This window comes from Antennarius striatus, chromosome 3 (assembly GCF_040054535.1).
Source record: "Antennarius striatus isolate MH-2024 chromosome 3, ASM4005453v1, whole genome shotgun sequence".
Classification (NCBI taxonomy): Eukaryota; Metazoa; Chordata; class Actinopteri; order Lophiiformes; family Antennariidae; genus Antennarius; species Antennarius striatus.
In genome coordinates, this window is record NC_090778.1 from 13,200,457 (window position 1) to 13,322,352 (window position 121,896).

The following is a 121,896-nucleotide window of genomic DNA, read 5'->3' on the forward strand; positions in this document are numbered from 1 at the left end:
GTCCCAACAATCTGATCCCTGGGCACAAAGACTGGCTCTTGGGACAAGGAATGTCACCTTGCTGGCGGAAGGGAGCTTTTTTTTTGTTTTTTTAATTTCTTACTTTCTTTCCTTCAGTAATGCTACACACTGGCCATTCAATCCTCAAACATTGCATAAGCACAACCTACATGATTCTACCCGGTGCTCTATGTCGCATACATGTGTTCCTTAAGGCTGTAGGTTGAACACTGCACCACAGAGAGGCATCTTCCCAAGAGAACATTGTCCATCATCCAATTAGCAGTTTGGGGGCCTTTCTCAATCCTTTTCACTCATTATCACCTCTAACTGTCCAGGAAGTTTATCTTGACATTTACATAATTACATAATTTATCAAGACAGATAGATTCCTAATATTAAGTGTCTCCCTCAAATTAGCAAGTGAACCAGAGTATGCAGTCGTTGCTCTAAATGATAGTGCTTGCATTAATGAAAATGAATAGTAAGAAGAAAAGCACAACTGTATTCACATAATTAATTGCACAGGAAATATCCTTTGATTAATAGATATCTTTTCATATGGTGGTCCTGACTGAAGTGTTTCACAAATAAGAAAACAGACAAAACAGCAAACCAAACACATCTGTGAAGCTAAAGCATAACTGCTTACTTTCTCTCTGTGGTAATTTTAACAAATTCATAACTTCAACACCAACAGAGAACATTCAGAATGAAAACAATCTGTTTGTGTGAGAGTTTATTTCCCCTCTGTACCACAATATGAGAAACAACACAACATTAGTAAGCAACTGTTTTGAGTTGAAATCAAATAGTTGCGGATGTTTGTGCTTGTGTTTCTGTGTATGCATAAAGATCTTAGAATAAAATACTGTATATTTCAACTACAGACTGGTATGTGTGATAAAACCCTCCCTGAATTGGCCACACAGTAGATTGTAATAAGATATCGATTAGCAAAATGATCATCATCACATTTTCTGTTATGTTGCTCTTTGCAATAAACAATCTGTGCAGCACAATATCACCTCTTCTGAGGTCTTTCCCTCCCTGACAGACTCATTAGTGTGTGTGTGTGTGTGTGTGTGTGTGTGTGTGTGTGTGTGTGTGTGTGTGTGTGTGTGTGTGTGTGTGTGTGTGTGTGTGTGTGTGTGTGTGTGTGTGTGTGTGTGTGTGTGTGTGTGTGTGTGTGTGTGTGTGTGTGTCTTTATGTCTGGGGATTTGGATGGAAAATCCCCATATCTGACAGAAGAGTCCATTAAAATTCTGCACAACACTCTGGTTGAGGTTTCACTGAGGGGCGGAGGGGGTTTTCTCTCGCTCTGGCTTAACTCTCTCTCTTTAACAAACACACACACACACACACACACACACACACACACACACACACACACACATACTCACTTATACTACCTTACCGGGTCTCACTCATCTTTGCTACTTTGTGGGGTCCACCCTTTCCACTGGTGCTACAACTTTGTAAAAAATCAGGCAAGCTGGAAAAAAAATCTATTTCACAAATATCACTTGAGTTTAACATATTTCCAAACTTTTGTCTCCAAGTAAGTTTTTTGCTGCATTGTGAGGCCCAATTTCTAGCATTTACTACCTTAGACGTCCTTTTTTACACACCTGCACACACATTTCTAGCTTTTATATCGTAGCGTGGTACAAGACATGTGACAAAGACATGAATGCTTTACATTAACCCAACTTTATCAACAAACAAGAAAAAACTTCAATAAATATGGCCTCATCACAACAAAATGCAAAATAAAAAACAGGCAGTGACAAAAACATACAAAACCTTACTGCCTTGCTCTCCACTGGGTTTTTTTTCCAAAAAGGCCTTCTTTTGAGCTTAGATCACCATAACTTTATAAAAGAAAAAACAAGTGGGCTTCATTTCAAAAATATAAAATCAAAAACAGGCAGTGAAAAACATAAAACAAAAACTTTCTACCCTGAGGCCTTCTTTTAGCCTTAGTTCAATTTAAAAAAAAAAAAAACTTAAAGAAAGATAACTTTATAAAAGAAAAAACTGAAAATAAAGTGGGCCACATCTCCATCCATCCATTTTCTGCCACTGTGTCCACCGTGGCGGGTCACAGGGTGCTGAAGCCTATCCCATGCTGGCGTAGGGCGTGAGGCGGGGGACACTGCGGCTGTTGGAGTGGGAGGCTGCTTGTTTATTCATTCATTCATTCATTTTCCAAATCCGCTGAATCCGCTAACGCAGGTCGCGGGGTAGCCAGTGCCTATCCTGGCAGTCTCAGGGCGTGAGGCGGGGGACACTCCGGCTGTTGGAGTGGGAGGCTGCTTGTTTATCACCTATGAATTCAGATCAAAACAATCATTTGCAAGCTGGTAAAGATAAAATCTGCTATTTTTAGATATTTCTGTCTTAAAAGCACTAGTTCAAGTGAAAGCAGCTTCTGAAATGACATGTGAACTCAAAAATAACAGCATTGTTCAGTCTATACTAGAGGAACAAGGAAATAAAACAACAAATGAAAGAGTAACATGGGTTACATTCAACATAGCCATGTCAAACCTCTAATACTTAATAAAGTGCTATTTTATGACAGTAATGACTTCACTTGGTTGTTGACAGGTGTTGCCAATTGTTTATAAAGTAATATATTATAAGTTACAGACGGAAGGGCCCCACAAGGATAAGACTAGAAACGGAGTGTGTAAAGTTAACTGGCTGCAACAAAAGAGAAAACTGTGTGACCAGGATTTCAAGACCCCACAAGGACAAGACCAGGGACACATGAGTGTGTAAATGCATAGAGGTGAATGTAGACAGAACTAGAAATATGACTAAGGTCAAGTCTGTTACATCAAATAGGACACAAATCCAGACAGTAACCATTAGTGAAACACAAGCAGCACTAGCCCTTCTTATTCTGGTTAATGTACAAGTTAAAATAACTGGGAATGATGGCTTCTGCATTGCTACTTTACCTGTTTGTTGTCACAGGCGCTGATGTAATCAGTCTGAGATTGTAGATCCAAGGGTACCAATTTCAGGTGCGGCTGGTGGAATGGGAGGCTGCTTGTTTATCACCTGTGAATTCAGATCAAAACAATCGTTTGCAAGCTGGTAAAGATAAAACCTGCTATTTGTAGATATTTCTGTGTTAAAAGCACTAGTTCGAGTGAAAGCAGCTTCTGAAATGACATGTGAACTCAAAAATAACAGCATTGTTCAGTCTATGCTAGAGGAACAAGGAAATAAAACAACAAATGAAAGAGTAACATGGGTTACATTCAACATAGCCATGTCAAACCTCTAATACTTAATAAAGTGCTATTTTATGACAGTAATGACTTGACTTGGTTGTTGACAGGTGTTGCCAATTGTTTATAAAGTAATATATTATAAGTTACAGACGGAAGGGCCCCACAAGGATAAGACTAGAAACGGAGTGTGTAAAGTTAACTGGCTGCAACAAAAGAGAAAACTGTGTGTCCAGGATTTCAAGACCCCACAAGGACAAGACCAGGGACACATGAGTGTGTAAATGCATAGAGGTGAATGTAGACAGAACTAGAAATATGACTAAGGTCAAGTCTGTTACTTCAAATAGGACACAAATCCAGGCAGTAACCATTAGTGAAACACAAGCAGCACTAGCCCTTCTTATTCTGGTTAATGTACAACTTAAAATAACTGGGAATGATGGCTTCAGCATTGCTACTTTACCTGTATGCTGTCACAGGCGCTGATGTAATCAGTCTGAGATTGTAGATCCAAGGGTACCATCTCTGGTGCGGATGTTGGAATGGGAGGCTGCTTGTTTATCACCTGTGAATTCAGATCAAAACAATCGTTTGCAAGCTGGTAAACATAAAACCTGCTATTTGTAGATATTTCTGTCTTAAAAGCACTAGTTCAAGTGAAAGCAGCTTCTGAAATGACATGTAAACTCAAAAATAACAGCATTGTTCAGTCTATACTAGTGGAACAAGGAAATAAAACAACAAATGAAGGAGTAACATGGGTTACATTCAACATAGCCATGTCAAATCTCTAATACTTAATAAAGTGCTATTTTATGACAGTAATGACTTGACTTGGTTGTTGACAGGTGTTGCCAATTGTTTATAAAGTAATATATTATAAGTTACAGACGGAAGGGCCCCACAAGGATAAGACTAGAAACGGAGTGTGTAAAGTTAACTGGCTGCAACAAAAGAGAAAACTGTGTGACCAGGATTTCAAGACCCCACAAGGACAAGACCAGGGACACATGAGTGTGTAAATGCATAGAGGTGAATGTAGACAGAACTAGAAATATGACTAAGGTCAAGTCTGTTACATCAAATAGGACACAAATCCAGACAGTAACCATTAGTGAAACACAAGCAGCACTAGCCCTTCTTATTCTGGTTAATGTACAAGTTAAAATAACTGGGAATGATGGCTTCTGCATTGCTACTTTACCTGTTTGTTGTCACAGGCGCTGATGTAATCAGTCTGAGATTGTAGATCCAAGGGTACCAATTTCAGGTGCGGCTGGTGGAATGGGAGGCTGCTTGTTTATCACCTGTGAATTCAGATCAAAACAATCGTTTGCAAGCTGGTAAAGATAAAACCTGCTATTTGTAGATATTTCTGTGTTAAAAGCACTAGTTCGAGTGAAAGCAGCTTCTGAAATGACATGTGAACTCAAAAATAACAGCATTGTTCAGTCTATGCTAGAGGAACAAGGAAATAAAACAACAAATGAAAGAGTAACATGGGTTACATTCAACATAGCCATGTCAAACCTCTAATACTTAATAAAGTGCTATTTTATGACAGTAATGACTTGACTTGGTTGTTGACAGGTGTTGCCAATTGTTTATAAAGTAATATATTATAAGTTACAGACGGAAGGGCCCCACAAGGATAAGACTAGAAACGGAGTGTGTAAAGTTAACTGGCTGCAACAAAAGAGAAAACTGTGTGTCCAGGATTTCAAGACCCCACAAGGACAAGACCAGGGACACATGAGTGTGTAAATGCATAGAGGTGAATGTAGACAGAACTAGAAATATGACTAAGGTCAAGTCTGTTACATCAAATAGGACACAAATCCAGACAGTAACCATTAGTGAAACACAAGCAGCACTAGCCCTTCTTATTCTGGTTAATGTACAAGTTAAAATAACTGGGAATGATGGCTTCTGCATTGCTACTTTACCTGTTTGTTGTCACAGGCGCTGATGTAATCAGTCTGAGATTGTAGATCCAAGGGTACCAATTTCAGGTGCGGCTGGTGGAATGGGAGGCTGCTTGTTTATCACCTGTGAATTCAGATCAAAACAATCGTTTGCAAGCTGGTAAAGATAAAACCTGCTATTTGTAGATATTTCTGTGTTAAAAGCACTAGTTCGAGTGAAAGCAGCTTCTGAAATGACATGTGAACTCAAAAATAACAGCATTGTTCAGTCTATGCTAGAGGAACAAGGAAATAAAACAACAAATGAAAGAGTAACATGGGTTACATTCAACATAGCCATGTCAAACCTCTAATACTTAATAAAGTGCTATTTTATGACAGTAATGACTTGACTTGGTTGTTGACAGGTGTTGCCAATTGTTTATAAAGTAATATATTATAAGTTACAGACGGAAGGGCCCCACAAGGATAAGACTAGAAACGGAGTGTGTAAAGTTAACTGGCTGCAACAAAAGAGAAAACTGTGTGACCAGGATTTCAAGACCCCACAAGGACAAGACCAGGGACACATGAGTGTGTAAATGCATAGAGGTGAATGTAGACAGAACTAGAAATATGACTAAGGTCAAGTCTGTTACATCAAATAGGACACAAATCCAGACAGTAACCATTAGTGAAACACAAGCAGCACTAGCCCTTCTTATTCTGGTTAATGTACAAGTTAAAATAACTGGGAATGATGGCTTCTGCATTGCTACTTTACCTGTTTGTTGTCACAGGCGCTGATGTAATCAGTCTGAGATTGTAGATCCAAGGGTACCAATTTCAGGTGCGGCTGGTGGAATGGGAGGCTGCTTGTTTATCACCTGTGAATTCAGATCAAAACAATCGTTTGCAAGCTGGTAAAGATAAAACCTGCTATTTGTAGATATTTCTGTGTTAAAAGCACTAGTTCGAGTGAAAGCAGCTTCTGAAATGACATGTGAACTCAAAAATAACAGCATTGTTCAGTCTATGCTAGAGGAACAAGGAAATAAAACAACAAATGAAAGAGTAACATGGGTTACATTCAACATAGCCATGTCAAACCTCTAATACTTAATAAAGTGCTATTTTATGACAGTAATGACTTGACTTGGTTGTTGACAGGTGTTGCCAATTGTTTATAAAGTAATATATTATAAGTTACAGACGGAAGGGCCCCACAAGGATAAGACTAGAAACGGAGTGTGTAAAGTTAACTGGCTGCAACAAAAGAGAAAACTGTGTGTCCAGGATTTCAAGACCCCACAAGGACAAGACCAGGGACACATGAGTGTGTAAATGCATAGAGGTGAATGTAGACAGAACTAGAAATATGACTAAGGTCAAGTCTGTTACATCAAATAGGACACAAATCCAGACAGTAACCATTAGTGAAACACAAGCAGCACTAGCCCTTCTTATTCTGGTTAATGTACAAGTTAAAATAACTGGGAATGATGGCTTCTGCATTGCTACTTTACCTGTTTGTTGTCACAGGCGCTGATGTAATCAGTCTGAGATTGTAGATCCAAGGGTACCAATTTCAGGTGCGGCTGGTGGAATGGGAGGCTGCTTGTTTATCACCTGTGAATTCAGATCAAAACAATCGTTTGCAAGCTGGTAAAGATAAAACCTGCTATTTGTAGATATTTCTGTGTTAAAAGCACTAGTTCGAGTGAAAGCAGCTTCTGAAATGACATGTGAACTCAAAAATAACAGCATTGTTCAGTCTATGCTAGAGGAACAAGGAAATAAAACAACAAATGAAAGAGTAACATGGGTTACATTCAACATAGCCATGTCAAACCTCTAATACTTAATAAAGTGCTATTTTATGACAGTAATGACTTGACTTGGTTGTTGACAGGTGTTGCCAATTGTTTATAAAGTAATATATTATAAGTTACAGACGGAAGGGCCCCACAAGGATAAGACTAGAAACGGAGTGTGTAAAGTTAACTGGCTGCAACAAAAGAGAAAACTGTGTGTCCAGGATTTCAAGACCCCACAAGGACAAGACCAGGGACACATGAGTGTGTAAATGCATAGAGGTGAATGTAGACAGAACTAGAAATATGACTAAGGTCAAGTCTGTTACATCAAATAGGACACAAATCCAGACAGTAACCATTAGTGAAACACAAGCAGCACTAGCCCTTCTTATTCTGGTTAATGTACAAGTTAAAATAACTGGGAATGATGGCTTCTGCATTGCTACTTTACCTGTTTGTTGTCACAGGCGCTGATGTAATCAGTCTGAGATTGTAGATCCAAGGGTACCAATTTCAGGTGCGGCTGGTGGAATGGGAGGCTGCTTGTTTATCACCTGTGAATTCAGATCAAAACAATCGTTTGCAAGCTGGTAAAGATAAAACCTGCTATTTGTAGATATTTCTGTGTTAAAAGCACTAGTTCGAGTGAAAGCAGCTTCTGAAATGACATGTGAACTCAAAAATAACAGCATTGTTCAGTCTATGCTAGAGGAACAAGGAAATAAAACAACAAATGAAAGAGTAACATGGGTTACATTCAACATAGCCATGTCAAACCTCTAATACTTAATAAAGTGCTATTTTATGACAGTAATGACTTGACTTGGTTGTTGACAGGTGTTGCCAATTGTTTATAAAGTAATATATTATAAGTTACAGACGGAAGGGCCCCACAAGGATAAGACTAGAAACGGAGTGTGTAAAGTTAACTGGCTGCAACAAAAGAGAAAACTGTGTGTCCAGGATTTCAAGACCCCACAAGGACAAGACCAGGGACACATGAGTGTGTAAATGCATAGAGGTGAATGTAGACAGAACTAGAAATATGACTAAGGTCAAGTCTGTTACTTCAAATAGGACACAAATCCAGGCAGTAACCATTAGTGAAACACAAGCAGCACTAGCCCTTCTTATTCTGGTTAATGTACAACTTAAAATAACTGGGAATGATGGCTTCAGCATTGCTACTTTACCTGTATGCTGTCACAGGCGCTGATGTAATCAGTCTGAGATTGTAGATCCAAGGGTACCATCTCTGGTGCGGATGTTGGAATGGGAGGCTGCTTGTTTATCACCTGTGAATTCAGATCAAAACAATCGTTTGCAAGCTGGTAAAGATAAAACCTGCTATTTGTTGATATTTCTGTCTTAAAAGCACTAGTTCAAGTGAAAGCAGCTTCTGAAATGACATGTAAACTCAAAAATAACAGCATTGTTCAGTCTATACTAGTGGAACAAGGAAATAAAACAACAAATGAAGGAGTAACATGGGTTACATTCAACATAGCCATGTCAAACCTCTAATACTTAATAAAGTGCTATTTTATGACAGTAATGACTTGACTTGGTTGTTGACAGGTGTTGCCAATTGTTTATAAAGTAATATATTATAAGTTACAGACGGAAGGGCCCCACAAGGATAAGACTAGAAACGGAGTGTGTAAAGTTAACTGGCTGCAACAAAAGAGAAAACTGTGTGTCCAGGATTTCAAGACCCCACAAGGACAAGACCAGGGACACATGAGTGTGTAAATGCATAGAGGTGAGTGTAGACAGAACTAGAAATATGACTGTAAGGTAAAGAACTTAATTGTTTTACATTGAATAATTAGCAGTTGAAATGAAGTTTGTTCCCAAAGATATGTTTTTGCTATGCATCCTAAATATCAACTTTATAACAGTGTATTGTGCACCCAAAGAATGCCCTGTACCTTTATTGGCGTCAATATGTCATTCAATAAATGCTGGTTTGTCCCTCGCAGACAGAATGTATGATTTTGCATCATCTGCAGGCCCTAATCCTGGTTCTCCTTGTTGACATTAGGCCTCTGTGAAAATATTGTTAAATTGTTTCAAATGTATCCAACAACACAAACAACATCCTTCCAAACTAATAACTGATTTAAAGACATATTCATAATCATAGTTCATAATCATCTGGAATAGTCATGTTGATGTATACTTGGAAGTTGCACAAATTTTAAGGTACTGTGATAGAGCCAGCCTGTCCTTACCACAATTTTTTCCAATCTCCTACATTCATTACTATTAGTTTAGTGTATTCTAATTCATTTGAACATTTTTTATATCAACATGACCTTGTATTACAACGCGTACACTACAACATCCAATTTAAGTCCTAATTATTTCAGTAGGTTGCTCCACATGGTCAGCACCTCACCAAACATTTGTTTGCTCCACATGGCACACCCTGAACATTTGATGCTGCTAGGCCAGTTATGTATTACATTTTTTTCAGTTTGTCCCAATTTTTATTATGTTACAGGTATACCAAAGTATACCTGGCCCTCATCAAAAGAACTTTACAGGCACTGTCCTTTATAATGGTTAAATATCTGTTTTGTCAAGGTGCACACACAGGGAGACACAAATGTAAACACATTCCAGCTTCAATAGATCAATATTCAGAACTGGATTCACTCAACCCATAACCAGATATAGTACATTCCCTGATAAACATTTCTACTTATCCCCCAAAAGAGAAGGCAATACATGTTCTTGTTGATTGCTCATATCCATTTTGTCAAGCAAAGATCAATATACTTTTATAGGAATTTCCACCTCAATGCTTCTCACAAGCAAAATGCCACATCATCTACAAATTCTATTGTTGTCACCAGAGCATCTGTATTCACCCAAAACCACAATTTAAAGCAAAATGAATATTTTATTTTTTCCCAAAACTGCACTGTAACTCAAAGTACAGTTAGAGAAAAGTCAGCTATATATATAATCAAATGATGTCATTCAAAAAGCATTCGTAAGTTGAGAAGTGCTCCTTTGGGGTAAAAACATGCATGTAGAAGGGTTGCTGAATCAACCATTCTGAAATCACCACAAACTCAAATTTACATTTCTGCAGTTTGTATGATGGGCTGTATCACACACAAATGGACAGTATCCAAACACCCTGAATGCATCACTAACATTGCATACGGCCTCAAGTCAGTAAATTAAATTACTACAATCACTTTCTGCATATCTCCAAGAAACTACAGATGTATCCAGTAGGATCAGTCACCTGAACATCAGCCTCAGACTCTGGATGAGTGTGAACTACGTTGACACGCCTTCCAAAACCAGCGTTACATGCATGCTAGCATATACGTGCACGACACGTGCACGCAGGTTAAATATATAAAAATAGCATTAATATTTGTATTATTCTGGCTATCAGTCAAAAATAATGTGTAATTACACACATATACGACCAAATACCACACACAAAAACTTTTAAAACGTGATTTACGCACACGGGTACATACACTCATCGCGCACAAAAACTAGCATCAGTACTGGTTATTATTCTTGCTGTCAAAAACCGTGCAGTGACGCATCGCCTGTCTGACAACTTTCTGTTAAAGCCATGTTAGATTCGTGACGTATTAACACACTTACCTCGGATTTCACCACAGGAATGTGCTTTCAGCCACAACAGAAACAGAACTTCCGTGTCCGCTGCTCTTCATCCAACTTCTCTCCGTGACTCTAATGAGATGCGGACGTCTGATGAGTCGACTGGCAGCGCCGGCAGTCGCGCGCGTCTGAGCGTCACGTGCCTGTCACGTGTCAGGGGACTGTCTCCCTGCAGCCACACTGATCACGTGACAGCGGATTGGCTCCCTGCAGCCACACTGATCACGTGACAGCGGACCGGCTCCCTGCAGCCACACTGATCACGTGACAGCGGACTGGCTCCCTGCAGCCACACTGACGCCTTGAATACATGAAGGAGTTCAGGAGGGAAACCAGGTCTGGTAGCCCAACAGCTACATGACCTCTGAATGTATGCTCACAAGTTAAACGCGGTCTTGTGGTCTGTGTAATATTGTAAATTCTGTGATTGTATGACAGCAGATAGTAGATAATTTCTGCCCAGGATTAATAAAGTAAATTTATATACTTTATTAATCCCTGTAGGAAAATTATTAGTAGCACAGTATAGACCCCACTATTAGTTCTGGTGTTATGCATACAGGCCCGTAACACTCAGAGACACACAAGGGGCCTTCCTGCATTCAGTGACATCTCCCGCCGTCAGCTCACACTCAGAAGTGACCGCCAGTCTCTCACAGCGGAGGGGGGGAGCGGGGGTGGGGGAGGGGCGGCGGCAGCTCCACACCGCAGGTCAGGACAGCAGAGTCAGGGGAGGCCAGACAGAGGAGCAACAGGGAGGGACAAGGATATTCCTAAACACGGTAAAAAGTAGTGCTGTCAGGCGATTACAAAAATAATCTCATTAATACCAGGATTTGTAATTAATCTAATTAATCACATTTTAATCTCATACCTGCTAAAGGCCCCCAAATAAAGAATTTGAATTCTAGGACATTACAAAATTGTAGCGCATGACTAATCAATAGAATACACCAAGAAGAGATCACGTGTACAACATTCCAAGCATGAAAACCCTCTCTCAAAAAAATCATCCCTGCAAGAGAGGGTTAATAAAGCCCTCTCTAACAACCAACAGCTGGACATCCTGAACCCCCACATCCTTCTCGTCAGTTACCTGTCATTTTATTGAAGACGATAAAATGGTGTCCTGCCTTCTGAATTGTTTTGAGTTCAGTGACAGACACACATCTGAGAACTTAGCAGGGGAACTGCTCAGAGTGGCAAAAGAGTGGAATGTTATAAACAAAGTAGGTGGTTGTGTTATTGACAATGCAGCGAACATAACCATAGCAGTTAAAACCCTGAAATGAACCCAGCACAATTATGAAATGTCTTGCACACACAATTAACCTGATTGTGAGAGATGCTCTGAAGGTGATGAAGCCTGCTGTGGAGAAAGTCAATAGTGGAATATTTCCACAGGAGCACAACAGCCACACACAGGCTCAAAATAACACAACGACAGATGGACATGCCTGAGCTGAAGCTCAGAGAAGATTGTGTGACAAGGTGGAACTCCACCTTTCATATGATAAAACGGATTCTGGAGTCCAAGGATGCAGTCATCTCTAACCTAGCTGTTATCAATGTACCGGTCGATCCTCCGAGCCAAGAGGAATGGGAGGTACTGCAGGAGGCATGCACTGTTCTGGAGCAATTTGAGGAGGTCGCTGTGGAGATCAGTGCAGACAGGTGCAGTATACAAATGTTGTTACATTATTATTAGTATTATTATTATTAGTAGTAGTAATTGTTGTTGCATTACTGGAATAAAAGGCTGAGTATACATGAAATAATTTTAATACACCTGCACATAAAACAAAGCGTAATATTAACACCCATTGTTTATTCTTTTTCAGCTATGTTACAGCCTCCAAAATGTTAATCCTGCGCAGGGTTCTGCAGAGAGTGACAGCTCAGAACCAGACCAGCGTAACCACAGCATGTGAAAGAGCTAGTAGAGGCTCCCTGTGCATCCATGGACAGAAAGTTCCATAGAATGGAATATAACACTGTTCTGTCAGAAACCAACATTCTTTATCCAAGATTCAAGAAACTGACCTTCAATGACACTAAAGCAGTTGATGAAGCTATTCAGAGAATAACTGCAGCAGCAGCAAGGTTCAACCAGCCAACTCCACTTCCAGGGGGCCAAGATGGAGCAGAGGATGAGCAAGAGGGGCCACAAGCATCTGCTGTTTGGAGATTCTTTGAAGAAAGAGCAAGTGAAGACACTACAAGAAGGAAGCCTTCAGCAGATGCAATACTGGAAGTGAGACCCTACCTTGAGGAGCCCCTTTGCCAGTTACGTGCAGATCCACTAAACTGGTGGGAAAACAAGGCTTCACTTTGCCCACACCTCACACACGTGATGACATGGAGACTGTGCATTGGTGCAACGTCATTTCCCTCCCAGAGAATTTTCTCCAAAACCAGGCAGATCATGACTGACAGAAGAAGCCGAATCAGTCCCTCAAAGCGGACACACATGGTGTTTCTGAATGCCAATCTTCACTAAACACATTATTTGGATGCTGATCTTTTTCTTTTGTTTTACATATTTTCATTTATATTTTGTTGTGTTACGAGTTTTTAAGGGATTCTGTGTTGTTTGACTGTCGATTTGTTTTATATAAAATAAATTTTAAGTTTAAATTCATTTAAAGTGCACTGTAGAGTGAAAAAAATAAAGGCATACTTATATAATAAACATATATAAATAAAAAGTATAACGAGATTTTTACATTATTAATTCATTTGTACATAATTTTACATTATAATTTTATATTATTGGTATAATATATTGATGAAAGCAACAAAAAAAGAGCTGGAATTCCCATCACTTAAAGGGACAGTAAAGTTAATTTTAAGTGACATATATGTTATTCATCATTATGAAAAATAGAAGAACATTTTTTATATCTGTATCATCATCCGTTTGGTCAAAAAAAGCTTAAAATCTGCACTGCAGCAGCTTCCGCATTCAGTGGTCACGTGGGCGTCATACGTCACTGGGGCCAAACATAGCTTAGCAGCCATAAGAAACAATGCAATCCACGTCGCGATTAACTCCAAAAATATCATGGTTACCTGCATGGTGAACGGTTGTGTCAACAGACTTGACACAACAGACGCGACTTTCGAATAAATTCACTGTGGAATGAATAACAACTAGAGTTGTTATTCATTCCACACAGTCCAATAGTAATAAATGCAGTTAGCTCAATGCTATCATAATATGTACAATCTCATTGATGGGCTAGCGCATTAGCATTTTTAGCGCGATACCTTCCCAGAAGGTATTCTAAAGAACGACAGGTCCTTGTCTTCGCGTCTTTTTGCTGTTCTGTTGACACAACTGTTCACTGCGCAGGTAATCATGATATTTTTGGAGTTAACCGCGACGTGGATTGTATTGTTTCTTATGGCCGCTAAGCTATGTTCGGCCCCAGTGACGCCCACGTGACCACTGAATGCGGAAGCTGCTGCGGTGCAGATTTTAAGCTTTTTTGACCAAACTGATGATGCTACACATTTAAAATCTATTTTTTCTTCTATTTTTCATTATGATAAATAACATATATGTCATTTAAAATTAACTTTACTGTCCTTTAATAACTTTCATTTTCTGGCGCTGGTTGTGAGCTCTTATAAGTTGACACTAGTTTAACAAGTTAAGAAAGTTTTAAATATTGAAACAGCAAAATTATAACTTCTAACCATTAATGTACCTGCAGCGTTTGTCTTTCTCCCCATGTCCCCTCTCGCGTTGCCCGACTGACTTTCTGTAACACCACTTTAGGGAGACAGATAGGCTGCGCGCGGTTCACAGATAGGCTGTGCGCCTATTTACAATCAGGTCCTTTCGAAACTCCAAAAAAGATTGTCTCAGCAGATTAACCCAGGTGATGTGTCTCATGCTAATGACCCTCAATAGCATACAAAGGCTCGGTGAAACTAGCATTTCAACATTTTTGTTTATTTATCATCTATCTACCCATCTATCCATCCATTGGTCTGTGTCTGTTTCAACAATGTCTGCATTTTATATAAAACCACTGCGGAGGATTTATTATTAGACAACAGTTGTCCTGGCAACATTAACAATTATCGAGCAAATGAAGACCGGTCTGTGAAAATATTGTCTTAGATGAAACCGGTCAGTGGCGCAAAAAAGGTTGGGGACCGCTGCTCTAAAGCATAAGCAAGAGATCCATGTATTGTGGTTTTGGGGCAGCAGTTGCTCAGTGGTAAAGCAAGCGGTAGAGCGGGTCGTCCAATGTTCTGAGATGGGGGTTCAGATTCCCGCTCGTGCCCAAAAACACCCAAAGTGTGAGCTGATGGTGGGAGGTGTTAGCTCACGTCTGGAGCACTGCTGAGGTGCCTTTGAGCAAGGCGCCATCATCTTAGAAGTTGCGCATTGGATGCGCACCACGACGGAGCTGCCCGCCACTCTACCTCCCTCTCACCTGCATGCCCAAAGGCCCCTTGTGTGTGTTACAGGCCTGTACACACTATTTAGATGCATGCAACTACTAACCTGTGTGTAGAGTGGAGTCTTAATTTCCCTTTGGGGATTAATACACTTAATAAAAACTTTTTTTTTTTAATTAAAATGAAAACCTTTTCATGAGAGTTCTAATGAAACATTCAACCAGCTATCCACCCATCTATCTATCATCTGCCCATTTATCTATAATCCATTCATCCATCCATGTATGTGTTTTAAAAATCATGATCATCATGCCCGGCAGTTAACAAAACAAAGCGAGCCAACCTTAGCTTGTAGCTAGCTAAAAAGCTCTGAAGCACAGGCAATAGATCCATTTGAAGTTGTGGTTAAACATGTGCTGCAGAGGTTTATTGAAATATCCATCCATCCATCCATCCATCTGTCTATCATTGTCATTTAACAATCATCATCATGACCAGCAGTTAGCAATACAAGCTAATGCTAACGCTAGCTAACGTTAGTTAACATTAGCTAACATTAACATTTGCTTCAGAGTTGGATTAAACACAATGGCATAGAAAAACTATCAATGTACAAATGTCATCCATCCATTCATCCATCTTCTGTTTATCTATCATCCATCCATCTATCAATCCATCCATCCATTCATCCATCCATCCAATGATCATCAAGACCAGCAGTTAACAATAGAGTGCTAACACTAGCTTGTAGCTAGCTAACATAAAGCACAAACAAGAGATCCATGTATTGTGGTTAAAACATTTGCATGAGAGTTCTATTGAAATGTCCATCCATCTTTCCACCCATCCATCTCTACATTTCTACTGAAATATCCATCCATCTGTTTATTTTTATGTCATTTAACTATCATCATTATGACCAGCAGTTAGCAATAAAAGCTAATACTAATGTTAGCTATTTCTAGCTAACGCTAACGCTAGCTAACGCTAACGCTAGCTAACGTTATTTAACGCTAACGCTAGCGCTAGCTAGCGTTAGCATTAATGTTGGCGTTAGCTACCGTTAGCATTAGCTAACATTATCTAACATTAACATTTGCTGTAGAGTTGGATTAAACACAATGGCATTGAAAAAATATGTCCATATATGCAGCTCAGCAGCACTTCCTGCTTTTCCTGCTCTTGCAGGAAGTTGGGATACACACTTCCTGGAGTGTGTGTGCGATGCAGTACCATTTCCTACCACCAGGGTGAAAATGCACACACACCTGTACCCAACTTTTGCTACCTTATGGGACATGTCAAAAAAAAGGCAGGGGGCATATCAGGAGTGTCCCCTGAGCCTTTTGCAATGAAAAACCTTGTGGGGCCCACCATTTTGGGGTGCCTAAGGTCTTTGGGCCCCACAACGTTGGTCTAATCCAGGTCTGAAATCACCCTAAGGTAATATAAGTTAGTTCACACACACACACACACACACACACACACACACACACACACACACACACACACACACACACACACACACACTCAATTGGCTCTCCCGCTTGCTTCTCTCCCATCTGCAATACACAGTCATTCACATGTGAGCATACACAGACACCAGTCACCTTGCCAGCTTCTTTCTATACCTTTTCACCATCCTGCCTTCTTTCTGCAGACTGTCAGTTGATTTTCAGCAGCACTATGGTACATAGAGATAGTTTTCACCTGAGAAGTACTGACGACAACCCAAATAAATAACCCTTGACAAAACAGCACTGAGGAAACAACACTACAGAGACCAAAATACAAAAAACAAGAATGGTCGTCAGTCTACTTAACAGGAAAAATTAGAAAGATATTCTACTTAGAGCTAAAAATCTTTAAATAACGAAACTTATTGTGTACATTTCTTACGCTTTATTATGTTATCATCGTTATCGTGCTGTTTAAAATTTAGTCAGGCACCTTTTATGACAGCTCAGGACCCCCTAACTGTGGGGTCCTAGGCGATTGTGGTCCTGGCTTTAGAAAGCAGTGGTCATTGGTTGGCAGCACAGTGGGCCGGTGATGAGTGATGTGACATGAGTCCTGATCAATCGGGTGAGACTCCCGGTATCTCTGGCCACCTGAAGGCGGGTCTACTCATCGTCTACTCCTTGCCGTCAGCCGCAGCACTACCACTCTGTCCTGAAGGGCTGCCGGACCATGTCAGGTTGAGAGGGAGTGTTTAAAGAGCTTGTTAAACCAGCTATTTGCCAAATGCTGGCTGACTTCAACATATGGTGAGGAACTTTCAGTGTGTAGCTCTGAGCTAGGACAGTACCGCACAATGCTACCATAGCCTGAATGAACTCCCCCTCGGAGATGGCCACGCCCTTGGGCATGTCAACCAATCAATATCGTCAATCACTCTGTCCAATCACAGAGCGCAATCTGTGACGTCACAAATTGCGCTCCAGCGAAATTCGATTGTTTGATTCGGTTCTGACCATGATTTCCTAAAATTCCAAATATTTATTGATGCAGGAAGTGTTTGTGTACCAAATTCTAGGAGTTGGTCAGGTTAGGGAGGACCACTATGTATATGTAGAGACCACTATGTATATGTGTATGTTTGACACATCGTGTCAATTCATGATGACTCGCCCCCCCTTAGCCATCACTGGCTGCAGGTGATCATGCTACATCGATTAGCCTACCTGTGCTACATGGGATTTTGCACACTCAGTAGTCGACTTATGCCTGTCATGATGGTACATCATCTGATTGCTTTCTTAATATTTTAATTCATAGTAACTATGTTGAGCAAAAAAAAAGTGGTCGGACGAATATGTGCAACGTGAATTTACATGTACTGTATAACGGAACGTGATGGGAGTCAGCGTTCTGCATGATTTGCAATGTCAACTTGAGCAACTCTTGTCTGGCTTTGGCAAAAATAAAAGAACACTTCCTTAAGATGCATGGAAAACAACAGAAACAGACTTTGCTGTGAAAATGACATAAGAGTAGCACTTGCCAAGGTGGAACCACGTATGTCTGAACTGGTCTCTCAATAACAACAGCAGAAGTCAAACTGATTTGCAGGTAGGTTATTTCATGTGAGTTCATGCACTGTCTGGTTTTGTTCTTTGAAAAAGGTGACATTAATGCACAATTCACTAAATACACCAGTAAAACATATACTTATGTCTTAAATTTAAAAAAAAAAGTTTTTACTAAAGTAGGGTTCGGTGAGAGAGCATATGAAACCGGCAAGGTTCAGTACCTCCAACAAGGTTAAGAACCACTGGTCTAGTTAGTCTGTTAGTCACTCACATGCACATACACAGTGTGTACCGTACATTCCCTGTAACACACAAACACAAGGGGTCTGTAAGCATGCAATGGGGGGTAGAGTGGCGAGCAGCTCTGTCTTGGTGCATCCTGATGAGCAACATGTAAAGGGGGATAGTACCTTGATCAAGGGCACCTCGGCAGTTCTCGGGAGGTGAGCTGACACCTCCAACTGTTGGCTCACGCTCACACTCTGAGGCGACTGGAGCGGGAATGGAACCACCAACCTTGTGGTCATTGAACGACCCGTTCTACCACTGAGCTGCCCCAAGCATATGAAAGTCATAATGTTATGCTTTACAACTTTCTTAAGAATATTTATAAGTTTTTTTTTTTTTTTAATTTAATTAATTTTATATACTGGTTTGATCCCCGAAGGGAAATTAAGAAAGCACACTCTAGCTACTGATTACAAACGCATGCATACATATATGTGAGTACAGGCCCCTGTATCACACACACACACAAAGGGGCCTGTAGGCATGCAGGGGAGGTAGAGTGGCAGGCAGCTCCTTCTTGGTGCGCCTCAAATGAGCAATTTGTAAAGGGGACGGCACCTTGCTCAAGGGTGCCTCGGCAGTGCTCCGGAGATGAGCTGACACCTCCCACTGTTAGCTCACCTCCGGGTATTTTTGGGGGGGCGGGAGCGGGAATCGAACCGCCGATCTTAAATCATAGGACGACCCGCTCTACCGCCCGCTTTACCACTGAGCCACTGCCGCCCTATGTAACTAAGAGATAGTGAAAAGAGTCAGTCATAGGTCTGTTTTCTGTGGTTACAGAACAGTTGCCCAGAAAATTGATGTTAAACCCCTATAACATTTAAGTCCTGCAGTTTTGGTGAATCGGTCACACCAAATTGTCTGTAGGTGTGAGTGTGAGAATGACGTTTTGTTTGTCTTTCATGATGCTCCATGAAATTGCATTTATCAAGGATGTAGCCCACAGCCTGGTATCCACCCACAAGGTGGATAAGCAGCTGTAGACAAGATGGTCGCAATTGTCTTGTCTACAAGAAAATGAATGAATGGATTTTAAGATATTATAACTTTTGTCCATGAGCCTTCTTCAGTTCTAACTGAACAGCTGGGAGTACAGGTGTTATCCTCAGATGAGAGGAGACACTTCTTCAAATGGGTCCAGTCCAGATTAACCCTCCAAGGATTACCATGATCTATATGAATTAAAATCTATAGGAATGTAATGCTGGATGCTGATGATTTCTGCTTTGCCTTCTTATCCTTTCATACATAAGTGATGCAAATTCACGATAAGAGGACACATTTCCTCGTCGGGTAATGGCACCTCATCATTCCTCTGATGTGCATTTTTTTATATGAGGCCTATTCCCTGGTTGCATGAAGTTTTATGAAGGGAAACATTACAGCATTACAAAAACTGAGCTCACTAGGGTGCTCCTAATTGGCACTTGTGGGTAATTGTTGAGGATAATTTTGTCACTGAATGCCGAGGTTCTGTTGCTGTTCTTGGAAGCTCAATGTCAGAGGACACTGAACTCTACTATACTTAACTCTCGGAGTTTGTCTGAGTAATCAGGTAGCTGTTAATAAAAAGACTGGAGGTGAATTTTAGAATGCTTGTCTTCTGCGGCTACTATTCATACCTAAAAATCTGCTTTCCAAAATTATATATTTTCATCTCATGAGATCATTTAAGGATGCCTTCTAAAGCAGTTACTGCTTGTATTTATAAGGTTTGGCACTGACTCAAAAATGAACATGAAAGGTTAAGAGTTCATCCATACAACAATGCATCCCAGCTAAAAATTATTTACACCGGTAGGCCATAATGCACAGAAACACATCAGTGTGGTTCATTTGTATTAAATTGACTAAATTAACCAGCAGCTGGAGTGGGAAACAGGAACGTAAACATCTGAATTCCTATTTTCTTTAAATATTTTCCTTTCTTCGTAAGCTCCGCAAACACACATACAGTATCTTCTGTTTTTCAAAATTAGACATGAGGCAATTCACATTCAACTGTGGCTTGTTGAAGGACACACAAGGACAGCTTGGGCCTGGAGTCTTTTCCACAAGAGTCTTTGAAGTGCGGGATCTTCATTAACGAGAGGCTTCGTGTTCAGAGGCTGCAGAAAGAGGCGGGTTTTACAGAACTTATATAAGTCTCCCAGAAGGTATCTCATTTGATCGAAGTCGGAGAGGAAAGATTCTGGAAACAAAGTGGACAGGGAGTCTTAAGAAGGAATATTTTCTTTACTGTCACAGTGAACACAACAAATGAGCATTAATACACAGATGTATTCCTCAATCGCTTCACAAGGTTATCTAAAGGAAATTTTCATAATCATCATATATTTATGCTTACTAATCGAAAAGTGCAAGAAAAGTAATGTATAACATCAACACAGAGGAATATTTCTGACATCAGATTGTTTTAAAATCCCTCTAAAAAAATTATTTCATGCTTTTGGTGTTAACAGGACTGTTCACCCAACCATTAAAGCTGGACGTCAGAAACCCTTCAGTATTTTCTCTGTCACCACACATTCTCATTCATCTCACCTTGTTTATTTTTCCACTAGTTCTGAAGGTAATAGAAACAGGCGGGAAAGGCAATTGTAGATGATCCAAAAAAAATTACCCCAGCTGAAGAAAGTGGCACATCGACTCTCAAGCCGACCAGGATTCTCCATTCATATCCCCAAGATGAAACTCCCAATTAAACTCACTGTTGTTAAAAAAAAAAACAAAAAAAACAATATGTGAGCTAATACCATCCTAGTTGACTGAAGCAAATGAAAAAATTCACCCAGTTCACGGGGGGTTTTTTTTCACTGTTTCTCATCCATTGGTAATGAAACGCCAGAGTCACAGACAGACAGTCAGACAGGATTGCAATAATAACCTTTATTCTTGCATCAGTGGTAAATCACAAGCATAGTGAGGAAAAGCAATTTCCAGAGGGCAGATTAAAAAAATTAATTAAAAAAAATGTAATGTGTATTAATGATGCAATTAAAGTTGGCCTGTAATTTATGTGCTTTGTAATATACTTAATGCTGTCAACCATCTTTCTTATGATTGATGGAAGGAAGGTCTTTTGCTCCAGGAATTGTGCTTGAAAAGATTTTCTGGGTGTCAATATGCTTTGAGAGAATTGTTTATCTTGGATTTTTTTCAGCAATAAAACAAGGTAAATAATGCTGACAAAATAAAAAAAACAACAACTATTTTGCACTGATAATGTTCCGCTGAAACACATTGTGTATTGCTGACTTGTTATTATAAGTTGTGGATTCTTGACAGGCAATAAATTTGCCTAATTATAATATTTAGTTCGAACAGTCACAGATTTTCACAGCCACAGCACAGATTAATGTACATAGCTAAAACAAATACATGGAAACTGTCTCAGCCACAAGTGGAAGGGATAATTAAGTGATTTTCTACAGCCAAAACCTTCATAATTATACAGACAAATATATTGCCACGCTGGCAGAATCTACTGGATCTATCCAAGCAAAGCTTTCTGATTAGATTTTATTGTTTCCAGTCTGTGATCTAGTTTAATGCCATAAAGTTTAGGATGATTTTTTTCTCATCTTTATGCATTTATTAGCCTGTAGCATGTCTGTTGAAGCACACATACATCTCATATCTATCTACACAAAGATAAAAAAAATAAATAACACTTTAAAAAGTGATGGGGTTGACTGTATGTCAGCAAGCAGCTCTGCCCCCCAGGGTGTGTGTTGTCTGGTGGAGGTAACTGAGGTCTCAAACATGGTTGGTAGAATCTCACAGGCAGGTCAAAAGATAAACAGGTGCCCATGGCCTCAAATACAAGTGAACTTTCAAGCACCTGGGCATGAAATTGAATCAAGCAGTGGTGAGCAAGGGTATCATCTTGCATTGTGTGGTATTTTTTATGTGTTTTCTGTAGTATCGTCACAGTCTTGTCAGTCTGAATGAGTTTAGAAAAGCGACAGCTATGAAGGGCATTCTTCTTCAGACTAGTATTCTGCAACAAATTCTTCTGTTTTTGGTTTGAAAGGAAGCCTCATTACTCCCATCAAGATACAAGATCTCTTCATCTAGCGAGTCTTGGTCAAGATGACAGCTTTATAACCACAAATAAAAATAAAATACAATTTATCATTATGAAGAACATATACTGTAAAAATCATTGTACAAAATCTGAACAAAATGGATGTAAAATATGATTAATGATGTTAATGTAGCATTAAACCTAAGCATGCGCTGAGGTGTCTGCCTCTCATGTTCAGAACAAATTTTATCTTTACTTACTGAGGACTTAACCTTTATTTAGTGAGGACCATTCAGCAGGGAAGGACAGCATTTCAAGTGAATAAGTGGTCTTAAGGATGATGCAAACATGCATAATTGTTATGACAGAAACATTTTATTGATAGATTTTGCAGTGTGATAAATTACTTATGTAATAGTGTGTAACAGTGAGTAGGTACTAATATGTAATAGTGTATAATAGATGATAATAGGGTGTAATAGCTTGTAGTTGAATATTGAAATGCTAAAGTAAATATCACAACATGGTCAGGCAAAATGGATTAGATAAAGCAGAATTTAGATAAAGACGAGATAGGATTTGGGTTAAGAAAAAGCAAAACATAATAATAGTCCAAGATTTTAGAAATGCTGTTATGGTACAAATGGTACAAATGCTAAAGCATACATGTGCATATGTGTTGATTGATGTACATTAGGAAGATTGAACTGTTTAATTGATGATATGGTCTTAGTTTGTATAAAGACAACTGACCAAATATGATAGGAATGTTTATTACTTTAACTGATTTTGGATTTATCACAGTGTAAGAACATGGTAATGATGATTGATTTTTATTTCATTGTTCTTATATGTTATTTGAAAACAAAACAATGTTATTTTGATTGTTTATTCATTCCAGGAGTTTGTTTATTGCAATATGACTATGTAGGCAATGATATCTGTTTAGATTGCAAATGTCTAGATCTGTACATGCGAAAATGGATTGGTTTGGTCTGCGACCAGACTAAAGAGTTTCGCAGGGTTTGGTGAAAAGGAAAGGAAGGAGAGCGAGAGAAAGACGAAGAAGTTGGCGAGCGTCAGATGGATGGATGAAAAATTAATAAAACTATACACCTGGATTAAGAAAACGGCATCGCTCGTTGGTGATTTTAATTACCCCCTTCTTCCGGAGTGTAACACTTAGACCTGTAAAAGATGAACAATTGTGTTATTTCACTTACTTTGGAATTACTACTATTCATTTACATAACCTAGCACCTTGCTTTTATTCACACAGGCATGACAAGGCTGAGTTTTAATAACCACAACTTACAAATCGGAAATGTGTTTTTAGATGCTGTGAAGCAGAAAGTATGGCATCAATTCTCCTCCAACTCTTGAGTCACACAAACAAAATGTTGAACACATTGGCAACTATGAGAAATAGATACAAGATATCCCTCTTAAAGCTTGGGCAGTGTAATTTGCGGTACATACGCTGAGAGTTGGAGTTCATTTAAAGGACACAGACTAGAAAAAATTAATGTGTGATGATGTGGGTAGATCATACTCCCTATCATGGGTGAATTTGAGCAAATTTATTAAATGAAAATTAACTAAATTTAAATGCTTAAATGTCCCTTTTGGTAGTGGCAATGAAGGAGATAACAGTCTGGACAAGCAGTTCCAGAATGTGCTTTGGATGCTCCTTATTGTCGTTATTAGGAAAATATGGCTTCCATTTGTCTCTAGCGCAGATGTGTGGGTGGTTTAATCCCCCAACAAATTCTTGCCTCCCTTTAATAGCTTTAAGGTTGTGAAGTTATTACAAGCGATCTGACATATAGGCCCACAGCATACTGTGGATCAGCATGTTCCAGTTCTTTAATGAAGCCATGTAATTACTGTGGGTGAAACCCAAGACTCTTTATACAATAATAATCCTGATGTGCATCAATTTATAAACTTTATATCCAACACATGATCTCTTGTGATGGGTATCCTTAGAATATTTAGAATACAATACAAAAATGTATTCTGGGAGATCAAAAAGTGTTTGGTTGTACAGTGGACTGATGACAAAGCTAGGGATTTAATGAAGGATTTTAAAATAATTATACTTGTAGAAATTTTGGTCAGTTCAGTTTTATTTCTTACACGTTTTGATCCATGCATGATAAAACCTCATCTATCATAAGCATCAGTCAATTGCTGAAAACACATACAGTACATTAGAAAATACATATAGGTCTCATAGAGATATGTGAATTAGTCAATGTTTTAGTTCATGCTCAGTTTTTCTTTCCAGCTATCAGTCTTCTTCTTCTCCATTCAGCTCTCCCTTTCAGGGGTCGCCACAGTGAATCAGTTGTCTCCATCTAACCCTGTCTTCTGCATCCTCTTCTCTCACACCAACTACCTTCATGTCCTCTTTCACTACATCCATAAAACTCCTCTTTGGTCTTCCCCTTTGCCTCCTACCTGGCAGAGTTCAAAACTCAGCATCCTTCTACCAATATATTCACTGTCTCTCCTCTGGACATGTCCAAACCCTCTCAATCTGGCCTCTCTGACTTTATCTCCAAAACCTCTAACATGTGCTGTCCCTCTGATGTACTCATTCCTGATCCTATCCTTCGTGGTCACTCCCAAAGAGAACCTCAGCATCTTCATCTCTGCTACCTCCAGCTTTGTCTCCTGTCTTTTCCTCACTGACACTGTCTAGACCAAACAACATCACTGGTCTCACCACAGTTTTGTACACCTTTCCTTTTAATTTTAGCTGAAACTCTTCTATCACACATCACACCCGACACTTAACTCCACCGATTCCACCCTGCCTGTACACGTTTCTTCATCTCTTTTCCACACTCTGCATTGCTCTGGACTGTTGATCCTAAGTACTTAAAATCCTCCACCTTCTTGATCTCTTCTCCCTGTAACCTCACTCTTCCACTTGGGTCTCTCTCATTCACACACATGTACTCTGTCTTACTGCGGCTAACCTTCATTCCTCTCCTTTCCAGGACAAACCTCCACCTCTCTAGCTTCTCCTCCACCTGTTCCCTGCTCTCACTACAGATCACAATGTCATCTGCAAACATGTCCATGGAGATTCCTGTCTAACCTCGTCTGTCAGCCTGTCCATCACCATAGCGAACAAGAAGGGGCTCGGAGCTGATCCCTGATGCAGTCCCACCTCCACCTTGAACTCCTCTGTCACACCTACAGCACACCTCACCACTGTCTTACAGTCCTCATACATGTCCTGCACCGCTCTAACATACTTCTCTGCCACTCCACAGGTATATCATCAGGACCGAGTGCCTTTCCACGCTTCATCCTCTTCAATGCCCTCCTCATGTCATCCTGACTAGTCTTTGCTACTTGCTACTCCACAACAGCCACCTCTTTTAGTCTTTGTCCTCTCTCATGTTCCTCATCCATCAACTCTTCAAAATACTCTTTCCATCTTCCCATCACACTACTGGTACCTGTCAATAGACTTCCATCCATATCATTAATCACCCTAACCTACTGAATGTCCTTCCCATCTCTGTGTCTCTGTCTTGTCAACCGGTATAGATCAGTCTCTCCCTCCTTAGTGTCCAACCTAGCATAGAAGTCATCATAGGCCCCTTGTTTAGCCTTTGCATCCTCTACCTTCACCTTACGCTGCATCTCCCTGTCTACTCTCCTCAGTCCTGTCAGTGTCCCACTTCTTCTTAGCTAACCTCTTTTTCTGTATACACTCCTGTACCTCCTCATTCCACCACCAAGTCCTTATCTGCTTTCCTTCCAGATGACACACCAAGTACTCTCCTGTCTCCCTGATCACATTAGCTGTAGTTGTCCAGTCATCTTGAAGCACCTCCTGACTACTCCTTCCTAAAAGTCATGCAACACTCTTCCTTTTTCAGCTTCCACCATTTTGTCCTCTGCTCTGCCTTTGCCCTCTTCATCTTCCTCACCACCAGTCATCCTACACACCACCATTCTATGCTGTTTGGCTACACTCTCGCCTACAACTACTTTGCAGTCACTGACCTCCTTCAGATTTACACCATCTACACAAAATATACAGGGTACACAGGGAGAGTCAGGGCAAATACTTAACAACCTGGCAGAGAGCTGAGGACTAAACAGGGTATATGAAGGCTGGAGACAGATTGGGGAGTGGTTGTAGGTGTGTGGGGAGAAGGCAGGTGAAGGGAATGAGCTGATTACTAGTGGACCGTAGTGATGTCTGAAGGGTGCCCCATGGGGCTTCAAACCATTTGCAACAATTGTGCCAAAAACTGTTTCATTACTCGGAGCCCCATTTATTGGGAATGTGTGCGTCCTCTCTGGCAGGTTGTCTGTATTGCAACCACACAACTGTCAATGAGCCCAGAATACAGCGCTTTGACGTTTCCTGTGTTGCATGTATTTTCTGAATAAAACGGAACATAATTTAATGTGTTAATCCTTCGCCTGCTATGTTGTAGCCATATATTATATTATAAGAAATTGTTTTATGATCATTGGTCTTTGCAGGGTTCAATAAAGCAACAAAAGATATAGATTACATGTTAATGCATGTATATTTGATATAAATATATACATATGTGTTCATGTGCATGAGTTACATAGTAGGATTAGTGTAACTGAAAAATAACAAGGTCTTTGTTGTGAGATAAAAGTCTGAATTTCGAGGCATCATCACAGCAGCACCACCGGCTTCTTTCTCACGTCTGGATAGGTAACACCACATCATTGATCACTGTATGTCAGGTGCTAGGAACAAGGTAAACACTTCACCTGAAAATTAAAAATGACATGTGTGTGGTTGATTATTCTCTACTGTGTGAGCAATAGAGCTTGAAAATAAGTTTTTTTAGAATTGGTGGCACCAGTTCTAAATCTTTCCAGACTTGGGATTTCTTTCTGGTTGGATCCATTGTAAGCAATTACGACGCAAAAAGTCTGTCGGCAATCCAAATACTAATCTGATCAATTCAAGGGATATTGTTATGATTGGTAGCGCACTGCGCTTTTTCATCAGTTTTAACATACCCGGGACTCGCCAGTGTTGCAGATCACCCTTTGATTGGAACCCTAAACTGTTTCCACTGGTGAATGGAGTGCCAGTGTGTCACCTGGTGAATAAAGCGGTTAGTATTTCGAAGCAGTAGAGTGTGTCAAACGTCATTAGTCACATGGTTTTTCCATGCTTGAAGCAGGCTTTGAAGCAGTGGTTCACGCAGGAACGCCCACCGAGTATAGGAGTGCCGAAACAAAGGTGACATCACTCGTGGACCTGATAAAGGCAGGATCTGGAAAGACATGATTTATTAAAATAAACAACAAAAACGCAAAATAAAGTGAGATGCTTAATAGTCCCGAGACATGACAATGCATGTGTATTATTTATACTCCTGATCTGTTATGAATTTTGAGGGTTATATAATACACTGTTTCATTGCAGTTTAAGAGCAGCCCATTTGACAGGTGTATAAAAAATCAAATGCTTAAAAATTTAGACACCAAACGTCATCAAATATGTTCTATTGAGACTGCAGGGATTCAAATCGATGACGATGAGAAGCAAAGATGTGACTTGACAGAAAATGTAGCCCTCTTTGAATGTTTACAAATAGGCCACCAAACCACAACCAGGCAAGATGGGAAGGAAGCTGGAAGATGTGAGTCACAGGATGAACAAAGGTAAAAAATAATGTAAAAAGAAATTAGAGACTGTTGAGCTAAGTAATACTGAAAGGAGACTCTGACCATAAAGTTCCAGATAGATTCATGACACCTCAAAATAAGGTGTGTACTTAGTTTTGGGGTGACATGAGTTTACTTCTTTTCCTTTTTAGGTTCTGTTTTGGTGGCAGTTGAGACTGGAGCAGTAAGCAAGAGAAATGAAGCAGAGTTAGAGAAAAATCACAAAGACAGATATGACAAGTTGGGAAGAAGACTCCTTGCATGACTGTAGATTTTAGACAGTGAGAGAAATGCATAAAGAACAGAAACCCAAGGTGCTGGACTAAAAATAGTTTTCTAGGGAGAAGCATTTCCATACCTGACAGTGTTTTGACTTCTGTTTCTTTAGCAGTTAAGAAACAGAGGATAGCAGAACTGTGTAGGAGAGGAAGCCTCTGTTAGATGTAGACGTGAATCCGTTAGACTCAACCAGGGCACTGGGATGTCTGGCACCGGGATACAAGCAGGAGAGCTGCTTGAAGAGGAAGAGAGGCACATGAATGAACAATGCAAGTGACAGCAAGACAGCCTTCTGTGCTGAATGCTGCCCCAGTCTCTCCCTATTACATAACTATATTATATCCACTGTCCTCAGACTACGGATAAATCAAGCTGTGCTATTTCAGTTCAGTGACGGTACCTCACTTTTCCATTTCGATTTTATACAGAAATAGCAGATTGCATTTAAGAGTAACACAGTGTGTTTGAGATTTTGATGTCTACAAATTCTTTCAAAAACACGTTCAATACTCAAGATATGTTTCAGAAAATGTCATGTAATAAAAGCCACTCATCTCCAAATGAAACTGAAACTACTCCAGAAAGAGTCGAGTGGGGATTTGCCAGAGACAATTTTTCGTTGTGTGAAAGTCAAATAGTGTTTGTGTTCATAGCACCAGTTTCGATTTGAATTTGGTCATACAGGAATTAGCCCTAAAAAGCTATGAAAGCAACAGAGAAAAAGTTGCATATTGGACAAGGGCAAACAAATTAAATTCTGGGCATTACTCTCACAGCAACCCTGTCTTTAAGCTTGCTTTCAAAGTGTGCTATATAAGAGTTTCAGTTTTGTCTATAGAGATGTAACACAGAGGTGTTAAATGGAGAAGAGAGGGATGCTGTGATGCGTACCTACAAGTCCAAACTCTTGCTTGTTTCTGCTATACTAGTGTAGAAATCACTAGTGTTGAAACCAATTAAAGAACCACCTCTGGTTTACGGCTTCACTGACTCTTCAGTGTTCTAACCTCCACTGATTTAACCTGGAGTTGTCAGTTCATATCTAGCTTAGTAAATTTTCGGAGGCTAACAGATTATATAGGTGTGTGTGTGTGTGTGTGTGTGTGTGTGTGTGTGTGTACGTGTGTTTGTGTGTGTGTGTGTGTGTGTGCGTGCGTGCGTGCGTGTGTGTCTTTAGATAGACAGACAGATATATATATATATATATATATATATATATATATATATATATATATATATATATATATATATATATATATATATATTTATTTATTTATTTATTTATTTTTATTTTTTATTTTTTTTAAAAAGTCCCTCTCACCCTTGTGGGGTGGTATCTGTGTGTCATCCTCAAGCTCGGGTCCTCTACCAGAAGCCTGGGAGTTTGAGGGTTCTGCGCAGTATCTTAGCCGTTCCTAGGACTGCACTCTTCTGGACTGAGGCTTCAGATGTTGTTCCAGGAATCTGCTGGAGCCACTCTTCCAGTTTGGGGGTCACTGCCCCAAGTGCTCCTACTACCACGGGGACCACATTAACCTTAACCTTCTACATCTGTTCCAGCTGTTCTTTCAACCCTTGATATTTCTCAATCTTTTCGTGTTCCTTCTTCCTGATGTTGGCGTCAGCTGGAATCGCCACATCTATCACCACTGCCCTCTGCTCTTTGTCCATCACCACAATGTCCGGTTTGTTAGCCAGTAGCTGTTTGTCGGTCTGGAAGCTGAAGTCCCACAGGATCTTAGCCTTGTCGTTCTCAACCACCTTCGGTGGTATGTCCCATTGGGACTTGGGTACTTCTAGTCCATACCGGGTACAGATGTTCCTGTACACTATCACAGCTACTTGGTTGTGCCTTTCCATGTATGCTGAGCTGGCGAGCATCTTACACCCTGCTACCACATGCTGGACTGACTCTGGGGCTTCTTTACATGACATATATATATATATATATATATATATATATATATATATATATATATATATATATATATATATATATATATATATATATATATATATATATAGCGAGAGAGAGCAAGGTTTGTTAAACATACGAGTACATTACTTAATGCCACCAAGACTTCACCAGGGGTATCTCACCTCTTTCCGCTTGCGGTTGGATTTAAAATAACTTCAACACCGCAAACAAGCCACAAGTGGCCAAACCATTAGTCTGTTTAATACAGAAAGGCTTTGACCGTCTGTCACACCACCAGGTAAGGGAGATTAAAATGGTAGGCATGTAAAGAGGAACACATTTGGAAATAACTAGAGAGAAATTGGAAGGTAAAGGTGTAGAGAACGACCCCTCATGGTATTAATGCATAATGATTTTTCATGAAAAAACCAGGAAAAATAACATTCATTCATGATCTCATCGACCTAAAATATCCACCAATAGCTTGGTTGATTATTAATACTGTACAGCTGCCTTCTCTTCATGTACCACAATGCCAGTGTCTCATTTATAGTCATCCCATATTTAGGATCCATGTAACCCTTTTCGACACACACAATGGGATTATCAGTATGACCAGTGGCTGCCACAGCAGAGAGACGGAGGAAACAGGAGTAAACACAGAAAAAGAAATGTGTGATGCTGAAGAGAAGAGAAAAGCAGCATATTAATGAAGATTGATCCAGTGCGGAGATTTTCCAAAACAGGCAGGCAGCAGCTCTTATACCAGCCTAACAAGCTGATAATTTTAAAACGCAAAATGTCTTTTCAGCCTAAAATGCCAAAGTCATCTCCATCTTGCTAACTCCAGGCAACATAATGAACTCAATCATGGTGATTTTCCTCAGGTATTCCATTCAGAGAAATCTGGAATGAAAGGAGGTGCTAATTTGGCTGGAAGGACCGAGACAGATTGTGCAATTCTGTCTGCCTGCATGTGTTTGTGAGTGTGTGTGTGTGTGTGTGGGGGGGGGGTACATGCCTGTGTGGGTGCATGGATTTGAGCAAAATATACACAAGCTGGTAACCTGATGCAGCACAGTTCCAAGTCTTCTATCCTAAATCCTCATCGAGGCCCCGGATGATCGGAAAGCTGTAATCACACTAAACGTATGTGTGAGGTGACACACAATCAAACGGCAGCATGAAGTCACATCATGAGGACTTTTCCTGAATATCTAGTGGAATAAACAAAATCATACAACAGCAAACAAGCTGCCGCATCTCACCCACATGGATTGAGGAGAGTCTCCCCTCTATGAGGAAGCATTTTAAAATGAAAAGTCAATGGATCTTCCTGACAAAACACTCCTGTAGAACATGCTGATGAATGTGTCTATAATTAGCACATAGCACACACCTACAGAGTACATGTGCACATTTAGATCAGGTTACAAGCTAAAACTTTGATGAACTTCATGACTCCTCTAATAGTTTCTCGTCAGCATCATCCTATAATATTTCTTGCACAAGTGAAAGACGCGGTGCAAGTTACTTTATGGATGAAAGCAATTTCACCACTTAGATTATTAATCTGTGCATTTGTACATTTTTCGTACAACGACTACAGCACTGCTGTAGTCATTTGGCATGACAGATTAAAAAAATAGATATCAGGTACGGGCAGCACGGTGGCGCAGCGGGTAGCACTGTCGCCGCACAGCAAGGTGATTCCGGATTTGAGTCTTGCTCTGTGCAGAGTTTGCATGTTCTCCCCGTGCCTGCGTGGGTTCTCTCTGGGTTCTCCGGCTTCCTCCCACCTCCAAAAACATGCGCTTCAGGTTAATTTACCATTCCAAATTGCCTGCAATGTGTGTGTGAACGTGCATGGTTTTCTGTCTCTGTGTGGCTCCGCAGTGCGCTGGCGTCGTGCCCGGAGTTTGACCCACCTCACGCCCTATGCCAGCTGGAATAGGCTACGGCTCACCATGACCCAAAACAAAGGATAAAGCAGTGATTTGAAGATAGATGCATGGATGGAGATATCAGGTACTTTCAGATGCTTAAAGTTTAATATCACAAGATTATATTGAGCTGATAACCTAAAGAGCTGAGATTTCCAGATGATACAACTATTTTCATGCAAGATCTGGGCAATCATATCTTCTCTGGTTTGCTATATCATGTTACAACAACTGTATTGATACCTCCTATTAGAACAGGTGATAATGTAAACCTACATGTATGTAGGTGGAGAACAACTCAAGTGAGGGCTGTATGTCTTCATCAGGTTACATATAAAAAAGTTTTTCCAGAGAAAAAATATTGTGATTTGCAGGTTAAAAAACAAAAAGTCCAATGAAATATGGTGAAATACACTTTCACAATTTATTAATTCCAGTTACAAAGAACTTTAGAACAGCTTTTTGTATTTTAATGAGTTATCCACACACACCAACATGTCATCTTCCAAACAATGAGACACTTGTTAAGAATAACCTAGAACATTGTGTTTCTGCACATTTAGTGTCTGGATTAGAAAGACAGACCAGTGCCGTTTTGCCAGATCATCCAGCATTGGCAGCTTTGCCACGGCAGTGGACTGACTGAAGTAGGTCTAAACACAGCCTCGGATAAGCCAGTGCTTTTCGGGAGTAGTTTCAGACAGACTGAGGAGGTGAGGAAGGGACAAGATATCTTCACAGTAAAATAGATTTTCCGTCAATGCCTCTCTGAAAGATTAATGTGAGATACTCATCAAAGATAAAGTTCTGGGATATGGATTTTAAAGTAAACCAATTCTGGTTGCCTGTGGATAATAGAATACTCAGTGACAAATGACCAATGACATTTTTCATCTGTTTAGGTCACATTCAGTACAACTTATTTCGAAGCACTGGGGATGAAACAACGCACCTGATTAAGTACCAACATTTATATCTGCAGATGTGTATCATTCCATTTAGAAGCCATTTAAAATATAAGATTGAATATTTAGGGGAAGCTGAGAATTAAACACACTATTCTATAGTACATGTTTCCCAGGAGAAGCACTCAAATCTATCTGTCCATTAACAGGTTAAGAAAACTGAGATATAGGCATACTGTACTGTAGGTACAGGGAAAAAATAAATAAATACAGGGTCACAGAAAGAACAGCATTCAAGGAGCAAAGCCCTCAGGGATGAGTCATGGACAAAATATATCATCGTCAGCAGCATGGTGGTTAAAGACAGTTCGTCAGGGAAAACGGTGTTAGGGTTTTGCTCTGCACAAGTTGATGAGAAGCCCCAAATGTTCACTTGGTGTGATCTTTTTAATGTTTTGGTTAGACTCTTCTTGAAGGATGAGGTCACCATCAGAATGTTCATTGACCATGATCTTGATGGTGTCTGCCATAAATTATCCTTGAGAACCTATGAGTTAACCAGCCGCCTGACTCAACTTTTTGTGTATCAGTTATCTATGTGTTGTGTGTCCTCTGTACTTCTATGTTTAGAAAATTACATGGTAGACTAGGACTAAGTGTTGTGCTATCTATGTTTGTGTAAGCAGATGCGTTTTGTGGTTATTTCCGTAGTTAAATGGAAATTTCCAACAATGGTTTTGGGTGAATTTTGAATGTAAAGCAAGCTCACCCTGCTGTCTCCATAGACATATATACTGTATATTCTCATATATGCATATACATATTCTGGAACATCAAGGCTAACATGGTCCCCGTGGTAGTAGGAGCACTTGGGGCAGTGACCCCCAAACTGGAAGAGTGGCTCCAACAGATTCCTGGAACAACATCTGAAGTCTCACTCCTAGGAATAGCTAAGATACTGCGCAGAGCCCTCAGACTCCCAGGCCTCTGGTAGAGGACCCCAGCCTGAGGACGACACACAGATACCACCCTACAAGGGTATATATTTAATAAATATCAAGAGGGGGGGGGGGTCTGCAATAGACTGAAAGATTATAGTGAATTTTAAACATCATGTTTGACTTCATTAACAATGCGATGGTCATAATTATTTTCAAGTGTGAGGAATCAGCCAAGATTTGACATTTGGACACACTATCAATTGGCAGGACAACTGGTATTTTTTTTTATTATCATGCACGGTTCAGTCTTTTCTGCCACACCTCCTTCACTGCAGTGGACTCCTACAGGCTGCAGTCTTCACTATGTTTAGTCCATTAGTTAATTTACATGTCATCTGACTTTAGTCTCTCTGGGATGTTACCTACCAAACATTTGATTTTGTCATACAGCCCCTGCCACTTCTAAATGAAACATTAGTGCTGGACTTAAACAATGTAAATTATTTTGGGATTTATAGATCCCAGGTGCCTGAAACACAGCTTCTTTTGTTTCTTTTACTCAGAATCTTTTAGATATCAAGCACACCACCAAATATTTTTCAAAATGAGTATATACAGCAGTTTTAAATTGTGATATGTTGTGATAAGAACACCAGCAAAAATAATTATGCAAACACTTGACGCCTTGATTCTGTTGGCTCTGCCGTGGTCTCTTTGTAGGTGACATACTGTACATTATTATACATTACATTACTTATCTAAATTACCCTGCAGAACGCTTCTTCCAAGTACAGATTACAACTAATCCAAGCATGGTTAAACTAGCTAATGTAAATTATCAAATAGATAAAACTGCTGTTTTACAAATAGTTGACAAAATGTATATCTAGTAAAATAGATACAATAACTTCACACAGTTTCCTTAAGGACTAGCAAGCATGGGGAAAACCTTGAGATTAATTTTCACATCAAAACTCATCTCATCTTCTTCCCAATTATCTGGAGTTGGGTCGCGAAGGCAGCAGCTTCCACATCCACCAGCTCTGACTGGGGAGTCCCAAGGTGTTCCCAGGCCAGTGTCAAGATGTAATCCTTCCACATGGTCCTGGGTTGGCCCCAAGGTCTCCTCCCCGCTGGACGTACCAGCAGCATTCCCCTTGGGAGGCACCCTGGTGGCATCCACACCAGATGCCCAAAACTACCTCAACTGAGCACCCTAACCATGTGTCCGGTTCTTGAGGCAGCCAGAGGTACAGCATGTAACATAACATCTGTGTGAATATGAGCCGTAATCACAGATCATGTTTCATGTACAACACTTTGTCATTACTGTATTCACTATGTTGGATAAAGGCACAAATGTCTCACAGATTAAGACACAAACAGCAACCATAACAAATTTTTGACTAGGAATCAAATTTAAATATTTTTGTGTTGTTTAACATAATATCTACCACAGCCAACTATAACTGCTGAAAATATTTTTAAAAAACCGCCCCATTTATGCTGCTTGAACATTTGTCATTTAACCATTGAAACAAAACAAAGGAAGCATAAAGATATTTGATATTAAGATGGAATTTGTATTATAAATCAAACGGTCAAAGTTGAACCAGAGTCCATTAAAGTATGTTAATAAAAATATATTTTACTGCTTTTAATTACTAGATATCAGACTGGTGGATCAGGACAAGGACACATCACGCATACAATGCAGAAAAATATGATAAATTCATTTTCTGGTCCAGCTTAGTCACTTAGTGGTTTATTTCTATTGTGTAGCTGTCAAAACAGGCTAATTAAAGACTGCAGCTCACCCCGATTGAGACATGATATTAAACCACTGCCAACATAGATTTAAAAAAATATTTTCTACATTTGATCTTTGACTCAAATACAAGACAAACCAAAGTTCACTTCAAAATATCCAAAGACAAGGTGCAGTGTTCCACTCACTCTTAATATAAACATGTTTTATAAGCCCCAGATTTGGTCCAGGAACATTATACTGCACATACATCCTTTTTTACAGATAAACTTATGGCTCCATGAGGTGGAGCAGTTCGAGGTAGTGGTCATTATTCTGTCGGTCATGTTCCATGGTGGTTCCCCAGGAAGTGTGACTTAAGGCTTTGTAGTGTTCTCAGGAATGTAGGATTGTGAGATTTGTGGCAGTTGTGCCTCTCCAGTTTAGAGTTCCTCAAAAACAGCCACCCTGGACTTGGTGCTCTGTAGTGTTAGCTGTGGAGAAGATAGAGAGGGACCAGAAAATGTCATCATCAGTGATACAAGTAAGCAAGAACAGAGTATAGTGCAGCAACCAAAAATGTGACCAAAGAAGAATCCTCAGTGGAAACAAATTCCAGTGAAATTATCCAATAACCTCATCTTTCTCAATAGATCAAATCAATCAGTGTATTTCCGATGCAACTTCCATAATCACCAAGTCTGTTTAAGACCTTTACCAACATCAATGAGTAGAGGGCCAACAAAGCAGACTCCCTGAGCCTAACTGTTACAACCTTGCATGTGTGGGTGAGCGTCTGTGTTTCCCTATAGTTGGGTTCCACTGAGTATTCTCCTCTCTCCTGCCTAACCACCCTAAAGTTCTGGCTCCGCCCACTTCTTCGGTTCCACCTCTGGCCCCTGATTGGTGCAGTGTGCTTCACTCAGTGCACTCCTGTCCCTGCTCATCAATCAGAGTGCGAGCTATCAAATACTCGGCAGCTGTTCGGATGTGGCAGCTGGTTCGTTGTGGGCAGTCCACCTTGGTCGCTACTGTGACATTCTGTGCTTTCTGCCACCACTTTGCGAAGAATGGGTCCAGTTAGTCACAAGTGCAGCACAAGCAGGTATGTATTTGTATTAGTCTCACTAGGAATAGCTGTGCTGCTCACTGTTTTGTACAATCGTAACAATTGTTGTTTGAGGTTTTGTTTTCATGTTTCTTTAAACACCTTAGACAGATTTGCTAGCCCTGTTTCAGAAGTCTTCTCTTGGTGATATTCCTGTTTGTTTGAGCAGCATCAATCAATCTCTTATCCCTTTGGCTTGTGTTTTTTTAAGTGAAAAACAATGTGTTTAGCAAACTATGGGAAGCAGTTTAGCATGCTTTTTTTTTTTTTATGGCCAGGACAATCTCCATAATGTATTTTCAGTCTTGACCCACTGACCTGACTTTGATTTAATCACATTTAAGTTCTGATTTAATCACATTTAAGTTCAGTTTTGACCAAGATATGTGTAGTTTCTTTATATTCTACCCACTCTTATTTTGAAATAGTGTGTCAACGTCAGGCAGTGAATACAGGTTTATCCCCCACTGATGGGTCAGTTAACACTTATCTCAAATAAGGTGTCCAGAGATAATAAACTATTTGTGGAATTATCTTCTCCCCCTGCTCTAAGTCAAATTTCTTAAAGCTAGCATGGAATTTTTCAACATTTTGTCTACTTTACAGTGTAGCCTGCTGCTCTTTTGCATTTTCTTTTATTTGTGGGTGGAGACATAAGGGGTGGGACTGTGCAGCGCAACTCTATAGATAGATGGATTGACAGATACATAGCTTTTCCTCCACCAAAAGGCAAACTCCAGACCACGACAGCCCTAGCTATAGGATTTACAAATTCACTGCTATTGCAGAGACATTCAAAGAGACAGAATGAGCAGGATGAGTACAAGATCAATGCCAGAGAAAGGTCTGATAATTGTTTTTCTCCTCAGCTTTAAATGAGCTAGTGATGGATTAATTCAGGCCACTGGCTGTGCCGTGATTCCTTCAGCACAGCTAACCATTTGCACATCTAATACAGCATATAAGCAGGCACTATTTTAAATTGGTTCTCCAACATCTGTAAAGTAGAGGGAATTAAAGCAACTGCTAAAGCAAATATTAGACAGAGGATGAAGGAGGACAGTTTTGGAAATCCAGGCTATTTCTGGGGAATGTGTAGCTGGAGAGACCAAATCCAAACAATTCTTCCAAGTGTGTAGGAGAGGGATGGATTTGCAGCATGGTGTTTACTGATTACCTTTGATTGTTCCTGACAGGCAGCCTGAACTACAGTATACTTGAGAGTAAAGGACTGAGGATCTGTTTATCGATGTCTTATTCTGTGGCATTGTCCTCCACGCTGCCCACAATCTCCATTACGAAAATAATCTAGGTAAAGCACTGTATTAATGTTTTGAATAATATGGCAAGCAGGGCTTTTTCTGACATTAAACCTTACTGTCGTTTCAGTATGCAGAACAGTGCAATGAGTCATCGAAATGTTCGACCTCCTCAGTGTGCAGCTTAACCAAGTCAGGATGGACTTCTTTATACACAATAAGGCTTTTCCTCTTCGGGGAACATTGTACAGAATCACTGCAGCTCCTGTTTTGTGATTCTGCCGTAGAGAAGCAGCCCTCCTGGCAGGCACGCCACTAACAGAGCAGAACATGTGGCCTGGCAGAAGCGAAAAGGTGCTCGGCCGTGTTAAGCAGGCATTCATTAATCATCCAGAGGGGAAAGGAAAACTGAATGGAGGAACCTTTGCCCTGAGGTGCAATCATTCCTGATGTGTCTGTCTCTGAGATCTATGCTTTGTTCCACGTTCTCTGTGCTCCTCTTTCTTATGGCCTCACCCTCACCCTGTTTCCTCTCTTTGCCAACTTCATTTAACATTCTAGGCATTTCTTTGTGGCTCAGCCTCCATCAAACCCCTACCCTTTGAACTTTTTTTGGTCAACCTCAGCTTCCCTTAAAGTTCTCACCACCTGAGCAAAGCTTATTTAGTTTTTTCACTCCTGACGCTTTTTTCCTTCTCTCTGCAACAGTGCAAGCACCCACCCTTTCTCTCACTAACAAGACAAATGCCAACTGCCTCTGGTTTTAATTAAACCAACACTTTTAACTTAGGTCTTTCTCCCCCTACATGACAGAGGTGCCCCCATCCATCCAGATGAGTAATCACCAAGCAAAATCAATTCCAGTTCCCTTAACACTGTATTTTACACTGGCAGGCGAGAGGAGAGGGAGGGTGGACTATTTTTATTGCACAATGTGCTGACAGTTTGGTACTTTTATCAAAATTTTAGGGTTACTGGAGTGGGAGGGTATAGCAGAACGTCTAATCTACTTGTTCATCATAGGGAACTGGAAACAGAATCTATTGCCTCTGACCAATCCATTTAGGAGTTCCCCTTAGGTTGAAAGAGTCTTTTTGTATCAAAGTACATTATCACCAAGTCAGGCACATGGAGGAGATAAAAAAAGCTATTCTTACTGATTAAGTCGACACCGATTTTTATTATAGCCTTAACAGTAATTTCTGAGCAGTTATTGAGGTCATAGCAGAAATGAATGACTGCTCCACGTGTCTCCATCAAAAAAGAAATTAATCTGAGGTCAAGCAGAGGGCTCGTGTCATTAAATGTTATTCCTTGAACCAATGCATCAAAACAGTAAGGCATGGATGCCAGAAGAGCGAGAACTATAAATATTCTGGTAGATGGTAATCATTGGAATATCTAAGATCATTATAAAGACCACATTTACATATCCACACTTCATGTTCCTCCAGCTGGTTGGACAGCTGTTAACCAGGAAAGAGCAAGTCATAAATGCTGCCAAGAAGCATGAGCAATGGAAAGCGATGTGCATTTCTCCCCCTGTACAAACAGACTGCATTCTCATTTCTGATTTTGCAATGGAGCCCTACAGTTGGACCGAAGGCGGATTTAATGAAAATGTGACAAATAAATACATTTTATCATTAGGATTACGTTCAGTTACAATATATATCTCTAGCTGGTAATACAATGAAGAGAGAAGCTCCAACATGAAGAGATAACTTGAAAAACATGTTGCTCCGACATGTAAACAAGTGCTGGGAAGAGAAGATGAAACAAGGAAGAGAAGATGAAGACTGCAAGCAAATAATGGATGTAAAAAAAAATACTGGACTCCAGATTCTTCAAGTCTTGTTTTTTGAGGCAAGAAGCATTCAGTATATTTTCTACATGTCACATGGTCTATGTTTGTCTATAACTCAACTTTATTTTCTATATTTGTTTGTTGATTGGTACTCTTTGGGGCCTGAGACTTATTTGACCAATAATAGAGACATACTGTACAAGAAAAACCTTCTTTAACAGAGAGACGTTGAAAGTATCTTTTCGTAACTGTAAACACAAGTAATACTTGCCCTGTGTTGACCTCTCCTCTTGTTAACAAACTGGTGCAATACCACCGTTATTTACGGGCAGCTTGAGTTTTAAGTAGACAGCTTGATTTACAATACCTCTGCAGATACCGAGACTGCAATGGAGCTGTAAATATTCTAGGTAGCGGTGTGCACTATGGTCATGACATTTCTCTTTGTTGGGAAAGGCTTTAAGTTAATTTCTGAAGAAAACTAATAGGATAAATGTTAATAGTGTTTTCTCATCAGAACTACAATGTATTCATATCTGTGATTGTGTATTTGTGAAACTGAATCTCGTGCAATGTTATAGTATAAACAGTGTGATAACCTTTTTAAAGTTGCTCTGCTTGCTCGTGCCTTGTTCGACGTTCTGGTTGTGGATGATGTCCAAAGGAGTCTCCTTCTCTTTTAGCTTCAGACTTTCAATCTCTGTCTTTAGTTCATTTAGTTGTTGTTGCAGATGTTTGCTCTTCTCCAAGTACTCAACCCTAAAAATAATAAAATATCAAGTTGAGAGACAGTTTAGTACATTCCTCTTTTAGCATTTTGAAGATGTGGTAGACCAAAAAGATTCTGATTGTATTTAAATTTTCATGAGTCATGTAGAATTTTTTGTCTGTTTTCCTAACAAATCCCTTGAACATTGGCAGTGACATCAGTGACCCTAATAAAGAGGGCCAATTGCTTCGCTGAACATAAGGCCCAAGCTGTTTTTTTACATACATTTTTTGTTTCTTTTTGCTGTTTGGGCTTAGGGTTAGACTCGGGTTTAGGGTTAGGGTTGGGGTTAGGAATTTCACTTTCAAGCAATTCGTCCTTAACTAAACCTTAACCTAACCCCTAACCCTTAATCCTAACCTTAACCCTAACCTTAACCCTAACCCTGTCCACATATGTGGCCACTAAGCCTTAGGAGGTAGGAGGTTAGGGTCAAGTCATCCTCATTGAGGATGAAAATCAAAATGTGTGTATTAAATAGTAATGGTGTAGTACAATCCTGTATTAACTTAGAGGTTCACATTTTGGATTCATGTAAAAGTGCAATCACACAGATATTCATCAGTTCATGAATTCTCTCAGCTGAATCACAATTAAATCACCAAAACCACCGCAATCAGTTTAAACCGCAGAACCAGTAAGTATCAAAGGCAAACTTATTGAAGCCCAAAATATTTGACAGCTACTTACTTCTCCTTCTCAATCTCCATGGAGAGTCGTTTCATGTCGGTATCTTTAAAGTCAAAGCTGAGGTTTTCCCTGCTGAAGCTCAGGTCAGGAGGAAAGCTGTCAGGCTGAAAACCAGGGGAACAAGCAGAGATGGAAGAAGAGATTACAGGAAACGATTAAGATGAAGTGAGAGGGAAAAAAAGGGCAGAATGAAGTGTAGCTGACAGAATGAATAGACTTGTGTAGTAAACAATATAGAACATTTAAAATGAAAAAGCAAAAAATGCTGGGAGCATTTTGATGGTCACAGACCATGAATACACAAAAATGTCATTTTATATTTACACCAAGTATCTGAAATGCAATGCGGTGGTCGTCTGGAAATGAAGGACACCAAAGAACATAATATAAATGTAAATCCATTGGTTAGCATGAGAATCCAAATGACACGGTGAATACAATCGAAATAAATACCACCTGGACAAGAGAGGATGAGCTGCTCAAGGATGACAGAATATGGTAAACTATTTTATTCTTGTGCAACAGTCTGTATGTGATGATGTATACTGAATTTATAGTGTGTGTGTGTGTGTGTGTGTGTGTGTGTGTGTGTGTGTGTGTGTGTGTGTGTGTGTGTGTGTGTTTGTGTTTTCCAGGCCCAATACCATATAGACAGGCCTGCTGGTAATCTCAACAAGTTTGTGCTTTGCCCGACGCTCCGACTCTTTGGCTTCCTGTAGGTCCTGTTTCAGCTGCTCTGCCTCCTTCATCCTAAGAAATAAACAGATACAGTTAAAACTTTGATTTATTTTGAAGTCTTTTAAAATAAAAAAATTATTTCAGTTGAATCTGAAATCATCTTAGATAATCAGTAGGATGATGGCTAGTGAACCCGGATAGTAATTTTTCTATTACAGGGGTGATCAATGTTTCACCCCAGCAGACAATCATTACCAACTCTACTATTCCATCAACATGTTTGCACACAGAGATGGAAGGACTTTGCATACAGGTGATTACATTTCTTTGGATTGTGTTTCTGAACAGCTTCTCATTGATGTGGGGGAGTTACATGCCTCAAGGGTTTGAGTGGACAGATTCATTTACATGTTGAGTACGGTGGCACTGATAGCGTTCATCTAGAAATTGCAGTTGCTGATAAGTGGTTAATGGTATCCATAGGAAATGATTGCTCAATAAACTGAAGTAGACGCTGTGAAGTGATATCCTTTGTATCTATGTATTAAATGATTCAAATGCTGTTGATACATCAATTGGAATGTATCAAGAGTGCTGATCATCAGTCACTCAGGTTTCTGTCTCCTTAGGCATGAGGTCTACCGAAATTTAAAAGAAAAAGCTTGTAAGCACTTGTCAGAACTTAAAATAATAATGTACAAAAATGAAAACAAAATGTTTAAAGCACTAAATACAAAACATCTCAAAGAATCAATTTCAGCATTGTGAAGCTCCGATGTTTACTAAAGGAGTTGATGGGGTCTACCACTACAAATCGATAGTTATTTGTAATGAACTGCTGCATCTCAGGCTTAGATGACTGTAAAGCAAACACTTTCTCCATTTTTCGTCATTGTGCAGCTCTGCAGATGTAGCTTCATGATTACCTGCATCTCAGCAGCTATACAAAGCCTTTAAAATGGGATGATTTTTAAAAAGTGAGAAGTTCTTATTCTTTGATCAATCACTTTCAATGAAACTGCATTATTCTGTTCTGTGCTCAGAGAAACATGAAATGACATCTCTTATTCTGAGCAAACTGAAGTGTTTACGCACCTAAACATTAAACAGTATAGCAACTGAAAACATTTTGTGAGGCTTACTTGTTGAACAGTTTATTCAGGAATAATTGGATAATAATAATCCTGTAAGGAAGCATCCTTTATCTGAGATATTCTCGTGACAAAGAAAATAATTATTGGAAAGTAAATAAGTTGAGGGTAGGAGTTATTTGAGGGTGTAAAATCAGTGTGTTTGTACAAGACAAATTTGAAAAAAAGGTATTTGGATTTGGGTAACAAAAAGCTGCCACAAGAAAACCCATATAGTGGCAAACACTTGATAACCATATTCATCCATTGCATGGATGGCAAACACTCTATTTTCATCCATGCGGGCATCTTTCCTACTCTCCCCACCTCCTTTCCGATTCCTCTGCCATCTTGAGGGCCAGCATCTCTGTCTCCAGCATCTTCTGCTCCATGAGCCGCTGCTCCTCCCGCCCAAGCATGGCAGTCACTTTGATGCGCTGCATCTCTGTCTCAGTCTCAGCAGCTTTCTGGGCCAGTAGTTTGGCCTCTTCCTCTGCGACCTGGGCCTTTTCAGCCAACAGGTCTGCCATCTGCTCCGAAAGCAGCTGGATGACAATGACCAGAGGGATGACCATGAACGGAAATATGGAGATTGATGGAGGGGAAAGAGGCAACAAAAAGAGACAGTGAAGGGTAAGAATTAATTTGATGTGTAAGAATATTTTCTTTTAAACTGGAAGCAAAGACGCTGTAAAACTTTTAAAAATTTGGATTTTAGAAATCGTCTGTGTCATATCACCAATTAAAAGGATGATTTTGGGTTTAAGTAAACCAAGTGCACGTTACCAAAGCCTCGTTGGCCATGTGAGCCTCATCCTCCAGAAGTATCAGCCTCCTTTCCAGCTGGTCCCTGGCTCTCTCTGCCTCCTCCCGCAGCTGCTTCTCCCTTTGCAGATGCTGTCTCTCCGCCTGAATGACAAGAACAGGTGAGTGTGCTTGAAGTTAAGAAGATACATTGAGAAATACGGATGAATATAGAAAACAAAAACAGAAAAAAAGACAATACAAGGAGGATATATTTGATGTTTTGTTCTACATAAAAGAGTAAAAAAACACCCACCCAACACCAATCACCCAAAAAACACCCGGAGTGTGATCTGATAGTGGGAGGTGTCAGCTCACCTCCAGAACACTGCCAAGGCACCCTTGAGCAAGGCACCGTCCCCCTCACAAGCTGCTCATTTGGTTGCTCCACAGAGGGGCTGCCCGCCACTCTACCTCCCATTGCATGCTTACAGGCCCCCTTGTGTGTGGTTGTGTGTATCACAGGGGCCTGTACACACTAACATGCATGAGTGTACATCCTTAATTTCCCTACGGGGATTATAACACTATATAAAATTAAAAAAAATTTTTTTTTTAAATGACTTTATGAAACAAAAATGTGTCCTTGAATTGTGCCAGTTCACGTCCTGAGCAGTGCTGAGGTGCCCTTGAGCAAGGCACCGTCCCTTAAGTTGCCCAGTGGGGATGCACCATGAAGGAGCTGCCAGCCACTCTACCTCTCATCTGCATACTTACAGGCCCCCTGGTGTGTGTGTGTGTGCGTGTGTGTGTGTGTGTGTGTGTGTGTGTGAGTGTGATTTAATCTTTAAATATGCGGTACATTTGGACTGCCAGCTATTAAGTTAAACCCCTGTCCTTTGTACCTCTATTATATTACCTGTTTTCTGGCCCTCTCCTCTCTGGCCTGAGCCTTCATCTGCTGTACTTCCAGTGAATCAATACGCCGCCGGCGTATAAACAGGTCATGGTTCCCTATGCACAGCTGGAGGATCTGAGTAAGAAACAAAACCAACACGGGGTTCTATTTTCCATGATATGATAATCAAAGTGGCTCATCCCGAAACTCTGGCTTTACAACCAGATGTAATATGTTCCCTCATCTTTACCATAAGAATCAAAAGTATGGTTTTCAGACTCCTTTCAGATGTTGGTGGAAAAAGAATACTTTCTGATCACTGACAAAACAATCTTAGAAAACATTTCAGTGGAACTCACCAGCTTGTTAACACAAAGACGTGAAGAGTTGAACTTGAACACATTTGCTTTCTTGTCCAGAGGTGTGATGGCAAACTAAAAATGTTGAGATGAGAGCAAGATTTTTGATTAAACTGCAAAAAATAAAATTATTTCTTTTAGGTGAGATGAAGATATGTTTTACAGATACAAATATTTGTTTGGAGCTCTCTGTTATTTTTAAATTCTTATTTTCTCTAAATGGTTAACTTGGATAATAAACTTGTATGACAATTGTACACAAAACGCCAAATTACAAAATGATTTGCTATAAAATGAAACTATGAAATTAAATTTTTATATAGTCAAAGGATTTTAAACTAATCTTTAATAATCAATGAAGCAGATTCTCCAACCTTCTTGTCACTGTAGGAGATGTTGCGGATCTCATTCCATGGGAAGGAACACTTGGGCGTCAGCCTGTTGTCGGGTCCAAATATATGCAGACCCAGGGCATCCACTCCCAGAAGAAGATCTGTTCCTTTTTTATTCTAAACAACATCAGTAGATTGAGCAATGACCATCTTCCACACGTCTGTAAAGGGGTTCTGGTAATCAGCTGTGAGAACTACCCTTGCAGCCAACGTTAATTTGTAATTTGACAGATGTGACATTCTGGTGGCTCCACTTGCCAAACCTATTTGTTAGAGTTGAAAAATGCCAGGTGTGGGACGTTATTTGGGCGTGTTTACTTGAAAGGTAAGGCTACAATGAATTATTTAAGCTGACATTGACTTGTTGATGGCATTTTAAAATGTCTCTGGCTTTTATAGAATGCAAGGATCAGGGCCAAAGTTGCCTGAAATGAATGTTTGTTAAGAGGATTTTGTTGTGATTGTGATACAACCTAGGTCCTGTTCCTGAAAGCACTGAGGAAGAAATTAGGAATACAGTGCAACACTTGATTAAATAAATTCAAGTTCATGTATTCAGACTAATCTGAAAGGTTCATGTAAGTAGATATTCATCTACCCATCCAAATAACTTCAACCGCTGATGCAGAGCCGGGTCGCAGAGGCAACAATCTAAGCAGGAATGCCCATACTTCCCTTACCCCGACATCTCTTCTGGGGGGATCCCGAGGCGTTCCCAGGCCAGCCGAAAGACAAATGTCCTAGGTCTTCCCCGAGGCTGCCTTCTGGTAGGACACGCCCGGAACACCTCCCCAGGGAAATGTCCAGAAGGCATCCAAAACAGATGCCCGAACCGCATTAGCTGGCTCCACTCGATATGGAGGAGCAGCGGCTCTACCCTGAGTTCCTCCCTGGTGACTGAGCTCCTCACCCTATCTCTAAGGGTGTGCCCAGCCACCCTACAGAAGAAACTCGTTTCAACTGTTTGTATCCGGGATCTTGTTCTTTCAGTCATGACCCAAAGCTCATGACCATACTGTAGGTGAGAGTAGGAACATAGATTGACCGGTAAATCGAGGGCTTCGATTCAGCTCCTTCTTCACCTCAACACTGCAGCCGCTGCACTGATCCCTTGAACTCCCCCCTACACTGCCACCTTATCATGGTGGGGGAGTTTGAGTCCCTGAACAATCCTAGGAGCTATGTTGTTGAGGGCTTTACGTTCCTGGTAGGGTCACCCATGGTAAACAGGTCCTAGGTGACGGGACAGACTAAGAGCAGCTCAAAAAAAAACCATGAGGAGAAATAAATCAAGGACCATGTTGTCGCCCAGTACAGCGCGACCGGGGCCCCTCCCTGGAGCCAGGCCTGGGGTTGGGCTCGTCCGAGAGCGGCTGGTGGCTGGGTCTCTGCCCACGGTGCCTGGCGAGGCTCAGCTCGAAAGGACGACTTGGGGCCAACCTCCAGTGGACTCACCACCTGCTGTGGGAACCGTAGTGGACGGGTGCAATGTGGATCGGGTGCCAGTCGACAGTTTTGGGCTCAACAACCAATCTGCAGACAGTGTGTGTATGTGTGTGTGTGTGGGGGGGGGTGGGTGGGGGTCTCAACTTGTACAACATTTGCCCCCATCTACTGAGACTAACTTCCTCAACAATGGAGTGGGTTTGAAACCAAACCTTGGTATTTTCCTACAAATCTTGCTTTTCACCATATCTTCCTCGGCTTATCTGGAGTCTGGTCACAGTTACAGCCAGCCAAACAGGGAATCCCTCAGAGATCCCTCTGCCTGGCAGCATGTCTGTGTTTTAAACTGTTTATCTATGGAGGATATTCAAAAGTGAATATTAAGATTTAGCTATAAAAATATTAAAAATGGAAAGTATGTCTATGGTTTTTTTCATGAGTAATAAAGGGTGGTGCCCCATGAACTGAGATACATTTGTAGTCTATAATTTCATCTACATAGTAACTGTAAAGGTATAATCATTTAATAAAAAAATTTTTTTGGTCAGACTTACTTCATGTCATCATCCAAAACTTTTACCACATACAATAAAATTGAAAAACATGCTGTAGATCTACAGTATATCTTATCCCTATGATTGTAAAGTTTATTTTCATTTCTCAACATACACTTTCAACTACATTCATTTTTTTACTGATAGTTTGACTAGATTATTTGTAAACATGTGTAATGGATAAGGCTGATCAAAATGCTTCATGTCAAAACTAGAGAAGATAATAAACCTCAAAACCTATAGAGTACATCTAAAATTGCTAAGGGACAAGATGGAACAGGAGAGTTAGAATACTATTCCCAAGCTTCATTTCATAACACTGCAGTAAAATTGACTTGACTCCTAATCTGTCATACTGGTTTACATTATAAAGATAATAGTAAAGCAGCATTGTCTCACCCTGATGGAAAAGTAATTGACGCCATACATGTCCAGGTCCTGAGCTATTTTTAAATACTCCATCTCAGCTTCTTCCCTGGTTCAAAGACAGATCAAGAGAAAGTGAGAGTTTGAGAGGGATCCATGGGATTGGAGATGAGAAGTAGAGAACAGTGAAAGGAGAGGTACAAAAATGGAGAAGAAAAAGGGAGATCAGGCCTTGTTTCCTCTGCTTTTGTGAGTAGCATCTGTCATGTAGTGTGATCCATAAAAACTGCCACAGAGCTCATGTAAGAGAGAAAACATAGGCACAGAGCTGACACAAACCACAACTATAATTCGCTAACAGGCTTTCGACGTCATGCATGATGGAAGGCTTATTCTGATGCCTTCAAGTGTCTAAATACTCTGAGAGAAAACAAACACTTCAAACTCTCTTCTTCCTTTCTGCAGCCTTCTTGGCAGATCAGTTGTGATTTCAGGGTCAGCCCTGCAAAAAATATCATTAGCATACTTTGATGGCTGAGAAAAATCAGGGCATGCTTCTGTCTAAACGTCTATTAACTCGCTGTTTGTATGGGTGGCTGGGAAATTGATGATTTAAGCCACATCAAAGTTTTAAAAGGTTTTAAAAGAGATCATCGTGCCAAATAAACAAAACCGTAACTGGAATGGATGCTGGCTACATTCTGAATTCAGTTCGGGTCAAATTTGTATGATAAAGCTTGACTAATTTTATGAAAGTGTAAAAGAATAGAATTTTGCAGTTAAAGGAAAACACAGATCCACATGGTAAGTCAGCAACAGTATTTCCTCTTTTTAAGGTTGATAGGGATGCGAGTCAAAATGAAGATGAAACTACAACCAAGGCAGTCAGAGACTGCAACATCCCACGACACCCCTGAATTCGGAATGTCACCCTGACCTACTTTCATAGATAAAAACTTTGATCTTCGGTCTTACACTGACCTTCTCCCTCGTCTTTCTATCTTATCGGGTTCGTGAGTGTACAAAAGATTAAATTTGACCTTGACCTAATTTGCTCAACGTCATCATCTCATTTTCATCCCCCTTTCCGCACAAGTAACTTGTTTTTTGTTTCATCTTTCTATCTGCAACGGTTGCAAAAGATATTTGGTGGACTAACGAAAGGACGGATGAACGGACAGACGAACACGAACACTGACAATTATAATACATCACTGCTTTGAAGCAGGCTGTAATGATCTTGAGGAGGCCATGAACGCACGGTCTCTACTCAGGTAGCTGCAAATATGACAATACTCCAGGGAATATTTCACCATCAATCAATGATAATTTAAGACGATCTCAGTGAATCTGTGTGTAATGGTATTGTGGCTTTCCTATAAAAACTCACACACAATTGTATAAAGACATTAATTGTGAGGTGAAAGTCTTGATGGTTCAAACCTGAGATGGATCAATGTCAATCAATAGTTGTTAAAACGTTTTAAACTTACATACAAATGTGAATCTTTTGAGGTTCTAAAAGGAAAGTCTCTGGTAAGTCCTTCAGACTCCATTGAAGTATGTACCAAAAGTCACAACAAACTAAATGTTGAGATATTTCAACATGGTTTTGCCAATCAAACTGGCAAAAACATGGTAACTGCAAACTGAAAAGATCTTCTGATGTCTCACAAAAAATAAAGCAATCAATACTCTTTTGGAATCAATGTTCGGTTGACATTAAAGTAATTATCAAAATGTCAGCAGAAGACTAGGGACCTCCCTGCTGTACCTCTACAATAGTGCATCACTAAACAAATAACACTAAAGAAATACTAAAGTTGTGAATAAACCTAAAGTCGTCCTACTTACTGGTGAAATTGATATGGATCAGGACCAGCGACTCAATTACTGCTTCCACTAATGCAAAGACTTGCTGACTTTCAGATTTCGCTCTCCAGTCCAGAACTCTCTACCACTGACACTTTAAGTACACTCGAAATCTATCAAAGTTAAACTACATCCATTTTCACCTCAGTCAGCTTAGTGGTGGAGGGAAGTACAAAACTATTCCTCTATCAGATTGGTCCAAGTAGTAGTGACTATATTTTCCATCATATTTTTCACTACTTGCTTCCCAATACTTTATTCTCTTTTGACAAATAGCACTATGGATTAGGTTTTCTATCCTGAATGTACATGTAATTAAACTGAATTGATAACTTGCTGGCCGTGGTAAGCTGTGACATTTAGTTTGTGGTGTTTGTTCTGGTTAACAAGAAAAGAAAAAAATGCTAATAAAGCTCATGCTGTGACTTCATTCATGTTTCCCAACAAACTTCCCCACACAAGCTTTTTTACATGACTCTCTTTGCCAACATACTACAGTTTACAGAAAACTGAGAACATTCAGCATGATCTTGAAAGTGAAATATTCTGATGACTGTGTAACCTCACAGTAGTACATTTCATAGCAGTAGTTTTTACCTCGTTCTACCCCTGTGCTCTGCATAACATGCTGTGATTCTCTCCTCCCACATTTCTGCAGTCATCTGGTACAAGTTAATCACCTGAATTGAACACAAGATAAAAATATCCATGAAAACACAGAATCCAGTACATGTTGGAATGTCACTTTCCTAATGCAGAGATAGGTCTAGATAAAAAGACAAATATCTTCATTAATCTATAACATTACGTAAACCTGGCCATCACTCACTCTTTTCGGCAGCAGTTCTTCCTGAGAAAGGAATCCAGGTGTGTGAATACTGGGGTCGTAGTCCCCATACTGTAAAATAGAGCAGAAATGCGAAGATTAAAAGCACTCAAAAATAATGGCTTCTAACCACCTTCCCTCCAGTAACAGGCCAGACTATCCCTCTCCAGGGAGCTGTTTCCAAGATGAAACTGCTGCACATGTGAGAAAGGGGTGTGTTGGAGAGTGAATGAGGGCTGGGCTGCCATCGAGTCATTGATGTGCAACGTGCATCCAATGGATCAGTTGTTGGTGGACAGGGAAAATAATGCTATTAGTGATATCTCTGAGAACTGAACAGATTACTAATCACAACAGAGCTGTGGCACACACTATACCATGCAAATTTTAAAGGAGATATGAATGAATTAGGCTTGACACAGGCTGTGGGGAATTTTTTGTGGGGGTAAATTCCATATGTAGATACCCATTAAAAACGGGCTGCAACTGTAGATGTATTCAAGTAAGCAAAGTTGAAATTTTCCTTACAGCTGTGCCTCGCTTTCAGTTTTGCTTTTTTTTGTTTAGGTTTCCACATGCCTTCCAGTATCATGTCTTAAAAAATCAGATATGAAAATGGCCAAAAATATAATAATTTGAGCAATTTCACTTTGCCAGCAGCATGAGATTCACAACCAAGCTTTACGCAAAACAAATGTATTTAATTTATTAGTAGAAACTAGGGTTATAACTGACTAAACCTCATCAAATTTATGGTTGTGTGTTTACATTCAAGTATTTTTTGTCTTTGACAAAAAAGTGGTATTTTTTCTCTGCAAATAAATTTCTCCTTCCATCGCCACTGTACATTTTTTCGTGGAAAATAGGTAGTCTGGTAAGCCTTATTCCCTGCAATATTAGCAATGAGGTTTCACATAACTGAAAGAGCCGCAGCTGCTGCTATCATAATTGCACTGCACCTCTTTCTGTTGGCCAGTTTGGAATGAGGGGGAGTGAGAGAGAATAAGGAGAAGGGAAGAAAGAGAAAACAAAACACAAGACAGACAGAAATGCAAGAGAAAGGACTGAAAAACATTTGATGTGAAATGAGATTTGTGGGCTAAAAAAATGAAGTTATTAAAGACTGCATTTTTAAGAGACAGATAATGCTGTTTGGAGCACATCACTTCATTTGTAATGGGGGACTTTAAGTAGCAATAAATTGAAAGCATTTGACCACCTGTGTGTCTCTAATCAACGACATTTCTAAAGGCTATATAATGTTTCTTCTAGTGGTGCTTTTATTGGGGTTTAATTTGATTTTTCTTTTCTTTGACATACCGGTCGAGAAAAAAAGTATTCAACCCACCCAAATTTAATAAGCTCTCCTGGAGAAAAAAAGTATTCAGCACACCCACATTTAATAAGCTCTCCTAGAGACTGGAAGCAGGTGGAGTGTAGAAGCTGAGAGCGTTTAATTAGATCCTGTTTTCAGTTTTGCAGCTAGTACTGCCCCAGATCCTGACCCCTTTGTTTTTAACTATTAAATAATTGATAATGTACATAATATATAAATGAAGGTATCAAGGCATCAGGTACGACTTAGCTAAGGGTGGTATTCCACTAGTGGCAGGGTTTGGAGAAGATTTTTAAGTACAAAGCATCTTCCAATTATTTGTACAACCCCAAACTAAAAACACTCTGAGGAAAATGCCTAACAACTCAAGTGCATCTACAGGTTCATGAACATCACCAATAAATGCATTATAACCATAGAAATTGATGCTTGTTTTACAGCCATAACATGCAAAACAACAGGTTCTAGCAATGGGCAGGCTGCTTTAATAGTTCATTCATTCATCGTCAATGCATGCTTTGTTCGCTGTTCGAGGGGTGCTGGAGCCTATCCAAGCTGAGGCAGGGAACACTCCAGGTACAACTGCAGTGCACCGCAGAGCCACATGTAAAAGACACACACACACACACACACACACACACACACACACACACACACACACACACACACACACACACAGACACACACACACACACACACACACACACACACACACACACACACACACACACACATACCTACAGGCAATTTGGTATCATCAGTTCACCTAAGCTGCATGTTTATGGGGGTGGGAGAAAGCCAGAGAACCTGAAGAGAACGGAAATTCCCATAAGTGTCATTCGGCCTATTAGCTGGTCATTGGTTAAAGAAGCATCTCCTCACTCTGGCTGTGTTGTGAATGAATGAGGATCCGTCTCACTTTCCACTCGAACACTCCTCCAGAGACACCCTTTTTTTCTGCTTTTTTTCTTGGCATTCCCAGATGACAGCTCCTTGTAACACCTCCCAGTGACAAAACGGAGCAAGAGGTGCCAAACTTCTACTAGCTCAGGCTGACTGCACATGTACAAATACCATAAAATGAAAGAACAAATTCACGAGGAGTTTTCTTTATTTTCTGATTTACAAATGTTGATTTTGATAGATATATTAACATCAAGGGCGGCACGGTGGCACAGTGGTTAGCGCTGCCGCCTCACAACACGGCGGACCCGGGTTCGAGTCCCGCTCTGTGCGGAGTTCGCATGCTCTCCCCGTATCTGCATGGGTTCTCTCTGGGTTCTCTGGCTTCCTCCCACCTCCAAACGCATGCGCTTCAGGTTGATTGGCCGTTCCAAATTGACCGTAGGAGTGAGTGTGTGTGTGAATGGTTGTTTGTTTCTATGTGGCTCCGCGGTACACTGGCGTCGTGCCCGGTGTGTCCCCCGCCTCACGCCCTGAGACTGCCGGGATAGGCACCGGCCCGGCACCGGCTCCCCCCCGACCTGCGTTAGCGGATTAAGCGGGTTGGAAGATGAATGAATGAATGAATATTAACATCATTATGTCTTTTCTAGCAGGACAGTGACTTTGAAACACTTCAGAACACTGCAATGCAGTGCAATGATGAAGTTAGTGATAAATTAAAACCTCTCTGAATCTACGGTCACAGAAATAATCGCAAAGACTTTCAAATTCCCCCACCACCACTGTTGCCAACTTTTATTGCTTCCCTTCCATTCATTCACACTCTGCAATTTAGAAAAGGCGCTGGAAGTTTTTATGACTTCCAACCGTGTGAATTCATGAATAAGTTGATATTATTTTCCTTTTCCGGTTGCAGATTACTCAAACACCTTTTGTGTGACAGTCCATAACTGAACAGAGCCGTGGTTCACATTATTAATATCTTTTTAACAAGAGTAATAGCATCTGGGAGTATGCCTTTATATTCCCATTACTTCTGTCTTCAGACTGGTATAATCATGATTTAAAGACGAGTTAAAGTAGGTCCTACTGTGGGATGTATTTAACGTCACAGGCTGCACTGTGGTTCTGCATAAAAACAACTCGAAGACAAGGCAAAATCTGCCAAAAACCTGCAAACAGCTGCACTACTAAACAAGTACCTGTCTCCTTTTTAAAGCACCCCTTTATTCGCTCTGGCCCTAATCAAAGTGGACTCCTGCTTAAATGAAAACAGATTGTGGCCCTATATAGTTTTTTTTCCTCTCTCCACATCAAGGGTACTGACAGCAGAGTGCAAGTTTCAACCTCACCCTCACAGTCTTTTTAACCTAGGCTTGTTAAATTGGCATGGGAAAGGCGAGTCTCAGAGGGCTCCTGGTCAAATCTTTGACTCCCAGCTCATGTCTCGCTATATACACCCATTCTACCTGTCAAAAACTGCACTTCGTTCTCCCTTTTCTTTCACAGGGGAATTTTAAGAGACGTGATCCTTCAACCAAAACAATTCAAATTGCTCAAGGTTTATGAAAAGAGCTTGTTGGTGTGGAGTGATTACCATGGATTTCATTAAACTTGTTTGAACCAATAAATCAATTAAGGATTTTTCTCAAGATCAAGGTCATCATCTCATAATCATCTTCTTTGCCACCCGAGTAATGTGCTTTTTGTTTCATCTGTCTATCTGCAGCGGTTGCAAAGATATTTGGTGGACTAACGGACGGACGGACAGACAGATGGACAGACGAACACACAAATACTGACAATTACAATACATCCCCTTCGTAGGATGTAACAAACAATGAATAAAAATAGAGACATAAGTAACAAAACTACAATTACTGATCATATGTTTCTGCTTACACCAACCAGCCAATGCCGTTTGATCTCTTCTGATTTATACACACACAACTTACAAAGAGTTTAATGAAAGATACAAATATAAGTTATTACATGGACTAAAATGATTCCAGTTAATAATTTCCAGTGAGACACTTTCACTCAGAGATTATTTCGCAGAGTGAAAGTGGGTGACTGATCGGGAGCTTAATCACATGGTGCAAAGGCAACCACCTATCGCTCATTATCTTCACAACCGCTGACCTTGAGGAGGAGTACCAGAGGAACCCTGTCATAGTTATCAGCCAAGGAGACGAAGCAAAGAGGATGGACTCAGATACAAATCAGTAAAATAATGGTCTGAGCTCACTATGCTGTGGTCTTCTTCAGGATTGGACAGTGCAGACAGTTCTCCCTAAGGAGACTGTCATCGTCAGGCTCATACAGATCTCCAATGAATCTTTAGCACGTAGCATCGAGTGCCATGTTCCTGGAAGTATTAAGAATTTGAAGCAGTGTCACTTTCAAACAGCTAGTAATGATGCACAGCTAGGTTTGAAGTAGACAGTGTGGAGGAAGTGGTGGCCAGCAGAAGGAGCCTATACAAACAATCAGTGTGTTTCAGGCACACTGATTGTTTGAAATAATTACATACTGCTTCAAATCGGTGATGTATTGTAATTGTCAATGTTCGTGTGTTCGCACGTTCGTTAGTCCACCAAATATCTTTGCAACCGTTGCAGATAGAAAGATTAAACAAAAAGCACATTACTTGGACAGCAAAGGGGATGAAAATAAGATGATGACCGTGAGAGAACTAGGGCAAGGTCAAATTTCAACTTTTGTACACTCAGGAACTGATCTATACTGGTTGGCAAGACAGAGAGACAGAGATGGGAAGGACGTGCAGCAGGTTAGGGTGATTAAAGATAAGGACGGAAGTCTATTGACAGGTGCCAGTAGTGTGATGGGAAGATGGAAAGAGTACTTTGAAGAGTTGATGACGTAGAAAACGAGAGAGAACAAAGTCTAGAAGAAGCGACTGTTCCAAGAAGTAGAAGTAGCAAAGATTAGTCAGAATGGAGTGAGGACGACATTGAAGAGGATGAAGAGTGGAAAGGCAGTCGGTCCTGATGATATACCTGTAGAGGTTTGGGAGTGTCTAGGAGAGGTGGCAGTAGTGTTTCTGACTGGGTTGTTCAACAGGATCTTAGATAGTGAGAAGATGCCTGAGGAATGTAGGAGAAGTGTGCTGGTGCCCATTTTTAAGAACAAGGGAGATGTGCAGAGTTGTGGCAACTACAGAGGAATAAAGCTGATGAGCCATACAATGAAGTTTGGGAAAGAGTAGTGGAAGCTAGACTAAGGGCAGAAGTGAAGATTTGTGAGCAGCAGTATGGTTTCATGCCAAAAAAGAGTACCACAGATGCAGTATTCGCTTTGAGGATGTTGATAGATAAGTACAGAGAAGGACAAACGGAGCTGCATTGTGTTTTTGTAGATCTGGAGAAAGCTTATGATTGTGGTATTGTATGAGGAAGTCTGGAGTGGCAGAGAAGTATGTGAGAGCGGTGCAGGACATGTATGAGGACTGTAAGACAGTGGTGAGGTGTGCTGTACGTGTGACAGAGGAGTTCAAGGTGGAGGTGGGACTGCATCGGATCGGCTCTGAGCCCCTTCTTGTTCGCTATGGTGATGGACAGGCTGACAGACGAAGTTAGACAGGAATCTTCATGGACTATGATGTTTGCAGATGACATTGTGATCTGCAGTGAGAGTAGGGAACAGGTGGAGGAGGAGATAGAGAGGTGGAGGTTTGTCCTGGAAAGGAGAGGAATGAAGGTTAGCCATAGTACTTAGGGTCAACAGTCCAGAGCAATGGAGAGTATGGAAAAGAGGTGAAGAAGCGTGCAAGGGCAGGATGGAACGGGTGGAAAAAATTGTTGGGTGTGATGTGTGATAGAAGAGTTTCAGCTAAAATGAAAGGAAAGGTGTACAAAACTGTGGTGAGACCAGCGATGTTGTTTGGTCTAGAGACAGTGTCACTGAGAAAAAGACAAGAGACAGAGCTGGAGGTAGCAGAGATGAAGATGCTGAGGTACTCTTTGGGAGTGACCAGGATTGATAGGATCGAGAATGAGTACATCAGAGGGACAGCACATGTTAGAGGTTTTTGAGATAAAGTCAGAGAGACCAGACTGAGATGGTTTGGACATGTCCAGAGGAGAGATGGTGAATATATTGGTAGAAGGATGCTGAGTTTTGAATTGCAAGGCAGGAGGCCTAGAGGAAGACCAAAGAGGAGGTTTATGGATGTAGTGAAAGAGGACATGAAGGTAGTTGGTGTGAGAGAAGAGGATGCAAAGGACAGGGTTAGATGGAGGCAATTGATTCGCTGTGGCAACCCCTGAAGGGAAAAGCCGAAAGGACAAGAACTACACTCAGGAACCAGATAAGATAGAAAGCCAAGGGACAAGGCCAGTATGAGTAAGACCGTACATCAAAGATAGTGCTTTGATCTATGCTTTTATTCACCCTGACCTATGAAAATACTGTTGGTCGGGGAAAATTTTTGAATTCAGAGACTGCGACATCCCACGACTTACCCTGACCTGCCCTGAAAGTAGGTCAGGAAAAAATGTTGGATTCAAGGGTATCACGGGATATTACAGTCTCTGACTGTTTTGGTTCTAAGTAAAAATGTAACTGCATGAATTTTTGGGGAAATGTGTTTATTAGATCATCTTTTACTGGCAAAATCTAATCCGTTCCACTTGAAGAAGGCATTTGTGTCAAAGTCTCTCTTAAGTTATGCTCAGAATGAGATGGACAAATGTAACAATGCTTGAGGCCAGAGCTGCATCTGTCAAAATGGTCAGTTTGGAGATGGGATTAATGTTACAAAAAAAATCTATATTAAGACAAAGTGTCAAAATTGCCCTTGGAGAATGTGATAATCTGTATTAATCCCTGTTGATAATTGTCTACCTCTCTTTTAGTCATGCCAACATATCCACAAATCTTACTCAAATGGAGATTCACTGGTGGACAGTGAATCTCCATTTGTGTGAGCATTCTCAGAGTTCCCTGTGATTGTTTGTTGGTGCAAAACAAACACTGCACACATTCCACTCTTCGAATGCACCTTTTAAAATTACAATAGTTACATAAGTTGCACAGCACCAGGCTCCTGCTTTTGACATATAAAGGATTCCATGTAGTACTCCATGAGAGTAGTCAAAGAATTTAAAAATCAATACCAGAACCATAGCCCATGAAGTTCTTTCATGGGCTATCTGTGTGCTTCCTCTTATCAGGACTCAGAAGGCAGAGTTCTGGACCAATTCTAGGAGAATTGTGTCTTTTTTGGGGTGAAAAGAGATAAGAGGAAAGAAGAATAAAACCTTATAGAGATAAAACATGCAATCTCTCTGCACCATTGTCAAAGACAAATAGCTGAACTATGCTAATATATTTATCAGATGATTAACAGACAAAAGAAATGCATGAACATATTGCCATTGAAATTAATTTGTGTGAATCACCATCACAGACTTTCTTAGATAGTCATCTCAGCCACAGAATCACTAGCAGAGGAGGGTGAGCCAGCTTAGGACAATCATGCATGCTCCCTCAGTCGGTTCAAACACTGATGAAACTCTTCTCTCCAGTAGCTTTTCTCTGCTGGCCTTACAATACATCTGAATTCACAGTTTTTCTTGAAACCGCATTCTTCAGTGCAGTTTGAAACTGCACTGTAGTAGAACACAGTAATGATAAATAAGTATAAAATCATTGATCAACGGCTAATGGGCAGTACTCAGTTTAATTATCAATGGTGAAAATTTTGAAGGTACAAGTTATTTCAAAATACCCAATGCTTAATTATCCTCTTACATGTAGTTGTCTTTTTTAACCCCCTTTTTACATCCCGCTTTAAAGCGGTGATGTATTGTAACTGTCAGCGTTCATGTGTTTGTCCGTTGGTTCATCCGTTCGTTCGCCTACCAATTATCTATGCAACCGTTGCAGAGAGATATTTGAAACAAAAAGCACATTACACGGGTGGCAGAGGGGATAAAAATGAGATGATTACCTTGAGAAAACCAGGTCAAGGTCAAATGAGTTGTGTTATTAAGCTTCATTACAGAGATGCACACTTCCTCTGCTCAATGATATGAAAAAAAAGTTTTGACATGACACTGCTTCCAACAAAGTCTGCTGATTCGTGAACGTAAACAGGTCATGATTCCACAACCATTTTTGATGACATTCCAAGTATGTACTATCCAGTTAAATTATATTCAACAGAAGGTGGCTGACAGCCAAAACTCACCGATGCACACTAAAACCTATCATTATAAATACACAGAACTACAAGTAACAAAAAAGATATGACTCTTGATTTAGTGAACAAACTCCTTTAAGTTCCAAAACAACCACTGACCTTGGCGTGGACGGCGTAGGAGGCCAATAACACTGAGGCTTCTGGTGGACAGTGAATCTCCTCCTCCAGGATCTTTTTTTTCACCTGTAAAGTATATCAAACATAATTAGCTGTGACGTGCTGTGAATCTTACGATGCTTGTGTCCACCTGAAGTCAAGAATCAGTTAAAAAAAAAAGTTTAATGTGCCTTTTAACAAAAGAGGCAGTAAATACCTCACTTGGAAAAAATCTCACATTAGGTCTCAGGAAATTGTTAAGACAGAAATCATTCAGCTAACTGATGGTCAGAGACATCCAGTGTACCTCTGAGGTTTATGATAAAACTACAGGCCAGGAAAACCATTAGGTGATAAAGTGATGAGTTCAGCAAGTTACTTTACAACACATCATCATCTAAGTATTTTATACTTTCTAAGTATTGTAATTTTTTTATATTTTAAACTTCATACTTTCTAGTATAAGTATTTTATACTTATCACAAAAAATACTTCTGCTTTTTAAAAAGTCAATCTTTTAGCACACATAATGACATGATGAGTGTCCTGATGACTTAGTCTCTTCCTAGAGTTGTCTTCTTAATGGGCTCCATTTTTGATTTGGCTGTTTAGAAAATGTTAGTTCACAGTTCTTTATGCTGGTTGTACATCGTACTATAAAGCAATGTTTAAGAGCCTTTATCAAGGAGGAACCTTCAAATTAATTGTTTTCCCTGCTGGTTGGATGGTTGGCTGTTTACAAATATTTTAAGTTTGAAACAACTTTCTGATAAGAACTTAATTCTGCTTTGACATACATAAGACCCAGAGAACACATAGAAGATTGTTAAGAAACCATTTCTCAGTGTCAAAAAAATCAGATGACAGATTTTTTTGAAAACTCAACTTTTTTGTTGCGTTTACACCTTCTGTCCACACGACATCGCAGATATCCGGAACGAAAACGCAACTTTTCGAAAACGCTGGCCGAGGTGGATTTTTAAAAAAACGCTGGGTCTGCGTTGTCGTGTGGACGGTGTATCCGCAACTTTTTAAAAACACTGACGTCTTGCCTGCGACGAAAACCTCTGTGACGTCATATTTATGGGCCCATGTGTGTGACAACAAAACACGGAGGATTCCTAATGGATAAAATTTGACTCAATACTGCCACCACATGGTTTGGCATGCCTATAGCCGTCTTTGAAAACGCACTGGTGCGTTTATGTGTGGACGGAGAATTTTTTGAAAACGCTGTCGTGTGGACGCACATCGTTTTCGATGCGTTTTTAAAAAGTTGCGTTTTAAAAAAAATCTGTCATCGTGTGGACGGGGCCTAAAGTATACTGGTACTTATGCCTTTCTGGGAAGTCTGGAAGACAAAATGTGCCAAATAAATATTTTAAGACTTAAGTATCATAGCCACATGGGGACCCACCAGACAACAAGCCTAGAACTATGTATCTAAGCCACCGTCATTTCATAATCATTCAAGTGTGCATGCCAGTAAGCAGAGCATAATGACATGACAGAAAGTCTCACAATTTTACACATTTATATCCTTTATATAATAAAGTTTCCTCTGTGCCTCCAGGATCATTCTGTGTGTATGAATTCACTCCAATTGCTAGGAATGGTTTACAGCTTAAAGACAGAGCGCTTCAAGTTAACAAGAGCTGACTTAACCGCTATGGATCACAGAACAAACAGTTTGTTAAACATGGGCACCAATCCCCTTTAACAAGCTTTCCTAAGATGAAAATGCTGCTTTGCCAGGTGTCACAACCCAAGCTCCAACTTCCACAGTGACGAGCACGAAGCAGGGTTACAAGATCAGACAGCAAAAACATGCTTCAGTCGTCGTTATATTAAGTGAGAAAATTAGGGCCTCAGACATTATCATTTGCAAAGGCAGTCATGCTGTCTACTCGTTTTGAACTAACAAAGGCAAGGAGCCAGAGGTGACAGCCGCGGATCATTCGTAGTACTAAGAGGATGAGGCTGCGTTCTGCTTTACAAATGAGACGATGTTGCTACGATTGCAGACAGGAGTGACGGAATTGCACATTAGCAAGGTCTAAAGTGGTCTATAACGTGTAACGTGTGTGTGTGTGTGTGTGTGTGTGTGTGTGTGTGTGTGTGTGTGTGTGTGTGTGTGTGTGTGTGTGTGTGTGTGTTTGTGTGTGTACCCAGATGAGTGATCATTTCTGATAAGCGCTAATCCAGCTGTCACGCCTGTGACACTATCTGAACAGAGACCTGCTCCTGACATTATGGGAATTAATGAGAGCAAAGTAATAAGGACACAGGCGGTGCGAGACGCAACACATTTGTATTCATCTCCCCTTGTCTCTGTGTACTGCATTAACTGCTCAATAATTTGTTGACTGCCGAGTTTTTTTAGAAGGCGGTCCCTCTGAAACTGATTCCGCTACCTCTAAACGGATTACAGACACAGAGACTTTTTAAAAGTCTCAAATGGATAACCGCCTCAATCCAAAACTCCAAAAACAAACTGCACCACTGTCTCAAGGCATTTCACTACAAGGAAAAGTGGGGTGGATATGACAAGAGAGTTATAGGGAACGATGGTCCCATGGAGAATATGTCATTAACTGGGACAGTAACTAAACCCTTAAAGCCTAATTGGTAATTGATAAATGAAGCAGGGTGTATAGGACGAGCGAAGCAGGGTTACAAATTCCATCTCTTGCAAGGGGAATGGTTGTCGCAGACTCTGCAGGAATTCCTTAGAGAGTATTAAGTGGAAAGAAAGGGCAGCAGCAATATGTTGAGCATTGATTCCACATGGCTGCACACAATGAGATTGGTACAATGGAAAAGAGTATTGGGGAACAATCTGCTCAACAACTTGTCTAAAGTTAGTGGACGTGTGCCCCCTGTTGGCACTGGATCAGAGGAGTTAGGAAACTGCAGCCACAGCGTATAAGCCAAGTGCCTGTCGTGCGAGGCTGAATTGGACGATCTAACAGAGGCTTTTGAAGGGACTGAAGTGATAAACATCAGTTATCGTGTCCTAACACACTTATTTTTTTCCAACAATCACTTTGACTCGTCGAGATCCATTGTAAGATAACACACACTTCTAAGAATCTTTTAAAGGTCATGAACATAGAATCCCTCTGGTAAGATTGTGATCAAAGAAAAGAGGTGTGTGCCCACTAGTCAGGCAGAAATCGACAGTTTCTTCTAAAATTCAAGCCGAAGTTCAGGTTAACCTCCAAGACTATGCTGCAGTACATCAGTGTATAAAAGCAGGAGAGACAGAAGAGAATGTGAGAGTTAAATCAATCAAAACACAGTGGAAGGAAAAATATACACCCCAATGTAAGGTATGCAGGTAGTCTTCAGCCTACCAGCACAACTAGTTCCAAGAAGTCTTCCGTAAGCTGAATCATTCGTCATTTATTATATTTCAATCTGTAATTGCCATTTGAGGACATTTAATACCATTAAATGGCCTCAAATGGAGGGAGGTGACATTGTCGGCAACCGGCAGTGTTGTTGTTGAGAGATTTTCGCCACTACCGCTATCATCGCTAGGCTTGTGTTTTTTGCAAATACCGCTAGCACTAGCTTTTGCTATGATGAACAGTAAAGTATCCAAGGGGGTACAGAGCCTAACACAAGGAGATGCTCACAAATACATGTACAAGTTGTACATATCTACAAATGTTGGTAAGTCGGATGTTTGTATGTTGAGGACCACTGGTATACCCAGAGCCAAAATGTAATTACACTGCATGTGCTGATTCACTTTTAATCTGATTAAGGAAGGAAAAAAACTGTAACTATGAGCACAATGGCAAAACAAACATGTGGATACCTGTAGGAAGAACAGATGCTGCGTAATGTCTTGCACCATCTCCTCCTCAGCATTCTCAGGGTAAAACTTGACCATGAATTTGAAGGTGATGGGTTCTTCCCTCGGAATGTCCTGATTCAGAATCTGCAACACCGAACCCAAGAAGTCAAAAATTGCTGTGAAGCTGTATGTGGGTTACATCTTCATTAACGATGCTTAGACACATGGTTGTTACGGTATTAGACATGAGAATCACTCGCCCTCTTTTCCATCTTCAGCCAAGAAATCGTGTCTTTGATGTCGTACCGGAGTCCAAAAAACCAGGTCTCCCTCAATCCCAGATTTCGACACACAATGTCGAAAAGGTCTTTTCCTTTCCACTTGGCCTGAAACATATTTTAATCTTATACCACTTCCTCAGCAGACAAAAATAGAAAAAATATTTAAATAAAAATATTTAAGGTATTAGACATAAATCAGTGTTGGTTTAATCCACACTGCAGAACTGACATACGTCCTTTCAAGTCTTATTCTAGTTCTATATGGCACCATTATGACTAAAGCATTCACCCTTCATTTTTCCATGCACTGTTGCATGGAAGAGATAAATTATAACATATAAACTCACTACCACCTATTTTTACATAGGTTCTCGCTGCCATCTAGTGTCAAAAATTATAACATATTTGGGTCTCATAAGAAACTAGTCATGACCAAAACGACCTGTAGATAAATTCTTATTAAAATGCCATGTAAACACATAGGTTGTTTGCATAATGCAGTGACAATGGGGAATGGGGAAGTCAGTCGGAAAGCGACAATGTACTAATTTTGCTGCCGGTCTCGCTGTAAATATGAAAAACCTTTAAATGTCTGGTGAAATCATGCAGTTCAGGACATACACACCTCGCAGCTGAACTCCATGTCTGACTCCATTGTGGAGATCCTAACTCTGAATTGCTTTGATTGTTTCTTCATCAGTAAGTTAAATCCCTGGGCTAAGACACTTGCCATGGTGAACAGCAAGGAAGGTCTTCCAAAAAAACAAAAAAAAAATCTTAAAAGTCGTACATTCGTACGAATTCACTGCACAATCATAGCATTATGTCCATTAAACTCAGACAGCCTGTGTGCGTGTGACTGACCACCTTTGAAATAGCCTTTCCAGGACATATGCCTAACGCGTTAAAGTTTAAACAGGACTTGGACTGACTGTATCTTCGTTTAGAGATTCCTTGGTGCCTGTCATCTTTTAAGTATGTGTGCAATGTCCCATAACCTGCCCCCGTCAGAGCTCACAGACACGTAGCATGACTCGATGAACACAATAGTTCGGATGTACAGAACTTCCTGCTAACGTTAGCTCTGTAAAATAGCAACACCAATCAGTCGTATAAACAATATAAAAGTTTTTCTCAGTCTACAGTTTCTCTTCTCTATACCGCAAATACGTTATTGGTTATGTTTTCGTGTCTGACAAAATAATAGGCCGATATATCCAGTTTGACTTCAAGCATTTTAGGTGTACGATGTGTTAAAATAGAAGAAACAACCAGCTGGTGTTAGCCATTTGTTAGCTGTCTCTAGAGACGGTCTCATCTGTTCCATCCCCACAAAAAAAAACAAAAAAACGCTGATGCATTCAAATACCATATAAAAAGTAGGTGAAAATAAATCTCTGGAACGCCAGCATTCTTTAATTTACAATTCAAAAAAGGCTAACTTCTTAAAAGTATGTTTATTCATATATTCTATACTGTATTCAGGACATGATCAGCCGTGATCAGCGTTTGGAATTCAAGTGTTATGGACGCCCAGGTTTCTTTGATAGTGGTCTTCTCCTCTTTTTTTTTTTTTAAAAACAGTCAGGCATCATTCATCTCGTCTTGACAATATCCTTCAGATTCACTGTAGTCTTCAGGTCAGATGAGTGGGCTGCCCAATCAAATATAGTAATACTATAGACTGTAATAATATAGTACGTAGTTTGCGCGCTTTGGGCAGATGCTCAATCCTGCTGGAAGTCAGCATCTCTATATATTTGGACAGCAGGTGGAAGTAGGAAGTAGCTTCTGGCAGATGGCTACGATGACCTTGGATTTGATGAAACACAGTGAACCAACTCCAAGGAATGATATGGACCCTATCCCTTGCTTTTCAAGTGAAATGCAACATTAATTTCATCTGAAAAGAGGATTTTGGAAAACTAAGCAATGGTGAACTTCCAGTTTTTCTTACAGGTAAGAAGCTTCCAACTTGTTTCTGGTTCAGGAGCAGTTTGAAACCAAGAATTCGACATCTGTCGATACAGATATTCTCAGTACAGTATTTTAAATTAAAATGAGAATATCCGATAGATGTGAACGTCTCAAAGCATCCTTTTGCTTCCTGGTCTAACAACCAATCACAATGCAGAATATTTCACATGCACGACCTGGAGCTCTGCCCCCTGCGCCATAAAGGGGCGGAGCCTGGGCAATGAGGTAATCGGGGTAAACAGTAAAGATGGCGACCTATGCGGCCGGAGAGGAGCAACCAAATCTAAATGGCATTATTTCTAATCCCCAAACCAAAAAACTAACTGACTTGCCGACCGAGTTGCTCGAACACATCCTGTGCTTCCCTGTCCTCAAACATGTCGACATTTGTAACGTCTCCTGCTGTTGCAAGCGACTAAACGACGTTTGCCATGGTAGAGGAAAGGTCTGGGGACACCAATACAAACTCAGGTACCATGATTTTCTTTTTGGTCAATTTTTCTCGGACCTTGGTTACTGCAGGTTCTCGAAATTAACAACTGAGAAGGGTGTCTCTGTATTTCGTTATGTCTTACTCCTTATAGTCCTAAAAGCCCATTATTCAGGAAGGCTAGCTCGTTTACTGCGATCTCACTTCCAGCTGTCATTCCTTGACATTTTGCTGATGCACCATGATGCGCCAGCGGTCACCGTTTTCTCTTCTGTTCTGAAGCTTCCTGGTTGTAATAATTGGCATCTCTAATTTGCGTTTAAATATCGTGACTTGTTTGCACCCACACCGGCCACGCATGAATTAATGTGACCTTGACTGTTGCTCTTAGTTTGTGAACTACAGAACGGTAGTTTGTGTCACAAGTTAAACCCTCGTCACTGACCTGGAACTCAGTTTGGGTTTTACGCAACAAGACAAACACGGTTTGAAGCAAGGAGGATGAATTTACCATACATGTCGCTAGACTAATTTTGCCTCCACGCGTGTTACTGGATTACCATCTTGACGTCTTGATCAACAGATGGCCACGACTGCAGAGGTTTTACCGTCAGAATGAGTGCTGTGACTGGCTCAGAGAGTACAGGACGCGCCACAGAGTCGGAATACAAATAAGAAGAACAGTGGACACCATCTCAAAGAGGTTCTTCACAGAAGTCGTACGTAAATCAGTTTATTTCAACATCGTTAAGTCACATTTTTACTTGTAGTCTGAGATATAACACTGTTATTGAGTTTGTGTGACTTGGCTGTTTTTTGTGTTGACACAGTGAGTCACTGTCCTAAACTAACCCAGAGGTCTGTGACTCAGCCTTGTGTTGGTCAGGTGCTTGGAGACAGTTTTGCAGAGATCGAGTCTCTTGGGATGCCAGAACACTTTTGTGAAGATGAGCTCCTCTTCATCCTCAACTCTGACAAGAGGTGAGAGCAACACTCAACTGTTGACGCGTCATCAACTGGATTGGATGTGAATCTCATTAATCTTCTCTGAGGTTCCTGATATCCTAAATCTTAATTTTTTTGTTTGACCTATTTGTATCTTTTTTCATCGATGTTCCATCTCTCATTAGGAAGAGCCTAACATTGAAGTACTATGCAAAGAAAATCCTTTACTTCCTGAGACAACAGAACATCCTGAAGAATTTGAAGACCTTCACAGAGCAGCCTGCAGAGCATCAGTCTGCTTTAGAGGGTGAGACTTGAGCATAGACTTGTAACTGTACCCTAACCCTCACCTACCCTGTTTAGTGTACATGTATGTGTACAAATTTCGCCTGTGTTTTCTATTCAGACTTAATTCAGGCAGAGTACTTTTCCATTCCTTGTCCGGTCTGTTGTAGGCGCTGTACTGGTGGATCAGTACTGTAACCCGCTGGCTGATGTAACAATGAACAGCGTGTCAGCCCAGCTGGATGAGATCACAGAAAAAGTGAAGAAGATGCTGAGGATAAAGAATCCATCTCACCCCAGTCTGCGTGTCTCTCAAGGTGTGCATTCAAAACAAACAGAGCTACTAATAGAGCAAACAATAGAGCAAAAATCTCTGCCAAGACCCAACAATCTGACATGTCTGTTTGTTTTGCTTGACCCCAATCTACCCCCCCTTAAAATAGGTTCACGAACTCACGTTTGGTTTTTTTGCATGATTGTTCTGTTATGTCTGACAGTGTTTGGTAGATAACGTTAGATAACAATGTTTTTATCCAGACTAGCACCAACATTTAATTGGTCCTTGCCCCATCCTTCTATCAGGTTCAGGTGTTGCGCCTATTATTTTGTTTTATGTTTGGTTTATTTTCATAATCCTTCTGACAAACAAACCAACCAACCAACTAACTTTCCAGAGCTAATACATTCAAAGTTATCTTTTCTTTTGTCCTTTCCGTTTTTCCTTGTCACATCTTTTTGTTTTTCCCCCCTAATGTGTGAACACAAGATAATTGAAGGCCTACGCTTTTCTTTTCGTGTTGTTTTAATTACTGCCAGTATATAAAGGCAGATGTGTTTTCTAAAGAAGATGCATGTTTCAATTTTTAGCCAGCATTCTAATTTTTTTGTTTTGTGATGAAGGTGACTGTTTAGTTGTGGAGGAGTTTGAACTCCAGAGTCAGGTGCTGTATGCCCTAAACTCCATCTTGTATGAGCAGCTTCAGTACAAAGGCAATGAGTTTGACTACTACAACCCTCTCAACTCTTACATCCACCAGGTAGAGCTGATAAATTGTGCTTGAGTAAAGTTTTTTAATCACATAACAATTTTAACTGAAGAACTGAGAAGGCCTTCTTGTTTTCCACTTAGGTGCTACTACGCCATACAGGCATCCCCATCAGCCTCTCTGTTCTCTACATGACATTAGCCAAGAAGCTGGGTGTGCAGCTAGAACCTGTCAACTTTCCTAATCACTTCTTGCTGCGTTGGTGTCAAAAACCAGCGAGGTATGATGTAAAACTGATAGCTCCGAATCCTCTGAACGTGGTCTCGGGGCAAGGCTATCTCCTTGGTTCATGGTTCATGGTGTTGGCAGGAAAGATGAGCTTCAGCGATCAGTTAGCTCTTAAACCAGGGGTCGGCAGCACACGGCTCCGGTCCTGCTCTTTCATCCTTATGCTGCACTCCGTGTGGCTTGGGAAAACAAAAATATAAATATCAAATCAAATTTAATTTAATAATAATTAATTTAAAAGAGACCTTCATCTCATCAGTGTTTTGTTTTTAAGAGTTCAAAATATCTTTATTGCACAAATAAAATACAATTCTATCTGTAGCACTTAATGACACTTAATCTCTAAATGGTTTTTTGAGTGTTAAAGATTGATGACCCCTCTCTTAAATCAACCATTTAGTCAAGGTATCAAAGAATGACATTGAACCAGAAATTGTTACAAGCTCTGTCTACATTTTTTTTTAAATTTCTTTAAGTATTTTTTACCTAATGCAGTCAGATCTTACAAAAGATTGTTTGCGCTGTTTATAGTGAAAAGTACGAGCGACAAAAGGGGTCTAAAATTGATTTAAAAAATTCTAAATTGATTTACTTTTATCCATTTGTTGTGTGAAGGTGAGGAAACAAAAGGCCCGCTTGCTCTGAAGCTTTCTTTACAAAATATATGCCTCATTGTAGTGACTCTTAACAAGAATTGACATAATTAAATGGGCCCATTTCTTGTCTAATTAGCACTTCCAAAAAAGTTTCCATGTTACTAAGACATTATTCTTAATGAATATCTCTTATAAACATTTACGCAGTGCTTTTATTTTGTTTGTTTTTTTACTTTGTTCCTGCAGGAGCGAGGACATCTATGACTTTGTCTACATCGATGCCTTTGGTAAAGGTAAACAGCTGACAGTGAAGGAGTGTGAGTACCTCATTGGCCACCAGGTGACAGCAGATTATTACAACGCCATCAGCACCACAGAGGTGCTGCTCAGGATGGTGGGAAACCTGCTCAACATCGGCAAGAGAGGGTAAGAGAAATGTGAAACACGTGACAGTAGGCTAACAGGACAATAAATCTTTTGAGGGTATTTGTTAAATGATGGTTTGAATTGAATACATTTGCATCTTGCCGTGTTTTGATGCTAATCGGTTTCTTTCAGGGAGCGTAATGAGAAATCCTACCAGCTGTTGAGGGACTCTCTGGATCTCTACCTCACTATCAACCCAGATAATGTGCAGTACCTGCTGCTGCAGGCGCGCCTCTACTTCCACTTGGGCATTTGGCCAGAAAAGGTCAGGTGTTTCTACACCTGTTGCTTAAATGGGATTAAACTTACAAAATATTTAGTGCTTCATAAAAACCTTGTAGTTGTTCATCAAGTCACATTGTCCACTGATTCTTGTCTTCTGTTCCAGGTTCTAGACATCCTGCAGCACATTCAGGCTTTAGACCCCTCCCAGCATGGGGCAGTGGGCTACCTTGTTCAGCATACTTTAGAGCACATTCAGCACAAGAAGCATCCTGTCGCACCTGAGGTGAAGAAGCGAAATGTTCCAGAACACCTGGAGGTCCAGTATTCAGTTGGTCTCATCATGAAACACAAGAGGTGGGTCAGACTTATCGAACGGGAATAGTCTTCTCCGTTGAAACCTCCCTGACTCATGCTCAGGTGTTGCTGCCCCATCACTTCCCCTTCAACAGGTCGGGTTATAACTGTGTGATCTACGGATGGGACCCAAAGTGCACCATGAGCCAGGAGTGGATCACCACCATGAGGGTCCACCAGTTGCCCAACGGGGCCAACCAGCCTTTCTACAATGTCCTCGTACAGGATGGGACCTGTCGTTATGCAGCACAGGGTACGGATCACAGACTCCAACATGGCAACATAAACATGTTCCTTGGTTGGTTGTGGCATCAGAGAAAAAATATCAGAAATCAAAGCCTGTGTAAAAATTGTCTGCAAAATCATGCCGTTATAAGCAACTTATCTCACATGTCACACATTTTTCGTCTAATGCGCATCTGCACGCAAAATTATTGTAATGCTGAAGCTCAAAGCCTGGCAGCTTTTTTGGGACAAACATGTCAGTGGTGCTGTCTGAATTTTGTTACTTGTCTCCTCTCTGTTTCTCTGACACATTTCCATAGTTTTCCTGCTAACTCCTGCTTCAGTCTGCTGAAGCTGCACACTTTCATTGTTTTTGTGCGTGATCTTTTCCCTCTACCTCCTCACCATTCACATGTGTGCTCCATTCTCTTCAAATCCTGAGGGGGGCTTTTCTTGATGATTTTCTTGATGCTGAGCGACACACCAGTGCTCTGGTGTTACTGTCAGTCTGCTGCAAGAATTAAGAAAAAAATTTCAAGATACTGTATACAAAATATTTTTCATACCTTATCCTTTACCCAAAACTCACGATACATTTTTTGGTCACCTCACACACATCATGTCTCAGTCAAACTTCACTTTTTTCTGTTCCTGTTCCTCAGAGAACCTGGAGCCTCACTCGGCACCCCTGGAGATTGGCCACCCAGAAGTGGGGCGCTACTTCTCAGAGTTTGCTGACACACACTATGCTGCTAACGAAGAACTGCAGACACGATACCCGGAAGACATGGGTGAAACTTTGGGAACAGTGCAGGAGCTTTACCACAGACAGACACCTGGCTCCGAGAGCCAGGAAGAGCCTCCTGCCACAGACCAAAGCAACCTACAGACCGCACCCATGTAGCAAAGCGGCTGCATGTAGCCAGTGATGACTGGTGACCTGTTCTGCTAAGCTGCTGCTTTGTTGCACATACTCAAGTTTGAGACATGTTTAGTACAAATCATCTAGAATACAGTATTTTATGAAAATGATGATTAGATGCCAAAATGACATGATTTACAAACCACACCACACTTCAATGTGGAGCTGTGGAACATTTATTTTAGAATTTTCATGTCTGGAAAAGGGTGAGACCAAGACGTCTGAGACATCCGATAGAATTCCAGTATTTAGTTTTATAATGCACATACGTAAACACCACTGTGTATTTGCCTTAGAAATATTGTTCAGAATATGAAGTAATATGGCCGGTGTGGCCTTTATCCGGGATGGGGGTCTCCAAATTCACCTACTGAAGTCTGTTTGGAAAAGTGGAAACCCAAGAAAACACATACTGAGGCACCTTACAGGATAAAAAATACACATGGTTGGGTGTGCCGTTAAGCTGACTCTTAGTTTAGGGTGGGTGTGTAGGTGCTGTAAATCTTCCTTCAACCAGGCACATTGAAACAAGTCCCCACTGTACAGTTTAGTGTCACCCCCCCACCCCCCTTGGTGCCACACAAAATAACAAAAACACTTTTGTAAACTGACTTTTAATCCAGTATTTTAATCGACTTTCATGCACTTGTAGGACTAAAGGTGACATTTCTACACTATCTTGGTTTTTGTCCCTGTATGTTTACAGTCAACAGACGGTTGTGCTCATTGGTGCTGTTGAAACGTTCATGGAAAAATACCTATAGTGATACCAGTGACTTAAAAAATGACCACGAGCTTTGGAAAAGTTACAAAAAAAATAAAATATCGAGTTTTTATCCATCGTCTTGACTTCTTTTACAGAACTGATTCTCGTCACTTGTGTGCTACTTTATAATGTGCACAACAATTTACTTTGATGTCCATGAGAAACCAGAGACTGGCTGTGTGGAGTTAGGACCTAGAGGGAGCCAGATGTTCGCAGGGTGCCAGCAACAGACGCGTTACGTTGACCCGCTGCTATCAGCGCGATAAACCAGCAGCAGCGCAAAGGTTGGACCAGTGTTGTGCGCTCTGACGCATCGGTGGAACAGCGGCGATGGGTGCTGCGCAGACCCGCTCCGAACATAAGTACCAGGACTTGTCGGATAGAACTGGATGTAAGTATGGAAAAAGCTGTTGAGAACCTAGAATTAACAAATCACTCGATTTCAAGCTGTAAAAAATCTCTGCGGTGACAACTTTGTTCCGTTAGGGATGAGAGATTGAAACTTCTAATCGACGCACCGGTAAACGAAGTTTTTTTTTACTAGTGCAAGTTTTTAAACTTGAAGATGGTTCAGAGACATGTTGCAGAAGGGAATGAAACGAAATGAACCATTTAACATTGAGCGCGATGCTTGTTGATAATCTGTTTTTAATTTGGATAATCTTCCTAACCAAGCGCATCAACTATTTACCGGAGTGTGTTCCTAAACTGATTTGTGTTGACACTGCTGACAGTAAAATGAGCCCGTGGTTTGGGTTTATCCATCTGTCTAATCCTAATTCTAATAAATCCCTGTCCGCTGTCATTTTCTCTTTATGGATGAGAGGAAATAAAAGAGGCAGCAGTAGTGTGTAGCGCTATTTTAGGAAGGGAGGAATCCTGATGTGAAATCCTTGCGTGCACTCGCTTGCAATGTCTGAATAACAAGACTTGCGTCACGCACTGAGCCCAACTTTATTGATGCTGAAGGGGTGAGAAGTCGGACTACTTTATTTCCCTCACACCCTTCTCAGCTACAACACCACAACTGTAAACATCCAGTTATCAGTCTCGGTCTGGGGGTGAGGTGTGAAAATAAACAAGTGTTTACAGAAATTAGTTTAAAAAAAAATAATAATAAATGCCTGAAGCAGTTTGAAATGGGACTAGGCAGAACTAGATTATAATGTTCAATCCCGTCAGTCTGTCGTTAATCTGCCACACAGTGAGTTAATGATTCAAAGGTCTTTTAATGGCATAAAAAACACAATTGCACAAGGGCAAAGGGTGTTTCCTTCAAACTGATAGTGGAGCTGCACCTCATTAACAAGTTTCACTGTTTAATCTGATGAAAAGAAAAGAAAGAACAAGAAAGAAAGGAAAACTTGCATGTTTCTGCATACAATTTTTGAAATCAGTTAATTACATTTTTTCAATATACTGACAAGAAATGCAAGAGGCCTGCTGATGGGCATGGGATAATTTTGGATCTATCATTGACACACTTTCATGCTGTTTGATTGTTCTTCTGTTTTTTCAGTTTCATTTGAGCAAATTAAAAATCTCCATCAAAGATTCCAGCAGCTGAGCGGAAATGAAGAAACATTAAGGTATAGTATGTTTTAAAACCAGCTTTTACCTCGCTGCTAAAGATAATACACTACCTTTCCAGTGACTGGTCATTCATTTTGGCCATTTCCTGTCTTTCTGGTGACACAAACACACACAACCAGGCTGTGTGTGGTGACAGGATTTAGCTAATGCAAATGTAGCCATGTAGATAAATACAGTACGTCAGGTACACAAAGCTGACACTTACTGTACACACACCGTTTTGTGTCAAAATACACAAGGTGTCATGCTGATGTCTGTTCCCTTTTAAAGAAATGGAGAAGTGTTGTACAGCAGGGGTTTCACTTGACTTCCATACAGGTGGTGTTGGTGTTACTTCTCTTAGATTACATTTAGTGTTATTTCACGTGTTTGCTGGTGATAATCTTTCTTTTGTCGTACCACAGGAAAGAAAACCTGGACAGCATACCAGCTCTGGCAAATAATCCAATCAAAAAGCAAATAGTAGATGCTTTCTTTGATAAAAGGTGGGTACTGTAAAGTTATACCTGATGTAGTTAGTTAACAGCCAAAGCAGCAGATATTATAAACCATTTTTAATGGTTAGGCTGATTTTTGGTGGAAGTTTATCCTGGACCGTCTTCAGACCCGACTCGCCCCGTTGTTCTATTTTCATTCAACATGACCTTCTTTCATTGGTAACACTTTATGATGAGGAATCCAAAGTTTAGAGTTACTGCCAGCTTTTAATTATTCAAATTTTATATAGTGGTTAATTATTAGTTAACAAAGAAACAAATAAATGGTCTGTATCACTACACCCGTCTGAATGAACACTGAAATCATTCATCCATCCACATAATCACTCACATTCAGCGTCTTGTTCAAGGACACTTTAAGGCTGGAAATTTAACTCTCAACCTTCCAACAAGTACTTGGCTGTCCGTTTTCCTGAGGCATGAGGAAAGATTCATAAACAACTTCGTATCTGATTCATCATTAGCCCTTGTGTTTATTCAACAGACACTGCTCAATTTAATCACAAGCAACCATTAATTGATCGCTTTATGAAAGCTGATGTTTCTTCATACCATCTTGTTATAGATTATAGGTGTTAGCATTATTCTTTTAGTTATGTATAGTAATCGTACAGCTTAGAAATGTAGAATTAAGTAGTTTTGAATACATTTTATTCGATATGCTTCCAACAATCAGGTTTATGTCAGTGAACAGGGCCCAGTTTGTCCTTAACCTTACCCTTTGACCTTATGTATGGTGGTGCTTCATGCTGAGATATTTCTGTGTTTACAATGGAAACATCAGTGAAATAACAAAAACTAGAATACATCAGTAAACTTTTTTTTTGGACGACACAATTAGCTCTTAGTGATCAATCATCAAATCAGATGAACAAAATATCACTCAACAGATAAATCTTGACAATCTTCTTGCAAAAATGTAATATTTACAAAATAGATCCATTTACTGTTATGACACGTACATTACACTGACTTTACTGTGTAAAAAAAGACATGTTAATTGAATTTAAATTAATAATGCCTCAATGTCTGATAACCAGGAACCAGCGTCAGGATGAAGTGGGGCACTTTGAGGAGATTGGCTTTGAGCAGTTCCTAATGGTGATGTCCCACTTCCGTCCTCCAACCCTGAAGACGACGGAGGAAGAGAAGGAAGCCTTGAGAAAAGAGAAGTTGCGATGTTAGACACTATAATTCATTCTGAATACAACATCATTAGTTAAACCTAAGTAAGACATAAGCAGAAAGAAACAGAGACACTTGCGGTTATGTTGTTTTGAAGTTCCAGCTGTTGGCCTCTTGTGTCTCCCTTTGTGAGTCTCAATTTCAAAATACTTGGAAACAAGTTCACCACCTCGGCATAGATTATAAGCCCTCATAAAGTTATGTGGGTGATCTTATTTCTGTCACCTACATGCTGTAAAGATTTTAGAAATCCAAAGTATGTGTGAGACTAGATTCCTCACTGAATGTCAGTAGGTGTATGTCATTGTATGTATTAATGGCTTGACTGGGAACATGAGGACGACAGTGTTAGAACCCCAGTAGTGACAAGCATGGCCACAAAGTAAGGTCCCAAATTCAGCATCTGATGCCTTCGTAGATAGCTATATATAGCTATATTTTTGGAGGGATGATACTGATTTTATAAAAGTTGATATAAGTAAAAGTAAAAAATAAAAGCATTAACTTGCAATGTTGAATTCCCTAAAAAGACAGTATAGGCTACTTTTGCTTTTTAGTATTCCTAATTACTGACAGGAACTTGTTCAAGGGGCAGCAAAAGACTGAAACTAGAACGCTCAAACAGCATCTGTATGGAACATTGCAAAGATAAACAGGCTCATTAGTAACACTTGATTGTGTCGTGACTGGTGTGATAGGAAAGCTATTCACAAGCAAGGATGGGGTGAGATTAATTACTCTGTATAACACAACATGGTGCTTCTTCTTATGTCCTGATGCCTTCTGTGTTTTTTACCGTGTGCCAGAACAACCTTTAAAAACTTTAGGGCGTATAAAGTGGACCGCTGGGAGTCCCTTGGATTAACAAAATGAACGGCTGTCACTGGTAATCTGTGGGTCTAGAAGGCACAGGGTATATTAGTTGCCTGTTGGTTTATAGCATATGAAGAAAATTGCATTTGTGATTATACACATTTTAAAAACAATATAATCAGAAACAGCTTCATGGAAGAAGATGCCTGCGTCATCATCCTGCTCAAAGGTTATGTGGAGGGTTGCACTGATATTGAACAAATTCCAGAACGTTTGTGTTTACTCAAGTTACAGCAAGTTTATTGACGCATGGGCTCATTGTTCCCATTGTTCTAATGAAGATAACATTTATGTCTGCTCTCAGTACATCTCAACCTATAGAAGACTGTAGATGCTGTTCACACAAGGTTCAATCAATCTGCCATTTACTGTCATTGTTTTAGATCACTGAAATTGTTTTACAGCCATGTGGCAGGTACCACATTTGTAGTTAGTTATATATGAGATTATATTGTAATCTATTATATTATATTAACCTCTAAACTTCCAAGATGATTCTTTCGCGTAAAAGTTCAAAAACAATAGCTGAAGATTGTGCAGCAGGATGCTTTTCTTTTTTGATCCTACTAATAGTTTCGGTCCTCAGTGTGTTGTTTTGTTGTTGTTGTTTTTTAGAACCAGTGGTTCAAACCAGGGCACTGTGAGAACTAGCTCCACTTTATGCAGCTGGATTAGTAAAAATTCACTTACAAATGATCCCCATTATCATTCTATTACTACCCATATATATTGCTGTAAATGGCTACTTACTAATATAATGGATCAAGCTTACTGTGTTACACTGAACTTGAAAAAGTATGAATACTGCAGTTACCTCAATTGATAAAATGCATGCACTCTAGTATTTCCTTATTGTCCACTCCATTGATTTTGCATGTTGACAACTAAAAGTAGACTTATGGTACTCAAAACCTACAGAAAGAGTTTAGATAATAAGATCACAATAACAGAAAATCAATGAGGTTGCTATTTATTTTTTAAATTATCAAACATTTTTTAAAACATATCATTTAAAATAAAATTCACGAGATTGTTTTCTTCAGAGCAAACATATCTTTCTAAGAAAAAAAAATAAACCGAAATGCCAAGCATTATATTTTAACACCATGTTAGTCTCCTTGACCTTTTTGCTTTGTTTGAAATAATTCATCTGAATTGTTTATCTGTAGTGGTGGTGACCCCTGAAGGGAAAAGACGAAAGGAGAAAAAGAATTGTTTATCTGTAGTCAGAGAATTATTATCCATCCATCCATCTTCCACGGCTTATCCGGAATCAGGTCGCGGGGGCAGCAGCTTCAACAGCGAGCCCCAAACTTCCCTGTCCCCGGCCACATCCACCAGCTCTGACTGGGGGATCCCAAGGCGTTCCCAGGCCAATATTGAGATATAATCCCTCCACCTGGTCCTGGGTCTGCCCCGAGGTCTCCTCCCAGCTGGACGTGACAGAAACACCTCCCTAGGGAGGCGTCCCAGAGGCATTCGCACCAGATGCCCAAACCAGCTCAACTGACTCCTTTCGTCACGAAGGAGCAGCGACTCTACTCTGAGCCCCTCGCGAACAGCAGTGTTTCTCACCTTGTCCCCCTGTCCCCCTTTTGAAAAAGAGGGACCACCACGGCAGTCTGCCACTCTTTCGGCACTGTCCCAGACTTCCACGCAATGTTAAAGAGGCGTGTCATCCATGACAGCCCCTCAACACCCAGAGCCTTCAGCATTTCCAGGCGAATCTCATCAACACCCGGGGCTTTGCCACCGTGAAGTTGTTTAACTACCTCGGCGACTTCGCCCCGAGAGATTGACTCAAATCCCCCATCATACTCCAGCTCTACCTCTGCAACAGAGGATGGGTCAGTTGGGGTAGTTGGATTCAGGAGTTCCTCAAAGTGTTCCTTCCACCAACCAACAACCTCCTCAGTTGAGGTCAACAGTGTCCCATCCTTGCCGTATACAGCTTGGATGGTCCCCCGTTTCCCCCTCCTGAGGTGTCGGACAGTCCTCCAGAACAACTTTGGTGCTGTCCGATAGTCCTTTTCCATGGCCTCTCCGAACTCCTCCCACACCCTCTGTTTTGCCTCCATCACAGCCGAGGCTGCAGTCCTTTTGGCCCGTTGGTACCCTGCAACTGTTTCAGGAGTCCCGAGGGACAACATGCCCCTGAAGGCCTCCTTCTTCAGTCGGACGGCTTGCCTGACCACCGGGGTCCAACACGGTGTTCGAGGATTACCGCCCCTAGAGGCACCCAAGACCTTGATACCACAGCTCTCAGCTGCAGCTTCAGCAATAGAAGTTGTGAACATCGACCATTCAGGTTCAATGCCCCTAGCCTCCACAGGGATGCACGAGAAGCTCCTTTGGAGGTGGGAGTTGAAGACCTTGCCGACCTAGTCCTCCTCCAGACGTTCCCAGTTCCCCCGCACTACTCGTTTGGGCTTACCAGGTCTATCCAAAGGTTTCCTCCGCCAACGGACCCAACTCACCACCAGGTGGTGATCAGTTGACAGCTCTGCCCCTCTCTTCACCCGAGTGTCCAAAACACATGGTCGAAGGTCAGATGATACGATCACAAGATCAATCATTGACCTCCGACCCAGGGTGCTCTGGTACCAGGTACACTTGTGAGCATCCTTGTGTTCGAACATGGTGTTAGTTATGAACAATCCGTGACTAGCACAGAAGTCCAACAACACAACACCGCTCGGGTTTAGATCAGGGAGGCCATTCCTCCCAATTTACGCCCCTCCAAGTGTCTCCATCATTGCTGACGTGTGCATTGAAGTCCCCCAGGAGAACAGTGGAGTCCCCTGCAGGGATCCCATCAGGGACCCCATTTAAGGACCCCAAGAAGGCCGAATACTCTGAACTGATATTTGGTGCATATGCACAAACAACAGTCAGAGTTTTCCCCCCCACAGCCTTAAGGCGTAGGGAAGCGACCCTCTCATCCACCGGGGTAAACTCCAACACAGCGGCGCTCAGCCGGGGGCTTGTGAGTATCCCCACACCCGCCCTGCACCTCATGCCTGACACAAATCCGGAGTAGAACAAGGTCCAACCCCTATCCAGAAGTTTGGATTCAGAACCGAGGCTATGCGTGGAGGTAAGCTCTACCTCCAACACAAGCTCCGGCTCCTTCCCCGCCATTGAGGTGACATTCCACGTCCCCAAAGCCAACTTCTGCTGCCCGGGTCTGGTCCGCCGTGACCCCCTGCCACCCATATGGCAGTGCACCCGACCCCATCGTTCTACCCTGCCGGTGGTGGGTCCACAAGGGTAGAATTATTATTATTATTATTATTATTATTATTATTACTATTATTGGTAACAAAAATAAACACAGCTCTCTGCTGTCACAAAGATACATTTTACCTCAGGAGTTAATCCAGCTTGACATTAAAACTGACATTCTATCGACTATTAGAAATAACAATGGCAGGATGTGCAACAATGCAACAATGTGCAATTTCCTCTGGGATTAGTAAAGTATATATCTATCTATCTAACATCCCTGAGGAAGAAAACTGCTGTTTTCCTCTCTTGTATTGTATTTTCATGGCAGTGAATCTCATAAATGTCATAGTAAATGCCCTTTAAAGGTGTTTTGTAGCCCGAGTGTGATTGTTAGCATTCAGCAGTGGTGTTTTTTACATGGATTTAGGACATGCTCAGTGATTCTACCATCCCATCTCACCATCCTATAAGCATTCTTGTGACATTTTCCTCATTTTTAATTTTGTTGGTGAAAAGCTTCTTAGACATCAGAATAGCCACTCTGTTTTTACGTTCTGTCATTCCAGTTCTGTTCAACATGCATGACACAGATAACGATGGCACCATCACGCTGGCCGAGTACAGGAAGGTAAGAAAGATTATTCAACATTAAATCCATTTTTAAAGTATGGAACAAATGTTCTGCAACTATGCAGATGTGCATTGTTAGCCTGCATTGGAAAGCTGGATAATGACAATTGAGCCACTGCTCAATCAACATTCTATATACAATAAAAACGAAACAACCACGAAAACAACTGTAGCTATTTAAAGGATGCAGAACAAAAGACTGATAGAGCTCAAGTTCCAGCAGTGTCCTCAGCAGTGTGGCAGCTCACAGATAGCAAGAAGCTGCTCAGCAACAATGACCGTTTTGTGTTTTCTCAAAGGTCCCATTTCATGAAAAACATTTTTTTATGTTTTCTACACATGCACGAACGCATGCACGCACGCACGCATGCACGCACGCACGCACGCACGCACACACACACACACACACGCTGGGTCAAACTGCTATGGTTGAATGACAGCATCTTGGTGAGCCATAGTCATATATCCACAAAAAAAAGAGATCTTAATTTCTCTTTGGGGACTGTAACAGTGTATAAAATTTAAAAAAAATTATAATTAAAACTTAGTCTATGCTGCTGTTAGCCACATCCCCATGAGAAGGGTTTGTACCAGGCAAGGCAGGCGTTGACGGGTGGAGGTCATTAGCATTTGAAGGTACAGGCGCAGAAACAGCCCGTTCTCACTAGAGCTCATTTAAGCAACTTTTAACAGGACCACGGATCAGTTTGGGGCAATACATTTCGAATGCAGTGTAGTGGGATGTATGACAGCTGTGTAAAATTGATTTTAAAAAAAGTATAATATGGGACCTTTAGGGTTTGCTTTGCAGTGCATATTTGAATCCAAATTGCATTCCATTTCCACAATCTTTACTATTTTTTTAATGACTTAGATCTGACATGCTGCATTTCTCTGGGTAATCAAATTACTGAGGATGACACATGGTGAACTAACTATTCTGGCTGTACCATTAAATGATGTAAACAACATGTATCATTGTCATAAGTACTATTTTCAAGTCGTGCCAGTGTAAAGCAGGCTGTGCACACCCATACAACCCAGAGCAGAGGTATAATCAGATGAAAAACGGGGCTGTATGAGCTGTTATCTAACAATCAAAATACAGCAGCAAAACTGACAGGATGTTTGGTTGTTTTTGAATCCTTAAAAGTTGGAATCTTGTTGGGATAGTGTAATCTTAGCATTGAATCAACAAAAAAAACACAAACAAAACCAAATAACACAAAGCCAACAAAAACTATCCAGCAACATGATAATACACATTCACAAAGATGGAAAACTTGGACTTAACAGTACGTATAAGCAAAAGTTAAAGTTTTTCATGAAAACTCTTTTAAAAGAGGCAATTTAGGCATGGAGATCTCTACGAAAGCAAATAAATCTTTATTCATCCACTCATAACATACTTCTAAAGCAGGCATGATATCTTTGAAAACCTCAAATTAAACAAGTCTTCTATGTAAAAGGTGAAAGGTTTGCTTTTATCTGTTATAGACATTATTGCAATTTAATGCATTAATCTAAACTCCATGAATAATAGATCATGTGCACACTGGAGTGGTTCATGTGTTGTCCAATGACTGATGCTGTTTAAACTCCCCCGTGAGTTGATAGACTAACGTTCTTGCTCTGATCCAAGGTAGTAGAGGAGCTTCTGTCCAAAAGCGGAGCCATCGGGCTGGAAGCTGCAAAGGCGATAGCAGATGCTGCCATGCTGGAAGTGGCGAGCACAAATGTGCCCCACATGGTAATAGAACGTACCACAACTAAAGTGTTACAACAAACTCTCAGTCAAATATGAGCAGTACAGCAACCTCTTCTTTTTTACACAGGCCCCAGATGATTTCTATGAAGGAATTACATTTGAACATTTTGAACAGGTTTGCACATTTTTTTGCACTTTGTTTCACTTAAACAAGGGACACACTTTTTTCTGTCATTATTATTAATTACATCATTTTGTTATCCTTCCACAGATTCTAAAAGGACTTGAAATGGAATCCAGGATGCACATTCGCTTTTTGGACGTAGACACCACCACAATGCGCTGTGGGAAATCGACCTCTTGAAGGAGTTCTTAAAAAGAAATGTTTATGTTGCTGCTGCTGTTTTGACCAGAACCTCTCCAGTCACTACTTAAATGGAGTGAAAGCACGATATGCACTAACATATTTTTGGATGGATGGGAATTATAATAATAGATGTAATTACATAACGCAAGTCCATTTTTTATATTAATCATTAAGAATATTCATGTTGTGTGATGGTTTTGAGTGAAAGAACTTTTCAAATATCGGCATGTGATCCTACAAGTAGGAAGTATCACATATCTGTTTTATCTCATAATTTCTTCAGATGTCAAATTACTTTGTCATGATTCGCTTCAAGTCTCTATGTAACCGTGACAGCGATGTGAAAGATTCTTCATACTTTTATCAAAATGTTATCCATTTGACGATGTCAGCCATGCTCAGTAGCAGCGCTGATGTTCAAGGGTTCATGTTGTGTCAAACATCCAAAATGTGGCACCAAAGGAACAAACTCTTCCTCTCCAGCTAGTTTTGTCTGTTCCTTTCAGACTTTGTAACGGCCACTCATCTGAGAGGAAAATCCACCATCCACCAATAACAAATAAATGAATTATTATTATAGACTCTGCACTGAATTGTGTTAATGAATAAAACTGAAGGCATTAATAAAAATGCATTAACTATATTTTGTAGAGACAGTCATTAAAAATGAGGTGCAAATCGGGATTTTTTCTTATTGCTATGATGTTTTACAGAGCAGACATACAGATAAAAACTTGACAGTGATGTGGTCACGTGCAACATCAAGGCAGCTAAATTTAGCCTTATAAATAAAAAATTAGCAATAATTAAGGTGATAAACCTAAAAATGATTCTGAAATAAAAATAAAGGGTACTTAAAATACAAAGCAACAGAGTGGAGAATTAATCCAACAAAACGTGAAAGTTTCTATTGTTCATTCAAATAGACATAGAGCCCAGTTGCAGTTTGGACAGCAGCATGTCAGAGGGAAGGATGGGAGCCAGAGAGTCTGTCGTAAGGAACCACCAGGCCGATGTTGTAGTTGTAGCCGGAAGACTCGGTGTAGTTGGACCTGCAGATGGGCAGGATGTGATCCTGTGACAACGCATCTTCAGAGAAGTTGTAGCGGCAGATGACCCCCCTGTGCCTGAAAGATGAAGAGACGTATAGCAGAAGAAATATCACCTACATGTTTCACTTGTTAGAATATCACTCATACTGGATGTTTGATTTAACCTATGCTAATGGTGATGTTTATTCATAAAACATGCTTTTCTATGATGACTTCATTACAACATGTGACAGAAAGGAGCAACTACTTGTGTGGACAATTAAATTAATCACTATCCCACCCGAAATAATGTATAAGGTGATGTTTTTTTAATATTAATATCATGCCAATTACAGGAACATTTTATTATTATATCAATGTCACACTGTAAACCAGAGCCGGAAAGCTTAGTGTATTACAGTGGTATGAAAAAGTTTGTGCACCCCTGATCATTTTCAAGATTTTCCTTTGTAAATTATTGGTTGTTCAAATCAGAAATTTCAGTTAAAGACATCTTATAGCAGACAAACAGTGATGTTTGAGAAGTGAAATGAAAGTTATAGAATTAACAGAAAGAGTGCAATACTTAAACAAAAGTTGGCAGGTGCATCAGGGGTGCCCAAACTTTTTCACACCACTGTGTAAAGATCTGGAACAGGCTCTGAGGTAGGATGAATATATAAAAAATAAATAAAAATCCAGCTATCAGTACCTCTAAAGCTCAGGGAGGAACACATTTTCTCTATTGCCTGAATATGGAAACAAAAGTGTTAAATTTGTAACGGTTGAGTTTTGGCACCAGCTCAGTTACCAAAAGAAAACATGTTGATATTTGTAAACCACATAGTTTTAGGGTGTTAAAGCTTGTGGATAGATTTAGCTGGGATTTGTGTCCGTCAGACAGAACCAGGCAACCAGCCTTCACGCTAAGATAAGCTTATTTACAAAAATAACCCACGTTCTTATAACAGTGTTACATTGGTTGGATTTGCTTTTATAAAACCTAAGGTGCAGGAGGCAGTCAAACCATTTCAAACTCTGAGCTTGTGGGAACTGGTAGGATGTTGTTCAGAAGAGATCCAGATTAAAAGAAGAAGAATGTGAGTGGGAGATCAGCGACCTGCGGTGAGCTGTAAGGTCATCATCTGTGATGCAGGCCCCCCGTGGTGACTTGTCATCAGGGATGTTGGCTGTTACCAGGGTGCTTGTGTTGAAGTGTACATGCCTCACAGGATGCCTGCAGCAAAGGCAGAAAACAACGCCATTGGTATGAAATGTTTATAGTGTCATTTTGGAGTTGTATCCCTCAAGCTTTTCTACATATATTGCCTGAGGTAAATGTAAAGATACATGGAACTTGTGTACAAATAAAAATGTGAATATTCTGATTCTATCACCCATATGACACGGAACTCATATAATCTTATCAGTGAACAGCACAAATCTGCACACAGTCAGTTTACTCTAATTTGGAAGGTACAGATGTGCTTCTAAAAGTGTGAATAAAACAAATAGACAATGTAAATGTTTTAAATAACTCAAATCTCAAAGACACAGCACAGATGTAATGTGCTGGAAACAGAGAAACTGTTTTTAAATATGAGATTTTATATTTTTAAATGTAAACTACACTTTTTTTTGTTCTCAATGGCTCACGTAATGAAAAAAAATCCCACCTGTTGTGCATCTCCCACAGCTTTGCTCCCATCCTCATCTCCCAGACACAAACCAACCCTTCGCCTCCGCCGCTCACGATCTTCCAATCGTCCGCCTGCACCGCGGTGACGCCCAGGTGGTGGGCGTACAGAGACGCTACCGAGGAGCCGGAGCGGAGGTCAAACACCCGCACCCTGAGTCACAGCAGACACAATCAGATAACATTAATTCATTCAGAACTGCCTTTCTTAGTTTTGTGATATCATCCAATTACTCTGATGTATTGATAAGCAATAGATAGATAGATAGATAGATAGATAGATAGATAGATAGATAGATAGATAGATAGATAGATAGATAGATAGATAGATAGATAGATAGATAGATAGATAGATAGATAGATAGATAGATAGATAGATACTTTATTAATCCCGGAGGAAATTGCATATATCCACTGCTCAGGCATTAAATAACAAATAATACTGGATAAACACCAGGAGAAAAGGAAACATTGACATCACAGGACATACCACAAGACATACATTACACTAACAGACAGACACATGCAGCACTAACAGGACTTTACTAACAGGACAATACACATTCAATGTTCAGAGATTTACAATGTAGTATATGCTAATATAACAGAGGTTATTGTTCATTTCTGAAAATACCCCAGCAATGTGATTCATTTCCATATCCAGTCCAGGAAATTATCTAACATACAAGTCGTAGGTTTAATTAAAATAGAACGTAAGTAAAGAAAGTTCAACAGTATCAGTCACTTCCAGTGAAGCATGGTAATTCAGACTTTCACTTCCTAGGAGGTGGAGGGGGAATCTCAGAGCACACAAGGGAGAGAATAGTTTAACAAAGAGGGTATTCATCTACAGACAGAAGAGCTCTCTTCTGACTTCTGAAAGAACTTCAATTCAGTAAAAAGACAAAATACTAGATGTGTGGCACATGTTTCCTGCAAGTCATTGAAGTAAACATCACAATGTTCTATCTACTGGTAAAAGATACCAGAATATATCAATCACTTTTACCAGTTGTTGCCACACAACAAATCTAAAAAAAAAACCCCATATAATTATATGTATCTACATTAATATAAAGAAAGGGGATATTAACTTTAGCACTGAGACTGAAAACAAGGAAATTTTAAGGTAGTAAGGATGAAGATTAGATGACTTTTAAATAATGGATTCGGGTGTGAATGGAGACAGCATATCAGAGGAAAAGGTAAATAAAGAAGTCGTTTTCTTTCATGAGAAAACGACTGCCTGTAAAACAGGACCGATAAGGAAACACTGTAAACAGACTGTTAAATGAATTATGAAAAAACACAACACAAAAACACAGATGAAAATAACTTTAAAAGTCATTGTTCACTCTTTCACACTGGTGGTGGAAGACAGTGATATCCTACGACGTGTCAAAGAATCGTTCTCACCACCACTCACTCACTCCATGGGTTCAGTATTTAGCCAAAGGGCGCTTCGCCATGCTGGCTGCAGGGGGTTGGGTATTGAACCACCAACCTTTCATGAGAAAACGACTGCCCGACCCCTTGAGCCACAGCCACAGGGTGGAAAATGACACAAATACAGTTCCAGAAGCAAACTACAGATTTTATGAAAATAGCAAGGTAGGTAAAAATAAATGTAGCTTAATTTTGTTTTAGTGCATCCAGCTTTATTTATTTAATGAATAATTGTGTTTTTGTAGCAATCTGTATTTGTGACCATGTTTTGGAGTGAAATTATTAGCAATTTTTAGTCATTTATGTATTTCACTCAATAATAATAATAATTATACCTGTAAAAATAAATACCATATGAATGAATGAATATCTTACTTTTAAGATAATTGAAATATTTCTTTAATGTTATTAAGATTACTATTCTTACGATGATTAGGGAGTGGATATTAGTGTTTCTTAGGGACAACTGGCAGTAAGAGCTGATTTTTCCTTTCTGGGGTTGATGTGAACACTCAAGCCCAGGGGACCTTCAGCTCCATCTGTTGTCATTGTGGCTTTATTACAGCTGAAGGCATTCAGGACGTAACTCCATCCAAGCTCACACGTCTTCCAAGACTTCATTATCATAATGAAATTCACTTTGGGGACTCAGAATTCATTTACCAGTTCAGTTACCAACATTTTTGCAAAAGAAAGATTTGGCCAAACTGGTGCGGTGGACTTGATGTCTGCAGTTAGTTGAGAATGTTTAGAAGCATTACATGATGAAAGCACACGTTAAAACATTTAAGACTGAATATTACTGGCAAACAGAGGGAACATCAATCTAATGATGAAGGCAGCTCCATATTCACTGAGCTGTCAGCAGCCAGACTGTTCTTCATTAATCAAGAGGAGCTATGCCGATGAAGAGAACTGAGGAAGAGGCTCAGATAACTCCAGTTAGTTTCTTAAAGATTCAGAGGACATTAATCTTCCCATACTGAGGATTATACCTGATGGCTTTGTTGATTTCCACAAGGTTTGTTTAGTTCCACTCCATTATGGATGTGTTTCAGGTAGACTCTGTAAGTTAATACCACTTGTATTTTTTTTAAAATAAGTCAAGAATGACCCGAATGATCCAGATTTCACCAAATTAAATGAATAAATAAACAAATTAATTAATTAAATTATGCTTTAACTTTTCTTAATTTATTCTTCAGGTGTTAAGGGCTAAGAGGTGAAGGTATATACACAAGTCTCAGTAACATTATACATTGTAGGACTGTCATTATTTTTTTTTTTTATTAATTTCTTACTATTTTAATGGATTCAAAGCCATAATATTTTAAATTGTCACAGTTTAATCTTATTGTTGTATATTAGGTAGATCAAATGTTGTAATTATACTAAATATAGGTAAAACTGATGAGAGCATTCTTCTTTGTCAAATATTTGGTCATAAAACAAAGCATTAATTTAATTTACCTCGAACCATGTCAAAGAAAATTGATTTTTTTTTTCTAGAATCAAGTCCAAAACGTCAGCAGAGCAGTCTTTAGGCTGCGCTCCCAAAATGATAAATAGCCACGGTTTGTCAGATGCTAATTTTTTTAAAAACTTTTTGCCCACATCTTTCCCATTTGCTTTGATATGGCCATCATCCAAACAGCCCTTATCAGGACCACTCATTCTCTCCCCGGATCTTACAAAAACAGAGGGGGAAAAAATCATTTGGACAAAAGGAAGGGATGCATTTGGCTTTGGCTGTTAGCCACCTAGTCAGAGAGCCAAGATCACTGACTTTCCCTCCATTTATTTCCATTTGTCTTTGCATGCACCAGCTGGGGCCAAAGTAGAGGAGACAAGATGGTGTCTGAACAAAATGACACATCTCTCAGAAAGTGAAAACCAAAGGTAAAGAAAAGAGGTATTGAATTAAAACCGAATTTCTGGCCAGAAAACAACCGTGTCGATACTTTAATCAAAACCATTTAGAATTAAAGAGTGAAAACAAAGGAACCTAAACAATGTGATATGGTCTATCTCTTGCTTTAAGCCAACTACTTCACAGCCAGATGGATTCAGTGTGGAATAGAAACAGTGGGTGCAGCTTTGGACAAAGACGTGCCAGGGATTTTTGTCTTCCTGCCAGCTGATGAACCGCAGCAGCCGCTAACAAGTGGAGAACAGATGAAAATGGATCCTTTATACATCTTTTTTCATCTGCAGCGCCAGGTTAGCGATGTGACACGTGTGTGCTTACGCATAGATGTGTGCACTGCTGATGAATAAGAGGATGGGGGTTTTTCTTTTCTCTAGTAGCGTCTCATATAAAAGGAGAGACAGACATCTGTATTCAATAGCAACCAAAAATGTCACATGTTGCTTTGTCTTCTTTTTTGTCAAGGAGATTTGCGTTACAAGCAATAAAGAGAAACGGAAGACAAAATTATGAACAAATTTGGAAAAAAAAAAAAAGGGTTTGCTTATGTCTACCCCCCCAACACGTTTCACCGGAAGTAATTCTTCCTTCAGCTGTTACCTTTACTTTACAGACACTCCTTTCAGTCCTTTGTGATTTTTGAAGAAATCAGAGATTGCAAGTATTGTAAAATTCTGTCCTTGGGCATTATCTCCATTTCTGAGTGTGTGAACGTGTGTGTTTCTACCTCCTGTCTTTGTTTCCACACACCAGCAAGTGAGGATGGGCATCTCTCAGATTGATGCAAGTGAAATCTCCCAGGGAGCTGCCAACACAAATCACAGGTTTGTTCGTCTCTAAGCTGTAAACATGGATCTGAAAAGTGAAAGCACACATGAAAACCAGATGTATTAAAAGATCAGGCAAGCTTCGATAAAACGCTACTCAACACCCAGAATTTAAAGACTGAACTCTAAGCCTTTGAGGGTGTTGGAGTGTGGACAGTGTTGTGGGACTCTGTGGCTTCTTCCATTCATACTCCCAATGTTAAGATTATCTTAAATACAAAACCACAGTACTCAATAATCATTTGTTCAGTATACTGTATGTTGGACAACTCCAACAATACACTAAACCACATATGTTGTATAGAATACTACTTATTATTAGATGGGACAGGTAAACATTTAAACAAAGGCTGGTCTATTGCTGTGTGTCATTGCAGATTTCACTTCATACGTTATTTAGCCATACATTTTGGAAAACACATACCCTACAAAGAACAAATGCAGCTACATAAGACATTCTTAGACATTTAATTAAATGAAAAACAGCATACAGGCATATCTGTTGAATATGAGAACAATAAAATAGAAAGTGATCAGGGAAATATTTAATTTCCACAGCTGCAAACTTTGTTCTTACAAATTACAATGATGTCACCAGGAACCAGTGTAATTGGACAATTATTGGCTGATGTTTACTCCAAATCATACAGAACATAAACGACAATGACGAATAATTGAATTCCAGTGATTAAAGTAATAAATAAATTAAAGTAAGGGGGTCTGGGACAGAAAGGGTACTGGAAAAGGAGACAGAAAGAGACAAAAGGAAAGATATAAAGCAAGAGTGTGTGAGTGTGTGTGTGAGAGAGGGGGATTAAGAATTTAGAAGGAAGGGAGGTATGATGTAAGCCTTGAAGATGGGCCAGCGGTTTTTGTTCATCCTCTTCTTGGACCGAACAGCTTTAATTATGCACCCCCCTGGGGCAAAGCCCAAATCACACCGGACACTGAAATGACAGTTTGATAGGATTTGGACAGTAGACGATAGGGGAGGAGAAGAGGGATGGGGGTCGGGGAGTCAATGTGGGGGTTTTTTCCAATGGAATCAGTGTTTCAGGATGATTTCTTCTATTAAATATCAGCCTACAAAAATGCAGAAATATTGCTCAGGGAGACAAAGGATCGGTTTTATGATCCGACTGGGGTCTGTTTATATACTGCAGCAGAGTGTCTCCATGATGAATAATCATGAGCCTGACAGGAGGACTTGTTAGGTTAATGCACTTGTTGGAGTCCCTGTGAGGCTTGAATACAAAAGACAATATAATGGTGGCTTTTATTAGGATGTTAATGCAATTACTGTCTTTGCTTTTAAAAAGATTGCAGCGCTTCTGAGAAAACCAATTACGAATCTGCTGCCCATTCTGTTGAACACATTTTGCCAAAGAGCAGACTTCGATTAATCTTCAATGGAATATTACAGACTAGTTATAAAAACTTAAGTAGACCATGTGAAACATAGCGCCAACTCATACACTGGTAGTTGTACAATCTTCTGTTTGCCTACAATCTGCAAAAATGCCAAACTGTGAAAAACAGCTTTTGTGTTTTCTGTCGCTGAATGCAAAATTGAACAAAAAAAAAAAAAGTTGGGATAAAACAAAATTGTGAAAAGTGGACTTCGCAAAAACTTCAGATGCTCTGCATTTACTGTTGTTGTTGCACTGTTTTTACTTTAGCAAGTGTTGCTTTTTTCATTTGTGATTTGAAGTCATGAGCAATTATCACAAATTAATTCAATTAAAAAACAAGTAAAGAAATAAAGGAAAAGTCCATCCTCATCTTATTACCTAAAATAAATGTTTTAACAGGGGAGGCAGTGAGTGACGCTGTCGCTGCACAGCAAGGGGGTCCCCAGTTTGCGTCCCGTTCTGCGCGGAGTTTGCATGTTCTCCCAGTGTCTGTGTGGGCTCTCTCCGGGTTCCTCCCACCTCCAAAAACATGCATTTTAGGTTAAGGGGTGACATCAAATTCCCTGTGGGTATGAGTGTGCGGGTATGGTTGTCTGTTAACGTGTGGTCCCGTGGTGCCCTGGCGTCACGCCCGGAGTGTACCCTGCTTCACGCCCAATCAGCACCCCGTGACCCGCTTCAGTGGACAAAAGCGGGTATTTGACGGTGAATGATTGTTTTAACAGACCAAACTACATTAACAGAATCATCAATGTGTTTAAAGTGCTTCATATCATCTCCATAACTCCATGGACTAACGTTTTGATTCGGGACAACATTTCTTCCCATTCAACATGTCCAACGTTTACCAAAAAAAGCAACCTGCTCCGGGCTGCACGGAGTAAATGATGTTGATTTGTTATATATTGATCAATGCATCTGAATGGAGATATATGGTCATCAATACAAACAGCACTCTGAACTTATCTATGATCTATGATAGATCCACTCAGTGGATAACTGCTGTGCCAGCGGACCTGCCAGCTTATGTTCAATGTCCAGCCATGAGCTGGGTGAGTGCCTGGATCCACTGGCAAACAGGAAGCCAGTCGTAAGGGGGACCTGGACACTGGCTGTGACCACACAAACATATACTTAACACTATCAGCAGCAGCAAATATAGGAAAAACAAAACCACAAGCTAAATAATGATGCATGCTAAAATATCAAAAAAAAAATTCTAAGAAACTACTGTGCCTTAAAATTAAAAATTAAAAAACAAAAACAAAAGAAAACAGCGGCAGAGTCGGTAATCATCACTGTGTCAGTAATCAACAAAAACTTGACAATCTGTTTGAGTTCATCAAAAGTCACAATGCTGTAAATGAATATGTTACACTGTTTTGCGATGCAAAAAGGTGTGAAACAACTTTACCGGATGCCAACTCCACGCATTTTAACAAATTTTAATGAAGCATATGCTTTCTTATAAAAGGTTGTGTAGTTGTGAAATCACGATCCGGTTCAGGCTTTGTCTTCCTCACAGTATGAAATCGCTGTTAGACGCACGACAAAAAGTGAAAGTCTAATTAAATTTGTGAAATATTTTAATTAGTTAGCGAGCTACAGTAATCTAGAGTTCACACAGGTTCAACGGAAGGTAATGCAAAACTCGCAAAAACAAGAATATTTCTACACTTCTGGACTTCTAGTAAAATGAAGTGAAATCAAACTTTAGCTTTTCATAATGTGATTATACTTCAATCACATAAACCACATGTAATCATGTGTAAGTAGTGAGTACTTTCACTATAGATTCATCTACAGATTATCTTTTCCGATGACTAATTAATCATTTTTGCACATTAAATGTCAATAAATAGTAAAAGCATACTCATGCTTCTTTCTCAGAATCCAAGGTGAATTCAAATGCCTTTTACCCTCCAAAGATATTCAGCTTACAATTATAGTTCACCAATTATCAAAACAGTTTCCTACTCGATTAATCCTCTTATTATTTCAGCTAAAAGGAGATTGACCAATGATTTTTTTTTTAAATTTTACCACACAGTGCAGCTTTATTACGAGTTTATTTCAGAGTGCTGTATATCTCTGCTGCTCTCGTCTTGGTCCACTATGTGGTGCTTTAGTGCCGCCAATGAATCAGTGCTGCTGGATATTAGCCACACGGCACTCAGGCAGTGTCTGTTACCTAAACAGATACTGGTCTCAAAAGGCAGCAAACAACTAATTGTTGAATGATATCATTTAAATTTGAATGTTACAATTCTTTATCATGGCATTATATTTAATCCAAACAAAACAGCATGAAGAGAACTTCATATAGAGAACCTTTCTACTGCTGCACAGATCTGCTCTTTGTTCTTTCAAAGTGAAGTCTTACAAGTCAACTAGTTGATATTTTGTCTTTAGAAAATATTATTAGAAGCAAACAGATGAAGCTCAGGGAACAGCAGCTTGTCAATATTCCCTAAAGATTGTAGTAATTAGGGGCAGGGTCCCCAGAGAGATTGTTCCCAATATGCCAGCTACTTCTGCGAATAAATCCCCAATTGGTACATGACATACATGTCAAAGGGGATCCAGAGTAATAGTGATCCAACCATCTAGAGACCAGTTTACATTTAGACAGATGAGATATATTTAGAGAACAGCCTGAGCTTGTGTAATGCATGTGAAGCTCAAGTCACCTCAAAGTTTAGATTAAAATATGCTCCAAACTTAAATGTTATGTTGGGATCATACTGTAGGCCCTAGACCGACTCAGAGTACTGCATACTTGTAAAGTAGAAGGATAGTGAGACAGGGGTTCAAGACTCTTTACAAGAGTCTTTGTTGAATACTGTATTGAACTACCTTTCACTGCCATTACATCCACAGATCCTTTAGGCTGTGTCCCTACCAGCTTTGAACATTTAGAGACTGCAATTTTATCCCATTGTCCTTTGAAAAATAGCATGAGTTCAGTCAGATTGGATACATCTCTGCTATTTCCAAGTCTTGCTACTAATCGTCAATGGGATTTAGGTCTAGACTTTGACTTGGTCATTGTAACACATGAATATACTTTGGTCTACACCATTTCAGTGTAGTTCTGGATATATATTTATATATTGGGTCATCATCTTGTTGGAAGGTGACTGTCTGCCCCAATTTCAAATCTTTTGCAGCCTCTTACAGGATTTCTTCCATCCTTCTTTCCTTCCACTATGAACAGCTTCTCTGTCCCAGCTAAAGAAAAACATCTCCAAAGAATGATGCTGCCACCACCACAGAGAGGATGATGTGTTCAAGTTGATGTGTTGGTTTCTACTACGTACAGTGTTGTGCCTGAAGGTCACAGAGTTCAAATTTGGTCCCACTTGACCGTAAGCACCTTCTTCCACATGTGTTTCCTACATGGTTTGTGGCAAGCTGGGAATAGGATTTCTTTTGTTCAAAATAGGCTGTCTTCTTTCCACTCTTCCACAAAAGTCTGTTTTGTGCAGGACACAACCAACAGTTGTACTGCAGACAGATTCTCCCACCTTGGTTGTGGATCTCTGCAGCTCCTACTGAGTAACTATAGAATCTTGGTTGCTTCTCTGAATAATGTTTTCCTTGCCTGGCCTGTCATCTTAAGTAGATTGCCATGTCTTGGTAGGTTTGCAGTTGTGTTATACACTTTCCTTTATCAGATGATGGAGTGTCTCATGAGATGTTCAAAGTGTAAGATACATTTTTATTTCCTAACCCTGAGTTGAACGTCCATAACTTTATACTTGGCCTGTCTGGTGTGTTCCTTAGCTGTTAGTCTTGTCATTTTCCTTCCACTTTGAAGGTACGTACTTACTTTGTGTTGGTCATTCACATAATATCTTTTGTAATCACTGTATATGGTAATGCCACAGTTCTACCAGTTATCTCAGAGGATATTATATCTACCGTTTCCATGCATCAGAATGAAAGAACTCTTCCTAGACTAAGACAGAAGTATCAGAAAGTATTCAGAGGTATTCGAAAAAAAAATCAGATTATCAATTTTCAATTACAAATTATACGAGGAGTAAAATAGTGTTATAGCATCAATCTTTCCAACAAAACTTTTGGGGGTTTTCTTCCTATATAAAAAGTCTCCTTTAGTTTGGGTCTATATATAAATTCATATTTAGTTGAACCAGTTTTTAAGACGAATACTTATTCTTCTGAATTGGAAATCATACCTTAAAGTACAACCATAGAGTAAAAAAATCACAAATACACATGAAAATATAACAAGCACTAAAAATTCACAAAGAATTTTGGCCAGAAGCACTGCACTCACCTTGTTTCCCCCATCGTGCATCGCCCAACCTGTGCTCTTCACTCCAAATGCGACATGGCATTCTGAGGCATCAAGGCAGGTCACAGGATGACCGTAGACAGAGTGAAGGATCCGTGGTTCCTCTTCCCGTGGGTCCAACAGATACACAGTGTCTCCTGCTTTCAGGGCTGTCAGCAGGCAGTGCTGCCCCCTGCTGGGCACCAAAACCATGCTCTCAACCTGTCACCAAGTACAGTAAGAACATAATCATCACTAATAAAGCAGGTAAACCCTCTTCAGGGTTTCACATGATTTCCCTCATCTGTACATTCATAGACTCACTTTGCTGCAGATGAATTACAGTAAGTACTTATTATTAGTTTTGGTATAAAATATGGGTTGTTTAAAATCCTTTACTTCTATCATTACAGCTTCTCACAAAGCTATTTTATCAATACATCCCGCTTCCAAGCGGTGATGTATTGATTGTCAGTGTTCGTCCGTTTGTCCGTCCGTTCGTTAGTCCACCAAATATCTTCGCAACCGTTGCAGATAGAAAGATGAAACAAAAAGCACATTACTCAAGCGGTAAAGGGGATGAAAATGAGATCATGATCTTGACCTTGAGAAAACTAAGTCAAGGTCAAATTGCATCTTTTGTACACTCAGGAACTGGCCAAAGACAGAAAGACAAGGGAGAAGTCCAGTGTGAGTAAGACCATAGATCAAAGCTAGTGCTTTGATCTACCTATGCACTAGCTTTGATCTATGGCCAAGCTAGTGCATAGCTTTGGCCTAACCTGAAAGGTCAAAGCTATACACTTGTCAGGTACTATTTTCAGGGTACACTGACCTACCCTGTAAGTAGATCAGAGTGAGTGGGATGTTGCAGTCTCTGACTGCCTTGGTTCTTGTTCACTGTTACAAATGAAAATTATTGACTCAACAATAACCCTACTTAATTGGATGGATAAAAAAAAACATTTACTGTTAAGATTATTAAAATTAAAGGATTTTGTTGCATGTGACCATCTGTCCACAATCCAAAGACATTACACTCACAGAGAAAATTAGAATATTTATTATGTGAAATGTGCTTTCTTACTTCAATAATTTATAAAAATTCTTTTGAACACAAGTGACAGACTGAATACTGAATCCCCTAATTACTTCAGCACTAGCAGAAGCTTATCGTTTGTCGAACTTACAGTGCTTGGAAGCTGAACCTGGCAGGACAACCTCCAGTAGCCGTGATCGTCGGCCCAGTCCAGACGCACATCAGGTCCTGCGGCCGAGCCTAGAACGGCTGTGTCAGGGCTCAGGGCCAGGACTTGTATCTTCCCTGGTATTTGGTAATGGTGAATGGGCTCTCCGCCCGTCTCTGTGCTCCACAGGTCAACACATCCTTGAGCCAAGAAATGTGGAGATACCCTTAATAATGGCACTCAGGAAAGAGTAATTATATAAAATCAAATTCTAAGCTATATGTCATTTATTTAAACCATGAGAGCTTCCTGAAACCATAATGAATGTATTTCTGTGTATGTTTGCCACAGGATAACAGTTTATGAACAGACATACACACCATCTTCATAAGCAGCGGCAGCCACTGTGTTGTTGACCTGGACATGACTAACATAAGGTCTGGGCTCAGCGATAGCCGACAGGCTGTTAGTTTTCAGGTAAGAGGCTGTAATATCCCAATGCAGCGTATCCCACAGCCTCACATCACCAGATGTGTACCTAAGAAACAAGACATGCACAAAGAAAATAAAGACTGATAAAAATTATAACACAATTATTGGCCATTTTCCATTATAGCCTGAGAAGTTTGTCTCTTCATGAATACCTGACGTCACCCTCCCACCGCTGAATCATTTCCTCACTTTACTCACTCTTTCTTGTTGTTATTTTGTTTTCTAAAGTATTTGTTCCATCATGATTTTTCGCGCATTACAGGGGTGTTGTTTGGGAAGAAACAATAATGAACATTTCACCCCTTTCTACCGCTTGTAGGGAGGATAAACATCATGTAGTAAAGGTTATTCATCTAAGTGTACTGCAAGAAGACTCAATTTTTTTCTTACTTAATTACAGTGTATAATTTGAAAGTATAGTTAGATCTTCTCTCTTTCCTTAAGTTTTTAAGGCAAGGCAAGTTTATTTATATAGCACAATTCATACATAGGCAATTCAAAGTGCTTTACAAAGGCAAAAAAACACAAGAACACTTTAAAGATAAAAGGGGATTAAAACAAGACAATAAAATATCAATAAAAAGCAATGAAAAAGAGAAGTCATTTAAACAGGAGAATAAAACATTTAAATTATAACCACTAATTAAAAAATGCAGATAATTAAAAAACAAATTCAGGACAATGCTGCATTGAACAAAAATGTCTTTAGCCCTGATTTAAACGAAGTGACCGTTTGAGCAGATCACAGGTAGTCAGGCAGTTTGTTCCACAGGTGAGGAGCATAATAACTAAATGCTGCTTCACTTTGTTTGGTTCTTGTTAAGCTAAAATTATACAAAATGTTACTTTTTTTAGGTTTTATTAAATTTTGCAACATGCTGCATTTTTTTTAACCAATGAGGATATAGTCAAATTAACTGTAATAGCTTGACATGGTCTCTGTTAAAAAAATTTTTTTTAAAAAGACCACTGCTGAGACCAGGTCTGAAACTCATTGTCTAGAAATTCTTTTTTGTTTAATGAATTCTGTAAATTGGTCCTCAAATTTCTTGCCAATTTCTGACTGAGATACTCATTACTGTAAATAACGCATAATTTAACAGTGCTTGACTACACCTGGGGCCTCTAGCACTTCAGCTAGAATGGAGTTAGCTCAAACTCCAATTTATCTAAATCCCAAAGTATACTGCATCCTTAGGATTCTCACAATGTCAAAAATAGTGAGAAAAAATGTAATAATTTTTTAAAATGTTAAAATTTAAACGTGGACCCTCCATTTATTAAGATGTACTCCAAAATTATGTGTCTCTCTTTGGCACATGAGTCACTATTCCAACACATTTCATGGGGATTCATCAAGTAGATCAAATATCATCAAATAGTAAAACTACCAAGCATCAACAATTCTTCATCCACGAATTACAGAAACAAGGCTTTCGCCAGCATCCAATCTAAAATTGACTGAATTCTTCAATGTCATATACAGAGCCTTCCCAAGAAGGATATGAAAATCTGTCAAGTACAATATTTTATTTGTAATCCTATTAGGAGGCAGACATATCCATAAAGAAACATTCATGGCGGTAACATGATGATTGTGGAGGTAACTATGCTTCCACTTTTTCAAACCTTCCTGGTTTGTGCTTCCTTAGAGATGAAATATTCAATTAATTGAGTAATCAAGTAGCTCCACGGTGCACTGGCGTTGCGCCCGAAGTGTACCCTGCCTCATGCAGTGGGTACAGTCTGTATTGAAGATGAATGAATGAATGTGTAATCAAGAATGGACAAGTGAGTAACGGTTGGAGTAACTGGGTGTTTTTCTTGTTCCAGTTTAACCAGCGAGAGCACTGATGCTCCGTTCACGGATCTGTGACTGTAAAGGTCACAACTAAGTCTTCTGCTGTTTTCTGACATTTGAATCAATTAATAGAAAAAGCTATGAAAACATTAATCAGCAATGACATAATTGCTAATTAGAGCTCTCTACTCAAGAATAAGTTTGTATTCCTCTATTTTGAAATAACAATTATTTTTCCACTTGCCTTCTATTCTTCCTCTTCAACAAACGGTATGCTTTACTCTACTTTCCTTTCTATTTTTGATGTTGTCTCGAAAACCGAGGATCCTTTCTTTGTCTGATAGCAAACCATCAGACTTCTGACAAAGTCTGACCAGTGGCTCCCACTGGTGTGAAACTCAACAGAGGTTTGCATTAATTACACAAATGTCTCATAACTTGTGTTGCCAATGATAAATGGCTATTAAAATAATCCATAAAGGAAACTTATCGTATCATTTTCCAACCAGTATATTTCCCCCTTTAGCAAGTGCTGTAACCCCAAAGTCAAGCCCTCACACTCCTGAGGCTCTGTCCCCTCTCTGCTGCCGATCTTCATCCGATTCAACTTGCTCTCACTGCGGGACATGACAAACTGCATGTGTTACCACCTCCGCAGATACCATCATGTCTGAGCAAGTATCCGCCTCGCAGCCAGAGAGTGTGACACAGTGACAGCAAGTGTGACAGAGGGTGTACATGTGCGCACCCGTATGTGTGTGTGTGACTGGCATTGCAGTACTTTGGCAGGAACTTAACAATCGGAATACTCACTTTTACTTAATTTGTACATCACCTCGGTGCCAGCTATCAACGGGATGATGATGATGTTGAATCTCATTTATTTACTCGGCCAAAACTTTTATGTGCAGAAAACTTTATGCACAGATTATGGCAATCTTAATACGAGGATAACCAAACAGATTTAAACTTTATGTTACTGTGTGGGAGTTGTTGAGTTAAAAAAGATGATGACTCATGTTGCCTTTACATAACAAACATTATTTTACCACTTTTCTAATATTTAGTTGATGCAGTCAAATCATCCTTGGTTAATCTTCACTTATTCTGGTTGAACTTTTACCTCAATTACAATAATATTAAAAGTATTGATGCATTGACTGCTTTAATTGACATAGTATAACATGTAGGATGCAAAATAGATTTACTTTTCGTAAAGTGTTTTATTGTAAGTCTCAACTGCTTTTGTATTGTGCGTCTTACCTCTATTAACCTATGACAGCACAAACACACCGTCTTCTCCAGCGGGACACAGTAGTGCCAAAGGGAGCCTAATCACACGCTCCCTGGATGCCCTGCACATCTCCTCATGGGCCATTCATCAGGCTGCTTTGGGCCATCACAATTTATCACTGGCTCAGGACATTTTCTTTAGGGCATGTTTGGCTGATTTCAAGTCCTCTTGCCTACACAACCTACCCTAATCTTAACCTCTGTTTCCATGAATGGTTATACACCAAGTCATACATCAGAAGAGATATTAAAAGAGTAGAAAACGAGGCTTGAATTCAGAGCATAAGTCTAATGAGCAGTATAAATGACGGTAAGACTGATCTCATGTCACAAGCTACCTGGATCTGGGAAACTTACCCAGCAATGACAAAGTCGGCACAGGAGCTCACGTCACACAACACCTTCCCCAGATCAAACTGCAGCTGGCTGATGGATCCCACTCGGTTCTGGAGAGAAATACTCACATGTCTGAACACATTCTTAACAACTTTTAACTTGTGGTTTTCATTTATACAAAACAAAAACACCACAAATGATATTAACTTCAAATGTTCTACATGTTTATGGAACAAGGGCTACATAATTCGTATCAATCAACCTTCATATTCCAACAGGAAATTAGAAATGAGACACATGTGGCTCATGGGTAACCAGCTATTCCTCATTAATATACACATAGATTTCACCATACCAACACAAGTGAAGGGTTTAAATTCAATACAGTGGTACAGTGGGAACCCACCTTCCAGTTGGTGCACACGGTTCTGGTTGTGTTCCTACAGTCTCGCAATGTACTTTTCCAGCAGGGGGAGTCAGACACGCTGGAATCCTGATGATAACCCTCCTTCCTGCACATCTTGAACCACAGAATGCCGTCTTCAGCAAGGACTCTCCATGCCCTGCTCACCTGTCAGGAGAATAGACAGGATGGTGTCATCTGTAAATTGGCTGAGTCCCTGACACATCTATATAAATCTATGATAATTTAAGGGGACAGAGAGAAGATAATAAGCCTAGAAAGTTGCTACCATTGACTTTGAATTTGACATTTCATTTACAGATTTGTCAATCTGTTAGGCCATTTACTCTTAATCTGACCTTTACTCTAATCAAACAAAATCTAACCAAACCAAGACTGCAGTTTGTCAGGCTGAAGAATTGGAGACAGTGACCAGCAGCAGTTACACCACGTGGAACTGTTTTATACTCCCTGGTCTACACCCTATACACAGTGTCTAATACAGCTCAGAAATGTGTCATATTAAGAATACTTCCAAAGACACAGCAGTGGTGGGGTGCATCAGGGCAGGCCAGGAGGGGGAGCACAGTAAACTCTTGATTGCTTCTGTGAGGTGGTGTCACCAGATACGGCTGCAGATACAATACAGCACAGACCAAGGAGATGATACTGGACTATGGAAGCACAAGTCTCCTGACACTGCCTGTCTTTACAGAGGGAGTAGAGGTGGAATTACAGTAGTCCCAGCCTACAAATCCCTTGGACTAGAACTAGATAATAATTTGGACTAGTTAGCACACACACACAGACAGGGAAGTATTTCATGAAGAGCTTAACAGCATTTTACCCCTACAGAAAACTGCTGCAAAAGTCAGGATGTGGTTGCTGGAGTCCTTTTCTATGCAGTGGTGTGTTAGGGTGAAAGCATCAGGACGAGAGACAGATAGAGGCTAAATTAACGATAATCACCAAGTGTGCTGGGACTGTGGTTCGGATGGAACTGGAGTCAGTGGTGATGGCTGAAAAGAGAAAAACATTGGACAAGCTGCTGCCCATCATTTCAGATGTCAGTCACCCTCTGCAGGCTGCCATCACTTGACAAAGACGCTGCTTCAGCAGCAGGTTGATGTCTCAGAGCTGCTCCACAGAAAGACTGAGAAGAGCTTTCCTACTCAAACTCTATAACAGCAGTGGACGGGAGGGGGGAGACCATGAGGTCGAGGAGTAGAGTAGTTTATTCCCCTGTTCTATGTACAAAACTGTGAATAATGCCTGTGCAATCCATGTTCTAGTCATTTTGTTTAGTATTTTCCTCTTTCCTACCACAGGTTCCTGTTTAAATACTGATTTTTTAAATATATTTATGCCTTTGTTGCTGCTTTTAACCCATCTATGGTTTGCTTCCTGTTATGTTATGTTACTGTCTTGAAAGCTTGTGTCTGTAAGAGTCGTTTACACCACAAGATTTCTTTCTGAATCAATTCTGCACTATTGGGATATTCCAAAGTCTAATGGTCACTTCTTTGGTTCTTTTCAAAGACTGATGCATACGGCTCGCTCACATAACATAATTCACTATAGCAAGTAACTCCAGTTTGACTCTGTTTAGCAGCATTCTTCATTTAGCAGCCAAAGCCCCTACAAAACCTTCACAGAATTATCAGTTCATTCCAAACATCTTCTTCTCCTTTCAGCTTTTCCCATCAGGGGTCTCCACAGTGAATCAGTTGCCTCCATCTAACCCTGTCTTCTGCATCCTCTTCTCTCACACCAACTACCTTCATGTCCTCTTTCACTACATCCATAAATCTCCTCTTTGGTCTTCCTCTAGGCCTCCTGCCTGGCAGTTCAAAACTCAGCAGTCTGACCTCTCTGACTTTATCTCCAAAACCTCTAACATGTGCTGTCCCTCTGATGTACTCATTCCTGATCCTATCCACCCTGATCACTCCCAGAGAGAACCTCAGCATCTTCATCTCTGCTACCTCCAGCTCTGTCTCCTGTCTTTTCCTCAGTGACACTGTCTCTAGACCAAACAACATCGCTGGTCTCACCACAGTTTTGTACACCTTTCCTTTCATTTTAGCTGAAGCTCTTCTATTACACATCACACCTGACACTTTTTTCCACCTGGTCCATCCTGCCTGTACTCGCTTCTTCACCTCTTTTCCATACTCTCCATTGCTCTGGACTGTTGACCCTAAGTATTATGGCTAACCTTCATTCCTCTCCTTTCCAGGACAAACCTCCACCTCTCTAGCTTCTCTTCCACCTGTTCCCTGCTCTCACTGCAGATCACAATGTCATCTGCAAACATCATAGTCCATGAAGATTCCTGCCTAACCTCGTCTGTCAGCCTGTCCATCACCATAGCAACAAGAAGGGGCTCAGAGCTGATCCCTGATGCAGTCCCACCTCCACCTTGAACTCCTCTGTCACACCTACAGCACACCTCACCACTGTCTTACAGTCCTCATACATGTCCTGCACCACTCTGACATTCTTCTCTGCCATTCAAGACTTCCTCATACAATACCTCAGTTCCTCTCTGGGCACCCTGTCATCAGCTTTGGATCTTAATTGCATTTAGATTATAATATTGGGGGAAGCTCACGTTAGTTGCTGTACAGTATTTATGTTTTGTTTTTACGACTGATCGACTTAACGCCGCCGTTTCTGTTGACGTTAACTGGGGTGTGTGAGAATTGGCGGGTGTTATGGGATGTTCTGTGCCACTTTTGGTGTGTTGTACCGCTGCTGAGTGTGTGCCACTCCGGCTGAGAAGACTCTCCAAATAAAAGATATGGATGTTTAACGTGTGTACCGCCTCATAACTATGGATGAAGAGGAATAGGAAAATCAAAACGTAACAATTATAAACAAACACCTGATTATTAGTTCTCTCACAGCATCTTACCTGCGCACATCGGCCCAACTCGGTACAGTCGAGGTACTGGAATATCTTCAGAGCTAACTCGTAAGGTAGCTCAATGTCAAAGAAGGGAATGTCATTCACGTCATTCTGCAACAGAAGTTATTCAAACATACATTATTTACATATCAGTCAAACTAACATCATTTCCAGAACCATCGTCGCCGTACCAGATCCTGAATAAGTTGATCCAACAGCTTGTCATCTTTCTTGGTCTTTCTTTGAGGATTCTCCTGTTGTACAGATGTGCTGCACACATCGGTCATGTTATGATAATGTCTCTTTCTCCTGTTTCTGTCCTCGCGAATTCTGTCCAACAACGGACTGGTCCTCCCGTCCAACAAACTACGTGCAATGGACACATACTCCGGCTGGTCCTCGGACGCTGCTGCCGCTTTTCCTCCCCCTTTCCCACCGAGTGGTCCTTCAGATGCAGAGCAGCCACACTCTTGTGGTTCTGACACACCACAGACCTCGTTGGGATTTTGTTTCGAGTCTTCGAAATAGCTGTTTTTTATGTCCCCTTGACCTGACTGACCACGAACTTCACGAGGAGGACGAGCAACACGCAGCTCCTCTTTTTTACTCGCTAATTCCTGTTCCCATCGGTTTCTGAACGTCTCAAGTTCGTCTTCAGCCATCTTTTTCTATCATTGTTGACAAAATGTATCTCCTTATTGCATTGCAAAGCCCTGTCGCAGTAGTATTTTTATTTTACAGTACATTAACGAGAAGCCATCGCTCAGCATTCACGCAAAACAAGCACGTCCCTCCCTATAAACAGCCCGAAGAAGAACAAGACGCTGCTGAACATCGTTCCGAGTTTTATAATTCCGCACTTTTATAATAGAAACGATCGTTTATTGAGATAATACATATTTTGTATGCACAATGGACTCTTGTATGTGATAAAAATGCAAGTATTTCATATTTTATGCAAATGAGTTGGCTACATTTGAAAAATCACTTGAAATGCATATTTTGTAACTAAAAAAGCATCCTAGAGAACACAATGTCCCACAGCACCACGAAACAAAAGACGACGGACTTCAATACTAACCAGACGTGAGAGATTGAAGAGTTAAATACTGCATCTCTCTTTGGGGAAAAGGATGATGTAAACCCCACACCATGTGACTTTGCAATGAATAATACAGTGGAGAGAGAGTGAAAGGGGGATGCAAACACAGTTAAGGTTTGAGAAGAGAGGAGACGAGACGGAGGGTCACATAGCCTTAAGATTTTAAAGAGAGAAGAGGTGTTCTGTTTGGAAAGATGTGCTGGTTGCCGATAGACCAGCTTTTGCTCCTGCCCGGTGACTCCACCTGCAGCGTTCGCCGACCCACTGCGTGCTCCGTGGCTCAGCTGCTCGCCACGCGTCTGAGGAGGATCGGTGACCAGCTGGAGAAAACCTGGACGGCCAGGGAGACGGACGGCGAGTTTAATTGTGGGGACAGTGAAACGGAGGTGGTCAACGGGAGAGGCCACGTGAAGAGCTTCCTGTGCACCGCAATACACGTCACTGCGCTCGTGCTGGTGGTCGCGAGACGACACCTGTAGGTCGCGAGACAGCAACGCCAGCAACAGGTGTGTAAACAGGGACGTCACCGGTGGCGTTTGTGTGGCGTGAGAAGATCATATGGAAATGTGCAACCCCGTAGAAGTGTCCGTTTACATGGAAACGTTTGACAGGGATGATGTGCGAAAACAAATGTCACCTGGCTGCATGCAGTTGATTTATTGCAAAAGTTTCCAGTTAATAGCAGGTTAGAGTGTGAGATTTACAGTAATAAACCTATAAAGTCTGTAACGGTGTAAAATTGTACTTTATAGACACGTAAAAGTTTGGACATGTTTCTGGAAATATGTAATTATCAAGAGAAAACACCAGGAGAAGGTTATGAAATAACGTCGGATTTAACATTTAAAGCAAATATCTAATCAAACACCTCGCACAATATAAAATAAACTATTGGAACAGTTCATTTTATTGTTTAATACGGTGATTAAGAAGTGGATGCATCATTATATATTACCGTCTTCTTGTAAGCAATCGTCTATGGAGGCTTTATTTAAGCTAAGTGAATGTATTATATCTTGTATAGATGGTGCCTTAGGATCATGCAAGAGGAATGGGCTCACATCATTTGCACTAAAACGGATGCGGTCCAGGAAGAAGATGTGGCCGACAGACAACGAGGAGGAAGTGGGCTTATCAAATTTATTTTAAGGGTCGGCACTTTGTGTCTGAATTAACCTGTCACGAAGACTCATTTAAACCCTATGAGGATGCCCTGCGAGATTAGTAATGAGCTAACGCACCGCATCGCAGCAGCCCCGCATCAGCCGGCTGGCCCCAGCTTGACTCCACGCTCCAGTCATCCCGGTTAGAAAGCGGTGATGTAATCCTCCCCGTGCAGTGGAGGGAAAAGCTCAGAAATAGAGCTGCTTTGAATTCACACCTCCCACAATGTGAGCGCACACAAAGGGGTTTAACTGATCCTTAAAATCTAATAATTAGTGCAGCAATCTAGAAAAAAAGAAAAAAAAACCCGCACTGTACTTTCTTACATAAGCTAATGCTGTAAGTGTCCACAGGTCATTTATGAGGACTGTTTTTATAGATGCTTTCTACAGTGTTTAGGTGATGTTTACATATTCTGTGCTTTATTTAGCATTGTACATATCGGGGGCAGTGTTGAGTGGCTTTTTATTGTAATCATGATACAGGACCCTTCATAAGAACCTTTGCTGTTACTGCTGTTGGTGATTTCTCTGATGTATTACATGTAATGTGAACAGAGTTGTTGAGACTGTCTTTTATAAATTGTGCTATTAATACTAATGAAATATTTCATATGGATTTTTAAAAGTTAAAATAAAATCTTTCTGAAATAAAATATCTGCAGATATCATTATAATTTCATGGGGATGATAATAAATAGAACTGAAGCTTTTTTCTTTTTTACAAAAATCAAATCCTCAAGCACTGCAATGCATTAGTAGGAAGGGCACACGGTCTATTATATTAAACAACTAGTCTAAAAGACATAGTTTATGTTATAACCTAATCATGAGTAATCATAAAACTGAGCTTGCAACAAGATTATAAGATGCTCTCAGCAGTCATAATGTATGATTCCTGATACAAATCTACAAAATGTTATGACAAGAGAATCATACAAATATTATTCTAAGGACTGTTTAGAGTCTGGATATTAGAAGTCACAAAACAACTTAGATTCATTCCTTAATACTCAAATAATCTTACCCATTTCTCACCAAGGACCACACACAGCACAATTGCTTGTCTTGATTTTATACTTTTTTTATTGTGTTCTATTTTAAAATGAACATTGCAATACTCAAACAAAATAAAAGCATTAAATACCAATTGTAGCATAAATATTTAAACATGGGCAGTATATAGTGCCATAAATAAAGAGCACAGAAAACATACCATATTACAAGTCAAATTACATTTATCATAATAAATTAACACAAGAAAAAAGTCTTTAACAGTTTAGAAGTCTACATGTACACAGAACTGTGACTATATACTATTTATTCAGTTTTAAAGCTGACAATATCACTGCTCTCCTCTACTCCATGTCAATAATTTGATTTGTGTGTGTTTCCTCTGCCACCAGCTTCCTTTGACACTCGCCTCATCCACAACTAAGAAAATGTAATTCACACATTGTCACAAGTCTCACACATATTGTGTGTGTCTCTTTCTCATGCTTATCTTTATTAAATGTCTTCCAGCTCTATAATAAGAAAAAAAACCACAACATTGACAAACTTGCACTGCTGCATGTGATGTGGGGGTGGAGCTCAGTATATCTGGAAGTGAGTTGAGGTGGTGCCGTCCTTCCAGCAACGCAGGTTTTCAATGACGGTAGAGCGACACAGTGGACACGTTCTCTCCCGGTCGAACCACACACACAAACACTCTTCACAGAACACATGCTACAGGGGAACAAAATGTACACGCCTGCTTTCAGTTTCATGACAGAAGAGAAAATGCATGGCTTAAAATAGCTAAAATGTATAGTAGAAAAAAACATTTTGCATTTGGCTGTGACAGGCTTTTAATTTTCTTCACATTTTTGAGTGATCGAACGTCACAATTGAAGATCTACCCTGCCAGAGCATCTTGTGTCTGTGAACATGCTTTCTAACTAATGCTGACCTTTGACTTACCACCAACACTAGAAATGCAAGGAGGAAAAAATAGTGCAGGAGAGCTGTTGTTTCAGTTACAAAGAAACTCATCTCAAGTGATGCTGACTGTAGTCAAACATTCCTTCAAACTCTCAGCTGGAGATGGCAGTAAAACTCTATGTACTTTAACTTAAAACAACTTATTTTTGAACCCTCTATCTAGTTTACTGAGCTCTTACCTGACACAGAAGAGCAACAGGGTCTCTGAAATCAGCCTGACAAATGGCACAGACGTCACCCACGTCGCTGCACTGCTGACTGCCTGCTCTCGCTCCATAACTCTGGATAAGACAAACAAGGTGAAAACCAGACACTTAAATTATTTTATCCTAGATTTATTACACAGTCACAATACAAACACAAAGATGTACAGTACATATCCCTGCATCTGTTTGCGGATACTGATGAATCAGACCTGGGAGCTGCAGAGGACGACCAAGGCTTTACGTATGGCGGACAAACGACCACAGATGTCAAAAGACTGAAAAAAGGCACAGCGCAATCATTAGTTCTCAACACATCTTTGTATTTAAAATTTCCTAACTTTCTTTTACACTAAAATAAACATTTGAACAGCAAGAAAATGCAATTGCCATGTTAGCAGCTATTCATTATTTCACATACACATAGGCAGGCTACACAAAAAAAGACCGAAAAGGAGCAAGGTTGCTAGCCAAATACAGGTCACTTTACCTATGTTTGTAAGCAACTGTACTAATAGAAAATCATTGTGTGTGTGTGTGTGTGTGTGTGTGTGTGTGTGTGTGTGTGTGTGTGTGTGTAATTTCTCAGTTTTAGGAAATCTAGCACAATTTTCCAGTTATTTATTGATACAGAAAGTGTTTGTTTACCAGAATCTAGGAGTTGGTAGGGTTAGGGAGAACCACTGTGTTTATGTAGAGACCTGAAAAAATGTGTTTCTCATAACACAACCCCTTTAAATATATACATTTATTACCATGGTCACTGTTCTACTTTGGTGTATTAGCCAACATTGGCAAAAAAAAAATGTTACAGTTAAGGCTGATGGAAATCCATTATTTTTGAATGTATTTGTTAGAAAAAGTAATCATTTGATTTTGATTATTGACAATCAGGATTCAATAAAGTGATGTCATATGTTTCCACTGTCATGACAGTCTGTCCAATAGCTGAGGAATTTTTAATATGAACCACAGTGGGGGCAGCAGACGCTGCCATCCTTCAGTCATTCCATGCAGTTAGCCGGAAATTGATTGTCTTGACAGTTTCTTGGTGTATTCTTGTTCCCCAGGATGAACCACAATCATTTTAAGATGTACATATTATTGAATGAGTCACGTCTCTGATTAAAGATACTGCTATGAAACATATTGAAACCATTCCTACTTGAAAAAGCAAAATATTGTTTTATCCAAATAACCTTTTGTCCAATACCAACATCAACCCAATTCAGAAGTCTCTGGTTAAGCTCATATACCAACACTATCGTCATAATAATGGACAGTCTATTGAACACATATCGTGGAGAGACACATGATGACTGCCACTGAGGTTTTAGACATTAAGCAGCAGGAGTCAAATCTTAGACCTCTTGATTTGTCTGTATTTCCATTTCTTCATAAGAATAATCCCTTTGTCTGTTATTTGACTCCTGTATGACTCTCTAATGACTGCTTGCAATATTTCTGATGTTGGGATGTGTAGTCTCCAGTCGCATGATAGAAATTTGAAAAAATAAAAAGGTATGAAGGCAATTTTGATCATTGCTATGTATTTTGCTTAATGTGTACCTTGCAAAGACTGTAGATGATGATAAGTGTGGCTCCCAAGAAGTAACTGTTGGAGGGGTCTTCTCCCATGATGTATTTGTACCATAGCTGGATGGGCACCAGGGCCCGAAACAGCTGGCTCACCTCCTCGATGAGCAGGTAGAACTTACCCTGCAGGAAAAAAACAGCATTAGAAGAAGTCTCATGAGCAGCTGCAATCAAAGATAAGACAATAATCCACTAGAAATACGAATAACTCATGACGCTGCAACACTATGCACTATTGTATACAGATCTGGATCTTAATTCACATCTGGTACAGTAAAATACATGAAAGGAGCATGTGTATTAGGTCACAGCATAATTAACAGGGAGGGGCAGAGATATGGTACCGCTACCAATATGTACCTGAAAAAACGCAAACTCACAAGGGATGTCTTGAAATATTTTTCATGAATCCGTAAGATATTGAGATCTAAACAAAAATTAGATGTGGATCCACTACTATGGAAAATATAATTTTTTCCTGATACTCATGTACTGATGATGGACAAGACATATAGTAAAATTTCCTCACGCAACATATTAGCTGAATTATTAGGGGTTTTTTTTATTATCATGTTATATTATAATAAAATTTATCAAAGATGTTGGGAATTATTTTTTGCAGTGATAAAATTGAGTTTTTATATCATTCACTTCTGAAATTGAGTGTCAAAATAACGTGATGCTATTTTAAATTATATTCTAACTAAACCTCAGTGTTTATAGTGCCAATCCCTCTACTTTGTTTTCAACACATCTTTTAACAGCATTTTTTTTTTTTATCAGTAATGATACATCTCGTGATGATTACATATTTTGTTTTGAGATTTTCTGAGCTTTTGCTCAGGCTTCGATGACACCGGCATTGGAAAGAATGTCATGCCAGAATGTTTTCCATTTTACTCAGACTTACAGTGTTCACTGTACTTGAATATGAATCACATGGATAAAGGGAAAACAAATTGGTTCTAAACTGAGACAATACACTGTTTATTTCTCTTCACTCCACTCGTTAACCATCCCAAAGCAGAACGTGCTCCACAGCTTCGAGGCGTTCTTCTATCTGGTCATGAGCAGTACAGTATTAAAAGCTTAAATCAGCATGCCTCCAGCCAAAACATGGCTGCTGTCCAGAGCTCTGCTGTTTTTCAGCAGTACAAGCAATTTTGCCACACTACAAGGGAAACTGGCGGCGGCTCATTCCACCTGCTACCCACAGCTCCCATTAAATTCAACCCAATGGGGTTTGCTTGCTACCTTTTAAAGAACCTCCGATTCTCTAAACAATGAAGAGAAAAAAATGAACTTTTGCCCAATGCCACAAATTGTGCTAAGAGAATTGGGGATGGTTAAACCAGAGGCTGCAAAAATGAAGGCACACTTGATTCCCCAATGACCCCTGTGGCCTCCCAGCTTGTGTAATGACTTTCTGGATGTTAGCTGACAAAGATTGATGACTGTGGATAAAGAGCCACAAGCAGCCAGGTTGGTAGAGGAGGAAGACCTCTGGCAGTGACTAATTTATCTTCCTTATTGTCCCCTCAGCTTCATATCCCATAGTACCCATCATGCCAATGTAAATACTGTCAAATCTTAAGTTTGAACAGATGCCAAAGAGTTGGAATAAGCTCCTTTTGAGATTGTGTTAGAATAGTTTCCTGTTGGTTTCTTTGCTTGTCTGATTACGTAAGTAAGGACTTGGAGGATTGAGTTAGTTTTCCACAGGTATACACAGGTAACAGGTATATTTCTTTCCTGCAGTAAATGCTATGTCAATCAAACCATGGTATATACCCAGAATATAACATGATTTTCCTCAAACTGGCATCTTTTACTCTATTTATGGCTCACGGCAGTTCTCCTTGAGGCAGACTGGAAAAAAAATTAAACAAACCAACAAAATAAAAGCTGCTCTTCCCAGCTTACTACATCAGTGTTTTGATAACCGGTCTGGTTTTGCTTGAAAAATGTCAAAGTTTTTGTTTTCTAGATTTGACAACGAACAATGACGTCGCAAAATAAGGACAGTAAAAGGTCGTCGGTGTCATAAATGTCCTTTTTTTCATTTACCCGAAGAGATTCATTTTACTGCATTTTTTACATCATGCCCTGGGGACTACAGATGAAAACTAGCCTTCTGACTAATTCTGGCTTTCTCAACCATGTGTAATCATGTGTTTTATAAAATTGTCCCTTTTCAAATAAACTAAACATAAACCAAAATCCAAAATGTGTCCGACCAAAGCAGTTTCATTCTGCATGCGTATGTAATACAGTGTATGTTTATGTGAATGTGAGTGGAGGGAACAGGTAATGGTTCATCTCCGGGGAAGGATGACCTCACCCATGCAACCCCCCCGAGGGTAAATGAGCTCAGTTGCTGGCTGCTGTGGTTCTGATAGGCCAGTGGAAAATTTAATCCTAATACTCCAGAAATTCCCCTCGTCCTCCTGACACACCCAGCACATGACCTGCACCTGTATGAAAATCAAAGTTGATGTTGATCTGTGTGTGTGCGTGTGTGTGTGTGTGTGTGTGTGTGTGTGTGTGTGCAGTCATATTCTGTTGCTTCTGGTCAACTAAGCATGCACAAACACTCGCATGTATAAGCCTAACCTCAAGAGTTTAATTTGAAACCTCATGAACACAAAACATTTTAATACTGTGACCCGTCATCGCTTCCTTCACTCAGTGGAGTATTTCATCACAGTCAAGAATTTTCCTCACATTCTTTGCTCAGTTATCAACCGAGTCTTTCAAACTCTTGATGTGGAACATCGTGTAACTCAATGATGGGTCACATCACAAATACAGTATGACAGTTCTAAAAAAATTCACATCAGATGACTTTCAAATGTGCAGTGGAAGATTTCCTCAGTCTAAATGTTGTAAAATATCACAAAGAAATCTTGCAAATAATGGAATTCAGGTAGACTACCTTGCAAAATATTAAAAGGTAGCCCGTCACCATGCCACAACACCATTAACTTTGCAAAATTGTTGTTTTTTTTACTTTTTCCATCAGATTTATTAGTGAAGACTTGTGGATTATGAAGTGAAATCTGGAATAATTTGTGTACAATGTGTGTATACAACTGAAGCATATCCAAATGAAAATCCAGCTCTGCCTGATTTATTAAGAATGGAGGATTACAGGCCAGAGTTGGATTGTGATATTTTGTTTGATTACAATTTACAGGACATTAGGGCCTTGGTAAAGGTATGCACTATGCTCAGGTTCATTCTGAACTTTAACTATATAAAGAGTTAAAATTAAAAATTGTGCATAAAATCATGATATTTGGGTTTATATCTTTGTAATTTATATACTGTAAATGGCACAAAACAGAAATCCAGTAAAAGAGAAATGAATCCATGGATTGCACATTTTCAAGATAATAGTTGTGTTTCTTACCCTGGATTTGAAAGCCAGAAGAATCTTGGGCAAAAAGAGGACAAAGCATTTCAGAGTGATGGTGAAGTACTTAAGAACAAAATCAGTGATGCCCACGACCCAGACAAGGTCAAAGAAGTCAAAGCTGCTGAGGTTGGGCTTGGAAAACATGAGGCTGGAAGAAAAAGAAAACACCAACATGACAAGTTAATGTGATGTCAGTGTATTCTACAGGAGACAGAAGATTGATTAAATATAATAAATAAGCTAAATATTGAACAAAGTGTAAGGAATTCTTCCTAATTAATAATGTCAAAACCAAAAATACTCACAGGACAAGACCAAACATGAATAGGAACACATCCTAAAGGAAAGTGAAGTAAATGGACCAAGTAACACAAAATGAATTTAAGAACATAAAATATGAATCGAATACCAACCATAAGACAGAGGGCTGAAAACACACAGCTAATGCAAAAAATACCTGCTTTAAACTACCTGTTCTGCAGCTCCTCATGACTAAATGTGTAGTAGATGTAGAATGTATTTCCAGCAAGGAACACGATGATCCACAAAGCAACAAATACAGATCGCTCCTCCTGATCACACAGAACACACACAAAACTATTTTAGCAGTATTAAAATACATGCCTTTACATTTGTACCTACAATCGCTTTAGTTTTCACATCTACACTAGATAATCTGAAAAAATTAAGCTTGTGAGAGGGGGGTTTTAAGGGTTAAGACAAGAATTTCACCTTCTTCATTACCTGATTCAGCCCATCGAAATATTTGTTATGGTGAAATCTGTTTTATAACTGGAATTCAATCATTTCTCCAAATGATAGAGTACAATATTACAGCTGTTACATTAACCAAACCATTGGAGTAATTTATTTCTAAACATTTTAAAGGATTAGAAAATGATAAGGCTCATGATACTTTCACTTTTCTTAAACTCATTGAAACCAAAACCAACAATAAATCCATCCCACTAACAACTATCATATATACATTCAATGCTGGATGCATCTTCTTCTTCTGTTCTACTGGAGCTCCCTTGTTTTCCAAAACATCAATGAGACCCTCTGCTTCAATGAATATTATGCTTTTCAATCCCATCAATGTCTGCTCTGTCGTTTAGTTGCAGTCAATTAAAAATACTGCACAAAACTTCTGCAGTAACATCAATGTAGTCTTTAGTTCAGTTTGAGTCAAGTTTGATACATACAAGCAGCCTTATTCTATCACATAGAAGCGTAATTTTGAGTAACTGCTTCTCAATATCAGCTGTAGATTCAATTATGATCGGAAAATATTAAATGTTGCCAAGAATCCTGTATTAATGCGGTGTTTAATATAGTGAAGTGTTTGTATTTGTTTACCCTTAAAGACACTTGATGTCTAAAGGTGGAATTGGCATACGTAAATGTGCTGGCCATTCCCACACACACAGCAATGCCTGCAAGAGAGAAGCGCAACATGATCACAAAACAAACTTCATGTTGCTTCTGATAGTTAGACACGGTGTACCCTCAGACATCTACTGAAGGCTCGTCAAACAAGTCCACCAAACAAGCTGCTGTACCTAGTTTATGCTGAAAGCAGACTTTAGCTAGGAGAATCAGGATGAAGGGGAAGCCCCTCTGCAGCCACGTGATGACTGCCTTCAACTCAGAGAGGGCGGGAGCCGGTGTGGATGGGTCTTCCTGGCCATCCTCCCTGGAGCCGTGCCTCTCTGATGCAGCTGCTGTAGTGGCCTGCTGGAGCAGGGAGGTTCTGTGCTGTAGGGGATGGTGATGAAGAAGATGGTGGTGGTGATGGTGATGCTGAGGTGCCCTGGGGACAAAAGGTCCGACCTCAGAGCGGTGTGGCCCCCCCTCTTCTCTGGATGATGCAGTCATCTGGATAAAAACTTCAGGGGGAGTGCCGATGACTAAGCCGGCTGCCTGGAATTGGGCAGAGGAGACAGAGCCAGAAGGAACACCCACCAGGCCAGAGAAGATCTGCTGAGGTGAAGCAGGTGAATCAGGCTTCAGGCAGTCAAACACACCACCTTCATCCAGGCTGCTCTCAGATCCAAGAGTTTGGCTTCGGCTCCTGAGTGGGGAAAAAAGAAGGGATACAAAAAATTATTCGTGTAAAAAATGGCCGTGCCTTATTTTTTCTAGATCCTACATACTTGACTCTTTTCACAAGTAATGTTTTTGTTGTTGTGCTGTGAAGTATGGCTCTATGATATTACATTTTAATATGCAATATCACTCCAGTACACATCTGATCATAGCAGGGAGATCACAAAGAAGAATAACATTTTAGGTCACATCCCACTGTTTTGTGACAGGATAAATATAAATTGGATTTGCACTGATGTTCAAAAATGTTACTGTAGAAGGCTCTAACACAAAACCATAGCACACCATCATCATACGAAATACATTACAAATATGCTTTGATTCAACAGGAACTGAGTCCCAGACTGCATGTATGAATGACATCGAGTCAACATGTTTTACATATGGTTCCATAGTGTGTCAAGTTGTAATGCTCCTGAGAGCTTTTCATCCCACCTTTCAGAAGGCATGCCATCCGTGTTGCTGCTGTGTCTCCTCTGCATGGCACACCGTTCATCACCACATGGTTAAACCTGCAAATGCAAAACATCACCGTCAGTGACTTGAGTCTGATTCACAGATTGTAACTTCATCCATTCTGCTCGGTTTTTGTGTCGTGCATTACGTCCTGCATCATGCTGCGTGATAATGTTTGCGTCTCTACCTGAATTAGTTCATCTAATGGCTTCATTGCATTTCAGATTGTCATATTTAGTGTCGGGTTAGCTAGTTGTAAGTAAACAAAGATCAGGTTTATTAAACTTCCTGGATGACGTCACCGATGATGCGTGTCTACCAATCAGCGCCGCTCTTCCCTGCACACTACATCCGTGTTTTGATGGTCAGGTTTTTACTTGAGAAATGTCAAACTTTATGTTTGCTAGGTCTGACACCGAACAATAACGTCGCAAAAGAAGGACGGTAAAAGCTCACCAGTGTCATAATATAACGGTTCTTTTTTTCATTCGCGTGGATTTTACCCAAGATTAGAAGCTAATGCTAACTACAGCTAGGTACCAGGCTAACAAAGCATCTCTTATGAGGAAATTTTAACTTGCGTCCCTCAGAGTTGCTGCTTTAACCTGTAGGTCATGTCTGTAATTTATATTACAGACATTATAAATTTAACAGAAGTCCGACTAATTTGATTGTGAATGGAAGCATGGTAAGCTAATGCGTCTGTCTTGACTGAAAATACATGTCTGGATGTTTATATCCACATCGATTTTGTCTTATAAAGCCAGTCCGCGGAAGTGCAGTGAGACAGATTTGCATACAATTTTCATTGGCAGTCAGATGCAGCCATAATTGATGATTTGAGTAGAGGTTTGATGTTTTGGACTGTCACTGACATCGACATCTCCACGTGAAAAGTCATGCTATGATGGTGCTGCGTCGGTTACTGAGAAAGCGGTGGGTGCTCGGAGTCGTGTTCGGACTGTCTCTCATCTACTTCCTCACCAGCACACTGAAACAGGTACACGAACACATGGTTGTGGGAAAACTTTATAATCGCTGTTCTGTCAGAAAACAGCCATCATCACTAATTTGGAGTGTGCTTTAACTTTTTATTTCTTTGAAGATGGGAAACAAGATCTCAATTTAACTGGATATTAATTCAACAATTATTACTGATATTGAGTGGCCTGGCAGATGTGCATATCTGAAATCCTGATAGTAGGATAGTAAATTATTGTTTTATGTGAACTATTCACGGGATAGAAATAACTATGTAATAATAATAATGAATCTTTACCAAACATAAACTACGATCTACATCAGTTTTCATTGTCTTGAAGCCAATGATGCACACTCATCAAGGAAGGAGAGGAAGATCACAACAATTTGTTTTAAAATTTGCACCATAGTTACTTATCATAGGCTGACATTTCATTACAATTTGTATCATTAGAAATGATGATATGCAAGCAACCTTTTCCATTATTGACAGCTGATTATTTGGTCTCTTCAGCACACTTTTGACTAATTAAATTTAGAATTTTAACTTTTTTAACAGTAATTATTGAGACAAAGATCTTTTTTTTATTTAATTTTAATTTTATATACTGGTTTGATCCCCGGAGGGAAATTAAGAACGCACACTCTAGCTACTGATTCAAACGCATGCATACATATATATTTGTGAGTACAGGCCCCCGTATCACACACACACACAAGGGGGCCTGTAGGCATGCAGGGGAGGTAGAGTGGCAGGCAGCTCCTTCTTGGTGCGCCTCAAATGAGCAATTTGTAAAGGGGACGGCACCTTGCTCAAGGGCGCCTCGGCAGTGCTCCGGAGGTGAGCTGACACCTCCCACTGTCAGCTCACCTCCGGATATTTTTTGGGGGGCAGGAGCAGGAATCGAACCGCCGATCTTAAATCATAGAACGACCCGCTCTACCGCCCGCTTTACCACTGAGCCACTGCCGCCCTGTAAACACTGCTGTAAACTGCTGTAAACATATTGGGATGCCTTACTTTGTTTTAGTATTATTTGCAAAGTCAAGTATCATATCAGTGCAAATATTAGATTTCAACAAAATACATTCAGCATTTTCTCACATTTTGTATCATCCTATATTATCCCATGATTTACTTTAATTGCTCCTAGTCAGCATTTCATGACCTATACTAACTTTGCAGGAGGAGAGGACCATACGTGACCGCACGCTTTTAGAAGTTAGAGATTCAGATCATCGCATCCTCTGGAAAGTCCGTTTCAACCTGGGAAACAGCAGCCGACAGATCACTCAATGCAGAAACTCCATCCAGGGCAAGACACTGCTCACAGATGAACTTGGTGAATAATCCTGCCATCCCATTGTACCAGACAGCAGTAGTCCCCAATCCCTGGGCCGGTACTAATCCATGGATCAATCGGCACCGGGCCGCACAGAAAGAATACATAACTTACATTATTTCCGTTTTATTTATTATCGGATTCTGAACGATGTTTTTGCTTTAGAAAATCACCAGATTTTCTCCACAACATCTGTCTGAGTACCCTTTACGCTTGTCGATGCTTGCCTCGATCACATGACTACCTTCCGGCCAATAACAGAATACATTCCCGCTAAATTGAAACTCCCGATCTAGCAAAACAAACAAAAAACAAACGTTATTGTAACGTTATGAGCACATTGCTAATAAAGCTGCTTACACATTGGATTCATGCTTTTTTTTTTTTTTTAAACAATTTTAAGCTGGTGGTATCATTTTATTTTGTTATATTTATCCACTTTTAAATTTCCCAGCTTGGGATAAATTGTCACTCACTCACTCTCTCTCTCTCTCTCTCTCTCACACCCACACACACACACCTTAAAGGCCAGGCGCTGAAAATATTGTCTGACGTTGAACCGGTTGAGGAGCAGTGCCATACAGTGATGAGAACGGCAGCTTCATGAGACTCTTGTTGCCTTTTAATCAATGCATATTGTTCTCTGTCTTAAGGTTACGTCTGTGAGAGAAAGGACTTGCTGGTTAATGGCTGCTGTAATGTCAATGCTCCCAGTTGCAGACAGCACATTTGTAAAAGCTGCTTGGCCAATGGCTGCTGCAGTATCTATGAGTACTGCGTGTCTTGTTGCCTCCAACCTGATAAGGTAACCTGTCATAACAAAGATTTTCACATTTTTGGGTTAACGCTGCTATCGGAAACTGCATTCAATGCATAGATTTAATTGGATCATTCTGAAATTCAAGAATTCAGATATCGTGTGTCCGCGAGCTGCATCACGAGATTTGAAGGATGTGTAAGTACAAGTTGAGCAGATTGAAATCGGCGTTATCTTTACACTATTTTTCAGCAACCTGTTCTTGAGCACTTCCTGAATCGGGCCGCTGAAGGTTTCCAGAATCTCTTCACTGCTGTGAGGGATCACTTTGAGCTGTGCCTGGCCAAGTGTAGGACCTCTTCACAAGTATGTTATCAAATAAAAATAATTTAAAAAAAAAAACTTGACAAGCGCATATCTGACATACTATCAAATTTTCTTTCTAAACACATAATTGGTTTGTAACGTATGATTTTGCATGATTAGTAAAAATGTTTTCCTTACAGACACACAGCACATATTCCTCTTGTTTCCCAGAAGGCAGTTTAGCATTATCCTTTTCTTCTGTCTAAGCTTCATAGTATATATGTCCAACATTATTTCACTGTGACTAACTGCTATTGTCTTGCAAGGACAATGTAGTTTGGCTGTATGAATTTTGTATTTTGTGTTTCTTACGTTTCCAGAAATAACATATTTTTACATTCACTCTGCATTGATTTTGACCTTTGTTGTCCCAATTATTACTTTCTTGTCAACACCGCCGTTTTTGGTCAGTTGTATCAAAGGGTATCAAAGAAATAACGTAATGGCATATTTTATAGTTGAAGAGGCAGAAAGATTGTTTTATTTTGTTCCTGTTTTCCTTTTCAAAGACTAACCTTGAATGATAAAAGTTTATTAGGACAACTTAACTAATGTCATTGTTTATCTATTGACTTTGTTCATAGTGGAGGAAAAATGTCTGTGGTGTAAAGAAAAAAATTCAAAATTCAATTCACTAACTTTTTTTTAACCCTCTGACACAGAGTGTTCAACATGAGAACACCTACCGAAACCCTCAAGCAAAGTACTGCTATGGAGAGAGTCCTCCGGAGCTCCTACCTTTATGAACTCCCAGATTCAGGATGTACAGAAACAGCCGTTGTCCAATCTCAAATCATCCGTTTATGAAGATCTAAGGGTTGTTGGCGAAGACATTTTCATAAACTCCTGCTTTGGACAGTTTTGCACCATAGTGGAAAAAGGATTACATCTCCCGCTAACCTCAAAATGGACAAATGCTGTACATGATTTTATTTACACTTCATAAGTGCATAGAACACTTCATGAGTTCATCCATGATGGTCATCAGCTCTACATAAGTGGCAGCTTATTTATCAGATTCAGAATCAACTTTCAACCGTAAATTTTCAGGAAATAGGCTTCATTTTAACAGATATTATCAGCAGTTTAATGTTTTGTTGATATTTTAAAAACAGCAAAGAATGTGTTATTACTTGTGTGTTTAGTGCATGCATATGAAATTTCTGGTTAATAAAAGTGACTGTGAATTGGAAATGGTTAATGCTCTTTTTATTAACAGATTAGATTAGATAGATTAGATAGATACTTTATTAATCCCGGAGGAAATTGCATATATCCACTGCTCAGGCATTACTTAACAAATAATACTGGATAAACACCAGGAGAAAAGGAAACACTGACATCACAGGACATACCACAAGACATACATTACACTAACAGACAGGCACATGCAGCACTAACAGGACTTATATACTAAACTATAACTAAAAATATAAACAGTATAAAATTTAAAAATATTACAGTATTAAAATATAAACAGTATAAAATAAAATCTAAACAGTATAAAATTGAATTAAAATATAAAAACAGTATAAAAAATAAATAAATAAATTTTATATATATATATATACAACAGTATAAAATTAAATTTAAATTAAATTAAATCCATTTTCAACCCCGTGCTGACCTCGCCACCTCCCCCCCGCTCCTCCTGAGAGAGTCATTGTACCCCCTGATGGCACGGGGCACGAAGGAGGACCTCAGCCTCTCTGTGGAGGCGCTGTGTGACAGCAGTCTGCCGCTGAAGGTGCTTCTCTGCTGGGAGAAGGTGGTGTGTAGGGGGTGCCTGGTGTTGTTCATGATGGCCTTAATTTTAGACATGGTCCTGCTCTCCAGAAGCATATCCACAGAGTCCAGGCTCAGCCCTACCACTGAGCCCGCTCTGCGGATGAGTCTGTTCAGACGGTCCATATCTCTTTTCCTGGCCCCCCCACCCCAACACACAATGGCGTATGACAGCACACTGGAGACTACGGACTGATAGAACATGAAAAGGAGCTTAGGACAGATGTTGAAGGAGGCCAGCCTCCTTAGGAAGTACATCCTGCTCTGCCCCTTCTTGTACACACAGTTGGAGTTGAGTGACCAGTCCAGTCTGCTGTCTAGCTGCAGTCCCAGGTACTTATAGTTTTCTACCACCTCCACCTCACTGCCATTGATGATCACCGGCTGTGGAGAGGGAGGTGCCCGCCGGAAATCCAGAACCATCTCCTTTGTCTTGGAGACGTTGAGCTGGAGCTGGTTAACAGGTGCTGATGTGTTAATTTCACAGGTGTTAAGAGAAGTTCAGTTGAGTGTGCATTTTATCCAAAGTAATTCATATGCTCAGACGACATTTAAATCTGTTGTCTGTCCAAAGCAAATCTTTTTTAAGTGCTAGAGGGGAAGAAATGGTATCATATGATCAAGCAGAAGCATGTGAGTTTGATTTCACCGGACATGTTTTATGACCCCAAAACAGCTTAATATTCATATAGAATTAGTGCGCAGTTGTAACATTCAAAAGCCCTTTAGAAAAGTAAACAAAAAAATAGGTTTTGGTGTTTCATATAAAAATATTCATGTTCTCTGATGTTAAGTTTTTGGAATTAACGTGAAGCTTATTCAGGCATAAAAAAAGAAAAATTGGATGTTAATTGATCACTTAATTTGAGGAGGACACGGCCCACATTAATCTTTTGCGATGATGTTGTTCTCTTGCCTTGCTTTGATGGGAGTTTGACAGACTTATCAGTCTCACAGTGTATTGTCCATCTGTCCACATATTTCACTACGGAATACACTGATTGAGTCCTAGCTGTTTCCTCTCTGAAGGAGATTATTATCGGCCTGTTTCTACCTCGGGCAACGTAGCGTGTTCACAAGGGGTAGATGACCAGAGCAAAACAATTAATCATTGTGACGGCTGAGGAAACAACCCCATAATTAAGACATTTATTGGAACCCCTTTTCATTTTCATAATTGCCAGCTTGATTAACTGTTGCCACATGGGAGCAATGTTCTTGGCTTAAAAGAAAATTTGAACAAAGATATTTCAGATAGCCTTAAGACATTTTGGGAAATACACCTGCTGTCTTGTTTAGAGTTTGATAAGATTGCTATCACTCATGCCTGTAAAGTATGTAGGTTGATTTGTAGCTCTTTATCTTTGCTTAGCCTACAGACTGAAAACAGCTAATCTGGTATTCCAACACAACTAAAGCTCACCTTGCTGCTGGCCCACTAGACGCAAGCTAGTGGGCCTGGAGGTACGGCTGGAAGAGGAAGCAGCAAGGTGTGCACAAGCTGTGGTGCAGGCAAAGCAAGGACAGTAGATGGCATGGGAAGGTGTGGAGAAGAGAAAGATCTCCTGGAAAGATCTTTGGGAGATGGACACATTTAGCTTTACCATCAGGGCTGCCTATGATGTGTTGTCCTCTCCTGCCAGTGGTATGGCGACGAACCCACATGCCCGCCATGTCCATGTTTTGCAACACTGAGGC

At 40.1% G+C, this 121,896-nt stretch overlaps 6 protein-coding genes across 11 annotated transcripts; 3 read left to right on the top strand and 3 right to left on the bottom strand.

Annotated features, from left to right (window-relative positions):
• Nucleotides 1-35,701: 35,701 nt before the first annotated feature.
• Nucleotides 35,702-64,683, bottom strand: nf2a (NF2, moesin-ezrin-radixin like (MERLIN) tumor suppressor a). The gene is made up of 16 exons (XM_068310333.1): nt 63,994-64,683; nt 63,348-63,473; nt 63,109-63,231; nt 59,286-59,369; nt 50,722-50,790; nt 50,490-50,572; nt 48,054-48,129; nt 45,637-45,771; nt 45,263-45,337; nt 44,925-45,038; nt 44,048-44,170; nt 43,589-43,806; nt 42,098-42,203; nt 41,454-41,557; nt 40,594-40,753; nt 35,702-36,314 (listed from the first exon to the last, which is right to left on the bottom strand). Exons 1-16 carry the CDS (start codon nt 64,099-64,101, stop codon nt 36,264-36,266), a joined length of 1,755 nt encoding a protein of 584 aa, XP_068166434.1. The 5' UTR covers nt 64,102-64,683; the 3' UTR covers nt 35,702-36,263.
• An 899-nt stretch (nt 64,684-65,582) lies between these two features.
• On the top strand, nt 65,583-71,857 carry fbxo21 (F-box protein 21). 2 transcript variants are annotated; one of them, XM_068309890.1, is made up of 12 exons: nt 65,583-65,816; nt 66,359-66,494; nt 66,647-66,756; nt 66,906-67,027; nt 67,176-67,322; nt 67,906-68,042; nt 68,135-68,271; nt 69,122-69,301; nt 69,434-69,566; nt 69,690-69,880; nt 69,976-70,133; nt 70,768-71,857. In XM_068309890.1, the coding sequence occupies exons 1-12, from the start codon at nt 65,593-65,595 to the stop codon at nt 71,007-71,009; spliced, it is 1,917 nt and encodes a 638-aa protein (XP_068165991.1). In that variant the 5' UTR covers nt 65,583-65,592; the 3' UTR covers nt 71,010-71,857. The 2 variants fall into 2 exon arrangements, with proteins under 2 accessions (XP_068165991.1, XP_068165990.1); XM_068309889.1 differs by having other exon boundaries at nt 69,434-69,880.
• A 172-nt stretch (nt 71,858-72,029) lies between these two features.
• On the top strand, nt 72,030-82,812 carry tesca (tescalcin a). Its single transcript, XM_068309895.1, has 8 exons — nt 72,030-72,184; nt 73,313-73,382; nt 73,791-73,871; nt 74,924-75,063; nt 79,736-79,797; nt 81,442-81,549; nt 81,635-81,682; nt 81,779-82,812. Exons 1-8 carry the CDS (start codon nt 72,124-72,126, stop codon nt 81,869-81,871), a joined length of 663 nt encoding a protein of 220 aa, XP_068165996.1. The 5' UTR covers nt 72,030-72,123; the 3' UTR covers nt 81,872-82,812.
• A 22-nt stretch (nt 82,813-82,834) lies between these two features.
• On the bottom strand, nt 82,835-103,724 carry fbxw8 (F-box and WD repeat domain containing 8). Of its 3 annotated transcripts, XM_068309893.1 has the most exons (12): nt 103,128-103,724; nt 102,943-103,047; nt 100,029-100,193; nt 99,644-99,732; nt 96,081-96,238; nt 95,704-95,900; nt 94,517-94,735; nt 88,702-88,829; nt 84,582-84,755; nt 84,026-84,142; nt 83,618-83,654; nt 82,866-83,001 (listed from the first exon to the last, which is right to left on the bottom strand). In XM_068309893.1, the coding sequence occupies exons 1-11, from the start codon at nt 103,596-103,598 to the stop codon at nt 83,648-83,650; spliced, it is 1,830 nt and encodes a 609-aa protein (XP_068165994.1). In that variant the 5' UTR covers nt 103,599-103,724; the 3' UTR covers nt 82,866-83,001; nt 83,618-83,647. The 3 variants fall into 3 exon arrangements, with proteins under 3 accessions (XP_068165992.1, XP_068165994.1, XP_068165993.1); XM_068309891.1 differs by lacking the exon at nt 83,618-83,654 and having other exon boundaries at nt 82,835-83,001; XM_068309892.1 differs by lacking the exon at nt 83,618-83,654 and having other exon boundaries at nt 82,881-83,001; nt 83,933-84,142.
• A 2,549-nt stretch (nt 103,725-106,273) lies between these two features.
• On the bottom strand, nt 106,274-115,268 carry rnft2 (ring finger protein, transmembrane 2). The gene is made up of 10 exons (XM_068311832.1): nt 115,154-115,268; nt 114,946-115,022; nt 113,964-114,475; nt 113,761-113,837; nt 112,873-112,973; nt 112,396-112,549; nt 108,957-109,106; nt 107,600-107,665; nt 107,364-107,465; nt 106,274-106,929 (listed from the first exon to the last, which is right to left on the bottom strand). Exons 2-10 carry the CDS (start codon nt 114,990-114,992, stop codon nt 106,795-106,797), a joined length of 1,344 nt encoding a protein of 447 aa, XP_068167933.1. The 5' UTR covers nt 114,993-115,022; nt 115,154-115,268; the 3' UTR covers nt 106,274-106,794.
• Nucleotides 115,269-115,305: 37 nt separating this feature from the next.
• Nucleotides 115,306-119,588, top strand: spring1 (SREBF pathway regulator in golgi 1). Of its 3 annotated transcripts, none has more exons than XM_068311830.1 (6): nt 115,306-115,654; nt 115,864-115,966; nt 117,134-117,290; nt 117,944-118,095; nt 118,300-118,413; nt 119,076-119,588. In XM_068311830.1, the coding sequence occupies exons 1-6, from the start codon at nt 115,644-115,646 to the stop codon at nt 119,157-119,159; spliced, it is 621 nt and encodes a 206-aa protein (XP_068167931.1). In that variant the 5' UTR covers nt 115,306-115,643; the 3' UTR covers nt 119,160-119,588. The 3 variants fall into 3 exon arrangements, with proteins under 3 accessions (XP_068167931.1, XP_068167932.1, XP_068167930.1); XM_068311829.1 differs by having other exon boundaries at nt 115,324-115,410; XM_068311831.1 differs by lacking the exon at nt 115,864-115,966.
• The last annotated feature ends 2,308 nt before the right edge of the window (nt 119,589-121,896 follow it).

Bases quoted from the DNA above. Each gene is read 5' to 3' on its own strand.
- nf2a (XM_068310333.1), bottom strand. From the start codon at position 64,101: ATGGCAAGTGTCTTAGCCCAGGGATTTAACTTACTGATGAAGAAACAA. The intron at 43,807-44,047 runs GTAACGTGCACT...ATTGTCATCCAG, and splicing joins ACATGGCCAACGAGGCTTTG to CTGCTTTCGGAGCAGATGGC. The intron at 40,754-41,453 runs GTAAGTAGCTGT...TATTATTTTTAG, and splicing joins ATGGAGATTGAGAAGGAGAA to GGTTGAGTACTTGGAGAAGA.
- spring1 (XM_068311829.1), top strand. From the start codon at position 115,328: ATGGTCAGGTTTTTACTTGAGAAATGTCAAACTTTATGTTTGCTAGGT. The intron at 118,096-118,299 runs GTAACCTGTCAT...ACTATTTTTCAG, and splicing joins GTTGCCTCCAACCTGATAAG to CAACCTGTTCTTGAGCACTT. The intron at 118,414-119,075 runs GTATGTTATCAA...CCTCTGACACAG, and splicing joins AGTGTAGGACCTCTTCACAA to AGTGTTCAACATGAGAACAC.
- fbxo21 (XM_068309889.1), top strand. From the start codon at position 65,593: ATGGCGACCTATGCGGCCGGAGAGGAGCAACCAAATCTAAATGGCATT. The intron at 68,272-69,121 runs GTATGATGTAAA...TTGTTCCTGCAG, and splicing joins TGGTGTCAAAAACCAGCGAG to GAGCGAGGACATCTATGACT. The intron at 69,302-69,433 runs GTAAGAGAAATG...GGTTTCTTTCAG, and splicing joins CTCAACATCGGCAAGAGAGG to GGAGCGTAATGAGAAATCCT.
- tesca (XM_068309895.1), top strand. From the start codon at position 72,124: ATGGGTGCTGCGCAGACCCGCTCCGAACATAAGTACCAGGACTTGTCG. The intron at 73,872-74,923 runs GTGGGTACTGTA...TCTGATAACCAG, and splicing joins GATGCTTTCTTTGATAAAAG to GAACCAGCGTCAGGATGAAG. The intron at 75,064-79,735 runs GTTAGACACTAT...CTGTCATTCCAG, and splicing joins GAGAAAAGAGAAGTTGCGAT to TTCTGTTCAACATGCATGAC.
- fbxw8 (XM_068309891.1), bottom strand. From the start codon at position 103,598: ATGGCTGAAGACGAACTTGAGACGTTCAGAAACCGATGGGAACAGGAA. The intron at 100,194-102,942 runs GTAAGATGCTGT...TTCTCCTGACAG, and splicing joins AGTTGGGCCGATGTGCGCAG to GTGAGCAGGGCATGGAGAGT. The intron at 83,002-84,025 runs GTCGCTGATCTC...TTCATCTTTCAG, and splicing joins GACCTTACAGCTCACCGCAG to GCACAGGGGGGTCATCTGCC.
- rnft2 (XM_068311832.1), bottom strand. From the start codon at position 114,992: ATGCAGAGGAGACACAGCAGCAACACGGATGGCATGCCTTCTGAAAG. The intron at 109,107-112,395 runs GTAAGAAACACA...TTTTTCCTGCAG, and splicing joins TTCTGGCTTTCAAATCCAGG to GGTAAGTTCTACCTGCTCAT. The intron at 107,666-108,956 runs GTACACATTAAG...GCCTTTTTTCAG, and splicing joins TCATCTACAGTCTTTGCAAG to TCTTTTGACATCTGTGGTCG.